This window comes from Clarias gariepinus, chromosome 8 (genome assembly GCF_024256425.1).
Source record: "Clarias gariepinus isolate MV-2021 ecotype Netherlands chromosome 8, CGAR_prim_01v2, whole genome shotgun sequence".
In the NCBI taxonomy this organism is placed as follows: Eukaryota; Metazoa; Chordata; class Actinopteri; order Siluriformes; family Clariidae; genus Clarias; species Clarias gariepinus.
The window spans coordinates 481,201-625,379 of NC_071107.1; the positions used below are offsets into that span (position 1 = coordinate 481,201).

At 39.0% G+C, this 144,179-nt stretch overlaps 4 protein-coding genes across 4 annotated transcripts in view; all 4 read right to left on the reverse strand.

The window, feature by feature from the left end:
• Positions 1-13,537: 13,537 nt before the first annotated feature.
• LOC128528813 (broad substrate specificity ATP-binding cassette transporter ABCG2-like) lies at positions 13,538-31,816 on the reverse strand. The gene is made up of 15 exons (XM_053501962.1): positions 31,638-31,816; positions 30,609-30,668; positions 30,357-30,471; positions 29,906-30,058; positions 29,657-29,814; positions 28,962-29,113; positions 28,525-28,626; positions 27,415-27,659; positions 26,519-26,601; positions 24,350-24,439; positions 24,096-24,220; positions 22,125-22,279; positions 21,538-21,627; positions 16,342-16,427; positions 13,538-13,685 (listed from the first exon to the last, which is right to left on the reverse strand). Exons 1-15 carry the CDS (start codon positions 31,814-31,816, stop codon positions 13,538-13,540), a joined length of 1,941 nt encoding a protein of 646 aa, XP_053357937.1.
• An 18,813-nt stretch (positions 31,817-50,629) lies between these two features.
• Positions 50,630-70,613, reverse strand: LOC128529068 (broad substrate specificity ATP-binding cassette transporter ABCG2-like). Its single transcript, XM_053502385.1, has 17 exons — positions 70,540-70,613; positions 67,681-67,903; positions 67,217-67,276; positions 65,361-65,475; positions 62,949-63,101; positions 62,692-62,849; positions 57,945-58,096; positions 56,748-56,849; positions 55,395-55,645; positions 54,584-54,666; positions 54,233-54,322; positions 54,007-54,131; positions 53,681-53,835; positions 53,305-53,394; positions 51,367-51,456; positions 51,189-51,196; positions 50,630-50,777 (listed from the first exon to the last, which is right to left on the reverse strand). The coding sequence occupies exons 2-17, from the start codon at positions 67,884-67,886 to the stop codon at positions 50,630-50,632; spliced, it is 1,986 nt and encodes a 661-aa protein (XP_053358360.1). The 5' UTR covers positions 67,887-67,903; positions 70,540-70,613.
• A 25,791-nt stretch (positions 70,614-96,404) lies between these two features.
• On the reverse strand, positions 96,405-111,898 carry LOC128529032 (broad substrate specificity ATP-binding cassette transporter ABCG2-like). Its single transcript, XM_053502332.1, has 15 exons — positions 111,699-111,898; positions 111,472-111,531; positions 110,841-110,955; positions 109,858-110,010; positions 109,395-109,552; positions 108,695-108,846; positions 108,116-108,205; positions 107,239-107,489; positions 106,035-106,117; positions 105,244-105,333; positions 104,992-105,116; positions 104,700-104,854; positions 103,768-103,857; positions 97,974-98,059; positions 96,405-96,686 (listed from the first exon to the last, which is right to left on the reverse strand). Exons 1-15 carry the CDS (start codon positions 111,896-111,898, stop codon positions 96,539-96,541), a joined length of 1,956 nt encoding a protein of 651 aa, XP_053358307.1. The 3' UTR covers positions 96,405-96,538.
• A 17,900-nt stretch (positions 111,899-129,798) lies between these two features.
• ppm1kb (protein phosphatase, Mg2+/Mn2+ dependent 1Kb) overlaps positions 129,799-144,179 on the reverse strand; it is a 19,915-nt gene continuing 5,534 nt past the window's right edge. Inside the window, exons 2-7 of the mRNA XM_053502180.1 lie at positions 141,648-142,206; positions 140,134-140,234; positions 136,001-136,166; positions 133,674-133,818; positions 133,427-133,561; positions 129,799-132,152 (exon numbers count right to left, since the gene is read on the reverse strand). Coding sequence (XP_053358155.1) covers positions 132,021-132,152; positions 133,427-133,561; positions 133,674-133,818; positions 136,001-136,166; positions 140,134-140,234; positions 141,648-142,087 — 1,119 coding nt within the window. The 5' untranslated portion in view covers positions 142,088-142,206 and the 3' untranslated portion in view covers positions 129,799-132,020. The remainder of the gene's footprint in view (positions 132,153-133,426; positions 133,562-133,673; positions 133,819-136,000; positions 136,167-140,133; positions 140,235-141,647; positions 142,207-144,179) is intronic.

Below are 144,179 nucleotides of genomic sequence, written 5' to 3' on the forward strand. Positions count from 1 at the left end.
CCGCCCTTACGACCTGGCGATAGAGCTGCAGCCAGGATCTGTTCCTCCCCGTGGCCATCTGTACTCGCTGTCGGCTGCTGAGACACGGGCGATGGAGGAATACGTTGCCAGTGCCCTTCGCCATGGAACCATCCGGCCCTCCTCGTCGCCAGCGGCCGCTGGCTTCTTCTTCGTGAAGAAGAAAGGGGGTGAACTTCGTCCATGTGGCGACTATCGGGGTTTGAATAAAATCACTATCAAAAACCGACATCCGTTGCCGCTCACCAACTCAGCCCTGGACGCCCTCTCTGGTGCCACCGTGTTCACAAAGTTGGACCTCCGGAGCGCCTACAACTTGGTGCGCATCAGAGAGGGCGATGAGTGGAAAACGGCCTTCATCACTCCCACGGGACATTACGAGAGCCTGGTCATCCCCTTTGGACTATGCAACGCACCCTCGGCCTTCCAACAATTCATAAACGATGTCCTGAGAGACATGTTAGGCCGATGGGTGTTTGTATACTCACATCCTCATCTACTCTCGCACCACAGAAGAACATATCCAACATGTACGGGCAGTTCTTAAAAGATTGCTCGCTCACCAACTGTACTGTAAGTTGAAAAAGTGTGCCTTTCACCAGCACTCCACCACGTTCCTGGGTTTTGTCATCTCGTCCCAGGGTGTGGCCATGGATACGCAGAAACTGGAAGCTGTTCGTCATTGGCCCCTACCCAGGACTCTCAAACAGCTTCAATGGTTTCTCGGGTTTGCGAACTTCTATCGTCTCTTTATCCGGGGCTACAGTACAGTTGCAGCACCACTAACCAGTCTGACCAGGCCCTCCTCTCGTCCCTTCCATCTCACTCCTGAAGCCACCTCCGCCTTTCAAGAACTCTGTTACCGCTTCACCACTGCACCCATTCTTCTTCACCCAGATGCCAACCAACCGTTCATTGTAGAGGTGGACGGGTCATATGTGGGCGCTGGCGCTGTTCTCTTTCAGCGAGGTACAGATTAGAAGCTACATCCCTGTGGCTTCTTCTCCAAGAAATTTGACCCCACTCAGCAGCGATACGGGGTAGGGGACCGCAAGCTGTTGGCCATAAAGTTTAAACCAGAAAGTCTTTAAACCAGAAAGAGGCCAAATAAGTAATCAAAATCTACCGCTAAAGTTTGGACTTCTCAACATTAGATCCCTTGCGCCTAAAGCACTTATTGTTAATGAAATGATCTCGGATTATTGCCTTGACGCACTCTGCCTCACCGAAACCTGGCTTAAACCAAATGAATATATTGGTCTGAATGAGTCTACTCCGTCAGGATATTTTTATAAGCACGAGCCCCGTCTAACCGGTCGCGGTGGTGGTGTCGCCACTATCTACAATGATGTACTCACGGTTACTCAGAAAATAAGGCCCAGGTTTAACTCATTTGAAGTGCTCGTCATTAATGGTGCACTTAATGAAATACATAATAAACCCGCGCTATATTTTACTCTGGCCATCGTGTACAGACCCCCAGGGCCATATGCCGATTTTCTTAAAGAATTTGGACATCTGCTATCAGACCTAATTGTTAACTCGGACAAAGTGTTGATAGTAGGAGACTTTAACATTCATGTAGATGATGCTAACGACCCTTTAGCCCTCGCATTTATGGACTTACTAAATTCCTTTGGGGTTAAACAAAATATAAATGGATCAACTCACCGCTGTAATCATACGCTAGATTTAATTATATCTTATGGTATAGATGTCTCTAATATAGAGATTTTACCTCAAAGTAATGATATAACAGATCATCACCTCCTGATATATACTCCACCCGTAGAACAGATTAGCTGTGTCTCCCCACGTTATCGATTTGTTAGAAATATGAATCCGACTACTAAAGACAGATTCACAAGTAATCTGCCGGATCTGTCCCAAATTCTTATTAGACCCCTAAATGCGGACGATCTGGATGAAATGACTAGCAGCATGGGTACTATTTTTACCAGAACATTAGACACTGTTGCTCCCATTAGATTAAAAAAAGTTAGAGATAAAACACCTGCTCCTTGGTACAATAGTCATACTCGCGCCCTAAAGAGAGCAACCCGTAACCTTGAGCGAAAATGGAGAAAAACTAAATTAGAAGTTTTTCGAATTGCGTTTAAAGACAGTACGTGCAGCTATAGACAGGCTCTAAAAACTGCTAGGACTGAGCATCTTAGCCAACTGATAGCAAGAAATCAAAACAATCCCAAGTTCTTATTTAGTACAGTAGCCCGCCTAACAAAACCTAAGATGCCTGCAGAGAGTACTCCACAACATTTTAGTAGTGAAGATTTTATGGACTTCTTTAAGGAAAAAATCGATAGCATAAGGAAGAAAATAACGGAAGTTCAACCTCTAATAGCATCTCATGATCTAGTTCAGCCTAAAGTTTCACATTTAGTTTTTCAGTGCTTTACAGGTGTAGGACAGGAAGAGCTTTATAAACTTATCACCTCAGCTAATTCAGCAACGTGCCTGTTAGACCCAATCCCAACCAGATTTTTGAAAGAAGTGATGCATACGGTTGGAGAGCCACTTTTAAACATTATTAATTCTTCATTATATCTAGGTCACGTCCCTAAACCTTTCAAGTTGGCAGTTATTAAGCCGCTTCTTAAAAAATCTAATTTGGACGCAAATGAAATAACAAATTATAGACCGATTTCAAACCTCCCCTTTATATAAAAAATATTAGAAAAAGTAGTATCAGCTCAAATATGCACATTTTTGCAGGAAAACAACATCCTTGAAGAATTTCAATCAGGTTTCAGGCCCCATCATAGTACAGAAACTGCACTAGTTAAGATTGCAAACGACTTGTTTTTAGCTTCGGACCAAGGCTGCACCTCAATTCTAGTCTTGCTTGATCTTAGTGCTGCATTCGACACTATAGATCATAACATTCTCATAAATCGCTTACAAAATCACATAGGTATTCAGGGACAGGCAGTAAAATGGTTTAGATCATACCTGTCTGATCGATACCATTTTGTAGACCTAAATAGAGAACTGTCTGGTGTAATGCCAGTGAAATATGGGGTCCCACAGGGGTCAGTTTTAGGACCTCTGCTGTTCTCAATATACATGCTTCCCCTGGGTAACATCATTAGAAGACATGGGATTAGTTTCCATTGTTATGCTGATGATACCCAATTATATATCTCAACAAAACCAGACGAAATACCTAAATTGTCTAGATTAACAGAGTGTGTCCAGGACATAAAAGATTGGATGACCAATAACTTCCTTTTGCTAAACTCAGACAAGACAGAGATATTACTCATCGGCCCAAAAACCAGCACACAACAGCTTTCACAATTCAGCCTGCGTTTAGAAGGATGTACTGTTACTACTAGCTCAACAGTAAAAGACCTGGGCGTAATATTAGACAGTAACTTGTCCTTTGAAAATCATATTTCCAATATCACAAAAACAGCCTTTTTCCATCTTAGAAATATCGCCAAATTTAGGAGCATCTTATCCGTATCTGATGCAGAAAAGCTAGTTCATGCATTCATGACCTCCAGACTGGACTATTGTAATGCATTACTAGGTGGTTGTCCTGCATCCTCAATAAACAAGCTTCAGTTAGTCCAAAATGCAGCCGCCAGGGTTCTCACCAGATCCAGAAAATATGATCGTATAACCCCAATATTATCATCTCTGCACTGGCTACCTGTTAAGTTTAGAATTAATTACAAAATAGTATTACTTACATACAAGGCTTTAAATGGTTTAGCTCCCACATACCTAACCAGTCTTCTAAAACGCTATAATCCGCCACGCTCCTTAAGATCACAAAACTCTGGACTTCTAGTAGTTCCCAGAATTTCAAAATCTACAAAAGGGGGTAGGGCTTTTTCATATTTAGCTCCAAAACTTTGGAATAGCCTTCCAGACAGTGTTCGGGGCTCAGACACAGTTTCCCAGTTTAAAAGGAGACTCAAGACGCATCTATTTAATCTGGCATACACGTAACTCATCCCATAACTTCATACTTCAGTACATCTATTCTGAATGGCAACTACGCTAATTCTCTCCATCTGTTCTGTACTTTTCTACCCATCCCGAGGCATCTGGAGATTGTACCAGCTTCAGTAGATAAAGGCCAACCCTGTGAGGATCCTGAGGCATCCAGAGAAGGACCAGCTCCAGCTGAATTCTGCCTTATTATGATTGGAGCTACACATCCTGCTCCTGTGCTCCCAGTGAGCCAGACCCCATCTGCCCTCTGCACCTACTGACTCATCCCTATGCTGAACTGGACTTCATGTTAATTTAAAGAATTTCTGTTATATTGTACTCTCAGCGGCATAACACACATGGTGTTATATCATCTCTATCTGTTATCACCCAAATGAGGATGGGTTCCCTGTTGAGTCTGGTTCCTCTCAAGGTTTCTTCCTATTGCCATCTCAGGGAGTTTTTCCTTGCCACTGTCGCCATCACCCTTGGCTTGCTCATCAGAGAAATTTCATTCATTCATCTCGTTATCATCTAGACACATCTTTCTCACACACACACAATTTATTATTATTATTAATATTTTATTATTTTATTATTATTTTATTTATTTATTTTTATTTTATTTTATTTTATTATTATTATTATTTTTTTTTTTATTGAATTTCTTTCATCTTTGTGAAGCTGCTTTGAGACAATGACCATTGTTAAAAGCGCTATATAAATAAAATTGAATTGAATTGAATTGAATAAAGTGCGCCTTGGAGGAATGGCGTCACTGGCTCCAGGGCGCCAGTGAGCCGTTTATGGTCTCATCACCATCCGGAATTTAAAACAACTCAATCCACGACACGCACGGTGGGCATTGTTTTTTGAACACTTCAACTTCCATCTGTCATACGGCCCGGGGTCCAAGAACACCAAGGCCGACGCTCTCTCCCGCCAACAAGAAGAGGAGATGCCCCGGGCGGACCCCGTGCCTGTCATCCCCACCTCACGGATCATCGCACCCCTCCACTGGGACATAGAAACAAGGGTTCGCCAGGCACAGGCTGCGGAGGCTGGGCCGGCAGGTGCGCCGCCTGGACGACTCTTTGTACCCCAGCGTCTAATACCCGAAGTCCTCCAGTGGGGCCACTCCTCGCCCGTCGCAGGACACCCCGGGACCCGGCGCACTCTACAATTTGTAAAACGAGCGTTCTGGTGGCCCACCATGAGGAGGGACGTTGAGGAGTTTGTTCAGGCGTGCCCTGTGTGCGCCAGGGCCAAAGACTCAAACCAACCTACCCCCGGAGAGCTCCAGCCACTGCCCGTTCCCCGACGGCCCTGGACGCACATCGCCTTAGATTTCATCACGGGCCTGCCAGTTTCCGAAGGAAAGAACACCATCTCAACCATCATCGACTGGTTCTCCAAAGCCGTACACCTGGTGGCCCTCACTGGACTCCCATCAGCCAAAGACACTGCCGAGCTGATATTGGAACACGTAGTCCGCCTGCATGGGTTCCCCAAGGACATTGTCTCGGACAGGGGGCCCCAGTTCACCGCCCGGTTCTGGAAGGCCTTCTGCCGTCTGATCAATTCCACCTGCAGTCTGTCCTCCGGTTATCACCCCCAGACTAATGGTCAGACGGAACGGGCCAACCAACAACTGGAGCGCTACCTGAGGTCTTTTGTTTCGGATCGCCAGCGCTCCTGGGCCCACTACCTCAAATGGGCCGAGCTGTCCCACAACCTCCACCTCTCCTCGGCCACCAACCTAAGTCCATTTGAGGTATGTTATGGTTTCCAACCTCCGGTTCTTGATGGTCGAACATCGGAGGTACGATCGGAGGTACGATCAGAGGTACGACGATGACGTACCATCGGCCCAACAGTTGGTTCGTAGGTGTCGGTGGTTATGGAACCAAGCCAACCTCACCATCCAACGCGCCAATACCACCTACGTCGACCAGCATCGCCGCCGACACCCTCCGGGACGATTGTACCACGTAGGTGACAAGGTATGGCTCTCCACAAAGAATCTGCACCTGCACACAGAATCCCGCAAACTATCTCCCAGGTTCATCGGTCCATACCGCATCACCCACCGGATAAACCCTGTCATCTACCAGGTCCAGCTGCCTGCGGCGCTCCGGGCCCATCCAGTTTTCCACACCTCCCAACTAAAACACTTCACCACCTCTCCAATGAATCCACCCACCCCCCCTGCTCCTCCTCCCCGGATCATCGACGGTGGTCCTGCTTACACCGTGCGCCGGATCCCCCGACTCACGCCCTCGGAGCAGGGGCACCCAGTACCTGGTCGATTGGGAATGCTACGGCCCCGAGGAACGGTCTTGGGTCCCGGCCCGGTTCATTCTCGACCCTGAATTAATCCGAGACTACCGTCATCGGGTATCCTCCACCCCAGGACCGTCAGGAGCCGGTCCTGGACAGGGGGGTACTGTCATGCACACTCAATCGGCGACCGGCACTAGGACCCGGAAGTAAAGCGGTCGCGAACCAGGAAGTATAAGAGGAGTAAACAAACCACGATTCAACGCTCAGTCATTGAGTTCGGCCCATGTCGGTTCTGGTGGTCCATCCATTGATTCATGAGTACTCACTTTATTGGGTTTCGCTTTCTGATATTGAGTGTGTGTTTATAGGACGCGGGTTAAATTTGTGTTTTTCCCTTGCTCCCCTTTTGTGAGAGTCCTTAAACTAAAACGCGTGGTTATCCTACCTACTCGCTTTCTTCCGCGTTTGGGTTCACCATCCACGCTACATTGGGCTAATCGCTAAAGCTAAGTCATCTGGTCGCCTAGGTTAGTTCATCCTGACAATATTAGCCAGCAAGTTAACATTTCACTGAAGTTGATGTGTTGAAGGTGAGAAAAAATGGCGTAAGAAATCCACAATTTTCACAAAGGCCAAAATCTGATAGCCAGACACCTGGAACAGAGAAACATTAAAATTGCAGCACTGGTGGGATGTTTCCGGTCTGCATTGGTCAGGATATATCAAAAGTGTGCAAGGAAGGAAAACTGGCAAACTGGGAACAAGCTGTGATCAGTGTGTAGCTGTTAAAAACAATGGTGTTGCACAAACTAGGCTGCACTCCTCACCCAAATGCCAGCAAGGTGCTAAATGTACACAGAATAATGTTCAGCTTCTAACATGACACATACTGTATGGCTGTGGACTGACAGCAATAGCTTGGAGACAGAGCTGGACAAAGTGACCAGAAATGCCCTTCATGCCAATATCAATATCACCTCTCTTTAGCTCCCAGGAATGTACAGTGCATCTCAAAAAAATTAAATATTGTGAAAAGGTTATATACAAGAGTTAATATATGAGTGAAACTAATTCATTACACTAGAGTCATTACATATCAACTTTACTACAGTGAAACCTTGGATTGCAAGTTACGCGGTTTGCGAGTGTTCCGCAAGACCAGCAAAGATTTTTAATAAATTTTTACTTGCAAAACAAGCAAGTCTTGGTTTAGGAGCACTAAGTATCATGTATCAGGCATGCATTTCTTGTTTTGATGCCGACCGTCACGCTATCACAACTGAGCCAACGGTTTTTCTCTCTCTTGTGCTACGGAATTGCGGGTAATCGTCTCCCCTGCTGGGTCTTAGTGCTCGTCTGTTACTGGTATAATCAACATCTGTGTACACGTGTACTGTTTACTATAACAATGTGACCACATGTGTGTGTGTGTGTAAAACATATTTTATTTTGTTTGTAAGCATGTTTGTACAGCGCGCGTGTGCTCTTTCTTATAACGTGTGTGCGTGCATGTAAAGCAAAAGTAAGTCTCATTATAGGTTAAAAATCAATTTTCTCCCTCTCTGTTGTTGTGTGTGCGTTATGTGTGTACGCACGCGTAATTTGACAACGTGCCGGTTCACACATTCTGTCTCTGTCTTTCTCTCTCTCTCTCTCTCTCTCTCTCTCTCTCTCTCTCTCTCGCCTTTACTGTGTGTGTGTGTGCTATGTGTGTGTGTGTTTCTCTCTCTTGCGCTGCGGAGTGTGTGCGCTATGTGTGTTCGCGCACGTAATTTGACACCATGCCGGTTCACACTCTCTCTCTCTCTCTCTCTCTCTCTCACCTTTACTGTGTGTTTGTGTGCACAAAGACAATAAAGGAACGAATAATGCACGTAATCCAAAGTTTCACTGTATGTTGTAAATGTGTATAAAAGAAGACAGCACATCCAACAAGTGAGGAATGTCTCAGTTTGTTCACCCCATCACTCTTGTTGTCCCAGACAAATAACCTGAGGCCATACCACTGATCCCACAAAGGAAAGCCTTTATTTATTTGTGCTTCCCTCTCTCTTTTCCTGACACATGATTCGATAAGGGCCTACTTAGTTATCCATTTGCTCTTCATTTCATCTATGTCCCGCCAATAAGCAATAAGAATTTGAAATTAAATGTGGAGGTAGAACATAGGCAAATTTGAAATAATGACTTTAAAATAATGTCATGAGTCTTGCACGCAATTCATCAACTCATCACTATTAGTGCCATAGCCGTAAACAAGCTACCAAATAGTGTAGTTTTCTGTCATTGCATAGTCACAATGGGAAAAAGCAACCATGAAGTGTAAATAAATCCTTCTGCAGTCAGCAGTCTGTATGCAAATTTACTCCACAGCTTTCACCATCAATGTAAAATTGAGTAACAAACATTTGAATTTAAACATTTAAATTTCATTTGGCCTTCCTGGGGCACCAGTGATGTTCCAGAGCCTGATGGATATTGTTTTACATCCTTTGTGCCCTTCAATGTTTCTGGATGACATGGTCATCCAATAGAACCCGGGCAGAGCACGTCCAACACAAGAAGAACGTTTTGAATGTGCTAAGGCAGGGCTTACAGCAAACCTCCTCAAGTGCCATCTGGCTTAAAAACTTTTGTAACTTAGTCATTCTCAGTAAACAGTTGGGTAACCTCAACAAAGTGGATTTCGTGTTATCTAAAACAAATTTCTTGGTTATACATTTGCACTTCTTCAACATATATCACACTAGAATAGAAGATGAATTTGTACTCTAATGTATATTTCTGTAAATTGTTGTGATCCTGTGACCAAAATAAATAAAAAATTGTGCACCAAATTCTTGGGTTTGTCCTCTATTAAACATGTAGTATTAATATTCTCGCTCACTCACTCATTTTCTATCCCACTTTATCCTGTATTCAGGGTCGTGGGGGGCCTGGAGCATATCCCAGGAAACTTAGGGCACAAGGCAGGGTACACCCTGGGCAGGGTGCCAATCCATCACAGGGCACACACACACATTCACACACTACGGGCAATTTGAGAACGTCAATTAACCTTACCTACATGTCTTTGGAATGTCGGAGGAAACTGAAGTACCCGAAGGAAACCCACCAAGCACGGGGAGAACATGCAAACTCCATGCACACAGAGAACAGAATTGAGCCTGGCCTGAATCGAACCTGAGATCTGATAATGGGACAAACTTTATTGCCGCTGAGCCGGAGCTAAGAGAGGCACTAACAGCATTAATAATGAAAAGATTCAAATGACCTTACTGCAGAAGGAAGTAGATTGGAATTTTAATCCACCTTCACGCTCTCACTATGGAGGAATATGGGAGCGCATAATTCAAATGGTGAAACAGATTCTTTGTACTGTTCTTCGACAACAAACATTGGATGATGAAGCACTTCAAACTGTCCTGTGTCAAGCAGAAGCAATTTTGAACGATCGACCTATCTTTAAACTATCCAATGATCCTAACAATTTGGAAGCTCAAATCACCGTCTGCTTATGAAGGAAAGTCCTGCGTTGCCGCCTGGTTTGTTTAAAAGGTCTGACTTGTATGCCGGAAGAAGATGGAGACAAGTGCAATATATTGCAGATCTTTTCTGGAAAAGATGGGTACAAGAATACCTTGTTACAAGAGCGGTAAAATCTTACCCCTAGAGACATTGTAATTATTGCCGATTCGACAGCACCACGTGGCTCATGGCTTCTTGGAAAAGTTGTGGAGACTTATACAGACAACAGCGGTTTAGTTCGTTCAGTAAAGGTTCAAATCAAATGTAACATCTTGGTACTTCCAGTTAGTAAGCTTTGCCTCCTATTAGAAGCAACAGACTAAATAGGGCATACGATAGTCAAATATTTACTGTTTCTTTTTATCTTTGGTATAAATCATGAATTACTTAAGGCTCCATTGTATATGAATGTGTAATTGTTATGTCATACAATTCAACATAATCAATTAAGGGGCTGGCGTGTTGGGGCCATTCATTGTAAAGTTTCTTTGGCCACTGGGTGGCACTGTGACACAGTATAATGGTAGCACCGGTGTAAGAACCAGGTGTGTGTTAGGTAATTAGGAAGCACACAGTTTTTGACCGCACAACAGAGTAGCATTTTTAATGCTGTGTCATTGATTATGGATAGTTAACATTTTAATGTTGTTGTTGTTGTTTAATGGAGCACAAATAAAGTAAGACATATCATTGCATCGACTTCGTTTTAGCATGGTCTCTGTTTGTACACGTCCAAGGACATCCTCAAATATTACCAACACAGCGGCTTATTGGAAAGACGTTACTATATTTATATAAATACTGTACAGTGCCTGGTCGCAAAAAAATAAAATAAAAAAATGCTGTTTCAGATGGGGGCCAGTTATTGGCTTACATCAAGCAACTGTAATTCTTGTAGCTAAAATAAACTTACATATATGCTGTTTTTATTGTATTTATTGTGATTGCCTTAATGCCTTCTATGGGAAACCCATACCCTCGTTAAGAATTACCAGGCTTCTGCATGTTCACTCCATGGTAGGTTGATCTTTTGTAAATTCACTAGAAATTTAAGTTTGTATATTCAAAAGAGGTGAAAAGTACAGCTTCATGCTTCATAATGACAATGAATTTACTTAAAGACATTTATCAAGCTCACAATTTTTATTTTTTTTTACTATAACTTTACTAACTGTTTGTAATTTGCAGAGTCTCCAATAGTGTCCTACAATACAAATTTCTTGGTCGTTTACAGTTCTCTATCTATCAATAAATGCCTTGGTCTGGTCATATTCTACAATGGGTTTTGATACCACTGCTGTGTGGATGACAACTATGTGTGGATGACTCAACACATTCTCCGCTTTCCTTCTTCAGACATTCCTGTTTCCACTCTGCGTGTCTGGCTGGCATCTCATCAGCTAAAACTTAAACCCAGCCAAACTAATCTGCTGTTGTTAATCCCTGATTATTTCCATCCCTGTCAGTATTTTATAATCTTTCTGGACAATTCTATGATCTCTTATTCGGTCAGTCAATGCAACCTTGGAGTAACCAGCTGTACATTTACACTAATATCTCACTGACATATGCTCACATCAACTTCTAATTTACAACATCGGAAGAAATCAACAATTTATATCCACACATCTTCTTCAGTTGCTTATTCACTCTCAAAGTCATTTATAGACTTTGCCAGGGTTTATGCTCTGTATATGACTTTATTGAGTTTTGCACAAGGTGGATCAACCACATGTTAGTATGGCTTATCAGACTCTGCCTCTGACATTTAGTGGCTCATGGATCTAGCAATTCTTGGAACAGGCAAAGACACAGGACTAAAACATCACACCCCCTCCTGACACAGCTAGCCAGCCCCTTTGAATAACTGATGAAAATCCATGCTGCCAAAATGTCTCTAGAGGAATGGCAACATCAATTTGCGTGCTTTTACTCTGACTGAGGAGGCCATTTTGATCATTGTTATTGTTATTGTTATTTCAGAAACAAATGACCTCTGGTTAGCATAATGATACTGAAGGACAGATCCATAAAAGTCATCATTCTCTCCTCTTCTAATTCATTCTCTACATATACCATGTTCACACTCTGATCCTGGCTTGACATTGCTTTCCATTACACTCCACATGATTCTTTCAGCTTAAGGTCTTCCAGCAACCATACGGAGCTTTTCATTCTAGACAATTCTCATGTCCCCCTAGTCCTAGGTCTGCCCTGGCTCCTGCATGGAGCACCTCTTGTTTGTCACCTTGCTATTGTTTTGGCCAAAGAGTTATGCTTTCTACCCAAGATATCCTAATCAAGGCCACCTCCTACAAGCTCTCTCCCGGATTTATTGGTCCTTTCACTATCAGCAACATCATCCACATCTGTGCCAAAAGACTCCTATTACCCCTGATCATGCATTGTATCAATTCAATGTTCCATATTTCCCAGGTCAAACCTCTTGGTTAACGCCCTTTAAAGACAAAGAATAAAACTTACAAAAATAAATTAAATTACCTTAATATTTGAGTTTTCTCAACTTTCTTTTTGTACAGTGTACCCAAGCAAGCTTAACACATTAAAACCCATAGCATTGTCCTTACTTATCTGGGCCCAGTTTCCCACGCACACTCTTAGCACGCTAAGAAGACTCTTAAGATACATCTCACGTAATTTTATTACTTTTCAAATTGTATTTCCTGAACTGTTCCTTAGATGTCTTCTTAAGTCGCTGCCTCTTACGTCCGATGTTACAAGGCGCTGTCTACAGTGAAGGTACTGAATTAGCTGCCATCGATTGCTCAGGAATCGATTTTTCACTTCTTTTGCATGACAACGTTAAGAAAGACAACACTTTCTATGCAAATTAAACAATGCACAAAATGCTTCCAATAACGTTTATTTCGACATGGGTTAACTTATCAATAGCATGCCATACATACACAAATATATAAATTAAATCACCAAACTGTCACTAATATTTTCATGTAACCTGTAGTGGCGGTGAAACAAACCGGGTATACAATCATAGTTGATTGACAAACAGCTGACAACATTCTTCGCTAGCTTCAGAAACAATGTGAAGCATGTCAGTTGTTGGGGTTGTATAGCACACTTATGGAATGAATATGATGAGATGAGAGAATAGAGGTTTAATACCCCTATCTCACCTACACGGTTTCGTAGGACTTTCATCATGATTCAGCGGGAGTTTTGGCGCTGTGATTACATAGAAAAATTAAACATGTTTAACATGCAGAAGCTCGCGGACCTTGCAGAACTTTGCGGAAAGTCGGGCGATCACTACTAACACCGCATCTCCACAACAAGCTAACTTTTTCAGTGTGATGTGTATCCCTCCATTTAAAACAATGCAAAACAAAAAAGTATAAATTAAAGACAAATTTGAGGTTCAACTAAACATTTTTTTAATGCATAAGTTATGTAAAGCTTAACTTAATTTATATCTGTTTATAAAATATAATTGTGAACATGAATTCTTGCTTAAAGAAATTAGGATATACAAAATATAAAACCAGAATCATACCAACTTTTATTTTTATTAAAATCTATAAAAACTCTACTGTAGATCTGCACAGAAAAATTCTTATTATAACAACATGCAAATATTGGTTATTTGACTAAAGGTAGAACCTCTAAAGCTCTAGGCCTTAACACTAAAACTTGCACTGTTGTAGTTACACACCCTGAAATCTTTAAAATAAAACTAAAAATGGGGAAATACTGGTTAAAATAAGATTCAGGAGAATTTGCCCATGAACCTGAGCTTGATGTAGGTGATGATGAGAAATATGATATTCATAATTATCAGGGCCATGTGATTCTGCCATAATCCCCATGTAGAATAGTCGATTCCTTGGGTCTGAAGGTATTGTTCCCCTGTGCAGCTGTGAGCACAAATTGATTTTCATATTCATTATAAATTAGTTTTGCATTGTTTTTAAGTGTATAAAATAATGAATCTGTTTTAGTGTAAAATTTTGTTTAAATGAAACACAAAAAACATTTCAAATTAGTTTAAGACATATTTGAGCTTGATTAGATTTAAGCTTAAATATGGAAATAAATCATGCCAGACTGAAAACTAATCACATCAAGGGAAAACCATGAAATTCAGCACATAGACAGTATTGCTTAGGGTAACGTTAAAACAAACTTTTACATTGCATTATGTTTCACATAAAAAAAAAAAATAGGCAGAACTGAATTGTATTTTTAAATAACCTGCATTTCAGTTTAATCAGTTTTACACAGTTGTTCTAAACTATAATACAACTATTAGCCATAAATCATGCATGGTGGTAAATTTGCATTTAGAGAAAAGAAAAAGCACATATTTCTAGATACTATTACTAAAATGTGATGAAGGTATTAATACTCTTTATCCTGGGATGTACAGTAGGAATGCTAGTATTGTGGCTTGCTAGAACATACAGTGGCAGGAAAACATATGTGAACCTTTTAGAATTGCATTGTTTTCTGTCCAAGATCAGATCAATTTGTCATTAAATGTGAAAAAAATTAAATGTCCTCTGATCTTCATCTAAGTCAAAAGTATTGAAAAAAAGGTGTCTAAAATGATGGAACAAAAATTTTTTTTATTGAGAACAACCATAAAAAACCTCATTGAGCCAGTGGAAAATGAATGGAATTCCTTGACTTAATGGCCTTTCAAAAAGCTAATTTGAGTTAGTTGTTAGCATACCTGGAGTCTTAAGAAAATGAGTTTGGAGATGTGGATTAGAGCTACTTTGACTGATAAAAACACCCAAACTTATTGAGTGAGAAAAAGAATATACGTCTGTGAGCCATGCCTCGCAAACAAGAGCTTTCAGAGGATCTACGATCAAGAATTAACATGAAGCTGGAAAGAGTTACAAAGTGATTTCAAAGACTTTAGAAATTCACCAGTCTACAGTTAGGCAAATGAAGACACTTTGGGACAAATGAGACTGTGTCTACTCTACTCTACCAAAGTGGGCGCCCAGTCAACATAACCTGAAGGGCACAACCAAGACTCAATGTGGTAATGAAATAACCCCGAGTGACAGCCAAAGATTTGAAAGCATTATTGGAACTGGCTAACATTTCGGTTCATGAGTCTACAGTACGTAAAACATTAAACATGCAGGGTGTCCACAACGGAAACATCTGTGGACTAAAGAGAACATGCCTGAAGTTTGCGAAAGCGCACATTGGCAAAATGTTTTTTGCTGAACTTTTTGAAAAAAACACAAAGCACTACATCTGACATAAAAAAGGTCACTGCATATCATTATGAAAACATCATCCAAACCATATAGTATGGTGGAGGAAACGTCATGATTTTATGCTTTTCATGATGATCTGCTTTGCTGCATCTGGGCCTGACCAGTTTGCATCCATAGAGGGGAAGATGCATCCCCAAGAGTATCAACAATTCTTCAGGATAATATGAGTGTTTGTATGTCAGCTGAAACTTTTTAGCTGAGTGATGACCCAAACACCAGAGCGTATTTGAGAGTGGCCAAGTCAGGGCCCAGACCTCAACCCAATAGAGATGCTGTGAAATGACTTAAAATAAGCCACACACATGAGAAAACAAAGATTATGAGTTAAAGCAGTTTTGCCAGAAAGAATGGGGTAAAATTACTCCTGAATGATGTGCAGGTCTGATCCACAGCCACAGGATGCACCTGGTTAAGGCTATTGCTGCCAATGTTATACCAGTTATTAATTCCAAGGGTTTACTTACTTTTTTCACTACCATTCTAAATGTTTAATGAGTGTGTTTAATAAAGACATGAAAGATAAAAGGTACTATTTTAGATTCATTATATTTGTCAATGCTCTCGACTTAGGTGAAGATCAGATCACATTTAATGATAAATTGCTGCAGAAAACCAAGAAATTCCAAAAGGTTGACATACTTTTCCTTGCTACTGTAAATAACAAAAGTCAAAGACCAACCGTCAATTTGATTTGATTCAATTTGGTGCAACATTCATATTTTAAAGGCTATAACAGCACTTAGTCTAATGGAAACTGACATTAATTACTGTGTAAGTGTGTAGCGCTGCCACATAACGTTTCTTTTTAAATATGTGGTTTTAGTATTAGCAGTCTAACTTAAAAAGGGTAGACTGCTATGCCCTAGTGGATTACTCTTTTTCTGGACTCTTACAACTAAGACCAAACAATCTCTCCCAGCCACGTACTCACTCACACAATAACAAACCGGACTTTGTACATTGCATTCCATACATACTTACACCCACACACAGTTATATATATATATATGTATATTTGTATATGTTTTGTAAATATTGATTTTGGTGCACCTGGGTTGTTTGTTTTCCACTTAATACACTTTGGGTTTTGTTTTAAATTGATGTCTAGCATCATCATTGTGTTCCGCTAAGCATATACAACACCGGAAGTAAATATTCATTAGCCAACCTTAAGATTAGCGATCCCGTATTAGTGTAACTAGGTTTTATATCATAGCCGAACGTTACAAGCGTGCTGTGTTTGTTTATGGTGTGGTGTGTGTAGTTTACGTACATGATTCCTTTAGTAGTGTTGGATATCAGTCCATCAGTGAGATTCCCACAAAACGTCAGTCCTACAAACTCATTGATCTCCAAAGCCTGTTAATACATACCACCAACGTTATGCTGCATGTCTTAATGCATGGGTCCAACATTTTTTGTTTTTGATTATATTCTTGAAATAACAATCTGGCAAACAAAGATTACAAAATAAGGACTGAAGTTTGTCCTGGAAGTTAGTTTGTAATGCTGCATTTGTCTTTGCAAATGTCACTTTACTAGAGAGTCAGGTACATTTTGTCAGAATACATGGCATGGTATGTGCCAAGCTATTACAAAAAGAGATTAGATTAGATTGGTGACTAACCAGCGGTGCATTTATTACTACAATCATATAATAAATAAATAAATAAACCATCTAGTAGAAGTTAATTTACAGTTAATTTTATTTAGAATAATATTCATGATTTTTATGTCATTTTAAAAAGTCTCATAGCTACACATATAATATATAGTTAAAAATGTGGTGTTTGAAAAGGCAAGTGAGAACAGCCAATCAGACTGCAGAGATTACTTTGAAATGCCAGGCTAAGATTTACTTTGTTCGCTTTTAAAAGCTACACTTGATGCTGCATGAAAACACCATTGGGAATGCTCTTTGCGCGACCGGTTATTGAAGCATGTATGTCAAACACGGCAAAAATTTGGCATATATAACCCCGGTCAGGTGACGTCATTTGACGTTAGGTGCACCTGAAGGTTATAAATAGACATAAACTGGAAATATCCTCAGATCTTTTTGTCTTCAAGGACCGCATTGTGTGTGTGTGTGTGTGTGTCTTTTTTTTTGAAATACTGCGCTGCAGTTAAAAAAAAAAAAAGCAGAAAGCAAAAGTGAAAATGGTGCTAGTAAAAAGATGTTTACCTCCATGCGAGGGACTTCTTGATCATGATGATCGCCATGCTTTCTGCGCTAAGTGTTTGGGGGATGAGCTCGCTCTCCTCGGACTCAAGGGAAAATGCGAGCACTGTGATCTCCTCTCAATCAGAGTGCTTTGTGCCCGGCTCGCAGTTTTTAAAGGGGAATCGTGAGCCACAGCTCACTCCTGAGAAACGCATGTCGATCTGGTGGAAGCAGATCGGGCTCGCCTTTTACTCTCGCACTCTTGCCGGATCGGGAGACTCTTGCATCCCCTTCTCAAGCGCGCTTCGGCGCTCCTTCCAATCGGGCGGAAGAGACCTCTTCTCTTGCTTCTGCTTAAAAAAAAAAACCACCCTACGCGAACTAGACGTCAGGTTTCTGTCGGGTGGCCAGGACAACTGGTGTTTCGGGGAACAGTGGTTTCCAGCGAAATGTTAGGTGTTCGGTTGCCTCCTGGCATGTTTCAGGACGCCAAACAGCTAACCCCCCCCCCCCCCCCCCACACACACACACACATAATTTAGCCAAAGTATCAAAATTGTGCCCCTTTCAGAGAAAGCGTCGAAGCTACTGCCAGGTATACCTCCTTGGGTTCAAAGGACCATAGAGAGGCTATAGAATTCAGTTTGCTTATCGTCCTCCGCTTTTCAACGCCATGATCTCCACTTCCGTAAAACAGGAATGAGCGCATCTCTTGACACAAGAATTGCAGACTTTGCTGGGAAAAGGGGCCATAGAACATGTTCCCCTGCCAGACAGACAGTCAGGCTACTATAGCCGGTATTTCTTGGTTCCCAAGAAAAACTGGGGGTTGCGACCAATTCTAGATCTTCGCGGGTTGAACCGCTATCTCGGAAAATACAACTTCAAAATGTTGACACTCAAGATAATTGTTTCTTAAATTCAACCAGTAGATTGGTTTGTGACAATCAATCTAAAGGATGCATATTTTCATATAGAAATATTGCCACAACACAGGAGGTTGTGAAGCTTACCAGGTTCCTTCTGTTTGGCCTAGCCTTGTCACCCCGCACATATACAAAATGCATGGATGCAGCTCTGGTTCCTATACGACTCCAGGGCATCTGTATTTTAAATTACATAGATGACTGGCTGATCTTGGCTCAGGTTTAGAAGCTAGCGCTTCGACATCAGGATGTCGTCCTAGCTCATCTCAAATATTGAGACTTAAGAAAAGCATTCTCTCTCCTGCTCAGAGGACAACGTATTTGGGGGTCATATGGATTTGATCATAATGCAGGCACAACTGCAACTCTCATGCACATATTAAATCCATTTTAAACACCCTAAAGAACATCAAGCTAGGTCAGAAAGTGACTGTTTGTTATTTTCAGAGAATCCTAGGTCTAATGGTAGCTGCATCCACAGTGATACCCTTGGGCCTTCTGCACATAAGACCCTTTAAGTTGTGGCTGAGAGCCAGGGGATTTCATCCAAGGGCCAATCTCTTACATAAATCGCCAGAGCAGATTGTGTTCGAAGAGATTAGAAGAGATGCTGGTCTTCCAGCCAATGTAATAAAATTATTCTTTGTGCTAGGGCTCCCTCTAGTAGAAGAACTTATGCCCACAGATGGAATGGTTTTGAAAATTAGTGTATGGCAAACCATGTAGACCCAGTCCACTGCCAGATTGTTTCAGTGCTGAGGTTTTTCAGTGAGAGTTTCTGCAGGAGAAACTGTCCTCGGGCATATGTCCTAGCACTCTTAGAACTTAGGTGGCCACCATTTTGGCTTGCCATGTTCTGATTGATGCGGTTTGTCTGGGAAAGCAACCTTTAGTTGCCCGCTTTATTCGTGGAGCTAAACGGTTGAGGCTGCCCACTAGAACGACAGTCCCTCTATGGCGCAAGTCGGAGCAGCTTTTCATATGCTATGGGAGCCACAACCCGGGGGAGATATCTGGCTGCCACTAGATAAACAATGTCACATTGGGGGTGAAGGATGCTATTGCCCTAGCCTACGAGGTGCGTGGTCACACTTTACCTCTAGGAGTTAGGGCCCATTCAACTAGGGGGCTTGCATCATTAATGGCTTTGGCTAAAGCTGTCCCCTTGCAGCAAGTGTGTGATGTGGCAGGTTGGTCCTCTCTGCACACATTTGTCAGATTTTACAGTTTGGATGTCCATGCTACTCCAGGCTCACAGGTCAGCATTCCAGAGTCAGGTCTAGACCACTTTGGTAATTGTGCGCACCCCAACACAACCCTGGGGGTCCATACACTTTTCAATGTGGCGGCATTGGTATTCTCGTTCCCAATAGCGTTTTCACGCAGCATCAAGTGTAGCTTTTGAAAGGGAATGTCTCGGGTTACTTGACTGTAACCCTGTTCCTTGAAAAAGCAGGAACGAGATGCTGCGCTCCAATTCCGCACTGTATGTGTGACTGGTCGTCCTTTCAGACAAAAATTTACCTGAGGATGTTTCCTGTTCATGTCTATTTATAACCTCCAGGTGCACCTAATCAAATGACGTCACCTGACCGAGGTTATACAGTATATGCCAAATTTTTGGTGTGTTTGACACACATGCTTCAACAACCGGTCATGCAAAGAGCGTTCTCAATAGCGTTTTCATGCAGCATCTCGTTCCCGTTTTTTCAGGGAACAGGGTTACAGTCAAGTAACCCGAGACGCTCTCTTAAATATAACTTCGATTAACAAGTATGTTTATCTCTATTCTGTCTTCCTTTAAGAAAGACAGTAATATGATGTTTTTACATTACATTTTAACATGTAAGTAAGCATTGTAAGGTTTTTTTATATTCATTTTGTATTTACCGATGTAGGAAACTGAAAATCCAGTGAACATGTTTAATACATCTCAAACATAAAACAAGGTTGTGTTGAAGTAATCAAACCCAAAGTATATCCACGTCATAGAAGTTGACACAAAGCAAATGGAAAGTCTGTTTTTAAACTTATGTCAAGTACAAATTAAACTGATTTATTTCATAAATTTTCATTTAGTATATATTGCTAACAAATGTTTTTAGAAAATGACTATATTTACAACAGTACCTCAGCATACAAATTTAATCTGTTCCAAAGGCAAGTCCTTAAGGCCTATTGCAAAACGCATGTAAATGCAGATAATCACTTTCTGGACATTGCACATTTGCGCATACACATTTAATTTATGGACATTTCCATTTATTTCCATTATTATTTCTACTTAAACTGCTATTTTGTCTTTTGTACATATACGTTTTTATATTTCTTATATATTTCTCTTTGATATGTTTAAATTTTTTTTTATATTTTGTTCTATAATCTTACAGTTTCAACTATTTTTTTTTTTTAATTTCTTGTTAACTGTTTCTAAATTTTTAAGGTTCACGGGCAGTCGTATAAGCATTTCACTGCATATCATACTGGAGATGACTGTGTATGTGACAAATAAAATTTTAATAAAATTAAAAAATTTGAATTTTTTTATTTGAACTTAATCCATTCCAGTCACCCAAAATATTACTTATTTCCAACACTATAATCATATTTTTCATATACAAACAATTAAAACATTTAAAAAAAATACATATAAATGAAGTAAAGTATGTTAATGACATTAATAGACATTAAACCTTAATTAACCTTAGTTTATGATTCCTCTTGGCACTGGCTGCTTTAAAGAATGAAACTGAAATTGGCTCCCTTTTCTTCTTGCTACTTTCCTTGCTAACATTCTTGTGACCCATGGTGCTATGTCTTTACAAAATCTTACAGAAAAATGCAAAAAAAAAAAAAAAAGGAAACTCACTTTGCTTAGCTTTCCACTGACGCAAACATGTTTTGAACAGCTTCTGGACATGCTCGCAACCAGATGTAGGAGCAACTAGAAGAATGCCAGACCGGCTTAGCTGCTCATATGCCAAAAAGTGCTTGGTATACTGAAATAATTAGTATGCTGAAGTACAGTAAAAATTGGATTAACTCTATTGTTCTATTTTTCGTACACTTCAGCAAACCTAGACTTGCATGATCCTATTGGCAGTTCATTGGTTGTCCTTTCTTGGACAAATTTGGGTCGGTACTAACCACTGCAAGCTAGGAACACTAAAAACACCCTGCATTTTGGAAATGCTTTGACGCAACAATGTAGTCCACTACTTCTCCATTTTTCAGCTTTCACCACATTGAGAACTGACAGGTGCATATATAAGAAGATAATCACTGTTATTCACTTTACGTGTCAATGATTTTAATGCTAGGAATGATTGCTATATGTAGCATTGGTGTAGTGTTCTTTGTTGCTGAGAGTGACTGTTACCGTGAATCCATAATGAGGGATGCTCAGGTACTTAATCCAGGCAATCCAGGACATGACACTTTCCAGATTAACCAGCAGACCAGAGAAGATCTAAAATAACCAGTTTCTTATAGTTAGACAACTACTTTCTATAAACAGCTCAACATTAAAGGTTTTAATAAGCATGCTAATTTGTGTGTGGCTTCTGTTTTTATATTTTATGTTTAAACCTTTATTGATTCTATGTCATTCCTGTTGTCCAGCATTTTACACAAGTATGTCATGTAACTTTTGTTTGTACTGTATGCTTCAAATGGTCATTAATTAAAACTACAAGGCTAATGTCTTTTTGTTTACACTACTGGATGTTTGCTTTTCTTCAAGATTGATAAATTATTTCTCAATTAACATGCTTGTAAAGTAGGCTTGTTTTTAGAGTCATTCATATGCAGTTAAGTAAACTGTACTGTAGGAATCTGCATTGTCTGGCTCACTCAGTAATATATTTTGTATATCTGTGTGTATTAAAAACTGTATATCTCACAAACACTTTGCAAACCTTAAAGCTACATCTTCTGCCTTTTTGCTGATTAACATGTTTAACTTACCACCATAAGGAGAAGAGTAATGTTGACTGAGACATTTGCAATAGCTACGACAGACTGACCAGCAGAGATGGCCAGGGCCATAGCTGTAGATGTGTACGCTGTTAGCATTACAGTCAACATGAATGTGAAGAATGCTGCTGGTGTGAGTTTAAATCCTAGACATGCACACACACACACACACACACACACACACACACACAATATATATATACAGTGGTGTGAAAAACTATTTGCCCCCTTCCTGATTTCTTATACTTTTGCATGTTTGTCACACAAAATGTTTCTGATCATCAAACACATTTAACTATTAGTCAAAGATAACACAAGTAAACTCAAAATGCAGTTTTTAAATGATGGTTTTTATTATTTAGGGAGAAAAAAAATCCAAACCTACATGGCCCTGTGTGAAAAAGTAATTGCCCCCTAACCCTAATAACTGGTTGGGCCACCCTTAGCAGCAATAACTGCAATCAAGCGTTTGCGATAACTTGCAACGAGTATTTTACAGCGCTCTGGAGGAATTTTGGCCCACTCATCTTTGCAGAATTGGTGTAATTCAGCTTTATTTAAGGGTTTTCTAGCATGAACCGCCTTTTTAAGGTCATGCCACAACATCTCAATAGGATTCAGGTCAGGACTTGGACTAGGCCACTCCAAAGTCTTCATTTTGTTTTTCTTCAGCCATTCAGAGGTGGATTTGCTGGTGTGTTTTGGGTCATTGTCCTGCTGCAGCACCCAAGATCGCTTCAGCTTAAGTTGACGAACAGATGGCCGGACATTCTCCCTCAGGATTTTTTGGTAGACAGTAGAATTCATGGTTCCATCTATCACAGCAAGCCTTCCAGGTCCTGAAGCAGCAAAACAACCCCAGACCATCACACTACCACCACCATATTTTACTGTTGGTATGATGATCTTTTTTCTGAAATGCTGTGTTACTTTTACGCCAGATGTAACGGGACACGCACCTTCCAAAAAGTTCAACTTTTGTCTCGTCGGTCCACAAGGTATTTTCCCAAAAGTCTTGGCAATCATTGAGATGTTTTTTAGCAAAATTGAGACGAGCCTTAATGTTCTTTTTGCTTAAAAGTGGTTTGCACCTTGGAAATCTGCCATGCAGGCCGTTTTTGCCCAGTCTCTTTCTTATGGTGGAGTCGTGAACACTGACCTTAATTGAGGCAAGTGAGGCCTGCAGTTCTTTAGATGTTGTCCTGGGGTCTTTTGTGGCCTCTCGGATGAGTTGTCTCTGCGCTCTTGGGGTAATTTTGGTCGGCCGGCCACTCCTGGGAAGGTTCACCACTTGCAGCTCTTTAGATGTTGTCCTGGGGTCTTTTGTGGCCTCTCGGATGAGTTGTCTCTGCGCTCTTGGGGTAATTTTGGTCGGCCGGCCACTCCTGAGAAGGTTCACCACTGTTCCATGTTTTTGCCATTTGTGGATAATGGCTCTCACTGTGGTTCGCTGGAGTCCCAAAGCTTTTGAGGTGCTTTTGGTCTACTTCTCTGTGTCAGGTAGCTCCTATTTAAGTGATTTCTTGATTGAAACAGGTGTGGCAGTAATCAGGCCTGGGGGTGACTACAGAAATTGAACTCAGGTGTGATAAACCACAGTTAAGTTATTTTTTAACAAGGGGGGCAATCACTTTTTCACACAGGGCCATGTAGGTTTGGATTTTTTTTCTCCCTAAATAATAAAAACCATCATTTAAAAACTGCATTTTGTGTTCAATTATGTTATCTTTGACTAATAGTTAACGGTTTTTGATGAGCAGAAACATTTAAGTGTGACAAACATGCAAAAGAATAAGAAGGGGGCAAATAGTTTTTCACACCACTATATATATATATATATACTGTATATATATTCAATATATACATTTAATATACATTTAATATACATAAAGTATATAGGTTCCACATTTTAAAAATGTCCAACATGATAATGTTATTATCATGTTCCCAATCAAAACTTACCAATCATAAAGTAAAATATACAGATGAAAACCCCAGCAGGAATCGTGCGCAGAGTGATTACATCAGACAGGATCTTAGACAGGAAGTACACAGACACTCTGTAGTAGCCACTGATGTATTCATGCCTGCACGAAGGTGAACATGGCAAGAAAAGTGAACATGGTAGAATTGTGTCATAGTTAGATAAATGATAACTGAAACATGACAATACATGTGCAGAAAAACTGCCAAAGGGTAATGAATGTAAAACGTACATAAAGAGCTTCCTCTCAGTGATGAAAAGATTAGCAGCTGACACCGAACTGAAACAGTGATTGCTCGTGATGAAGAACAGAGCTCCTAATCTGAAAGCAAAACCTCATACATCAATGACAAATGAAATGGTCCTTGAAGTTCAAGAGCCAGAGCCAGTGGATCTCACTATGATATATCTATATGAATAAAAGAAAGGTTTTATCTGTACATTGGTCAGAACTTGCTCCTTCAGTAATATTTTGTATGTCTGTCCAGACAATTTTGTCACAGCTTCATGCAAAACTGGCTGGAAAGAATTTGATGAAACCTTATTAGTCCTTTTGTATTTGCCTGAAGGTAAATCTGTGCCATGAATTGAAATCAAAACATTGGGTAGAAGGAATGTTATGAGTAGTTTTGTGCAAAATTATGTCACCGCATCTAGTCCTTATTTTGGACAAATATAGTGCTTTTCCCTTAAGGTGGGTGTGGCTATACGTGACACAATAGAGCCAATCAATGCGATAGTTTACCATGTATGTATGTATGCGAAAGACACAGAAATAACAGTAATGCACCTATAAGGTGCCCAAATCCTTTAAAAAAAGGCAAGTAAACTATGAAAACAAAATCTTCAAAGATAAATGAACAGATTATTGTATGTTTATTCTTTTTGCAAAAAGTTTAAAACCAGTGTGTCTCATATGTTCTGAACCTATGGTTTAAATAAAAAAGCAGCAATGTGAAGCACCACAATGAGATAAAACATGTGTCGTTAGGTGAGGCCTGATGTGAGGACATGTAAAATATCTGAACTTAGAGCACATTGTTATTCACTAAAATCAAAATGTTGAGTAAAAACAATGATATGAACAGTTATGTGCTGGATTTAATAATCTTATTAAAAATAATCTACTAATAGCCTAATTACCCAACGTAAACGGACATCTGCACCAATAGATATTAATTAGAAAAGCTAAACTAAATACTTTTAGTTCATATTTTTACCTCTAAATTAACAAAAAGAAGTACAGTTAAACCTTGGATTGCAAGCATAATTTGTTCTGGAAGTGTGCTTGTATATCAAAGCACTCTTATATCAAAGTGAATTTTCCCATGAGAAATAATAGGAAAGAATGCAAAAATATTCACATAAAGATAGTTAATACAAAATGCAAAGTAAAAATATAACAAATTTACCTGCACTTTATCTTTGAAAAGAATCCTGGCCGTGTTTCCGTTAGTGTGCATGTGTTGGACAACTTTTACACTGGATCTTTTACACTGGGAACACTGGAACTGGTTTTTTAACAAGGAATGTCTCTAATGACACTTGCTTTTGCTTTACGTGCGCACACACACGTGGTCACAATGTTATAGTAAACAGTACATGCGCGCACGGATGTTGCCTATACTCGTGACGCACGTACACTGAGATTGAGTGTGGGAGACGATTACCCACAATCCCACAGCGCATGCAAGAGGGAAGAACCATTGGCTCAGTTGTGATCAGATGGCACTCAGCAGACAAAGTGCATGCGTACTTCTCGTATTTCAAGACCCAATTATCAAGTTAAAATTTATTTAAAACACTCGCAGACCAAGTTACTTACAATCCAAGATTCCACTGAATAACTGTGTAAGATACTTAACCTTACAAAATTTTTTTCTTTGTATTAATAAGTTAGACAGAGAGTTCTGCTGTTCAGAAAGACAGGCAGACATGTACGTGGGCTTCAACCTCAAATAATATCACTGATCACATTTAAGCTGATTAGATTTTTTTTAGCTTTTAGACTTTTAACAACTTCTACAAACTCTTTACCCATCTATGACAGGTAGGCTAGTATAATATAAAATAACCTACATTATGCAGTAATGTGCAGTCTATATGTGTATACTACAGTCAATTTACAGTCATTTTTCCTAGTCTTGCAAAAAAAAATTGCCACTATTACTATGAGTAACTTTATTTTTTATAACGTTGTAGTCTAACCAGGTTGTTGAGGATTGGGGGGCCAGTAGGAAATTTAGGCCCCTGTTGTAGACAATGTTCAATTTTCACTTCACAGATTTTGTTTCACGGGTTCCAGTCAAACTCCCAGATGCTGGATCACCTTGGAATCATTGTTGCTTAAGGCGCCAGTGTAGTGAGTGAGGCTGATTGCAGTCAGCATGCCCTCACTTACCTGTTCTGTATGCCGCTTTGGTTGTCTTTCACTCCAAACATAACGGCGCCAGCAATGAGTGCCAAGAAAGTGGACACTAACAACTGTAATGTGTGCACAGGTCAAAGTCAAGCCTCACTATTCAATTTGCATGACAATCAGACATTCCAATCATTAAATAAAGTCCTAGGAATAGATTTGCAGTGAAGCAAATGCACAATTTTCATTCTTATAAAGTGTTTCGTAGTGTGAGAATAATAAATTCTCTGTATATTATGACTAGATAATAAGTAGGGTGGCTCTTTCTAGCATTGTCCAGTTATTTATTCTTTCTTTCTCTGGCATGTATTGTATCTCTCATAGCTTGGAGCTCAATCAGCTGGGACTTTTAGCTGAGAGTTAATAACATTACTGTATAAGGTGAGATTTCTGTCAAAAATTTGGTGGCTGATGCATATATTATGTCCCTGGGGACAATTCTTAATGTTTTTATGTAACACAAAATGCTAAATTTGTAAGACCTGCCCAATGAATGTATTTATAATTGCAATTCTCATTAAAGAAAATGGAATTTGAAATGGGTATGCATTGATTAATATGATAATAAAACTATGTCCATTCATACTGTAATATATTGGTGATTGGTGAATAGACTCCTATCTGATTATTAATTAATAATTTATTATTAATTTCTCTTCTGTTTATGTTATACATATTACCATTTAGAGTAAACAAAATATTCTTCAGGCTGTCTTTTCTACCCTTATTTAAGTTTTTTTCTAGTCATTCTTGCTTAAAAATTGTGGTCTAGATACTATTAAAAAACTTTAGTATGCCCCCAAAATCCACAAGCAACTCTGAATTTGGCCCCAATTGTTCATTGATCATGAACTAAATAACATTTTGAATGTCCAAACCTGTGCAATGGAGGTTTGAGGGCTAAGCACCAAATTCCGAATAGTCCGCTTAGCGAGCCAGTGTAGTTGGTGAAAGAAACCGGTGTTGTAGGTGATGGTGCGGAGCTTGGGTTTGGTGCTGTACTCTTTTCCCCTCATGATTTGCTCCAGTTCAGCCTTGGTTTCCTGAGCATATTTGCTTTTCCTGTATTCCTCCACCAGATGCTCTTCAGTGCTTTGCCTTGGTCCTCCAGACTCTTTAATCCCTATTATAGAATCATGCCAGATTATGAGAGGACATATTGGCTCCTAAATCCATCAATAATCTAGTTGACACACTAAGAGGGCCATTTTGATTCCAAAATAAGAAGCCAAAGCATTTTCCAAATTTCCTGAAAGTCACCTGATTATTACTTTGCACATTTTTGAAAATGTTGTGATATATTAAAATTAAGCTTTTCAGAAGACACAGAGGACAAATCAGGCTATAATAGAAAATTATCAAAATTGAAATGAATAGATTATATTGTCTATAGAAAAATCATTGCTAATGGCACAACAATCTACTTTTTTTTACATGCTTACTAAACATTTAATTTAAGTAAAAAGGCAGTGTGCAGTTATGACAAGCTATGGTTTTCAGTGATTGGCCATTGGCTAGAGCAAGTTGAACCTATTCAACAGATTTGTTAGTAGCAAAAGCAAAATAAAGTTGTTAAAAAGGACAAAATAGTTTCTGCATCTATCGAAAACTCACACGGTAACACTGTATGGAATATGTCAAATAGAAATACTCTAACTGTACAGTACCTGTACATAAACAGCACTGGAGTAATGATGTTTATACAATTTTACAATACAAGATTTTGCTGTGACCTCAGTAACCTAATTGCTCAAGCATTTTGGATTTAGTTCCGAAGGTTTCTAAAACCTGACATTAAAACAATAAAGACTGAGAAACTCAAAGTAGTCGTGTCACAAACTTGAGTATGATTTAAGATATCATACGGTTAGTGTGTGACAAAAACTCATGGTTAATGGTGCTGTGGCCCTAAACAATCTAGTGTTCTGTAGTTGCAACGTCTCACTGGAGATACTGTAAGCACCTGCAACATATAAATGAACAAATACCTTCTGCATTCTGCAGTCTGGCCAATGTCGCAGCTATGGCGTCTCGATTAATGACATCCAGGAAGAAATCTGCTGGGTTGTTATGGTCCTCACACACATAACCTGGAACACCATATTAAAATTAAACATAAAACTGACAAAATCCAATACTGTGCTAAATATAACTGCTGTAAAATTAATCAATTATAGTAAAAGCAGAAATGAATATAAACTGACTGTAAAATGTCACCAAAGCTTACATACTATAATGGAAAGTCAGAATGGAATATACTGTATAAAGGCTCAATGGTTGATTTGTTTATTTTTATACATGCAGAATTTGTGCAGCTCTCATATGTCATTTATAAAGCTTGCAGTTTTCAAAACTTTACATAGTAGAAAATGTTTTTTTTTGTCTCCATATATGTTTTGCAGTCCAGGTGTATTTTTGCATGTACCAATGTTGGCGAAGTAGTTTAGTGCATCATCAGCTGGTCCATGATAGACTTGTTTGCCACTGACCAGCAGTGTGAGGTTATCAAACAGCTGGTAGATGGAGTAGCGCGGCTGGTGGATAGACATGATTATGGTACGTCCATTGTTGCCCATTCTATAGACAAGAAAAGATAACACTACCTGCATAACTAAACACAATTAGGTACTAATTCTTCATTTATGATATTTGTCATAAACAGCTTTATCCAGAATGACATACATTTATCTCAGTTAAGGGTCTTGCTTAAGGATTTTGATAATCATTATCATAATTGTGATGATTTTCTTATATCTCAATGTTGTATTCCTCTTATAGCCCAAATATTTGGAATTTATTCTTGCAGACTTTTATCCAAATAACATCTGAGACAGGATACACTAAGTTGAGAGGATACACTTTCTCAAGGATCCCACAGTGGCACATTGGTGGTGGCTGGACTTTCAATTAGATTCGCCCAGTTGACTTAGCCACTAAGCCTCTACTGCACTGAAATTACTCAAATTACAGTATAATAGATATAATATTTTCCATCAGTTTTTCTCAAAAGGTAATAGGACACATAATGTAGTTTCTCATGTTACTTTTCAGACTTGTCAAGTCCTCTGGCCTGAACACTTTCCACAAATCAAAAACATTAAAGTCAGCATGCCCACTGACCGTTTGAGCAGCAGTAGAACAGAGTTGGCGGTGCTGGCATCCAGGCCTGTGGTGGGTTCATCCAGGAACAGTACAGAGGGATCAATGATCATCTCCATGCCAATGCTGGTCCTCTTTCGTTCACCTCCAGAGATGCCACGAATCAGCTGAGTGCCCACCTGATTCCCCACCAAATGCACAGTGTATTCTGTGTAAGCTCTTTTTGTGAATGATAAGTGTTAGTAATTTTGAAATTTTGCTTAAAAGTACCTTTTTGTCTGCCACTTTACTGAGGCCTAACTCTGAAATGAGGTGATTAACTCTGGCATCCTTTTCCTTTTGTTTTACAGAGGATGAAAGACGAAGTGCAGCCGAGAAGCAAAGATTCTCCCGCACAGTCAGAGTGCCCATCACAATGTCATCCTATCACAAAAAAAATTACATACAACAATAGTACAAGTCCATCTTTAATGTACCGAAAAAAATATACATTAGCAAGTGAAAATGCTTCATATACATAGAATGTAGTCTAATGTACTGTATATGGTATTTCTCATTATACTTCCAAGATGTTAAATTCTCTAATCTGATTGGCTAGAAGGTATTGACTTAAGTTTCTGTAAAAGCAGCTAAGACATCTTGTTTAACTTTAATGTCATAATAAAGAGTAGTTGATCAATTTAACGCTTTTTAATATATTTCCTAAAGTATTTTTCTGTACTTGTACTACGTAGCCAGAGAGGCATTTGTAATTAGATGGCTGTGGAGCTCCATCAATCAGGACTTCACCAGAGAGACCTGAGGGGTTCTTCCTTGCTGCAAGCACATCCAAAAACCTGAAAATGACATGACAGCAATTCACTAATTTAAAAATACTTGCGGATAAAGTTAAATTATGTTTCCTAGATGCAATCATTCATCCAAGCATATCTACTCAGCTAAAGTTGAAGAAGAGATTTATAGTGGTACTCACGAAGATTTGCCACCTCCCGAGGGGCCCAATATGGCATTTAAGCCAGGTTTCATAATCCCGCTGTGGAGAAACAGTTCAGCATCATTTACCTTAAGTGCTGTAGTGGCAGGGACATGTCAACTAATTTAAAGTTGCTTTTTTAATTTTATATTACATTTCCTGAGGCCAATGTGTGTGACTAATTGCACAGAGTTGTCCACAAACTTTTTCTAATCATACAGCAATTGAACTTGAAGTGTGGGCAGAGTGAAAAGTAACAGAGATAAAAATGACTGTGATGGGTTGTGCAATTATTTGTGCACTGTGTTGTAAACACATGGCCCGAGCAGACCCCATGGCCATTACAGCAAGGGCTTTGCACCTGTTTGATTACAGTGTGGATTGACATTTAACACTTATGTTTACATCACAGTATACACCAATCAGCCATAGCTTTAAAACCATCAACATTATAACCACCTAGGTTTTGGGTTCTCTTTGTGCTACTGGAGTGTCTCCGGCCCCTCAGGGTTTGGCTCCACAGAGCCTCTAATGTGTGCTGTGGTATCTGGTACTGGGACGTTAGCAACAGACTCTTTGAGTGCTGTGAGTTGTGGGGTTTGGCATCTGTGGATCATACGTGTTTGTCCAGTGCCTCCTATAGGTGCTTGATTAGATTTGGATCTGCCAATATTGGGGGCCGGTCAACAACCTTAAACTTAAGCTGCTAAGCCCTGTGTATGATAGGCTGTGATGTGCTGAGTGTTCTGATACCCTTTGGTCATGGCCAGTATTGACATTATTTGGTGATTTGTGCTACTTTGTCTTTTCTGTGGGATCAGCTTTTGGCAAATATATCGGCTTGGTGGCCCATAATCCTGTCACCAGTTTACTGGTAAATAACTGATAATGTTAATCAACTCACCTTGTGGTTGTGTTAGTGCTATGGCTGATTGGTGTATAGTGTAATAAATGCTCACTTACAACCTCTTTTGCCTACTTTTTTTAAATGCTTAATCAGAAATAGCACAAGAAAAAGATTAGACTCACTTGAGGTCCACCAAAATGTCCCTGGTGACACTCTTCTTTTTACAGGACCTACTCTTTATTGTCAAACTGTACTTGATGTTGTGGAAGCTCACAGTGGCTCCATGCTGACGTATAACCGGATCTTTGGTAATGACTTTTTGTCCACATTCTTTTCCATTATAGTCCATATCCTTAATCATGTTACTGTTGAGATAATTGTTTTGACCATTAAGCTTTTAAAGATTTCTCTTTACACATGTACATAATAAATGTAGTGGTTAATGGATACGATAATCAAGTATCATAGTAGAAACCGGGTTTTTCAGATGAGTGTGTAGGTTTTGCACAACCTTAGAACGAAATGAAACTGACAGCAATTCATTTTACCCTAAAAGAAGTTTTTTGTTAGGTTTTAAAGATTCATTGTCACAAGTAACAAAAATGGCCAAAGACAGTCAAGTGAAGCATTTTAAGATTTTAAGATATTAATAAGATTTTAAGATATTAATAAGATTGAATAAGAAGCAAATAAAAAGCAAAAAGTTACATAATAAAAGAAGCTATGCATTGTGTAAAGACTATGGGAAAATTAATGAATACTCGATTGACTTCTTGACCTGAAAACCAACCTGGACAGGTTAGGATAAAGCAGTGTCAATATCAGGCCACCAGCCGGGGCAACACCATGGATGTTGTATAATAACATGTTGGACGCAAACTACAATCCCCAGAGTTTTAAAAACTGATCTCAACCAATGTTAAAGTATAAGTAGAACTCTAATTTGACTCAGATTTGACCAAGTGCGTTTTATGTCTATTGCCTTACTGTGAATAAACTCTGTCATTAACTTTTGGGAGAGGTTATTGTCTGACCTTGTTCATACAGCTTGACAGTGTGTGGTTTGTTTGCTTAGATTATGTATGGGATAATGGAAGGTTTTTACCTGCACACGTATCCTCCTGTCACCTGTTTATCATTTAAATGTTTAAGTGATGTTCCTCTATTCATGTCAGGAAATAGCAGTTACCAGAGCATACACACTAATTGGAACATTTGGGTACCAAAACAAACCCTTTATGTTTACTGTTCATGTTTTAGTAAAGCTAATGATTTCATCATCTAGCATTAACAGACATTTGCACAATGCATGCTTCTGTAGCATATAACTATGGCTAATTTGACTATGCAATAGAATATCCCCTTTTGGGAGCTTCAAGAAAAACCTATTTCCCCCCAAAATATGCAATACAGGCTGTTAAAAAAATGTTTAAAAAGCCCAAAATATTATGTTAGTTTGTTTTGGTTATTTTATTGGGAATTTTGTTTCGGAAACTGTCAGGGTTTTTTGGCAGGGTCATTAATTTGACGATATTGCTCACTCTCTCATGCATTTCTTCATGTGTTTCTGCTTTAATCGGACTATTCTTTGCTACTGCATATAAGCCCCAACTTTTTTGTTAGGATCGTGTCTTGTTTCTGATGTACTAAACCTATTTTTATTTAGGTTTTTATTCTTATTTTGACATTCTCTTTTGTTTGGTTTATGATTATGTCTACTGATAGAATGCGTCTGCACTCAAACCATGCGTTGCCTGCCTTTATGACAGAATTCAAGACAGTTAGCCAGTATGTCAACGAAGCATATCATCAACAAAGGTCTGAGGGTGCCGAGCAATGCCAACAAGGGTGCTTTATCCAGCAGAAAGCAGCACGGATCACTATTATTGATGGGACAATCATTGATTATAGTTAAAGGTCAGTCTACTGCGCATTTCAAGTTATATATTATGAAAAATGTCAATTTACAATTTATGACACTAATGATTTTAATTGTTTAAAATTACCTGGCAGACCCATACCTTTGTAGCAGAAATGTACATGCACACTGATAACTGCACATGCTAAGAAGAAGGTCTGGGTAACTGGGAAATAAAAGAGTTAATTTGTACTGAATTTACTGTTATTTTGAAAGATACCAACTACTAATTGTTTGGTCTCAGTGGGACTGCAGAAGCTTCATCAGTCTCAGCTAACCTTTGGAATAGATTTTTGCAGGGAATAAAGGTTGTAGAATTTGGCCAAGATTACTTGTGTACTTATTTGCACTCTGGATGACAAATGTCATGGTTGTTGTGTCTAGTAGAAAAAAACTTATGAAAACTTGTTAAATGGAAATGATGATGTACCAAGGCTTATTGATTAAGGTCAAAGATGCAGGAAGACTTACAAAAAAATCTATGATTGTTGAAGACCTAAAAAGTCTTTTAAAAGTCTTTTAAAGTTTTTGTTACTCTGTTTTCAATCAAGAAGTCTTACTTAGTCTTTTGTTTCACTCATCAAGTATTCTTGAGATCTTCTTAAACTGTTTTTGTTATTCTTCATAAGTCTTCATACGCCTTTTTTAAATTGATGTTTAGATTAATCTCATTTTATATAAATGACCAGTGAATTAGGGCACTGTCTATTAGATCTCATAATAATAATTAACAAACAAACAAATAAACAAAAATACTTTATGTACCACTTTACAGTGTAGAGTAAAAAAAAAACGGAAAATAAACAAACCATAGGAAATAAATTATTTAAAAAACACATAAGATAAATACGTGAGTTTCCAAGAAAATGCAAAGTGTGATTATTCAGCAGCAGAAGAAGACTCTGTTCATCCAATTAAAAGACAAGAACTAAGGGTTAATGATCAGGTAAGATGTCATATATACTAAATTTCTTTTTTTTTTTTATAATAAATGAGGAGAATAAATCAAGCTCACCTTTTTTTAGTGTTTTTTGCTATTTTAAATTTAGTCCAATCTCAGTCATGCAGGCTGTGTAAATAAACTTTAGCATGTGTTACAGTGAAAAGACAGACTTATATAGAGATAGCCTGTAGGGGGAGGATAATGTAAAAGATGACAAAATTCCACATTAAGAAAAGCCGTTGACTAGATAACATCAGAGACATGGAAAAAGACTAAATGTTCATATCTCTAATCATTTCTAGAACATCAAGTCTCATGCAAAGGAATGATGGTTACAACAATTTTACTTTATTCTACTATATTTGGAGAAGAGACTAAAAGGAACAGCATGTTCTCTGCTTTTAACATTTTTCTTTTGACATAAGTTACCATCATAGCTCACTTTGTAACATCTTAAACAAAATAAAAAATATTTTAGATACTTTTTGTATAATGTAAAAGTAGAAACATTTGAGCAATATAGTAAAAAACTATAATAAAACATCAAGTTATATAATATAAAGTTAACACAAGAGTAAGAAGTATTTTTTTAAATAGAATGAAAAATACTAAATAGTTTGTATGAAATAAAATTATGTAAAATATTTTAACCCTTCAGTTGTGTTAGGGTCAAAATTGACCCGTTTTCAAGTTTAACTGTGTAAAAAGTACACTTTCCTTTTTTGTCCTGGAATGAGGCTTCACCTAATCCTCACACACCTATTTAAATGCAGCAAAATAAATTTTCACAATTTTAGTAAATTCTAAAGGTCTCAAAAAAAAAAAAAGTTACATATGTGGTGTTACGGGTCCAAAATGACCCGGCAGAGAAAACTGGCTGTTGTATGCATCACTTAAATCTATGGGTTGCTCTGGAATCAATTATGGCCCAATGTGCACAGTTATGGCCCACATCACCAACACACACACACACACACACACACACACACATACACACGCATACACACATACAGGTGCACACCCCCCACCCCCCATGTGAACTCAAACTTTCTCGCAGCATATTGATACATTGTTTATAAACATTGGCACATATAAAGAGGGTTTGGGTGGGATACTATCAGTTGAATTCTGTAGGAGCATCAGTCAACATGAGCAAAAGGTATACTGTTCATGAGGCACTGGATCAAATCTTTGGTAATGATGGTGATCCTGAGGATAGAGGGCAAAGTGAAGCTGAGGAGGATGTGTCTGAGGATGAGGATGACGTTCAGTATGACCCTGAACAAGACCAAACATCCGATGAGGTGGACCCAGATGTCACAGATGATCAAAAAGAAGTTTTCAGGTCAAGAAAAGGTGACATTTCATGGTTATCAAGCCCTCTTCAAACCCAATCCAGGGCACCGACAGGGAACATCCTCAGAATGACTCCAGGGCCTACTAGATACGCGGTGTCACATGCCCAAGACATCAAGTCAGCATTTGAACTGTTCTTTCCACGACCTATTCAGAATATCCTACTTGAGATGACCAACATGGAAGGAAGAAGAGTGTTTGGTGATAGCTGGACAGAGATGGACAAAACACAGCTTGATGCCTACATGGGACTGTTGCTTCTTGCGGGGGTATACAGATCATGTAATGAAGCTACGGCCAGCTTATGGCATAATGAGTCGGGACGCCCTATTTTTCGTGCCACAATGTCGCTTCAGTTCTTTCATGCATTATCAAGAGTGCTACGTTTTGACAACAGGGAGACAAGAGTTGATCGTCATGAGAATGACAAGCTTGCTCCTATCAGGGAGGTTTGGGACAAATGGGTGGAAAATTTACCCTTTGTGTACAATCTTGGACCAGAGGTGACAGTGAATGAATGGCTAGTCAGTTTCAGAGGCCGCTGTCCCTTCAGACAGTACATGCCAAACAAGCCTGGAAAATATGGTATCAAAATCTGGGCAGCATGTGATGCAAAAACTGCCTATGCATGGAATATGCAAATATATACCGGACAACCTGCCAGCGGAGTGCCAGAGAAGAACCAAGGCAAGCGGGTCGTTCTGGACATGAGCAAGGGTCTTCGGGGGCACAACATAACCTGTGATAATTTTTTCACTTCCTATGACGTCGTGCAAGAACTTCTAAAGAGGAAGCTGACGATGGTGGGAACAGTCAGGTAGAACAAACCTGAGCTTCCCCTAGCTCTTCTAGGAACAAAAGACAGGGCTCCTCTCTCATCAAAGTTCGCATTCACAGAAAGGACCACAATTGTCTCCTACTGTCCCAAAAAAAACAAAAATGTACTAGTGATGTCCACTCTCCACAGGGATGCTGGTGTGAGCAGTAGGGAGGACAAGAAGCCAGACATAATTCTGAATTACAATAAGAACAAAGGCGGCGTTGACAGCCTGGACAAGGTCACAGGCACGTATACATGCAAGCGGGGGGCAAAAAGGCGGCCAACGGTTGTGTTTACAACATACTGCATGTGTCTGCATACAATGCATTTGTGGTGTGGACTGAAATAGATCTAGGATGGAATGGAGAAAAAACCTTCAAGAGGAGGCTTTTTCTGGAGGAGTTGGGCAAGTCTCTGGTGTCTCCCTTCATTGAAAGACGAGAGCGGCTGCCCCGAACCGGAGCGTCTGTTTGTTTGGTGAGAGAGCTTCAGCCAACACCCACACCATCTTCCTCTGATAAGAACCAGGGAGGAGATTCCAGGAGGAAGAGAAAGAGGTGCTAGTCCTGCCCCGCCAACAAGGACAGGAAATCCAACACCACTTGCCACACATGCAAGAAAATCATTTGCAAAGAGCACACGGTATCCATCAAATACTGTAACACACACAGTGTTGTTTATCATTGTTCATTTTATGGTTAAATTGTTTGGTTAATTGGTATGGTTTTGGTAGGTGTACTCTAATATTAGTTTCTAACACATTTATAGTTTATTATTACTCATTCTATAAGAAAAATAAATATATTTAGTGAATTTAAACAGTTTTTGCAATCAAAATCAAATCATACTAAGCCAGCAATTAGCTGAAAAACAACATTTGAAGAAAACTGGTGATTTTAAGCATTTTCAAGCATTTTTAAATCATGGATTCAAATGGACCCGCTAACACCACAGGTGTAAACAGCTTTCTAACACAATACAAGGGTTAGGTTAATTTATATTTTTCTTATCTATTTTTATACAATGCTATCTATCTATCTATCTATCTATCTATCTATCTATCTATCTATCAAAAAGTATGCAGTACACAAAAAAAGATATTTTTTGAATAATTAAAATGTAAATTTAAATACATTATTTAAACCCAATTTTAGAATCCATAATTTTTAAAATAACAATTACAATTTTTTATCTGTTAATTATATAGGTAATTATTTAGTTTAATAGAATCTATAGTATATTTTACTATATAATATAAAGTAAAAAAAAAAAGCTGCTCAATTTTCTCTGCAGTATAATTTAAATACTATTAAGAAAAACTATTTATATTCAGGGTAGAACAAAGTTCTGAAAATCTATTTTATACATGAGAATAAATATTTACCTTACAAATCCATTATTATACAGTGGAACTTTGGATTACGAGCATAATTTGTTCCAGAAGCAGGCTCGTATTCCAAAGCACTCATAAACCAAATTTAAATTTCCCATAAGAAATAATGGAAACTCAAATAATTTGTTCTACAGCCCAAATTAATTAATTAATACAAAATATAAAGGAAAAATAAAACTAATTAACCTGCACTTTACCTTTAAAAAAGGAAAAATAAATCCCGACAGATAAGTGTTTCTGTTTGTGCACGCAGGCGCTGTGTGTGTGCAGAGTGTCCGCCTGTATCTGTGTGTGTAGCCGAGAGAAGAAGGGGGTGGAAGAGGGGCTGTAAAGGCAAGAGTGTGTGTTTGTGTGTGTGTTTTCGTTTTCTGCGCGTTTATTTTACCGGATATATCCCATGATCCTACATGCTATACATAGGGAAATGTGGGGAAAAAGAAAAATAAAATGTCGAAGGAGTTTGATCCAGCCCAGCTTGTGCAGGAAGTGGAGCAGAGACCGCTGATATGGGACATCTCTTTACCAGACTACAGTGATTGTTATAAGAAGGCCAAGGCTTGGGAGTCTATTGCTGAGCAGCTTATACAAGAATGGGAAAATAAATCTGTCAGAGAAAAAAACGAAGAAGGTGAGTGGAAATAAATGGGTATTATTGTACTGCGGTCAAGTCTGTTTGATGTTAGATGTTTGTTTGATATTCAGCTTTTGCCGCCTCTCTACATGCAACAGGAAGGTTTGGAATGAATATTGGGTCTTGTGATATGTTCACCTATTTGCATTGTATGTATTTCAAGTAGAAACTGTCATAGTTCAATGTGTTTGAAGTTGATATAAACAAAAATATGTATTTGGGGAGGTGCATAACCCCGTTAAAAGCGGAGCTGCGCTGGGTGCGGCTTAGGGATCGGGTAAAAAATTACATGCACTTTGTAAAAACGTAGAAAAATGCAAGTACAGTAAATCATTAAGGGAAATTGCCAGATGTCACTTACACAGCTGTACTGCAGCTGAAGTATACGCATACTATTTTTTTTTACAATAATTAATTAAAAAAGAAATCCATTCCACTTTTCCCCATAATTCCTGTTGTGATATGCCTCACTCTATCCCATCTGCATGTCACATGAGCTTTTTCCTCAGTTAAACCCCCTGTTTACAGTTAAATTCATTTGTTGTCATTGCATAATGACATAAATTGGGGGGTTTAACTGGAAAAAAAGCTCTTGTGCGAGACGTATCACAATTATGGGGAAAAGTGGAATGGATTTGTTCTTTAATTAATCATTGTATTATGCAGCACAGCTGTGTAAGTGACAGCTGCCAATATCCCCTTATGACTGACTGTACTTAGTTGTACAGTAGTTTTCTACGTTTTTTCAGAGTACATGTAATTTTTACCCGGTCCCTAAGGCGCACACAGAGCAGCTCCGCCGTTAACGGGGTATGCACCTCCCTGAATACATATTTTTGTTTATATCAACTTGAAAATGTCGAAACATGACAGTTCCTTTTGGAAGCACATTTATGGAGTTAATTATGTGCCAAAATTTTACAAACAAACACAATCAGCTTTGCAAAGAAAAAAAATCGACTTTCTCACAAATGCACCAACCTATTTTCTCACAAATGCAATGGAGCAACTTCCTCTTCTAAAACAGCAGATGGCGCTATCGGTCAATTTACTCTATTCTACCGAGACCTCAAACAACATGTTTATATGGTTTATCCTTATGTCCCAGAGGAATATGAGTGGGGAACAGTTTTGAGGTGTCCATTATATATCCAGACAGCCAGACATATTAACAATCCACTATCTTTAGGATAGAGCCCTGTAGGGGAATACAGTTATATCAAACCACAGTTAAATTTTAATGAACTATTGAATTATTAACTATAATTAGTGATCATATTTACATTTAAATAATCTGTGACTGTAGTACAATCCTACATTGTAGACAGCTGTTGCAGCGCGAGGTGTAGATACAGTAAGATGCAGGAATCATTGTATTAGACTCCATGAAGTTTATGAAAATACGTTCGGCGCATTTGTAAGACAGTCAAATTTTTTTTCTTTGCAAAGCAGATTGTGTTTGTTTGTTAAATTTTGGCACATAATTAACTCCATACACATTTAATGCAAATAGGTGAACATATCACAAGACTGAATATTAGTTCCAAACCTTTCTGTTGCATGTAGAGAGGCAGCAAAGCTGAATATCGAACAAACATCTAACATCAAACAGACTTTACCGCAGTTATGATTGTTGTGATTTTATTTGTATGAAAAATGTTTGATAGTTTTCCTGTCTTTACAGTAAAAAAACTGAAAAAAAGGTAAAAGTCACTCAGAGATAGATTCACAAGGGATATGAGAAACATGAATGAAGAAAGGAGTGGAATGGGTTCAACAAAGAGAAAGAAATCACATCCATTATTTGAGGAAATGCTGTTTTTAAAGTCTTCCACAGAAAAGAGACAGTAAGTACTTATGTTTTCTTATTCCTCTTTATTTTTGCAATTTACTTTATTTTTTAAATATATGCATGTTTTCTATTTGTTGCAGTTACATTGGTTATATTTATGTTAATCATTCTGTGAAACACCTTTTCATACTGTCAAGTAAAAAAAAATCATAACTATTTTGTCCAGGACAAGTGGAAATGTATACGACAGTGACATATCCGATGATAGTACGTCAATAACAGGAAGTGAAGTCACCTATGTGAATGACAGAGAAACCAGCAATCCAGAAGAAGTGAAAAGGCATAGCACTCCACTCCTACGCACTCCACGGAAAACAAAGGTTAAGCCACGCCGTGCAGAGAAGAAGGGACCTGATCTGGACTTCATGATGGTAATTGACCAGATGAAAGACAGTATCGACAAATGCCGTGAGTCTTCAAAGATGGATAATGTGTCTGCATTTTTTAAATCTCTTGAGGGAGACTTGCGGCAACTACCAGAGGACAAATTAACAGCTAAGATGGAAATAATGCAATGTGTTTACAGAGCACTTTACACATCTCGTCAAAGTTGTAAACAACCCTCAACATCCATGCAACACACAACACCACACTTGCAATCACCAACCTTTGCACAACACATCCACATTCTACCCCCCTCCACCATCCCCTTCAGTGTACTCCGGAATCAGCACTTCTTCTCATGCCGTTAACAATCCCGCACACACCTGTCCCACCACCATCTCTGAGCAATTGGCTTCAGCAACAAATGCTGCTCACTCAGGAGCATCTGAGCCGTACTATCATGCTCTGTAAATGTTTAGTACAGTAAATGTTGGCACAATGTGCTGTTTGTTCAAGTGTTATTGTTTACAAACTGTTAATGGTAAACAGTATTCTTTAAGTACTGATTGTTTATGTAATTGTTTACAAATCGGTTTATGTTATTATTTATTTGATATTAATTACATCTAAAGATGCTTCTCCTTCATTCACCTTGGTGAATGTAGCCTTAGCCAGGAGGAGTTGATGTCATCAGGCGGTATCCAATGATCATTGGGTGTTTCAACCCTAAACCGCAACACCCTCAACATTGGTGGGTCAGCAGTGGTGGCCAAATCACTGCCCATCTACTCCCCCTGGCTTCCAGCTAAACTCTTCTCTCCTGCTCCATAACCAGCAAGAAGCCCTCTCTGCAGCCTCCCCCATCCTGCGGACAGTCATCTTTCTCTCTCTTCCCATCACCCCAATGGCTGTAAGCATCCTCCATACTGACTGGGCAGGGAATCCTCTACAGCCGACCTCAACTGGGAATAGCCATGCCTGCCAACCTTTCTCCCTACAGTCCTGCAAGAGATCCTGGTATTTGGCGCTCTTTCTTTCAAATGCTTGCTCACAACCCTCTTCCCATGGGACTGTAAGTTCGATGATGATGATCTTTTTTGCCTCTTCAGACCACAGTACTGCATCTGGCCTCAGGGTTGTCTGGACAACCGGGGGAAACTGCAATCTTTCCTTTAGGTCTACTTTCATTTCCCATGATTGGGCCTTTTGCAGCAGATTAGTTCTCATTATTACTGTAGTTGGTGGCTTTTGACCCGATCTTACAAACTTAATCGATGGTATTACTCTCCCATGTGGTTGGTGTTTCTTGCGTCTCTCCTGCTCCAGGGTGTTGGCAAGTGTCATGAGCACCTTGTCATGGCGCCACCTGTATCTACCTTGGGCCAGTGCTGTTTTACACCCTGACAGGATGTGTGCCATGGTACCCTTCTCCCCACAAAGCTTGCACAGTGGATCCTCTCTTAAGCCCCACTTGTGCAAGTTTGTCGGAGTTGGGAGTGTGTCATACACCGATCTTAACAAGAATGAGATACGGAAAGGTTCCAGTTTCCACAGATCTCCCCATGTGATCTTCCTCTTGGGTAAGTCCCACTTGGTCCATGCTCCCTGGGATGCTAGTTCCACTGCCCTTGCCCTTCGTTCTTCCTCTTCCAGGTTCCGTACCTCCGCCTGGATCATGGCCCTTCTATCCTTCAATCCAGCCTTCCCCCATTGCTGGATATGGGAAGTTCCAAGACCCTGTCTTCCCATGCATGGCGTTCCCATGATGTCACGTAGCTTCAGCATACTTTCAGCTTGTGCAACAGATGAGTCAGCTGCCCATTTGCGTCCTGATCTTGTAAGGATACCTGCCTGCCTGACTTGTTCATCCTGGGAGTCTCTGTATGTCATTATGACTCTGCACTTTGCTACCTTAAATTCCTCAACCACGGATGACAGAGGAAGTTGGAGCTGCCCTGATCCTATGTAAAGGCCTACTGAAGTGAAACTTGGAGGAATTCCCAGCCACCTCCGGAGGTACTTGTTAATCTTTCTCTCCACTCTTTCGACGCTTGTCATGGGAACTTCATACACCGTCAGCGGCCACATGAGTCTTGGCAGCAAACCATGTTGGTAAAGCCATGCTTTGAACTTCCCCGGGAGCCCTGATTTTTCGATCCTCCTCAGCCGTTCCTCTGTCTGCTTCTCTGTACTGCTGATGTTATTCCTGTCGGTAAGTGAATCATCGAACCACTTCCTGAGGCACTTAATTGGATTTTCCTTTATCGATGGAATCTCCTCCCCTTGCACATGTAGCATGACTCTATTTGTCAGTTTACCTTTCCTGATCACCATATACCTGGATTTCTTTGGCTTAAACCTCATTCTGGCCCATGTTACCATGCGGTCCAGAACAGTTAGTATCCACCTCGCCTCCACATGGGTTGTGGTCGTCACAGTAAGGTCGTCCATATAACCTTTTATTGGGGGTTGTCGGATGCCTGATTGCATTTTTGGGCCTCGGGCTTCCTTTCCAGCAGCTGTTATTATGAGGTTCATTCCCATGATGAAGAGGATGGGGGAGATTGTACAGCCAGTTACGATCCCTTTTTCCAAGTTTTGCCACTCGGTGGTGAAGTGGCCTGTCCTGAATCGTAGCTGGATTCCGCCAAAGTAACTGGTGATCATTCCCTTGATGTGCTGAGGTATGAGGTAATGGTCTAGTGCTGCATGGATGAGGGCGTGAGGGATTGATCCATACGCATTAGCCAGGTCCAGCCAAACAACGGTCAGATTGCCTTTGCTGGCCTTGGTCTCCTGGATCATCTGACTGAGAACTCCAGCATGTTCCAGACATCCAGAGAAGCCCGGGATCCCCCCTTTCTGGATAGCAGTGTCGATATATCCATTCTCAGTCATATATGAGGTCATCCTCTTAGCCAGTACAGAGAAGAAAATCTTACATTCTACACTTAACAGTGAGATTGTTCTAAATTGGTCTATGGTTGAGGAGTTCTCTTCTTTTGGTATGAAGCAGCCTTCTGCCCTTTTCCAACACAATGGAATGATGCCCTTCTTCCAAATCCTCTGGAACAGCTTCCATAGCCTCCGGAGGAGCATTGGGCACTTCTTATACACCTTATAGTAATTTTATTACTATCATTATACAGTATTCCGTAAAACATGTTATTTCTGTCTGTAGCATATGACTTATTTGAATTAAATGTCACTGTACAGGATGCTGCTTCATATTTTTATTATCTCTCTCTCACACACACACACACACACACACACACACACACACACACACACACACACAGTATATACATATAATTATGTGTATGTTTGCTATTTACACATATACACAAATTTTCTATATACAGTTATAATGAAAGGGTTTTCAAAAACAGTGTGATTAAATATTTTTGAAAAATGGTTCTTGTCAAACCAAATAGATTATTCATGCACATATCATATTTTTGAATACTGCCATGCGAGCTCTCCTGCAGGGGACATAAAGTATTCAGCAAATCTGGTCCTGACCACACTTACCCCATGTGTGCTGCGAACAGTTTGAACACTGAAGTCCTTCAGAAAGTCTGCAGACATGTCATCCACATTGTAGCCTTCCCTCTGACGTACAAAATTGTGGAGGACACATGTGGCCTTTATAATCCCATCAGCATTTCCTGGTTTCACCTGCATGGCTGTTCGTAGGACTTTTCATTTGTTTGACAGGATGCCAAATGTGCATTCTACATACCGCCGTGCCCTTGTCAGGCAGTAATTAAACACTCTGTTTTGAGTTGTAAGTGCACTCTTGGGAAACAGCTTCATCATGTTTTCATGAAGTCCAAAAGCTTCATCTGCAACTAAAACATGTGGCATTGGTGATCCCCCTTCAACAATAGGTCTGGGTGCAGGAAAATCTAATGACTCTTTATAAAATTTACATCCCATGGCTGAAGAACGAAAGATGCTTGAATCGGAAGAGCTTCCATATGCTCCGACATCTACAGCCACAAAGTTGTTAGAGCTGTCTGCAATGGCCATCAGCAGAAAAAAAAAACAACAGAAAAAAAATACTTTTTGTAATTGTAGAATCTTGTTCCACTTTTAGGGGGCATCTGAACACGGATGTGCTTCCCATCCAGGGCTCCAACACAATTGGGGAATTGGGATCTCTTGTAGAATCCTTCAGCGATATCAGTCCATAGCTGTTCTGTTGGCTCTGGCATAACAAGAGGCTGGAGACATTGCCATAGTACACAACATGTTTCATGCACTATCCTTGAAATTGTGGACTTTCCCAATAGGTACTGAAAATGTAAGGAAGAAAAGGATTCCCCAGCTGCCAAAAACCTTAGTTAAAAAATAACAATAATAATTTGATTAGAAATAAGGAATATAGATATAGATATATAGATAGATTGATAGATAAATCTGTTGGGAGTATATATATTTGTGTATGTGTATGTGCATGTACTGTATGTCATCATGTTATGCGCTAAAATGCCCCCCTGCCATGGATTGCCCCCCACATAATAGCTATCAAATATTATATTAGAACATAAGTTCATAGATTAATTATTATCAAATATAATATTACAATTATAATGAAGCTCAGGCACGTGACAGCCGTCAAGACCGTTAATACAAATTCTTGTATAATGTTTATTTTGTGAGACATTTATTTTTCGGGGTTTTGTCATGAATATGCAAATAAATATTTATATATAATAAAAATAAATATTGTTTATGATAAAAAATTCGACGAAAGTAATTTTATTATAAAATAAACAATATAAAAGTATACATGTTGTATATGAAAAAATATTAATATTTTTATGTTTTCATATACAACATATATATTTTCATATTGCTTATTTTATTTTATTGTCTTATGTAATTTGTAAACCATGAACCTATTAATTTATGTTTTAATATAATATTTGATAACGATTATGTAGGGGGGGCAATCCATGGCAGGGGGGCATTTCAGTGCATAACACCGGTGTAAGCGCACACTCAACTACTGTTTCCTTACCTCAAAGTGACAAGTAGTCTCTCTTCGGGGCTAACACCAAGTCGCAAATTGGTTGATCGGCGTGCAATGTGGCATTTCACCAGCTGCAGCAGACAATCAAAAGTGGAAACCTACATCCAACAGTAATTAAAAAACTTGCGCGGAAATTTTTTTGCATTTCTTCATAAAGCACAAAAGAACTTCCTTTAACCCGACGTTGTGCAGTCAGAGGATGAACCCAGTAGCTGCGGCGTTTTTTTCTCTCCCTACGTCGCCGTATTACGAGTATTTTTAAAACACAAAGATTAATATCTAACATAGCAAAATGATCCATATTGAAAGGAGGCACCTCAAATAAAACGACAAGGGCTTTCATATCCAGTTCCCAACACTGCCTCCACAGGTTAACACACAAACTACAATTTGGGCTGCAGGCTGGCGTTAGACCGAGACAAAAGAACGCCGGTGTAGAAGTCAATCGATCGCCACCACAAAATGCAACATAAACGTCTAGGACATTCAGAGCAAGTTTGTTTATCCAAAAACTTAACGCCTGTGTGAACAAGGCCTTATAGTCTATCTGAGCCTCCAGGAACAGACTGGACTTTAATCTTACACATCTCCTCTTATACTGAACTTCCAGCCTCCTAACACACAGTATGAGTGCAGATCAATCCCTGCTATCCGTTATCACCCAGATGAGGATGGGTTCCCTGTTGAGTCTGGTTCCTCTCAAGGTTTCTTCCTATTATCATCTCAGGGAGTTTTTCCTTGCCACTGTCGCCGTCGTCCTCGGCTTGTTCATCAGGAAAAATCATATAATTTTGATTCATACACATTCACATTTCATACAAACTTAATTCTTTTGATTGTGTAAAGCTGCTTTGTGACAATGTACAGTAAATTGTTAAAAGCGCTATACAAATAAAATAAAATTGAATTGAATTGTGTGTGTGTGTGTGTGTGTGTGTGTGTGTGTGTGTGTGTGTGTGTAATGTGCGTGCACACAACACACATCAACGGAGAGATAGTTGCTTCGAAAAAATTAGCAAGGAACATCGCTGGTCACACTCACGCGAGCGCATACTAACGGAATCACTGCTGTAAAGTAAAAAAACAAAAACAAAAAAAATGCACTATCTACTTTACACTACTTTACCTTTGAAAAGAATCGCGACAGAGCGGAGTTTCTGTTTAAGGCAAAGAGTGTGTGTGTGTATGTGTGCGAAGCCTGGAGTAGGAGTGGGTGGGAGGGGGTCTGTAAAGGCGAGTGTGTGTGTGTGTGTGTTGCTGTGAGTGTGTTGCTGTGAGTGAAGAAGCACAGTGTCAAATTAATCCGAGGTTCCACTGTATTTTTTTTTTAAAGCTGTCAGAATAACAATACAAAGAAATTGGTACTTAGTGTACTTAACAAACATAAATAAATAAATAAATAAATAAATAAATAAAGTAATACTGACTTTGTTCCATTGGGATTTATAGTTTTTTCTTTCTTTTTGAAGACATCATTGTTCTACAACAATTATATGCCTAAGACTTTTGCACAGTACTACTGTATCTGTCCTGCTGTCAGTGCACTTGGCAAGTTACAGCAGACTGACATTCATCACCATATGCATGAGAAAATATGAAGAAAATCAGTTCTACAAAAATGCAATTTTTAGCTCTTGTCCTACAATCAATCAATCAATCAATCAATCAATCAATCAATCAACAATCAAACCAATAAGTAATTTTACACAACTCATGTATCAAAGATCTCAGTGTGATTGAGCATGTGATACGACAGACAAACATGTCTGATCCACAGATCCCCCAGTCTCTACACTTTACAACACCCAAATCATCCGCTGAGCACTGTCAAGCACATCCTGGTGCCAAACAACACCGTACACCCCCAGAGGTCCTGCAGATGATGACCAAGGGGTCAGAGCCACCCCAGTGACACAAACTTTTAATGTTGATAGTTTTAATGTTATGGCACATATTCACAGTTTTCTGTTTGACGGTGCATACAGTATGTACAATGTGAGCTCATTTCAATAAGTTTCAGAGTTTGGGAGACAGAGCTGTAAACAAACTACTCAAGTAACTAAACAAATCTATAATAATAATAAAAAAAAACAATATAACAAATGAACAATGAATGAAAGGATAGAATGCATAAAATCAAACTTCAATTAACAGCTACACCCAAGCTTACAAATTACATTTCCAACTTCACACTGAATGAAGAATGATGAAAATAAATATTATTAAAGGGGCAAAAAACAACATCTGGTATAATCTTTAAATGCACTTAAATATCCTTAAACATTTAAAGATGGTGCAGAACACCAAGACTACCATCTCAGGGTTTTCTAGTCTTTTTAACAGATTTTTTTGTCACTGTCACATGATATTTCAATTCAATTCAATTTTATTTATATAGCGCTTTTAACAATTGTCATTGTCTCAAAGCAGCTTTACAAAAATGAAAGATTTTTTTAGAAAAGAAAATATTTGGAAGTGTGTATGTGTAAGAAAAATGTGTCTAGATAATAATGAGATGAATGAATGATGAATGAAATGTTTTTGATGAGCAACCCAAGGGTGACAGCGACAGTGGCAAGGAAAAACTCCCTGAGATGGCAAGAGGAAGAAACCTTGAGAGGAACCAGACTCAACAGGGAACCCATCCTCATCTGGGTGATAACGGATAGAAATAACATCATGTGTGTTGTGCAGGTGAAAGTTCAATATAACAGAAGTTCTTTAAATTAACATGAAGTCCAGTTCAGCACAGGGAGTCAGTAGGTGCAGAGGGCAGATGGGGTCTGGATCACTGAAAGCACAGGAGCAGGATGTGTAGCTCTAATCATCATAAAGCAGAATCCAGCTGGAGCTGGTCCTTCTCTGGATGCCTCAGGATCCTCGCAGGGTTGGCCTTTGTTTACTAAAGCTGGTACAATCTCCAGATGCCTCGGGATGGGTATAAAAATACAGAACAGATGGAGAGAATTAGCGTAGTTGCCATTCAGGATAGATGTAGTGAAGTATGAGGTTATGGGATGAGTTACGCGTATGCCAGATTAAAGAGATGCGTCTTGAGTCTACTTTTGAATTGGGAAACCGTGTCTGCTCCTCGAACACTGTCTGGAAGGCTATTTTAAAGCTTTGGAGCTAAATATGAAAATGCCCTACCCCCTTTTGTAGATTTTAAAATTCTGGGAACTACCAGAGTTTTGTGATCTTAAGGAGCGTGGTGGATTGTAGCGTATCAGAAGACTGGTTAGGTATGTGGGAGCTAAACCATTTAAAGCCTTGTATGTAAGTAATACTATTTTGTAATTAATTCTAAATTGAACAGGTAGCCAGTGCAGGGATGATAATATTGGGGTTATATGATCATATTTTCTGGATCTGGTGAGAACCCTGGCGGCTGCATTTTGGACTAACTGAAGCTTGTTTATTGAGGATGCAGGACAACCACCTAGTAATGCATTACAATAGTCCAGTCTGGAGGTCATGAATGCATGAACTAGCTTTTCTGCATCAGATACAGATAGGATGCTCCTAAGTTTGGCGATATTTCTAAGATGGAAAAAGGAAATGTTTTTGTGATATTGGAAATATGATTTTCAAAGGACAAGTTACTGTCTAATATTACGCCCAGGTCTTTTACTGTTGAGCTAGTAGTAACAGCAGACGTTCCTTCTAAACGCAGGCTGAATTGTGAAAGCTGTTGTGTGCTGGTTTTTGGGCCGATAAGTAATATCTCCATCTTATCTGAATTTAGTAAAATAAAGTTATTGGTCATCCAATCTTTTATGTCCTGGACACACTCAGTTAATCTAGACAACTTGGGTATTTCATCTGGTTTTGTTGAAATATATAATTGGGTATCATCAGCATAACAATGGAAACTAATCCCATGTCTTCTAATGATGTTACCCAAGAGAACCATGTTTATTAAGAACAGCAGAGGTCCTAAAACTGACCCTTGTGGGACCCCATATTTCACTGGCATTACATCAGACAGTTCTCCATTTAGATCTAGAAAATGGTATCGATCAGACAGGTATGATCTAAACCATTTTAATGCCTGTCCCTGAATACCTATGTGATTTTGTAGGCGATCTATGAGAATATTATGATCTATAGTGTCGAATGCAGCACTAAGATCCAGCAAGACTCGGATTGAGATGCAGCCTTGGTCTGAAGCTAAAAACAAGTCGTTTGCAATTTTAACTAGTGCAGTTTCTGTACTATGATGGGGCCTAAAACCTGACTAAAATTCTTCGAGGATGTTGTTTTTCTGCAAGAATGTGCATATTTGAGCTGACACTACTTTTTCTAATATTTTTGATATGAAAGGAAGGTTTGAAATCGGTCTGTAATTTGTTATTTCATTCGCGTCCAAATTAGATTTTTTAAGAAGCGGCTTAATAACTGCCAACTTGAGGAGCACAAAATGAGGAATTAAACAGAATTAAACAGAACAACAGTTTTGTTTACAAATGTTGAATAATGCTTTATTTAGCATTTGTTTTTTAATAGAATATTAATAACAAAATGAATAGATAGGATACAACATAGAAAAAAACTATTTTTACTATTAGAAAAATTTTAAATTAGACCAAAATCAAAACATTAAAATGTACACAGACAAAAAGAATAATTTTGAATTAGTTGTACTAAGAACTAAAAATGTAGTTCCCAAGTCCATTTTCCAGATAGTAGACCTTAATGTATTATTTACATTATGCTACATGATTTAGAATAACTCTCTATTCATTATTATGAGCAGCTTTTTACAATTTGACCAAATTCAAAACCATACGCCTCATTATGAGAACTTGCACTTTTATTGGTACAAATCGTAAATTTTTAAAAATCCTGCTAAATAACAAAAATTGCAGTGACTAGTCGAAGGTACAGATGTCTCAGCATTCAGGAGAACTTGCGCATGAACCTGAGTTTGATGTAAGCGGTGATGAGGAATATGATGGTCATAATTATTAGGGCCACATGATTCTGCCATAATCCCCATGTAGAGTAGTTGATTCCTTGGGACTGGAGATGTTGCTCACCTGTGCAACTGTGGGCACAAAATTAATTTATTTCATGTTTATAGTTGTGCTTACATTTTATATGTTTAAAAGCATGTTTTCCAGAACTTATTATGTTAAACACAATAGGATTATTACTATAACTAAAAATATTATATCAGCAGACAGTATAGGAGTGCCAGAATTGTGTTCTGCTTGAACAAAAATGGGGAAAGTATCCTGACGAACAGTCTGATCACAACGTTATATTCAACAGGGTGCACAAACTATTGCCATTGCTCCTGGTAAATGTGGATTATTTTGTCTGGGCTTGTAGGAGCTTACACATCTCTCAGCCATTAAGTGGTGCTACATATGAAAATTTAAATCCTATAACAGCACTCTACATTATCTATCAACCTCTGTAGTCCAACCAGAAACCAACCAACCATTAGGAACACCAATTAGCCTGTGGGATGAATTGTGTGAGAAAAAAACAAGCACAATGGTGCAAGGCGACGATGCAACTATCACTAAGCCACTATGCCACCTTATAGCAGCATGTAGGCACCTGGAAGCTCACTTTTATTACTGTGTAAGTGTGCTGTGTTTGTTCAAGGTGAGGTGTGTGTAGTGTACATACATAATTCCTTTGGTGGTGTTGGACATTAGGACATCAGTGAGATTCCCACAAAAAGTCAGTCCCACAAATTCATTGATCTGCAAAGCCTGTTGAAACACATCACCAACATCATGCTGCATGTCTTAGTGCACAGGTCCAACATTTCTGTCTGTACATGTATAATTTAAAACAACATTCTGCTCAATGAAGATTAAAAAATAAGGTTCAAAGTTTGTAAAAATGCATCAGTTACCATAAGAGTAGCTTCACTAAACAGTCTGGTATGTTTTATAAATAAAGGCATCCCTACTTTCGCAGAAAGTGGCAGTTTGATTGACAGGGTTGTTGACTATCCACAGACTTTATTGTAGCTTCTGTGCATTGTGTACTGATAAAACACAGTGAACCTTCTTTAAACCAAAGACTAAAGTATGTTGCTCCATTATGTGATGGTTAGTATTGATAAAAGAACCTACTGTGGCAAATATGTGAACCTTTTGGAATTTCATGGTTTTCTGCATTAATTTGTCATAAATTGTGATTTGACGTCAAGGGTATTGACAAATATAATGCACCTTTATTGAACACACTCATTTAACATTTAAAATGGTAAAGGAAAAAGTAAGGGAACCCTTGAAATTAATAACTGAAGGCAGCAAAGCAGCAAAGCAAATGTAGTGTTGCGTGTTTTTTCCAAATAGCTAAATCTTGGTTCATCAAAGCACAAAACATCTTATAGACACCCTATTTGTTCAAGGTTTTATGTACTGTAGACTTATGAACACAGATGTTAGCCAGGTCTAGTGATGCCTTCGAATCTTTGGGTGTCACTTGGGTTTATGTCATACCTATGTTTGACCTCATTGAGGGGGTCTTCGCTGTGCTCAATTTTTCATCGTAGATTATCTGAAAGCTCTTTCTGGGTTCACTAATTCAAGGATTCACACACTTTTCCCACTAGCACTATGAGGTTTTATGGGTGGCCTTAACATGGACATAAAAGATCACAATGTTTTAATGTTATTTTTTTAGGCACATTAAATTATATATTTGTCAGTACTTTTAAGTTAGATGAAGATCCGATCACATTTAATGACAACTTAGTCGCAAAAACCATGAAATTCCAAAAGGTTCACATACTTTTTCATGGCACTGTATATGTTTGTCTTAAATAATGTTGCTTATGCAAGCAGTGCAAGTCCTCTGTTATTGTAGAAGTTCTGCCACAAAGACGTTTGACATGATTTGACAAGTTTAGATCTTGCTGCAATGAGGCGTTTGTGGTGTTTTGAGCGGAAGAACATTACTGGAAGACAACGAGAAATCAGGAAGACCTTCAATGAGCTCAACTGCCGAAAATGTTAAAATCATTCGGCAACTTGTGCAGGATGATTGTTGGAGAACAATCCACAACTCTGCTGCCGTTGTTGGCATGTCATATGGAACAGTCCAGGCAAGCCTCATAGGTGATTTGAACACATGCCATGTTGCTGCTAGGGCTCCCCAGGCTGCTGATCCGGGAGCAGAAGGAACATTGCGTCGAAGTCTGTAACATGGATAACTCGTCCTTCAGGTCAAGGATCATTACTGGTGACAAAACTTAGGTGTATGGGTACAACCCTTAGACGAAGCAACAGTCTTCATAGTGGAAGAGCCTATCATCTCCATAATCAATAAAAGTGTGGCAGGTCTACAGCTCGACCAATTGCATGCTCAAAATCTTTTTTGACATCTGTGGCATTGTGCATCAATAATTTATCCCCAGGAGCCAGACCATCAATTACCGAATTCTACTGCCAAGGCGTCTGAGGGGGAACACATGGTAGCATCGGCCCCCCAGATCTTTGGCGCCCGAATCTTTGAAGCTAATTTTTCTAATCTTAGCTAGTGATGAGTCAGTGATGGTAAAATTAAAGCACTGATTCCTATTGTAATGTTCTGAGAATGACTGTTACCGTGAGACCGTAATGAGGGATGCTCAGGTACTTAAGCCAGGCGAGCCAGGGCACGACACTGTCCAGATTCACCAGCAGACCAGAGAAGATCTACAATAAGCAGTTTCTTACAGTTAGTCAACTGATCTGTATGAAAAGCTTGTACTGAAGGATGGTATGAATAAAAAAACATGCAAACTGAAAGTATAAAATAAAGTTGTTCTTTTGCAATTAAATAAAAAATAAAAACTTAGGTTAGACTTTCTCAGTATCAGGTTTTTGTCAAAAAAACCGGATCATATTCCTGTATTAAAACTTAATAATAAATGTACACCTTAACATTTTTAAAGCTCAAAATAATAACTCCTGCATTTGTGCTGGTTTTACATCAACTTACAATCATAAAGACAAAAGTCAGGTTAATTAAGACAGTTGCAGTTTCCACAAAAGAATGATCAACGGAGATGGCCATGGTCATAGATGTGGCTGTGCATGCCACAAGAATCAGTGTGAACATGAGGAGGAAGAATGCTGCTGGTGTGTCCTTTAATCCTAAACGCAGGCACACACACACACACACACACACACACACACACACACACACACACACACACACACACAGTGTTATACATTATTGTAAGATATACAATAATATGGGTTGTGCATTAAAAAAGTGGCTAAAAGCTAAATCTAACACAATCATGCATCAGCTTTATTTCTTACCAATCATAAAATAGACAATACATGTGAGGACCACAGCAGGAATCATGTGCAGAATGAACATGTCAGACAGGATCTTAGACAGAAAGTAGACGGACACTCTGTAGTAGCCGCTGATGTATTCATGTCTAAAAGAAGGAGTGGAAAAATGGCAGGATTGCATCTTAGTGATAATGAAACGTGCAACCACAAGTACAGACACGAGAGGTGTAGTGAATGTTACACATACATAAAGAGCTTCCTCCCAGTGATAAAAAGCTGAACAGCTGTCAGTGAATTAAAACACTGACTGTTTGAAAGGAAGTACAGAGCTCCGAATCTGAAAGCAGACATACGTAACATATATATGCACAAAATAACATTTATCAGTTTGTAACACTTTGTTTATGCTTCTTTTTAAACAGCTCAAATAGTTTTACTTCATTTTGCAACCTAACTGTCCATATACTGTATACACTATCAATAGTTGGCATTTCTTTTTAAGTCCATTTTTCATTACCACATTTTTGCAATATTACAGTCTAATCAGGCCAGCGTAGGGCGTGAGGGTGATTGCAGGTGTCAGCATGACCTCACTTACCTGTTCTGTAAGCCGCTCTGGTTGTTTTTAACGGCAAAGAAAATGATGCCAACAATGAGTGCCACATAGATGGTTGTTGCAAACTGTAGCATGTGCACAGAATCAATATTAAGACTAACTCACAGAAAAATCAGCCATGGTAACTGTGATACAGCATGTGCAAAATAGGTTGGGATGAAATACCATATGTAGTTATTTTATGTAGTTATGTACTATATACTGTATCTATTTATCAATTGTGTTTCACAGTGTGTTTGTAACCTGTGATGTGCCGCCTATCCAGGGTGTCCTTTACCTTGTGCCCTAAGGTCCCTGAGATCTTTCATCCCCTGTCCCTTCACTGCGTAAGATGTATAGATAATGAACAGATGGATGAATCCTTGCTATCTTTTTTTTTTTTAATTCTCTTGGTTTTATGCTACATTTTTAGACATTAAAGCAAAAAAACATTATGTCCAAGTTTAGTCCAGCATTCTTATGCTGTAATTTTCAGACCTAAATTTCGGTGCTAATGCATAAAGGTTGTGGCTTAGTTTCTTTTGAGGAACTCAGTATTGAACTTTTCTACTCAAGCAATTCTTGGCACACATGGGTGATTTGCACACTCTAAACCTCAGGACAACAGAAAATCAACTGACGCATGCATACTGTATATGCACATTACCCAGGCTACATTTCTGTACATTTAAATATTAATGCAGCTTTTGGAATTACATTGACAACTCTGAATATAGCTCCTCATGTACAACATAATAAGCATACTTTTAGCAATTAGCCACACTATAATATATAATCACAGTAATGCCCAAACCTGTAAAATGGGGGTATGAAGGTTTAGAACCAAGCTCCGGAAAGATCTCTTGATGACCCAATGTAGCTGGTGGAAGAAACCGGTGTTGTAGGTGATGGTGCGCAACTTGGGTTTGTTGCTGTACTCTTTGCCCCTCATGATATATTCTAGTTCAGCCTTGGTTTCCTGGGCATATTTGCTTTTTCTGTATTCCTCAACCAGACGGTTTTCAATGCCCTGGTTTGTGTCTCCAGACTCTTCAAACTCAAGATCTATAGCACAGTAGTATCATGCAGGAGTGCGATAAGTCATGTTTGCTAATAGCGTCATTAATTTTTACTCTGACATGTTAAGAGAGTCAGTCATTCAAAAATCTAAACTCAAAAATCAGAAATAAGAAATCAAGATACATATGATATCCTTATTATTATTATTATTTTTAGGAAAAAGGTATTATCCAAAGTTACTTGATGTCACCTGATGATAGTCATTGGTCATGGTCATTAAAATATTAAAATAAAATTAAAATAAAAACCATCCACCTAAATCTGAGCAGGGCTGTGTTCTTACACGTTTCTATTGGAGCTAGCATTTACAGTACCTTTTCAACAAATTAACCTACAGTAACTCTTCTGTTGGTTCGGACTACACGGGCCAGCCTTCACTCTTCAAATGCATCTATAGGCCTTGGCCATCCGTGGCCAAAAGTGGTGCAAGAAAGGAAACCTTGTGAACTGGGAACAGGGTCATGGGCAGCCAAATTTTTTTTCATGGAAATTTAAATACTGTGGAAAAGTTATACTGTATACAGAAAGAGTTAATATATGAGTAAAACTAATATATTCTAAAGTCATTACATGTCAAGTAAAATATTTTGAACTTTATTATGTTTAAATATGTATAAAAAAAGACAGCACATCCAACAAGTGAGGAATGTCTCAGTTTGTTCGCTGCATCACTCTTGTCGTTCAAGACAATATATCGCACAGGCCCAGGAAGAGCTCTCTCCCCTCAACCCGAGGCCATACCACTGATCCCACAAAGGAAAGCCACCCTAGGCTGAAGACACACCAGGGATTTATTTGTGCTTCCCTCTCTCTTTTCCTGACACATGATTCGATAAGGGCCTACTTAATTCTCCATTTGCTCTTCATTTCATCTATGTCCCGCCATTAAGCAATAAAGAATTTTAAATTGAATGTGGAGGTAGAGCATAGGCAAATTTGACTTTGATAAAATGTCATGAGTCTTGCACGCAATTTATCAACTCATCACTATTATTGCCATAGCCGTAAACAAGCTACCAAATAGTGTAGTTTTCTGTCATTGCATAGTCACAATAAGAAAAAGCCCACGTCAAGTATAAATGAATACCTTCTGCAGTCAGCAGTCTGGCCTTAGTTGCAGCTATGGAGTCTCCATTAATGACATCCAGGAAGAAATCTGCTGGGTTGTTATGGGCTTCACATATATAACCTAGAACACCATATAAAAAGCAAATATCGTAAATTTGAGTGCTAAAACGTTGAAGTGTACTGTACAGTACTGTATGCAAATTCACTCCACAGGTTTCACCATCAATGTAAACTTGAGTAAAACTATACATATACTGGGAAAGCATGTCAACAATGCTTATGTGCCACAAAAATTATTAAAAATTAATTATTTTTATACATTTATAAATATCCTGATAAATTTGTAGAATCTCATAACAAAAAATTTAATTTAAACATTTAAATTTCATTTGGCCTTCCTGGGGCACCAGTGATGTTCCAGAGCCTGATGGATATTGTTTTACATCCTTTGTGCCCTTCAATGTTTCTAGATGACATGGTCATCCAATAGAACCCACGCAGAGCACATCTAACAAAAATAAAGTTTTGAATGTGCTAACGGGGGCAGGGCTTAAAGCAAACCTCCGCAAGTGCCATCTGGTCTCAAGTTTTAAGATTAAAGTTGCCATAAATAATTTTGTAACTAAGTCATTCTTAGTTAACAGTTGGATAACCTCAACAAAGTGGATTTCGTGTTGACTGAAACAAATTTCTTGGTTATACATTTGCACTTCTTCACCATATATCACACTAGAATAGAAGATGAATTTGTACTCTAATATATATGTTTGTAAATTGTTGTGATCCTGTGACCAAAATAAATTAAAAATTGTGCCAAATTCTTAGGTTTGTCCTCTATTAAACATGTAGTATTAATATATTTTACCCCAGAAAAAAACTATATTACTTGTATATTACTATGTTAATGATAAGGGCATTTAAACTTATGACCACACCTCGAAGTGCAAGTTACTCATATTTCTATTGTGTAAAGCTTGGCATTTTCAGAACTGTACATGGTAGACAATTATAAGATTTACCCCATGACTGGTTTTCCCAGGCTGTCAAATATATATATATATATATATATATTTGACAGCCTGGGAAAACTATATAACACTGTACCCAATGCTAACACTGTATGTAACACTGTACCCTATGCTAATGCTAATTCAGTAACCCCTTATTGGTTTATTTACTCTACATGTTTTGGAGTTGTGTGTTTTGCTGGGTGTACCAATCTCCGCAAAGTAGCCTAGGGCATCATCAGCTGGTCCATGGTAGACTTGTTTGCCCCTCATCAGCAGTGTGAGGTTGTCAAAGAGCTGGTAGATGGAGTAGCGTGGCTGGTGGATGGACATGATAATGTTGCATCCATTATTGGCCATTCTAAAACAAGAAAACATAACAGTACCTGAATAACCAAACAAAATTAGGTATTATTTATTCAATTTAGCAACATTACTGTAATTATCTACCTACTGTATTACAGCATGTATTAAATGTTTTTCTCCTCCAGCAATATGTCTTTATTTTTGCAAAGCGAAAATGTCAACAAAGAGAACAATCTTAATTATTTTTTTAATTACAAGAAACCCATGAATTGAGTGATTTAATTCAATTTGGTTAGATTACAACTGAGATGTGATACAGTATTTGAGGACTAGGGGGTTCTCCTCAAGAGCCCACCAAAGGTAACACTTTGGTGGTGATGGAATTTAAAAGTACGTATGGTAAGTAAGGATGGTCCAAACCAGTTATACAAGCATATAATGGTCTTCAGACAATTCCTTTGACTTCATGCTCGGTTTGTGCTCTGACATGAAATGCACTGTACTCAGCAAAAAAAGAAACGTCCTCTGACTTTCAACTGTTTTTACTTTCAGTAAACTTAATGTGTAAATACTTGTATGAACACTAAAAGAGTCAACACCATAAGACATAAACTAAAAATGTTTCCCAATGTGTCCCTGAATGAAGGGAGGCTCAAAAGTACCAGTCAGTATCTGGTGGCCACCACCTGCTTGAAGTACTGCAGTGCATCTCCTCCTCATGGACTGTCTATTGCGGACAGTCTGAGCACTGATGGAGGGATTGTGTGTTCCTGGTGTGACTCGGGCAGTTGTTGTGGCCATCCTGTACCTGTCACGCAGGTGTGATATCCGCATGTACCGATTCTGTGCAGGTGTTGTTACACGTGGTCTTCCATTGCGAGGATGATCAGCTGTCCTTCCTGCCTCCCTGTAGCGCCGTCTTAGGCGTCTCACGGTGCGGACATGGCAATTTATCGCCCTAGCCACATCAGCAGTCCTCATGCCTCCCTGCAGCATGCCTAATGCATGTTCACGCAGATGAGCAGGGACCCTGGGCATCTTTCTTTGGGTGTTTTTCACAGTCGGTAGACAAGTCTCTTTAGTGTCCTGCGTTTTTAGAACTGTGACCTTAAATGCCTACTTTCTGTAAGCTGTTAAGGTCTTAACGACCATTCCACAGGTGCATGTTAATTAATTGATTATGGTTAATTGAACATGCATGGAAAACATTGTTCAAACTCTTTACAATGAAGATCTGTAAAGGTATTTGGATTTTTACAACATTGCTGAAATACACAGTTCTGAAAAAAGGACGTTTTTTTTTTTGATGAGTATATATATATATATATATACTTGTAAAGTTTTTCTAAAGTTACGTAGTAGGAGAGGCGAGTTGCTCGGTCTGTCCGCTGTGCTTCGGTAAGCTTCTCTGGCGCCAGGAGAGACTCAGTCAAACACACACACACACGTTGTCTGTCAGAAAGGTCTCTGTTTATTAACAGCAAAAGATGGGGTTTATATATGTTTGACCAAACGCCTGTGCCATAGACATATGTTACTACAAAGAACATGAACCATAGTAAATGTCCTGGTGAGATCCTGAAGAATCAAAGGAGAGGAAGATAGAGAGGTGTCCGTCCAGAGACAGATCACAAGATGTTGGCTCGAGTTGGGGGGAGAGGGGGAAGGAGACAGAGGGGGAGAGACAGAGAGGGGGAGAGAGACATGAAGAGAGAATGGGAAGGTGAGCGTGGGAGAGTTCACACCTTAAGGAGCAGATGCAAGAGGAGACAGGAAGATAGCAACAGGAAAGATTTAACACGTTAATATCAGATCTATGAGGAAGAGAGCAAGAGAGTAGAAATAACTCCTTTATATATAAAATAATTCTAACAATACTGTATGTGTGTGTGTGTGTGTGTGTGTGTGTGTGGGCATAATGTTTGGCCTCATCAGTGTATGTTATTATTGTAGAAACAATAACATATTAGAGTGAATAGATTTAAATAAAATGTTATAAGTCGAATAGTTACAGTCGTATAGTTACTCTGTGGCTGTTTTTCTGCACAGGGGACAGGAGGACTGCACTGTATTAAGGAGAGGATGAACGGGGCCATGTATTGTGACATATTGGGCAAAAACCTCCTTTCCTCAGTCAGAGCATTAAAGATGAGTCATGGCTGGGTCTTCCAACATGATAATGACCCAAAGCACCCAGCCAGGAAAACCAAGGATTGGCTCCGTAAGAAGCATATCAATGTTCTGGAGTGGCCTAGCTAGTCTGCAGACCTAAATCTAATAGAAAATCTTTGGAGGGAGCTGAAACTCCGTGTTCCCTTTCAAAAGCTACTCTCGCTGCTGCATGGAAACGCTATGGGAACATATTTTTGTGTTGCCGATTGTGAAGCATGTGTGTGTCAAACACGCCAAATTTTGGCTTATTTAACCTCGGTCAGGTAACGTCATCTGATGAAGTGCACCTGCAGGTTATAAATAGGAGTAAACCGGAACATTTCTTAGATCTTTTTGTCTTCAGGACTGCTTTGTTGTGTTTGCATGTGTGTGAACAAGCAAAATTAAGAAGGTGTTTAACTCACCGATATGGCGGAGTTTCAAGCGAGATGTGTGCCTACGTGTGATAAACCTCTTTAGAAGGGCGATCTCCACACTTTCTGTTTCGAATGTTTGGGGGAAAAATTATGCTCTACTGGGGGTTCACGTATGGATCTGGCAGACATGCACGAGATGGAGTCTCCCCTTCCTTTCTCTTGCCGATTCGCGAAATTTCTCCGTCCGTTTCTCAAGCGCGCCCCGACGCTTCTTGTGAATGAGCAGGAGAGACATTCTCTCTCGCTTCGGCAGAGATGAATAAGGTCGCGCTCCTCTAGTCGTGACAAAGCGTATGAGGAATTACTCGAAGTAGTGAAGCGTGCGGTTGAGCGGCAATCTGAAAAAGTACAGGTTCAAAGTGTTAACTATCAAAGTGATTTCTTCTCAAATCCAACCAAGGGATTGGTTTGTGACAATCGATCTGAACGATGCATACTCATATAGAAATATTGCCACAACCCAGGAGGTTCCTGAGGTTCGCTTTCAGGGGCGAAGCTCACCAGTATCGGGTCCTTCCATTTGGTCTAGCTCTCTTACCCCGCACATACAAAAAAGGCATGGATGCAGTTCTGGCTCCCTTGCGACTCCAAGGGGATGCATCCATATTTTGAATTAAATAGACGACTGGCTGATTCTGGCTCAGTCTCAGGAGCTAGCGCTTCGAAATCGGGATACCGTCCTAGCTCATCTCTGTTCCTTGGAATTGAGACTCAACGCCACAAAAAGTGTGCTCTTTTCTGTTCAGAGGACAACATATTTGGGTGTCACATGGGATTTAGTCACAATGCGGGCACAGCTGTCTCCCGCTCGTGTTGAATCCATTCTCAACACTCTGAAGGAAATCAAGCTAGACCAGAAAGTGACTGTTTATCACTTTCAGAGATCTTTAGGTCTCATGGCAGCTGCGTCCACGGTGACACCTTTGGGCCTTCCGCACATGAGCTAGGCCTGAGCTAGTCAAAGCTATTCTGCGTCCTCACCCGAACATCCTTCCAAAAGTTCCATTCTCGACCATGCACCCAGTTGTTCTCGAGGCATTCTCTCCTCTGCCCTTTACAGCTCCGGAGCAGGAAAGACTTCACTTACTTTGTTCAGTACGTGCTCTTCAGATTTACGTCCACCGCACTAGCCAGTGGCATAAGTCAGACCAGCTTTTCATATGCTACGGGGGCCGCAACTGGGGACAAACCACCGCCATTAGACAAACGCTGTCACATTGGGTGAGAGATGCTATTGCCCTAGCCTACAAGGCGCGTGGTCACACTTCGCCTCTAGGAATCAATTATAACCTGCAGGTGCACTTCACCAGATGACGTCACCTGACCGAGGCCATATAAGCCAAAATTTGGCTTGTTTGATACACAAGCGGCAACACAAAAAGATGTTCCCATAGCGTTTCCACGCAGCATCTTGAGACGTTTCTCAGTGACAGCCCCGAAACCTGACAGATCTAGAGAAGATCTGTTTGGAGGAGTGGGCCAAAATCCCTCCTGCAGTGTGTGCAAACCTGGTGTAGAACTAAACGAACTGTTTGTCCTCTGTAATTGTTAACAAAGGCTTCTGTACCCAATATTAATTTTTTTTGACTCAAGTGATCAAATACTTATTTGACACAGTAATTCACAAATAAATTGTTAAAAAAATCCTACAATTTCCGTTTTTTTTTCTTTTTAGATTCTGTCTCTTACAGTGGAAATGCACCTATGCTGAAAATTGTAGACCCCTCCATGATTTCTAAGTATCATGATTTTTTAAGTTTTCATGATTTCTCAATATCTTGCAAAATCACAGGGTGATCAAATACTTATTGTCCTCACTGTATGTAAAATGAATCACCCTGTTCTCAATCAGATTCCTTAATTCAATAGTGCTGTGGGATTTAGCACTAATAAATTATTCACAAAGCAAATTAAATAGTAAAAAATAGTGAATAGTATGCAAAATAGTGTATGTACTTTTAATATTGTTTTTTATTGATGTTATTCACTCCAAAGCAGTCCTGTATTTGAGGCAAATAGCTTTTTTTCTCAGCAATAAAGAAAAATCAGGATTGCTACTGACTGTTTTAGCAGCAGTAGAACAGAGCTGGCAGTGCTGGCATCTAGGCCTGTGGTGGGTTCATCCAGGAACAGTACAGCGGGGTTAATGATCATCTCCATGCCAATGCTTGTCCTCTTTCGTTCACCTCCAGAGATGCCACGAATTAGCTGAGTGCCCACCTAAATGATTAATAGAATCATATCGCCACCTGTACTATTAATTTGCCAATAATTTTCTTATTATACAGAATGTGTGAGTGCAAACATGTGTGTAAGTACCCTTTTGTTTGCCACTTCACTGAGGCCTAACTCTGAAATGAGACGATTAACTCTGGCCTCCTTTTCTTTCTGTTTTATTGAGGATGAAAGACGAAGTGCAGCTGAGAAGCACAGATTCTCCCGCACAGTCAGAGTGCCCATCACGATGTCATCCTATTCACACAAATACCAAGAGACACCTACAGTAATAGTAACGATTATCCTCAAAGTACTGCAAAAATTTCTTGGCGAAATATATCTAATTATTATATATTATCTTATATCTAAGTGAAAATACCCTAAATATGTAGAATATAGCTTAATTTATGTATTTTCATGATACCATAGTGCTGTTGAATTCCACAAATCTGCTGGTCAGAAGGTTGCTGGTCAGAATGTTGACCACTTTTCTGTGCCTTTCATCATCTACTGCTAATCACCTGTTTTTTGCTTGTTGGCCAGGTCAGTGCCTTTTATGCAGATCCCAATCCAGAGGCATATGGGGCAGCCTCCTCATCACAGCCAGGGGCTAGGGCTAGTGGGTGGGCTCACAGGTGATGTCCAGGCCAGGGGAGGAAGTGAAGGCCATGTAAGCCACAAGCAATGCCTCATGTTTAATGTGTCTTGACCTGAATCTAATGTCTACTCCCTCCCCCATCTGGCTTCTCTGAGGACAGAAGTTCAGCTCACCACATTGCATTAGGTATCATTTCATCTTACTGCTCTTTCTCCTATTTTAACTGTGCCGCATAGTTTTTCCTTCTGGCTCCATGGAGAAATTCACTCTCTTTGCTTGCACAGGAGGATTATATTAAATAAAAAATGCGGGTTCATCCATCTCTTCAGGTCACTAGCAGGGATCCAGTCACAGAAGCCATTATACCAGCCCCTCATGTTATGGATCCTTTGCTATAAACAGAACATCCACAATACTCACCCACAAGAGCCAGACCCAGGGGGGTCCTCTGTGCAAATCTTTCCTAGGGTCATACAACCTCCTTCTCAGGAGACCCAGTGCAAGTAGGACTTATGTTCCAGTGCTGATGCTTATATAGATGTTATACTTTACATGAACCATTCCTAGTGTGTGCTCAGCATATGTACTCTCACATATGCCCATCCAGACTACTTCAACCTCTGGTCATACTGTCCCACATCCCATTAGTCAATGTTATGGTAATATTAGTTATGTATCATTTTTCTTAAACATGCAAGTTTATTGTCTTACCAAAGCCAAAAAGAGAACACAAATCCTGCTTCAACATGTGGTCCAAGTTTATGGCCTGTTAGTAGACCTAGTTTTGGACCAGGGACCAGAGCCAATTCTGGAAAGCCTTTTACAGCCCCTTAGGGGCTATAGTCAGCTTATTCTTAGGAGTCTAACTGGCAGACTGAAAGAGTTAACCAAGGCCTGAAGCTATCAGGTATCTGGCATCCTTTAACCCCTTCTTCTGCACTAAAAATCTAATGTTGGTGTAGTAATCTCTCAATACCTTATACCACTTCTTGTTGGATTTGTAACCCTTTGGGGGCCAGTTTGGCTACCTTCCACCCATGCTATCAGAACAAGAACCTGAAATAAGGGCCCCTGCCGCACAAATTGTGCAGCATTGCCACAGGATCTGGGAGAAGGCTAGATCTGCCATACAAGCAGTGGCTCAATGACCAGCATGCGCAGCCAAACAAAAGTGACATCTGGAAAAAGAGTTTCACCCAGGGTTATGTGTATGGTTAGCTACCGAGCAACTCTGGCTGAGGATGGAGTCCAGGACACAAGCCTCATGATGCATAGGGCAGTTTAAGGTCCTTTGGAACATTTATGCTGCCACATATCTTTTGGCACTTCCACATTTCATGAGTATTAATCTTACCTTTCCCATACCACAACTAAATTAATTTCTATGTAGTATCAATTTCAATTCAATTCAATTTTATTTATATTGCGCTTTTAACAATGGTCATTGTCTCAAATCCTAATGGATCCCATGCTACGGATCCCACCTCCACCTCACATTATCAATCGATCCCTGGCTGGTAACTACCCAGTACCTAGTGGACTGGAAAGAGTATGGTCCTGAGGAATGCTCTTGGTTCTCAGCTTGACATTCATGACAGGGAATTCATCAGAAACCATGCAGGAGGAATAGGAGTGTCAGGAGTCGTCCTTAACGAGGGGCTGTAATGTAATGCAAACTGAATTATCCATGCAGGAAGATCTGTGAGCAGTTAAATTTTGTATCTCCGAGCAGGCAGATCCATGGGAAACTATAGTTGCTGAGTGATGCTATTGTGTTGTAATGCCCCACTGTTTAAACCTCCTAGACACATCACATGGTATCGACACATTTCATGAGAGTGAATCTACAGTATGTCTCTCCAGTAAAGAAGAAAAAAAAAAAGAAAAAAAGTAAAGGTAAGGTATTTTGTTTGTACCTGTACAACATAACCAGAAAGGCATTTAAAGTTAGATGGCTGAGGAGCTCCATCAATCAGGACTTCACCAGAAAGACCTGAGGGGTCCTTCCTTGCTGCAAGGACATCCAAAAACCTGAAAATGGTATGAGAGGAAGGATCAGCGCATACAGTTCATATCAAATAAAAATCATTTGTTTTTTGTTTTTTAACAGTATGTACTCAGAAATAGGATGGGGGAAATGTACAGTATTTACGGTGAAACCTTGGATTGTTTGTCCTGCAAGACAAGCAAAGATTTTTAATAAATTTTGACTTGAAAAACGAGTAAGTCTTGGTTTGCGAGTAACGAGTATCATGTATCACGCATGCACTTCTTGTTGTGATGCCGAGCGCCATGTGTAATCACAACTGAGCCAATGTTTTTTTTCTTTCTCTTGCACTGCAGAATTGTGGGTAATCGTCTCCCCTGCTGGGTCTTAGTGCGCATTTCCCACTGGTATAATCAACATCCGTGCACATGTGTACTGTTTACTCTAACACTGTGACCACGTGCATAAAACATATTTTATTTTAAGTCTATATGCGTGCATACAGCGCGTATGTAAAGCAAAAGCAAGTCTCATTAGGGAGGTTAAAAATCCATTTCTTCCTCTCTGTTTCAGCCTGTCATGTGTGCACATTATTATTATTTAAGACACACACACACATACACACACTCTGCTCTACACAAAAACACTGCTCTGTTGCGATTCTTTTTAAAGGTAAAGTGCAGGTTTATTTGTTTGTTTTACTTGACAGCAGTTATTCAATTAGTATGCGCTCACACAAGTGTCATTGGCAATATTTCTTGCTAATCTTTTCGACAAAACAGTCTTTCCATTAATGTGTGAGTGTGTGTGTGTGTGTGTGTGTGTCTTAAATAAATTTTTTGATTGTGTAAAGCTGCTTTGCGACAATTACAATTGTTTAAAGCGCTATACGAATAAAATTAAATTGAATTGTGTGTGTTTGTGTGAAATTTAAATTCCTTATTAAAGTCCTCTTACTTTAGCTTCACACACAAACACACACACACACACACACACACAGCACCTGCACGCATAAAGGAAAACACTTATCTGCCGGGATTAATTTTTACTTATTTTAAAAGGTAAAGTGCAGGTTATTTTATTTTTTTACTTATATTTTGTATTAATTATTTTTATGTGTTTATTTTTTGAGGCTGTAGAACGAATAATTTGAGTTCCCATTAATTTTCATGGGAAAATTTGCTTTAAATATATATATAAATATGCTTATAATCCAAGGTTCCACTGTATAGTCTAAAACAGATAAAATTATTATGTAATTTATTGAAGGAAAATTAGTGGCCGAGTGGTGTATATCACGATGCTTTACCAATACTGTAGCTCAAAAAACAAAAGCTTAAAGACATTTATATAAACACATTGCCTTGGCGAACAAAAAAGCTGTTTCAGAAGGGGGTAAGTTATTGGCTTCAGTTATTCAGTTTCAGAAAACACCCAAAGGACCATATCAAAGGAAATTTGATTTAACTGAAATTTAGTTAAAATCCATGTAATCTTTTGGAAAAACTTTTATTAAAATGTGTTTTTTGCCAGGCAGTGTATTTTTGATAACCAATATGCCTACCTTTTATCTTTATAACTGTAATTTTTGTAGCTACATATATGCTGTTTTTGGAAGAGAAATAGAAAAGTTTACATTTCCCCATAACATGTTAGTAGCCAAAGATATTTATTTATATTTAAAATAAATAAATCTTGCATGCTTAGTATTTCACCTCAAGCAATCTCACCCCAAGCAGTATCATCTCAGCTAAACTTAAAAGACAAATTTGGATTGGTACTCACGAAGATTTTCCACATCCTGTAGGGCCTAAAATGGCATTTAAACCAGGTTTCATAATCCCACTGTGAAGAAAATATAGTTAGTAGTATTAGTTTAATAATATAAATAACTTGCACTAGTTACAAAAGAATATCAAATTTAAGTTGCGTTTGAATAGTTTGACTGGAAAAGTATTTTTCTGAGACACAAAAGGATTTTTTTTTTCTTTTCTAACAATGACTATATGTTCATCTTTTAAAAGCTTTAAAGCACACCACCTGTGGGATTATGGAGGACAAAGAGTCACACATGGCCTATCATAAGTCATGCATTAGATGTTACAGTACATAAGGGCATCACACAAATGGCTTTTTACGTACTTGATTACAGTGTGGAATAACAGCACACCATTGTGTGTAGCATAATGAATGCTCTGTCACATTTTCTATTGTGTGATTTTAATGCTTAGTCTCAAGATTAGACTCACTTGAGGTCCATCAAGACGTTCTTAGTGATGTTGTTCTTCTTACAGCACCTATTCTTGAACGTTACAGTATATTGGATGTTGTGGAAGCTCACAGTAGCTCCGTGCTGCCGTGTGATTGGATCTTTGGTGATTACTTTTGATTCAGACACTCCATTCTGGTGCAAATCAACCATATGAATGGTGACATGATTCTTTTGATTGTCCATATCATGAGGCTTTCTCTCTGCATAGATATACAAAAATGTAGTGACCAATAGATATGATAATTAAGCACAACAACAGACACTGGGTACCTAAAACAGGTGCAATAGATTAAGATATTGATGTTAATTAATATGATTATATAAAATAGCAGAGTCTCCAATAGTGTCCTACAATACAAATTTCTTGGTCCTTCACGGTTCTCTATCTATTCATAAATGTCTTAATCTGGTCATATTCTACAGTGGGTTTTGATACCACTGCTGTGTGGATGACACTCAACTCATTCCCCCTTCAGACATTCCTGCTTCCACTCTGCATGTCTGGCTGGCAGCTCATCACCTTAAACCCAGCAAAACTAATCTGCTGTTGTTAATCCCTAATTATTCCCACCACTGCCAGTATTTTATAATCTTCCTGGACAATTCTATGATCTCTCATTCGGTCAGTCAATGCAACCTTGGAGTAATCAGCTGTACGTTTACACAGACATATTTCATTGACATATGCTCACATCAACTTCTAATTTACAACATCAGAAGTAATCAATAATTTCTATCCATGCATCTCATTCAGTTGTTTATTCACTCTCAAAGTCATTTATAGACTTTGCCAGGGTTTATGCTCTGTATACGACTTTATTGAGTTTTGCACAAGGTGGATCAACCACATGTTGGTATGGCTTATCAGATTCTGCCTCTGACATTTAGTGGCTCATGGATCTAGCAATTCTTGGAACAGGCAAAGACACAGGACTAAAGCATCCCTCCCCCTCCTGACACAGCTAGCCAGCCCCTTTAAATAACTGATGCTAATCCATGCTGCCTAAATGTCTCTAGAGGAATGGCAACATTAATTTGAGGTAGGGGTGTGCTTTTACTCCGACTGAGAAGGCCATTTTGATCAAAATTGTTATTTGATCAAACATTTGGTTATTTCAAAACCAAATGTCCTCGGGTTAGCATAATGATACTGGAGGAAAGATCCATAAAAGAAGTTATCATTCTCTTCTCTGTAAAAATACCATGCTCACATTCTGATCCTGGCTTGGCATTGCTTTCTATTACCCTCCACATGATTCTTTTAGCTTACGGTTTTCCAGCAACTATGCAGAGCTTTTCATTCTAGACAATTCTCATGTTCCCCTAGTCCTAGGTCTGCCCTGGCTCCTGCATGAAGCGCCTCTTGTTTGTCACCTTGCTATTGTGTTGGCCAAAGAGTTATGCTTTCTACTTAGGATATCCTTTTCAAGGCCACCACCTACAAGCTCTCCCCCGGATTTATTGGTTCTTTCACTATAACCAACATCATCCACATCTGTGCCAAAAGACTCCTATTACCCCTGATCATGCATTGTATTAATTCAATGTTCCATATTTCCCAGGTCAAACCTTTTGGTTAATGCCCTTTAAAGACAAATAATAAAATTTGTTTAACAAAAAGTTGTCCAAGCATGAAGATAAAATACTGAAAAAATAAATTACATTAACTTAATATTTAAGTTTTCTCAACTTTCTTATGTTACAGTGTACCCAAGCAAGCTTAACACATTAAAACCCATAGCATTGTCCTTAATTATCTGCTAAGTATCTGATGAGTAAAAAAATTAACTTAAATGATTTTAGCAAATGGCTGCAATATAACAAAGAGTGAAAAATCAAAGGGGGTCTAAACACTTTCTGTACCCACTGTAAATTAAAATAGATTATACAACAAAAATTAAATGTAACCAATTAGCTGTTTATGGTGAAAGTGAAAATGGTAATTCACCCTTGTAAGTCTGCAGGTGTTTTGGGCCCCTAAAGAAGTTCTGACATGTCATGACATTTGTGCATTTTTCAGTTACTTATGAACATATAAATGGCTAAAGTCTGATTACACTGCATTCATCACAAACTAGGCTACAGTAACACGTGAGCAGCATGTATGTACAAGTTTATGTTTAGGAAAAAAATACAGTTAAGCATGGTTTTTGAAAATGACAAAATAAATCACTGAAATAAGATAACAAACCACATTAATAACATTTGTGTACAAGACCTTTGTAAACTGGACCTGGTAGACTAGAGTTTATGCAATTTAATCAATTAATTTTATTTAAGACACAGTACAAACAGTTAAGATAAAAAGTATATTAAATTAGCCTTAATTATATTTTATTATAGACTTATTATAGTGGCACGGTTAGCACTGTCACCTTGAACCTATCTGTGTGTAGAGATTTTGCATGTTCTTCGCATGCTTGGTCGGTTTCCACTGGGTACTCCGGTTCCCTCCAACAGTGCACTTATTTTTTTTTTATTATTGTGTAGATTAATCTTATTTTATTAAAATGACCAGTGAAACAGGCTACTATCTATTAGATCTAATAGTAATACATAATAGTAATAACCAAACAAACACATAAATAAATAAACAAAAAAGTGTAAAGTAAAAAAAAAACAAATAAACAAACTATAGGCAATAAATAATAGGAAAAAATAACATGACATATAAGTTTCCAAGAAAATGCAAAGCCTTATTATTTAGCAGCAGGAGAGGACTCTGTCCATCCAAATAAAAGACAAGAACTAAAGGTTAAAGATCAGGTAAGATGTCTTATATATACAAAAAATTGTGTTTTTTTTTTTATTAAATGAGAGAATTAATGAAGCTCACCTTTTCTCAGTGTTTCTTGCTATGATTTTGAATACTTTATTTAGTCCCAGCTTAGTCCTGCAGGCTGTGTAAATAACCTTCGGTGGGTATGAAAAGAAGCACTTATTTAGAGATAGCCTGGAAGGGGAGGAAATAATGTAAAGTAAAAGAACATTCCACATTGGTCAAATCAGTCAAGTAGATAACATCAGACACATTGAAAATGACAAACTGTTCATATCTCCAATCTTTTCCAGAACACAGAGTCTCAAAATAAATCTGTTTAACCATTTGATGATGGTGTATGGATGACAGAAGGGAATGACGTGGTGTTACTTTCTACATATTTTTCTTTTGACATAAGTAACCATTACAGCTCACTGTGTAATACGCCTCTTTTTTGTAATGCAATTAGCCTTTAAAAAAATGTAATACACTTTTGCATAATAGACTTAATTCTTATTTAATTCTTTATTAAGTTAATGTGCTAGTTTATTATTATTATTATTATTATTATTATTATTATAGCCAATGTTTCCTATCTATCACAAAAATGTTGGAGATAGATTATTTATTTTTTATTATTTTTTATTATTTAAAAATCAAATAATACATTTAAATATAGTTTAAAGATGTTATAAATTTTAATCTAATTAAAAATAAATGCCCTAAGACATCATTATGATTATTATTATTATTATTATTATTATTATTATTATTATTATTATTATTATTATATTGGAGCTTTTGATCAATGGTTAATTGTATCAGTTTACAAGTAAGAGACTCTATATGCAGAATAAAATGTATCACGTTTCAGTAAATTTAATTCGGGCGAGAGAAGTTTAAGCCACTACAATTCAATTCAGTTTTTTTTTTTTCTATCGCTTTTAACAATTGTTATTGTCACAAAGCAGCTTTATACAATCAGTTATAGAGAGCTCAGGGCACAAGATGGAGGACAGACTAATGTGATGTGCCAACACATGGCAAGGCATCGGCGCACACAAATGCTTTAACCATATTCGTCTTTTTCTTCATTTAAATGATTATAATCCAAATCAGTCAGCCTATGTTCAGTACACATCGATAAGGTGTACTGTTTGTGCTGTTTTGATTAAATTAAAAAATAACATAGTAATCAACAAAATAAGAACACAATACGCCACTTGAAAAAAAAGGAAAATGGAAAAGTCAGGACACATTATTCATTTAATTCTATTTTTATTTTCAACACAAAATAAAAAATTTGAAAATGAGCCATTATCTGTTTGGTTTGGGATTTCACACTTTTTTCAAAAAATACAATGAAATGTGTAAAAACTGAAAAATATATTATAATATTATTATTTTTTATATTTTTTATTATTATTATTATTATTATTATTATTATTATTATTATTTACATGCATTATTGTATTAAACAATACAAATATATAAGTAATCATTGTCAGTAAAATTGAGAAAACTTTATAAAGGCTGAAATGAATAACTATGTTTTAATGAATGTTTAATGGCATAATTTCATATTTTAACCAAAAAACTTTTATTGCTCTTTGTCTACATAAAACATAGGGAATGTTAGCATTTAAAATGTGATTTGCAAAATAAATCATTAAGCATTTAGAATGTATATCATTAAGTAACAAATATTTAAAATATTTCATAGCTAGTGAAGTGACACTAAAACTAAGAATATAATTACATACAAAATCTCAGACCTTATTTATATAAGTTTAAATTAGGAGTAGAAATAAGATTAAAGATAGGGTCACGCCTTAACTCTTTAATGTATTTTATATTTTAAAAAATATGCTCATATGACCCGAATGTAAACTGCAAACAGCATTGCTCATTAACCAGCACAAAGAGTTGAATAGATAACATCACAGACATGGACAAAAACTGAATGTTCATAGCCTTGTTTAGAACACTGACTTTCACTAGATGTAATGGCATTTAGAGATATATGATTTCCATCTAGTATTTAAAGACTAAAGTTATTAAGAAGTGTACTTTGATATATTTTACTTTTAAAATGAGTAAAATGCATTTTTAGAAAAATGTAAATTTTGGATATAAATGTAAATTTTTAAAATAAAATCACAAATTATAGCTTAATCAGATTGCTAAGCAAGCAAAATGCAGGTAACAAAGACAAGAAAAAATTACATAATCCTTTATGAGGAAGAAATCCTGGGAGTAACCAGACTCAAAAGGGAAACCATCCTCATTTGGGTGATAACAGATATTTTGGTTAAAAGTGCAGTGGTTAAACAGGTATAACGTTTGCTTTAGTTAATACAAGGTCCCCCTGTTTTAGTTTACCAACTGTTGATGGAATCACTGATACTTAGGTACAAAACTGTTCATGGTATTTTTAAGCCCTAAATCTGTTAGAGCAATTACAGTCACAAGCATTAAGTACAGTCATTAAGTCTTCAATGTTTAGGTTAATCTCTCACTTCCATCCCAAAAAATAAAAAATAAAACCTTTCCAACATAGTTTGTCTGATGGTTTTTGGTTAGTAACCTACTGTAGTTCCCCAGTGTAATGATATCCTTTTTTAAGTCGCTCTGGATAAAAGCATCTGCTAAATGCCTAAATGTAATTGTAAACACATCACAAACACGTTTCTTACACAGTAAGGCTCTGGCTACTTTCTTATTTTAAATAAATATTTAGTTGCCTATTATAGAGAGAAATACGTTACTCATAAAATCGGAACCTGCTTTAATTATTTATTTATAATATATTTACTGTATCTCCGCAAGACTGTTGGACTCAAACTGAAATGTCAGATTTATATTAGATAATTAAGCTTTTTCATATTTCATTTCAAGTACATATTCAGTTATCAGAATTCAATACTGTTCATAATACTTTGCTCTGCATCTAATTACATGGGATTTGTGTTTCAGTATCACCACATTAATGAAAGCATGGCAACAGTATTTTTTGTTTATATCTAGCAGATCTAACACTAAAGAAAGATACAGCAGGGATGTTATTATAGACAATTATTTTTATTAAAAAATCCTCATATTGTGTTCAAAATGAACTTTTTCAGTGTGAAGTGATATCCCTCCATTTAAAACAATGACAAGCACAAAAGTATACAGTAAATCAAAGACAAATTTGAGGTTTAACCAAACAATTTTTGTGCATAAGTTGTGTAAAGCTTAATTTAATTTATATCTGTTTATAAAATATAATTGTAAACATGAATTCTTGCTTAAATAAATTAGAAGATACAAAATATAAAAGCAGAATCATTTGAACCAACTTTTATTTTTATTAAAATCTATAAACTCTATAATGTAGATCTGCACAGAAAAATCATCACTCTAAATACTTCATCTTATTCTTTTTATTATTATTATTATTATTATTATTATTATTATTATTATTATCATCATTATTATTAGTTTCACATAAACATGCAAATATTGGTCATTTGACTAACGGTAAAACCTATAAAGCTCTAGACCTCAACATTGAAACTTGCACTGTTTTAGTTACCCACCTTAAAATCTTCAAAATGAAACAAAAAAAAAGGGGGGGAAAAATCACAGGAGGGAGGACATACTGGTTAAAATAATATTTAGGAGAACTTGCCCAAGAACCTGAGTTCGAAGTAGGTTATGATGAGAAATATGATAGTCATAATTATCAGGGCCATGACTAAAATTCTTTATTCTGGGATGTACAGTAGGAATGCTAGTATTGTGCTCTGCTAGGACATACAGGGGCAAGAAAACGTATGTGAACCTTTAAGAATTTCATGGTTTTCTGTCCAAGATCAATTTGTCATTAAATGTGATCTGATCTTCATTTAAGTCAAAAGTATTGAAAAAGGTGCCTAAAATAATAGCACAAAAAATCAGATTTTTCTTTATTAAGAATATACTACTATGAGCCATGCCTCACAAGAGCTTTCAGAGGATCTACGGTCAAGAATTAACATAAAGCTGGAAAGTAACAAAGTGATTTCAAAGACTTTAGAAATTCACTAGTCTACAGATAAGTACAAATGGGACTGTGTCTACTCTACCAAAAAGTGGGCGCCCAGTCAAAATAACCCGAAGGGCACAACTAAGACTAAATATGGTAAAGAAACAACCCCCAGTGACAACCAAAGATTTAAAGGCATCATTGGAACTGGCTAACATCTGTGTTAATAAGTCTACAGTACGTAAAACATTAAACAAGCAGGGTGTCCACAACAGAAACATCTGTGGACTGAAGAGAACATGACTGAAGTTTGCGAAAGCGCACATTTACGAACTATTTGAAAAGAAAACAAAGCACTACATCTGATGAAAAAAGGTCACTGCATATCATTATGAAAACATCATCCAAACCGTATAGTATGGTGGAGGAAACGTCATGATTTTATGCTTTTTATGATGATCTGCTTTGCTTCATCTGGGCCTGACCAGCTTCCATCCATAGAGGGGAAGATGCATCCCCAAGAGTATTAACAATTCGTTAAGATAATATGAGTGATTAAAAAAGATCCACAGCCACAGGATGCACCTGGTTGAGGCTATTGCTGCCAATGAAGGGGGTCAACCAGTTTTTAATTCCAAGGGTTCACTTACTTTTTTCACTACCGTTCTGAATGTTTAATGAGTGTGTTCAATAAAGACATAAAAGATCAAAAAATAGTTTGTAGTATTATTTTATTAAAATAATTTAAATTACAGCTTATTTTGATTTAGAATAATATTAATCACTTTAATGTCATTTAATAGTCTCATGGCTACACATATAAAGGTAAAGATGTACTTGGTCGCTCATATGCCAAAAAGTGCTTGGTATACTGAAGTGCTTCATATGCTGAGGTACAGTACTGTACATTAACTTTTATGTTTTATTTCCGTACACTTCAGCAAACCTAGACTTGCATGATCCTATTGATAGTTCATTGGTTGTCCTTCCTTGGACGACTTTGGGTAGGCACTAACCACCGCAAAATAGGAACACTTAAAACCCCCTGCATTTTGGAAATGCTTTGACGTAACCATGTAGTCCACCACTTTTCCATTTTCCAGCTTTCACCACATTGAGAACTGACCGTTCACCTGCTGCCTAGTACTGTATATCCCACAGTTAGACAGATATAAGGAGACAATCACTGTTATTCACTTTACATGTCAATGATTTTAGTGCTAGGAATGATTGCTTTATGTAGCATTGATGTAGTGTTCTTTGTATGTTACTGAGAGGGACTGTTACCCTGAATCCATAATTAGGGATGCTCAGGTACTTAATACAGGTGATCGAGGGCATGACACTTTCCAGATTAACCAGCAGACCAGAGAAGATTTGAATCTGATGAAGTAGTATGCTCTAGTCTCAGAAGAGGCCTAGTTAATCAATGACAAAGCAGAGCCCAGGCCAGGGAGCAGACAAACAGGCTAAACCAACTGTCTGCTAGCTGCATAGAGTCGTCACTCAGGGTTAACTATATTGAGACTGTGTCTATTCCCCAAGCAAAACAAAAATATAAAAAGACTCAGAAAGTCTGTTTTAGTAATTCAATTAACATAGATACCACAAACTCAGATAACACTGAATGCGCAGTCAGCACCTCTGATCTGAAGCTAGGACTGTTAAATATTAGAAGCATCACTCTCGCATCAGAAGCAGACATTGTTAATGAAATTATCACAGATCAGGAGTTTGATATATTTTGTTTAACAGAAACCTGGATTAAACAGGACGAGTATGTGGCTCTAAATGAAGCTAGTCCTCCTGGATACAGCTACATACGCCAGCCTCGGTTAACTGGTAGAGGAGGAGGCGTCGCAGGTATTCACAATGGTAATCTATTGTACAAAAACACGAACAGAAATTTAATGCATTTGAAGTTCTGTATAGTAACATAACAAGTGTAGCTACAAATATTAGGTCAGCTCAGTCGATCCCACTAATTATCATTTACAGACCTCCAGGGCCGTACTCTGAATTTCTTAGTGAATTTGCAGATATCCTCTCAAACCTAGTCGTTTCTGTAGACAAGGCGTTAATCCCAACTTCGATTAGATCACCGTCTGACCCCACAGAACTCGATCAGGCGACTGAATATTTAGAGTCGACATTTCGCTATACCTTAGATAATGTAGCTCCAGTTAAAAGAAAAATTATTAGAGATAAGAAACTAGCTCCATGGTATAACGATCATACACACACTTTAAAACAGACCACTCAGAAACTAGAATGCAAATGCTGTCAAACTAAATTGTTAGTATTTCAAAAAGCATGGAAGGAGAGCATCCTGAACTATAGAAAAGCTCTTAGTGTAGCTAGATCAACGTATCTCTCCACTCTTATAGAAAATAACAAAAATAATCCTAGATTTTTATTTAATACCGTAGCCAAATTAACCAGAAATAAGACTGGAGAAATCTTTATCGTCTAATAGTTTGCACTTTATGAACTTTTTAATAATAAAATTATAAATATTAGGCATAAAATTTAGATTTTGAAACCGAAGAATGTAATTGATGCAGATGTTAATCTAGCCATGTCAGATCAGAACCTAGAATACTTTAATCCCCTTGAAGAGAATGAACTAAATTCACTCATCTCTTCTTCAAATTCATCAACCTGTATATTAGATCCTGTACCGACACATTTTCTTAAACAGATAGTACCAGCAATAACAGAACCCCTTTTGAGAATAGTTCATTCTTCACTCAGCATTGGTTATGTTCCAAAATCTTTTAAATTAGCAGTTATTAAACCAATAATTAAGAAACCTTGACCCCTCTCAGCTGTCTAACTACAGGCCAATATCAAACTTCCCCTTTATTTTTAAGATTTAACATAACCGTAAGCATGGTATTATTACAGTTATATGTTTCAGCAAAACCAGATGAAAAAAAAACAGCTTGCTAAAGTTGAGCAATGCGTAAAGGATATAAAAGACTGGATGCTTATTAACTTTCTTCTGCTTAATCCAGATAAGACAGAAGTTCTAGTCATAGGACCACATGCAGCTAGAAGCAAGATTCTAGATCACTCTGCAACTTTAGATGGCCTTTCTGTTCTATGTAGTGCAACAGTAAGAGACCTTGTTGTGATTATAGATTTCAGCCTTTCATTATAGTTTTGGGTTATAGCGCAAAATATTTGAGTTATATCGTAAAAGTTTTGGGTTATAATGCAAAACATGACTTTTTTTTCTGCCATTTTTTTTCTCTTCCTTTGTCCTCTTAGAGACTCTGTAGTAGGTTTTCTCAATTAAATATGAAAAAAATATATCTCTGATTATTAACGCGGGAATGAATGGCGCATTATCCAAGTGCAAGTTGATCTTGTAGCTAAACTATTTGCTTTGGGTGGAAGCGCATTCTAGCGATTATTGTGTGTCAGCAACAGCTTCCCATTCAAAACCATAAGCAGTCATATGACTGGTCTTCTCATCCCCAGCTTATAAAAATGTATAGATAAATGATTACAATCTTAAAAGAAAAAGAAGAAAAAAGAGAAGAGAAAAAAACAACAGCAACAACAAAAAAAGTAAGTACTAAAGGTGAATACTTCTAGGACCACACCTTAAAACAGTGCAGGGAGCGGAGGAGTGGTGTGGTGTGGGAGAACTTGGGAAGGTTAAAAACGAGACGTGCTGCTGCATTCTGGATCAGTTGCAGAGGACGAATCGTGGACAGAGGCAGGCCTGCCAGGAGTGAGTTGCAGTAATCCAGTCTTGAAATAACAAGGGACTGAACAAGCACCTGAGTAGCCTGTGAAGAAAGAAATGGGCGAATTCTTCTGATATTGTAAAGAAGAAATCTACAAGAGTGAGTAATGTTAGCGATGTGTGGGGAAAATGACAGATGATTGTCCACGGTTACCCCAAGATTGCGGGCAGTAGTTGAAGGAGTAATTCAAATTTTTCAAATTCAAATTTTATTTGTCACATACACAAATAAAATTTAAAAAATTTGAATTTAAAGAATTCGCCCATTTCTTTCTTCACAGGCTACTCAGATGCTTGTTCAGTCCCTTGTTATTTCAAAACTGGATTTGGTTGTTGTCCAGGGATATCACAAGGTCTTGACATGGGGATGAGTCACAAGGGATAAACAGTTCTGTTTTACTGAGATTAAGCTTCAGCTGATGAGCAGCCATCCAGGATGAGATGTCTGCCAGACATGCTGAGATCCGGGTGGAAACCTGAGTGTCAGAGGGAGGAAAGGAGAGATTAAGTTGGGTGTCATCTGCATAACAATGGTATGAAAATCCATGCGATGATATGACCTTACCAAGAGACCGGGTATAGAGGGAGAACAGAAGAGGACCAAGCACTGAGCCCTGCGGGACACCAGTAGAATCTGCGTGGGGCAGATGTAGATCCCCTCCATGTTACCTTATATGACCTATCTTCTAGGTAAGAAGCAAACCATTGCCACGCTGCTCCACAAATTCCAAGGCTTGTAAGAATAGATAATAGAATCTTGTGGTTCACCATGTCAAATGCAGCCGACAGGTCCAGGAGGATGAGGACAGATGATAGTTTAGCAGATCTAGCAGCATGGAGATTTTCAGTGACTGACAGAAGGGCAGTCTCTGTAGAATGTGCCACTTTGAATCCAGATTGGTTAGGATCATTAAGGTTGTTCTGTGAGAGATAGAGACATTTGGTTATAAACAGTTCTTTCAAGAATTTTGGAAATAAAAGAGAGAAGTGATACCGGGCAATAATTGTTAACTTTTGATGGGTCCAGGCAGGGTTTCTTGAGGATGGAAATGACCCTTGCCTTCTTAAAAGCAGCAGGAACATGACCAGATGATATGGAATATGGAAATGGTTGATGATGGTTGTTACGTGCGGGTGTAGTGCACGTATGTGAGCATGCGTGTCTGCTGGTGCCGCTCTCTCTCTCCCTTCCTTTCTCTCTCTCGCTATAGGAAGCCCCGTCCTGATTGAGCATGCGGTGACATGCGACGGGATTGGCTGGCCTGGGAGAAGCACGTCTTTTTAAGCTGGCCTGTGAAAGCCTGGAGCGCGCGCTGTTGTGTTTTGAGATGTGGATTGTGTTGAGTTGTTGGCTTATGAACTGTTGGGTCGCGCTGGTATTTTGTGAGTTGGGTGATACGTGTTGGTTTTCTTTGTTTCTACCTTTATTTTGGTTTGGTTGTAAATATTGTAAATAGTTTTCCTTTTGTTTGTATATATATACTTTTTTTTCTCTTTGAAAGCAGTAGGGGTTGGGTGCCATTTTCTTTAGAACTCGTTTTCTTCTGTTTTTGTGTTTAGATCGGGAGTTAGGTTAGCTTATGTATTTTGTTTACAGTTTTTTTTATATATATATAGGTTAGTTAGCTTACGGGAGGAGATAGGGAAGGGTTTTTGTTTATTGTTTTGGCCTTGGCCCAACCCTGAAGCCAAGAGTTTGGTTGGGAGCGAAGGACTGGCGGATTGCTGCAATCTTCCCATCGTAGAATGTGGCAAAATCATCAGCAGTCAGGGAGGAAGGGGCAAAAGGAGTCGGTGGGTTAAGTAGTGAGGAGAAAATGTTGTGGAGTTTGCCAGGATCATGTGCAGAGGCTTCCAGCTTTTCTCTAAAGAAGGTAGTTTTGGCAGAAGTCACATCACATGAGAATTTGGAGAGAAGAGTCTGGTAAGAGATGAGATCTGCATTAGGTTGCGATTTCTTCCATCTTCTCTCTGCAGTTCTTAATTCTCTCCTTTTGTTACGCAGTACATCAGATAGCCAAGGAGCAGGACAAGATGTTTTCCTTGGTTTAGATGACAGCGGGCAAAGGAGATCTATGGATGAGGAGAGAGAGGAGAGGAAAGTATCAGCCGCAGTCTCCAGTGGTAGAGAGGAGAAGGAGTCTGGGAGGGATAATGGGGTGCAGGAAGACACAGAGGAAGGGGAGACAGAGTGAAGGTTTCTGCGGGTAAAAGAGACATTTTGGTTAGGTTTACATAGAATAGGAAGGGTTATGTTGAAGGATACCAGGTAATGATCAGATTTATGAAGAGGAATAGTAGTGATATCTGTGACTGGGGAAGGGCGGCAAAAAACTAGGTCGAGAGAATTCCCTGCCTTGTGTGTGGGAGGGCAGCTGTTTAGAGTTAAAGAGAAGGAGTTAAGGAGAGAAGATTGGAGTTTGTCAGATGGAAGGTTGAAATCTCCTAGAACAGTGATAGAAGTGTTACCAGAAGGAAAAATACTAAAAAGCATGTCCATTTCATCTAGAAAGTTTCCTAGAGAGCCAGGAGGACGGTAAATAACCAAGATGTGGAGGTTAACTGGAGAGGTTACCTTAACTGCATGAAATTTAAATGATGAAATACTCAGATGAGACAGGGGGATAGACGAGAAAGAACATCTCTTGGACAACAGGAGACCCGTACCACTACCTCGGCCAGTTTTCCGTGGAGAGTGAGAGAATACATAGGCAGAGGATAGGGCAGCTGGTGTAGCTGAGTTCTGAGGAGATATCCAAGTCTCAGTTAGTGCTAGAAAGTCAAAAGAGTAATGGGTAGCTAGGGCTGAGATAAAATCTGCTTTCTTTACAGCAGATTGGCAGTTCCAGAGCCCACCTACCACCAGTGCAGGACAATGTGACAGTACTGGAGGGTAGATGAGGTTTCTGGGAGATCTGCCTCTGCTGTGTGAGTAAAAGCATCTTGGTCTGTGAGAACTGACAGAGATTGGTTGAAGACACATCCTAGACTGAGGTAATTGTCTATAAAACTTGTAACTTTTTGGTAAACAAGGGTTAGAGTCAATTCTCTGTGCACTTGCTATCTAGATTCTTGACTAACTTTGTTGCAGGATATGCACAAGTGTCTGTAGCGGAGACACCTTCAATATATGTAGCTAAGCCCTGCCCACAATTCACATCTTAAGGAAGCCTGTAACTACTCTACCCTACCAAAAACCTACCCTACCAGTGGAGAAGAATCCAATTTAGAAAACTAAAGCACACCTTATACATTAACCAAACATGCATAATGATACATCTTTGATATAAATTAAATATTTGGTTTTCAAGACGACCTAGGAGCTGGAGTGCAATATATCCACAGGCTTATGATGGTGAACCAGGCACTTGCCGCTCCTTCCTCTCCCAGTGCTCGCTGGTGCTGGAACTGCAGGCCTCAACCTTTCCCACAGAGCGTTCGAAAGTGGCTTATGTCATCACTCTGCTGACTGGGAGAGCAAGGGAGTGGGGAACAGCAGTATGGGATGCTCAGGATGCCTGTTGCTCTAGCTTTGACAGGTTCACTAAGGAGATGAGGAGAGTCTTCGACCGCTCATCCTCTGGCCGAGAGGCGGCTGGGAGAATACTAAGGCTTCGTCAAGGACCTCGTTCAGCTTACGACTATGCCATTGAGTTTCGCACCCTGGCGGCCTCCTGCAATTGGGACGAACAGGCTTTGTTTGATGCTTTTCTCGAAGGACTTTCCGAAACCCTCAAGGACGAGCTTATCTCCCGGGAGTTACCATCTGATTTGGACGAGCTCATGGACCTCGCCGGACGGGTCGACGCTCGTATTCGCCTCCGACGCGATCGAACACAGACAGTCAGGAGTTCTCCATCTCCTCTTACCACTCCACGCCCACCTACTTCTCCACGCCCACCTACTCCTCCATGCCCACCCTCTCATCCATGCCCGCACTCTTCTCCTGAGGAACCCATGCAGATAGGTCGGACCCACATCTCCTTAGAAGAGCGGCAGCGGCGACGAACAGAGAGAGCGTGCTTTTATTGTGGACAAGCGGGCCATTTTCTCAAGGACTGCCCGCTAAAAAGGTAAGCCCTCCAGTTAAACTGGGAGTTCTGGAGGGCTCCACTTACAAAAACCTCCCTGACACACGTTCATGTTTTACTGTTACCCTCATCCATGACAATGAACCCCATGCCATGCAAGCCCTGGTGGATTCCGGGGCAGATCGGAACCTGATCAGCCTCAACACAGTCAGAGATTTGGGAATCCCCTTACATTCTTTGAACCCATCCTTCTCTGTGCGAGCCCTAGATGGCAGCAGCCTCCCCCCCATCACACACCAGACGACTCCAGTGACTCTACGTATTTCTGGGAACCACGTGGAGGACATATCCCTCTTCGTCATTGACAGCCCTTATTCCTCGATCGTTCTTGGCCGTCCCTGGCTTACTCTCCACAATCCTCACATTGACTGGGTTAAGAACACTATCCTGGGCTGGAGTCCCTCATGCCTCGCCTCCTGCCTGCGTTCGGCTGCTACCCATTCTCCGCCCCCCACCATGGTCGACGAACATCTTGACCTTTCTAACATTCCATCAGATTACTCTGACCTCAAACTGGTTTTTAGCAAAGCACGAGCACTCTCACTTCCTCCTCACCGACCTTATGATTGCGCAATAGACCTCCTCCCAGGCACCACACCCCCCAAGGGGCGACTTTATTCACTTAGCCCACCAGAGAGAGAGGCAATGAACCATTACATCACAGAGTCCCTCGCCGCGGGCATCATCCGACCGTCCTCCTCACCTGCAGGCGCTGGATTTTTCTTTGTCAAGAAAAAAGACAATTCCCTTAGGCCCTGCATTGATTATTGAGGTCTTAATGAAATTACTGTCAAGAACCGGTATCCACTCCCACTCATGACAACGGCTTTTGAACTCCTTCAAGGGGCCAAAGTATTCACAAAGCTGGATCTACGAAATGCTTACCACCTTGTCCGAATAAGGGAGGGGGATGAATGGAAGACAGCATTTAACACCCCTACAGGACACTATGAGTACCTCGTGGTTCCAACCAACGCCCCGGCAGTTTTTCAGGCCTTAGTTAATGATGTTCTCAGGGATTTTCTGAATGTCTTTGTTTTCGTCTACCTAGATGATATTTTAATTTCTTCACGTTCCCTTGAAGAACATAAAAACCATGTGCGCCTAGTACTGCGAAGGCTCCTCGAGAATAAATTATTTGTTAAAGCCGAGAAGTGTGAATTTCATCAGAACTCCATCACTTTCCTTGGTTTCATTATCTCACCATCCATGATCCAGATGGACCCCACCAAGGTAAAAGCTGTCACTGATTGGCCTACCCCCACTTCTAGACGTGATCTCCAACGGTTTCTGGGGTTTGCTAATTTTTACAGACGGTTTATAAGGAACTACAGCACCATTGCTGTCCCACTCACAACCCTAACCTCCTCAAGACTCCGTTTCCATTGGAACGAACAGGCAGAGGAGGCTTTCCAAAGACTCAAGGACAGGTTCACATCGGCCCCTATCCTTACTGTCCCTGATCCTGCCATACAATTTGTCGTGGAAGTTGATGCCTCTGAAACGGGGGTGGGGGCAGTACTGTCTCAGAGAACTCCCAAGGACAATAAGCTGCACCCCTGTTCTTTTTTTTCTCACCGCCTTTCGCCTGCTGAGAGGAACTATGACATTGGAGACCGAGAGTTGCTAGCGGTAAAATTAGCCTTAGAGGAGTGGAGACATTGGCTAGAGGGAACTGAACACCCCTTTCTCGTCTGGACGGACCACAAAAACCTAGAGTATCTGAAAACAGCTAAGAGACTTAACGCCCGACAGGCCAGGTGGTCCTTGTTTTTCTCCAGGTTTAATTTCACCCTATCTTACCGTCCTGGAGCCAAGAATTCAAAGCCAGATGCCCTGTCCCGGCAGTTTTCTTCAGACCAAGTCTCCTCGTCCCAAGAGACCATTCTCCACCCCCGGTGCTTAGTGGCAGCTACATTACTACGCATCGAGGAACAGGTAAAACAAGCCCATGCCCAAGGCCCTACCCCAAGTAATGTTCCCCAAGGTTGTCTCTTTGTCCCCGCAACCATGCGCACTCAGGTCTTGGAATGGGGACACAGCTCTAAGCTTGCTTGCCACCCTGGGGGCAAACGTACCCAGTTTATGATACAACAGCGTTTTTGGTGGCCCACATTAAAGGAGGATGTCATCAGGTATGTGGCAGCCTGCGACTCCTGTACCAGGAACAAAGGCAGCAATAGGCCCCCGGCGGGTCTCCTTAGACCACTCCCAGTCCCTCATCGCCCTTGGTCCCACATTGCCATCGACTTTATTACTGGACTACCCAACTCCAATAATGACAATTGCATCCTGACCATCGTCGACCGCTTTTCCAAAGCTGCCCACTTCGTGCCGCTCCCTGGACTCCCTTCCGCCAAAGAGACAGCAGAGCTACTTATTCTTCACGTCTTTCGCCTTCATGGTCTCCCCACGGACATCGTCTCAGATCGAGGTCCACAATTCACAGCAAAATTTTGGCAAGCGTTCTGCAAACTCATTGGAGCCACTCCAAGTCTATCCTCAGGCTATCATCCACAGACTAACGGCCAAACAGAAAGAATGAATCAAGAGTTGGAGGCAGCTCTGCGGTGCATGACCTCTCAGAACCCAACCTCTTGGAGCAAATTCCTCCCATGGGTCGAATACGCCCACAACTCTCTCCCAACCTCCTCAACGGGCTTGTCCCCGTTCCATTGCTGTCTGGGCTATCAGCCACCCTTGTTTCCTTCTCAGGGGGAAGAGGTAACAGTTCCTTCTGCCCAGCTTTTTGTTCGCCGTTGCAAAAGAACCTGGCTACAAGCCAGAAGACAACTCCTCCGGTCTGTCAAGAGTTATAAAGAACAAGCGGACCGACGGCGCTCTGCAGCCCCAAAATATCGCATCGGCCAGAGAGTCATGTTGTCCACAAGGGATGTACCGATAAAAACGATTTCTCGTAAACTCTCACTCAGATTCATCGGACCGTTTACCATAATTAAGATCATCAATCCCTCTTCTGTAAGATTAGCTCTACCTTCCACCATGCGTCGCATCAACCCAACCTTTCACGTATCCCAAATCAAACGTCTGATTCCCAATCCGCTATGTCCGCCCACCCACCCGCCTCCTCCTCCCCGGATTATAGATGGTGGCGAAGCATTCACGGCCCGTCGACTCCTCAAGGCCCGTCGCCGAGGGCGAGGCATCCATTATCTGGTAGATTGGGCGGGTTATGGACCTGAGGAGAGGAGCTGGGTTCCTGCAAGATTTATTTTGGACCCCAAATTAATTACAGACTTCTACAAACGTTTCCCGGAGGCGCCCGGTCCAAACGCCCAGAGGCGTTCGTAAAGGGGGGGGTACTGTCACGAACCCCGGTTACTCCTCTCTTTTGTTTTGGTTTCCTGTTGCTTTTTTTTCCCACGCTGTCAGATTTCTCTACACGCGGTCATGTTTTCTCTGGGGTGTCGCGTCTCTTCCCGCGCCTCCGTGCCGCCCCTCCCGCGCACACCGGTTCCCCATTCACGGATAATTTCTCCCGGCATTTGGGGAGGCGCAGCGCGCTTCCTTGCTGCCGAGTTGTTGCGTGCTCCACAGCCCAGTTTTTCTCGCGGTTATTGTTCTAGGATTCATGTGTATTTCGACCAAGTGTTTTGTTTAACGGTTTTCGATTATTGCTCTTCGCCTCGGATTTGTTAGACCTGTTATCTGCTTCACGGACACTGATTCACGCTTCGCCCCTCGACTTTTGCTATTGCCCCTTGATTCGGATTTGTTTGATCTGGCTCTGATTGCTCTCACGGATACCGACTCACGCTTCGCCCCTCGACTACGCTATTTGTTATCACTTCCGGATTCCACACACTTCAAGACACCAACAGGTGAAACGACTCTGCTCATCTCTATTTCTGCCCCGTGTGGAGCTGCATCCACTTCTGTTTTCTCCACTGCATAAACGACATCCAGCAGCATCATCCACGTCAAGATTAACTGTGGGATCTCACTTTAATAAAACATCAGAGCTTTACTGCAGAGCTGCACCTCTACCCTCCATTACAGTTCCACATTCACTATTCAGTGGTATCCGTGATAAAGTGACACCAAGCACTACCCCCCCTATCTCCTACACATTCATTAGTAAAGTTCTTCAAGTGTCCTTCCACAGTGGTGTCTGCACTTGGGTCCTATCAGCCTGCCTGACTTCGCTTGGCCCCCTGACAATATCAAGACAAAAACACTAACTTTTCTAAATAAGAAGCTTGCATAGACAGATCTGTGATGCTGACAGTGCACGATAAATGAAGTTTTTGTCTATTAAAAAAAAGAAACGGCTCACATTCGCCTAAACAAGTCGTTAGCAAATCTATTTTTTACTCTGTTACGGATCCACGCCACTCCGTAATATATTTTCATAATGTCCGCCGACGTTCTACGTCACGAACAACTTGCCCGCCCACGTTCTACGTTACGAACAACTTGCCTGCCATCTACAATTAACCTTACCACATTCTTGTTAATGTGACCAAGCATTCTTGCCGGGTTCGCTTAAGCACACAAAATCCTTTTTAACTGTTTATTCTTCACCATTCACCAAAACTGAACTCTAACACTTGCGAAGTGCTCATGCCTATCTAAAAAATGTCGAAGAGTAAGGGCACGGAGCATGCGCACTTCGCGCATCATACACACACACACACGCCAAGAGCAAGGGCACGGAGCATGCGCACTTTGCATACACGTGAAGAATAAGGGAACGGAGCATGCCCTCACGGAAAGGAGGGGTTTAGACAGACTGAATCTTCAAACTGCTTCACACGATTCGTTTACAAATCATTTAAAAATGGGGTAAAATTAAATCTTTTTTTGGAAAAAACTTTTTTTGCCTTGCATACATGTAAACCTGTTTTAAGAGACTTATTAAGCAATATTAGCAACCTTTAAAATGGCATAATTCGGGCACTTTAATGTAGTCTTTTGCTTCATCAGCTGAAAAAAAATCTTTCACTACACCACTGTAGGTTATGCTCAGCCCGCTGGAGCGCCACAAAGTCACAGAGTTGTCGCCCGACGTTATTAAAAGAAGCACGAGCTTTTGCAATTCTTGCTGTGGTCCGGAAAAAAATACTAAATTCCTTGAATTTAATCTGCCTTAACTCTCTGGCATGCCGTAAAACATCAAGGCATTCACTGTAGTCATGAAATCTGGCCACAACAGCTTGAGGTTGTTCACCAGGCTTTGGTACAGGCTATACAGTGCGGTGAGATCTGTCCAAAGTCAGCTCCTTCTCCAGGCTGAGCGCCTCTTTAAACAACGCAGTGATGCTAGAGGTAGTGCAACAGTTAGGACCCTTAGGAACACCGATTATGCAAATATTGTTACGCCGTGATCTGGCGCCCTAAATCTTTGCATTTGTTATCCAGTTTAATTAAATCTGCTATAAGACGTTGTATCTTACTTTGCATTGTGACAGTAATGTCATCAGTACAACCAAAGAGTGAACATTCCATCTCACCTACGGTACCCTTTAGCGCACAGTCCAGCATCGATGGTGGCCTTATCGTTAGCCAGTTGTATCTTTACAGCCTGGAATTTGATTGTGGACAAGTCATCACCCAATGCAGCACGTAGTTCCGCCTTAAAAATGTCCGCAATTTCGTTCCTCAATAAGTACAATATCTCGAGCTTCAGCGCACCTGTGTCAATCAAAGAAACTGCCTGGTGAACCGGGGGTCAGCGCACGGCGGAGAATCATGCAAAGATGAGGCCATGACCTGTGGAAATTTCAGAAGGGTCAAACGTTCACTTAAAAAAAAGATGCATCGCTAAAAACAACAGCTATGCTTAAAACTGATAATAAGTGCATTTTCACATAGAGCTTATATTTACTTTTTATTTGCTAGGGATCAAAAAGATTCAACCTAATTTTCAATTAAATTTTATTTATATAGTGTCTTTAACAATAGGCTTTGTTGCAAAGCGTCTTTACAGAATCAAAAGAAAATTATGAAATTGTGTATGATAATGTGTAAGATTGGACCTTAGAGCAATGGATATATATATTCCATTGGACCACGTTTGCTTTGATTTCAGCAATCACTCTCATTATCATCGTGAATTAAAACAAGTAAATAAAAGTCAACTTATATTTACAAGGTCACACTTTAAAAATAGATGCAGCAGAGGTTTTTATTATTCATTTAATTGATTTTTAAATTAATAATTATCGGAATTCAAAGCAATTTGTTATACTGTGTTAAAGGGGACTTGTTCAGTATGTAGTAGCACTCACTTTTTTTAAAATATTGAGGAACACTAAAATCAGGAATAAAATTAATTTATTTTAACTAAAAAGCCCTTGGCCCTTTTTTGCTGTTCAAGATGGCGCCGATGAATGGCAGCAGTCTACAAGCCGTCCTGTATTATCTTTTTATTTTCATATTATTCTGCATGTGTTTACGAGACGTTTTAGCTCTGCTTACATATGATTGTCAAAGTTTTATTGTGGATTTATTTTAGTGGATTCCCAGTGATTTTCCCATCATTGGGGCGTTGCTGGATCCAGCAGGTGTTTCCCATTCTGTCGACCGGCGACTCGTGCTCGTTTCCCAAGGAACTGAGTCATCCATGGCGGAATCGGGTCAGCCCTGGCGGTGTGAATCATGCAAACCTCCGATCACTATAGTGGGCCTCTCCACTGGCTTATGAGGAACAGACACTTCATTTAGCTCTTTTAAACGCTAGATCAATAGCGATCAAACTGTTTATTATAAACAATTCCATAAAATCGCGTAAGTTGGATTTCATTTTTCTCTCGGAGACGTGGGTGAAACCAGGTGAGTTGACTGCATTTACTGAACTTCTGCCCCCTGATTGTTTATTTTTTAACTCCTTCGGATCTCAGGCCGTGGTGGTGGACTAGCCACAGTCTTTAAACCAGACTATCACTGCAAATTACTACCTGCAGACTTCTTCTCCAGCTTCAAGCTTTAGACCTTTGTTGTTAATTTTAAATTTCCTGTTCTCTGTGTTCTGATTTATCGCCCACCAAAATTTAACAAGGATTTTATTGAAGACTTTACTGACTTTTTAACGGATATAGCATTGAATTATGATAGATTTTAACATCCATGTCTGCTGTGAATCTAAACCTTTAGTCAATGAGTTTCTCAGTCTTGTTGATTCTTTTAACTTTTAATTCCATCAGTGAATGCCCCAACACATGTAAAGGGGCACACATTAGATCTTGTATTGTCATAAGGCTTAGATCTGTCCCACATTAAGTTATACAACACGGGTATATCTGACCATTTTGCGGTTTTATTCACTGTCACATTGCCATCGACCTGCGTTAAACCATGCGCTCCGGCTCTACGTGTGCGCACTATTAAGGCCTTGTTCACACGGGCGTTAAGTTTTTAAATAAATGAACGCACTCTGAAAGTCCTAGACGTTTATTTTGTATTTTGTGGTGGCGCTTGATTAACTTCTACATCGGCGTTGGTCTCTGTCTAACGTCAGCCTGCAGCCCAAATTGTAGTTTGTGTGTTAACCTGTAGGGGCAGTGTCGGGATCTGGATATGAAAGCCCGCTGCTTCCGGGTTCACTCTCTGACTGCACAACGTCGGATTAAAGGAAGTTTTTTTTGTGGTATATGAAGAAATGCGAAAATTTTCGCGTAAGTTTTTCAACAATTAATTTTTTTTATTTTGCCTTTTTCCGCATTTCCCTATGTATAGCATGTAGGATCATGGGATATATCCGGTCCTCCGAAGCATAAAATGAACATGAAGAAAATGCACTTGAAGCGGTTTCCTTGCATGCAACGTTTTTTTAATGCCGTGTAAGCGCGCAGATGGACAAACCCGTATGAACACTCTCATTGATTCCTATCTGTAGAAAACACTCTGCGCTCACCGGACGCTACGAATGCCAGAAAAATGCCTGATATTAACGCCCGTGTGAACAAGGCCTAACTCTTCAAATGCCGCTCGTTTCTCTCTTGCTTTTAACGACTCCGTGCACTTTACCAGTGCAGATTGTAGTAATCTAAACACTGATGAACTGCTTGAACTGTTCAACTCCACATGTTCTAACATTCTGGACTCAGTAGCTTCTATGAGAATTAAACGCTCTAAACCAGTGACTGAACCGTGGCTGAATGAGAGCAAACGTGCTCACAGGCGCTCGTGCAGGTGAGCTGAGAGAAAGTGGAAAAAGAACAATCTTCAGGTCCCACTAAACATCTTCAAAAACAGCCTTCAAGAGTATCAGAGAGCAGTTAAAACAGTGTAATCACATAACTTCTCAGAGGTGGTGTCAAACAATAGTCAAAAACCTCATGTTCTTTTTTAATACTCTGAATAGTTTAATTAATCCTTCTGATTCTGCTGTTATTGAACCTTCACCTGCACTTTGTGAACAATTTCTTCACTTTTTTAAAGATAAACTTGCAAATACCAGATGTTTACTATTTACCTCTGTTTTAGACCTTTACACCTCTTCTACTTGCCAAGCTGTTTTTCATCAGTTTTCATCACCAGTTTCTCTCTTTACCCTAAGTGAAATAATTAAGCATCTTCGACCATCTTTTTGTCCCTTTGACACCATTCCACCACGCCTTTGCAAGGATGTAATGAATTCCATCGGACCATATGTTGATGACTTAATTAATTCATCTTTAATGTCCGGTTGTGTTCCAGCTGCCTTTAAACATGCTGTAGTACAACTGCTGATCAAAAAGAGAAACCTGAATCACTCTGTTCTTTTCAACTTCAGGCCCATTTCTATGCTCCCCTTTTTATTAAAAGTTCTAGAAAAGGTTTATAATCAGTTATAGGCACACCTTGATTTTAATAGGATCCCTGAAAAATTTCAGTCTGGTTTCAAGGCACGACATAGAACTGAAACTGCTCTCATAAAAGTGTTTAATGAATTGCTTTTAGCTGCTGACTCTGGTGATTCTGCCATTCTGGTTTTATTGGACCTGACTGCAGCTTTTGACACAGTAGACCATAACATCCTTTTATCACGCCTCGAGACATGCGTTGGAATTAAAGGTTCTGTTCTTAAATGGTTCCAATCATATCTGTCAGACAGGAGTTTCTCAGTCTATCTAGGGAAGTATTCATCCACAGTGTCTTCTTTTGGCTGTGGGGTACCCCAAGGCTCCATCTTAGGTCCAATTCTCTTCTCACTGTATATGCTTTTTGGGGTCCATTTTCAGGAAGCATAAAATCGCCTTCCACTGTTTTGCTGATGATTTTCAAATCTATTTGTCTATCCCAACAAATAGTCATCCATCTATTTAGACCTTGTTGAACTGTCTCAGAGATGTTCAAACATGGATTAAGAGAAACGTTCTCACTCTAAACAAAAATAAAACAGAAATTATTGTTTTTGGAAAGTCTAATCTCCTTAGTGGTTATGACATTGTTATTGGATCGCTGGAATCTTTTTCTTATCAGTCTGGCAGAAATCTTGGGGTAATTTTAAACTCTGCCTTTAAGTTGAATGAACAGTTCAGCTCAGTTGTAAGGTCCAGCTTTTTCCAACTTCGACTTCTTAGTTAAGCACTATATCCCCCCTGAACAGTTTGAGACAGTAATTTATGCTTCCATCACGTCACGCCTTGACTACTGTAACTCGTTATACATAGGTCTCAGTCAGTCACAACTTCAACGGCTACAAGCCATTCAAAATGCAGCAGCATTCTGACTGGGAAGAGAAAACATGATCATGTTACACCCATACTGGCTTCCCTTCACTGGCTTCCTGTACATTTCAGGATCCAGTTTAAAATATCACTTCTTGTTTTTAAAAGCTTAAATAATTTGGCACCTGCTTATCTGTCGGAGCTTCAAGTTCTGTACTCCCCTTCCAGAGACTTGCGATCCTCTGATCATCATGTACTGCACATCCGCAGAACAAAGCTTAAAACCAGAGGTGGCAGAGCCTTTTTGGTAGTAGCCCCCAGCCTGTGGAACGGCCTCCCTTTGCAGTTGAGAGCCGCCCAGGATCTTAATCATTTTAAACCATGCTTAAAACACATCTGTTTTCATGTGCATTTTATTCCATTTGATTTATTAAGCTATTTTAATTTTATTTATTACTATTATTATTATTAATTGAATTTTATTTTATCCTATGGATTTCTGTCTTGTGGTTTGTAATAGAGAGCGATGAATATTAAGTAGATACCCTGTACAGTACCTGCTCATTGTTCTATTCGTGTACAGCACTTTAGTCAGCAGGAGTTGTTTTAAATGTGCTTTATAAATAAATTAGATTGATTGATTGATAAACAGTTTGTGTATCAGTAGTGGGATGCTTTATTTGATACATTTGTAGTTCTAAAATACAACTGTGAACATAGATTACATGAAAAATATAAGATACAAAGTATAACTGTTAACAGTACTATGAGGGTGAGTGAGTAAAAAATTATCTGCACTCTGGTGAATGAAAACATCCATAGAAAAGATCCCATACCTACCTATTTTCTCAAACAAATTATATAAAAAATAACTGAACCCTTTGAAAAAAATAAATAAACTCTTCACTTAGCAATTTTTTCAATTTCAAGTTATTGCACCATAAATTAAAATATGTAAGTATATCGGTGGAACTGCCAGGCAGGAGGTCTAAAGGAAGACCAACGAGGAGATTTATGGATGCAGCGAGAGAGGACATGAAAGTTTGGGTAAGAGAAAACGATGCAGAGGATAAAGTAAGATGGGGGCAAATGATTTGCTGTGGCGACCTCTAAAAGGGAACAGACGAAGACAAAAAAAAGAAGCACCACTAATTAAAAAATTCAACCTTGACCCCCTGTTAGCTGTCTAACAATAGACCAATACCACACCTTCCCTTTAATAGATATACTCCAATATCTTAAAAAAATTATGGTATGCCATATCTACATAGGAATAGCATTTATAAACTGTATCTCCAGCGCTAATGGTAAATTACAAGTTATAAATGACATCCCACTGGCATCTGATCAGAGTTGTGTTTTTTTGCTTGTGTTACTTGACCTTATTGCAGCATTTGACACAATTTATCATAGTATTCCTCTTCATGGATTAGAAAATGTAGTAGGGAACAACTCTTTTCTGGCTCAGATCTTGGTTGTTATCAGTTTGTAGGTGTTACACCTGTACCTCCACAGTCCGGGGGAATAAAATCTGGGTCTCCGGACTACTGAGCTGCAGCTTTGTCCCCCCCCTAGGGTGTGAACGTTGGTATGTCTCCCCAGCACTAATTATGTCCACCTGTGTCTCTCCCCCGTGTTTCTATTTAAGCCAGTCGAACCCGGAGAGTCACGTCGGTTCACTGTTGTCACTATGTTTGTCTGCTGCTGGTTACTAAGACAAGGCGTGTACGTGTTTCCTCCTCAGGACTGAGCAAGAGTCTGCAGGGTCGGGGGTAAGGTCTGTCAAGACAGGCACGTTTCGTCAAGGTCAAGGTTGAAACGCCAGACAGCTGGGCAAGAAGCCCTTGTGATTTGTCATTTCAGTTTGGAAACTAATCTCTTGTGTTTGTGCATGTATCCGCCTGCAGACCCAGCCTGGGGAGGCACTGAGAGAAGCACGTTTGTTTAGTTTTGTAAGGGTTAACCCCTAGAGGGCGCCAAAGCGCCCAAAGTTTGGTTTTCGTTGTGTTAATTTTGTTGTAGTTTTGTTTAGTTTGGACTTCATGTCCCAGACTGCACCTCGGTCAGGTGACATAAGGATTCACCTGAACCGAGGTAAGCTAATTAAGTTTATTATAAATAGCCTGACTGGAGCACAGTCAGGCGTCTAGCTTTAGTTACATTTAAATGATTTATGTCGGTGTTGATTTATGTGTTTTTTTGTAATAAAAACCTTTGTTGAAACGCCAGCTTGCCTCCTGCAAATATGCCACGACCACACACACACCGATTGAGGAATCGTAACAGAAAGCTAGACCGTAAAAGTGGCATAGCGGAGGTCGCTCCCCCAGATGTTTTTTGGGGTGGGCGCTATTACCATCTCGTCCGAGCTGGCGGAATGGATACAGGACAGCGAGGAGCAAGGAGAGAGGGAGCTGTTGCAGAGCTGGGAGGGCTGCAGGCTTGCCGAACCGGCGGACTGGCTGGAAGACAGCGAGGAGCAGCGAGAGACAGAGGCGCGACAAAGCTGGGAAGGCTGCAGGCTCGCCATACGGCGGACCCCATTCAGAGGTGACGCAGCGAGAGGAAACAGGGGAGGTCTGGCAGGACAGTGGCGAGGGAGAAACGGGAGATGTCTACAGGTTTTTGGCGCAGCAAAATGAGGAACGCATTAGTGACCTGCGGGAGCAGGTGGTGCAGCTCCAAAAGCTGCTCGTCCAGGTTCGGGAGAGCCAGGTTGTAGTCCCGGAGGTTCTCCCTCTTACTAATCTGGAAGACATGCTCCCTCTCCCGCCGCTGCCTGTGGCTGACGTGGAGGACTACGCGCCACCGCTGCACGGCAACACGGAGGCATTTCCTCCACCTCCGCCGCCTCTGCTCGACAAGGAGGACAACGCGCCGCTGCTGCACAGCGACGAGGACGCGTTTCCCCCACCTCCGCCGCCTCTGCCCGACATGAAGGACAACGCGCCGCAACTGCACTGCGCCGAGGACGCGTTTCCTCCACCGCTGCATGAAAGCGAGGGTGGCGAGCCGTGGAGCGACTGGGAGAGCTTCGTTCTTCCTCCGCCTCCCAGCTTTGAGGACATCGCGCCAGTTCCTCAGCCGCCGCCGGACGCAGCGAACGACGCTCCGGCTCCTCAGCCGGGCTTCGAGGACGGCCCACTGCTTCCTCCGCCTCCTGGCTTTGAGGACATCGCGCCAGCTCCGACGCCGCCGCCCAGCTCAGCGAGTGTCGCTCCAGCTTCGCCGCCACCGTCCAGCTCAGTGCACGTCGCTTCAGCTCCGCCGCCGCCGGACAGCTCAGCGCACGTCGCTTCAGCTCCGCCGCCGCCGTACAGCTCAGCGCACGTCGCTTCAGCTCCGCCGCCGCCGTACAGCTCAGCGCACGTTGCTTCAGCTCCGCCGCCGCCGAGCGTCGCTCCAGCTCCTCAGCCGCCGCCGAGCGTCGCTCTAGCTCCTCAGCCGCCGCCGAGCGTCGCTCCAGCTACTCAGCCTCGCAGGGGGCTTGGATTACGCAGGCTTGCCAGCCCTGATCGCGAGAGGGGATCGACCGCCTCAGTATTGGAGGTCCAGACTGGGACTGGGACCGCTGGGGAGGGAGTCCCGTTTTTTTGGGGGGGGGGGGGGGGGGGGGAATGTAAGGGTTAACCCCTAGAGGGCGCCAAAGCGCCCAAAGTTTGGTTTTCGTTGTGTTAATTTTGTTGTAGTTTTGTTTAGTTTGGACTTCATGTCCCAGACTGCACCTCGGTCAGGTGACATAAGGATTCACCTGAACTGAGGTAAGCTAATTAAGTTTATTATAAATAGCCTGACTGGAGCACAGTCAGGCGTCTAGCTTTAGTTACATTTATATGATTTATGTCGGTGTTGATTTATGTGTTTTTTGTAATAAAAACCTTTGTTGAAACGCCAGCTCGCCTCCTGCAAATATGCCACGACCACACACACACCGATTGAGGAATCGTAACAAGTTTATTTTGATTTCAACTTCTGTGTGTTTTTTCTGTCAGTTTTTTTGTGAAAATATTTTGACTTTATAGAGAAGAGACATTTTAAAATAAAAAGATAGCTGAAAAAGCTGTATCTCTACAATTCCTGCGTTTGCGTCCTTTAAATCTACAGCAACATGACGGTAGACATAAATGGTGGCTATTCTGCTACTAAAATTAAGTTTGGTGTTCCACAGGGTTCAATTTTGGGCCCATTGCTAAAAAAAAAATAGGGGATAGCAGTGCATTGTACAAAGTATATTGAACAGCAAGGAGATTTGAAAAAAAAAATCTTATTAATTAAAATAAGTTATACAGCCAGAGTGCAGAAAATTTTTAATTACTCTTGCAAACCAAAATGTACAAAGAAAAGCTCTAGTCTCTAAATACTCATACTTGTTATAACTTAGAAAATTGAGAAAAAATACACAGCTTACCTCAATGTATTATTTATGTGACTTTGTGTCATTTAAAAATACAAACTCATAAATCATTACAAGGACCTTTAACCAAATACAGCACATTTTAACATACTTTAAATGTGAATAGACACCATAAAATGTGAATAGACCCCATAAAATCCTGCTGAAAAGAGAAGCTGTAGTAACGCAACAGGAAAGGTGTTTTAGGATTCAGGAGAACTTGCGCATGAACCTAAGCTTAATGTAGGTGATGATGAGGAATATGATGGTCATAAGTATCAGGGCCATGTAATTCTTCCATAATCCCCATGTAGAGTTGTCTATTCCTTGGGCCTGGAGATATTGCTCACCTGTGCAGCTGTAAGCACAAAAAAAATTCATATAATTATGTAAATAAGAAGGACTACATGAAACATTACTTAACACTGAAGCACTATAAGTGTTCAATTATTTGATTAAATTTTGTATTTTATTTTCTTATGTATTATTATTTTTTACAATTATAAAATGTGCAAAAATATATATTTTTAAATGAAGTGATATCAAGTTTTCACTGTAAAAAAAGTCCTTATTTTACATAAAGTAACTTTTAAATATTATAGTAGTTTTCCTTTAAAAAACACATACAAATCTCTGTAAAATTACAGATATTATCTGTAAATTATTAAGTCAACTGTTTTTTAAAAGTATTATTTCAATACTATTTTTTTTTTTACATTTATTAACAGATTTGACTTACTTGCACTAAGGCATTAGGATTTTGTATTGTTATTTGTACACATACATTATACAAGAACTATAGAGAAAAAAAAAAAAGGGAACACATTGTACATTGTAAAGTTTCCAATCCAACTTTTATTGGAACATTGGGAATCTTGTTTAAAATTGTTTATTTCTTCATAGGTTTTTAGTCAAGGATATTTTACAGATATCTTAAGTTTGTGGGAAAGAATGTTCCACTATAATCGCACAATAGTCTAAATATTTTATTTCATTTTTTTATTTTAGGATTTTACTGTAATGCTATAAAACTGAACTTCTTTTTATTGTATTTTGCATCATACTTGTACTATACTGTGTCACAGTTCTACAGGCTATTTTACAAATATTATAATCTTGTGTTTGTGTTAACACTGTATTAAAATTGTGTTCATAGGAATTTATGAAAAATCTGTGAAATAACATGGTTTTTGTGTTATTGCTTTATTTGAAGGTGTATGAAGGTGTACTCCCTCCATATATTATTATCATTTATTAGATAAGCATCAGGGTCTGTCAATTAATGGTGCCCTTGCTACACTAAAATGAGCTCACTGATCATTCAAAGCCTTACACCATACAAAGGGGTGCAGTGGTAATCAGAGAAGGGGAAAACAATGCTTTCCTGGAGCTTATTACATGGAACTAAAACATGATTAAGGTAATTATATGACTAAAATACTTTATCCACATGTTCTGCTTAACCATGAGGCCCAAAAGGGACATCAAGACAAACTGACCACCAATCTGTCACAATCACAATATATATTCACTGACACTGTAAACAATATTTTTTGTTCGTTTCCGAAGACTGGATGTAACATTAACATTTAAAAGGCTGTTTTAAATAGCACTTAGTGAGAGATAGTGTGTGTGGTTTACATACATGATTCCTTCAGTGCTGTTGGATGTTAGTGCATCAGAGAGATTGTGACAAAATGTCAGTCCCACAAGCTCATTGATCTGCAAAGCCTGTTGAAACACACCACCAACATCATGCTTCATGTCTTAATGCACAGGTCCAACAATTCAGTCTTTGAATACACAGTTTAAAGTATTTAAACTTAGTTGCAAATAAAATAAAGTAAAAAAATTTAGTTAAACGAATTCATAATCACAGTACTAACATTACAGTAAAAATTTATAATTTAAATTAAATATTTTTAGGATTGAATTTAAGCATTGTACCATAAACGTTAACACAATGAGCCATTAGATTTTATGTGTAATTAGAAAAGCTACGCGTGTAGAGTTTTGTTTCATCTTATACTTTGTGTTTTTTAAATTTGTAGTAGATTTATTAACTGAAATAAATTAAACTAAATGACCATAAAATTAAAACATTGTCAGATTAATGTGCAAAAACTAGTCCACTGTGGAGACGGCGATATGACATGATCACCTTCATCACAGCCGTAACCAAAGAAATCACTAATTTATCAATGAATTATTAAAATGCTCAGAGTCAGTCTGCTTGCTGTTTTCCTGACGCATTCATAATTATTAGTCTACTTCTGCCGCTGCACGCTGGAAAACTTTATGCATGCGGTTGAGCCCTTATTAGACTACGTAGGAAATTAAAGGAGGATCACAGTGCTCAACGCCACAAGCCCAAAACTAATCCTGCATTTATTTTTAGGTGTGCCAGCTGCCACAGTTCTTCTATGGCTCTTTATTGAAGTAAATAATTCAGTAACAAGCCTGTACATTTTCATTTAAAACAAGTACATCTGTATGAATAAATTGTTTAAATGTATGTAATTTATCTAAACAATGTAAGAAAAGGCTCATTGCTGTGCTGTTTGGGGGAGGGACGTGCTGATTATGTTTGGTCTGCTTTCTTTGCGTTTTGGTGTGTTGAGAGATGTCAATAGGTCTTACATATTCATTAAAAGTTGTGGATATTTTAGTGAAAACAGAAGCTCTGCTGAAAAAAAGTTAGGCACATCAGTCACTTTACCCCAAATAAAAAGAGGCAAAATTAATACCGAGCGGACAGAGCTCTCGCTGAGGGCGGTAAAACCACATTACTGTCATGCTAATGCCTGTATACAGATACAAACAGATACAAGTGTGGCTGAAAGGGTCTTCTGAGGCACTCCAGAACTGCTTTAGCACCACTGACTGGGATGTATTTTAGCAGGCTGCCACTCACAACAACTTTACAGACCTACAGGAGTACACAGAAACTGTCACTGTGTGGTAAAGCGAAAACCACCACTCGCTTATGGACGTGGTAATGTTCGTATAAGGTGGTAAAAATTATGGCTCTACCCGCAATAGCACTTCGGTGCAAAGTGATATTTATTTACAGTGCTCAGGAAATGTACAGTCCACTGGTGCAATATATTTACAGGTGGCCACACAAAACAAGGAAGAGGGAAAACAAAAAAAGAAAGCCAAAGTACCAAAAAAAAAAAAAACTGAAAAATAAAGGTTGGGAAATAAATCCCCCCCAAAAAACAGCACGTATCCACAATATACTAACTAAGGAAAAAAAAATAGCTCAAGGCACCACAGTTGCACTCTCGCTCTGACTTGGTTAACAAGCAACCATGTTGGAGTCTGGTCTTCTCTTTTATAGGCCAGACTCCGACCCTTCCTGGGACTCTCTCATTACTGGGTAATCACTGTTCATACTGAACCCATTACTTTTCCCTTGACACATGCTTAAAACATATTTTACACACTTGGCCAAGTTCCACACAACAAAATAAAAATAAAACATTCCTCTACAGAAACACTGCATTCAATAGGTAAATTTTACTTTGCCACAACTTTAGGCACCCCTCCTGACATTACACAATGGTTTGGCTGGACTCCAGTGCGCTGCGCCGGCGCGGCGCAGTCAGTGATGTCATAACTGCACCCTGCCCGGCCGCTCTGTTTGGCCGATGCAGCATCGCACACCGGAGTGCCGGCCGTCACACGCGCGTCTAAAAATAAAACATACCAGGACGCCAAAATAGCACAACACATTTAAATATCCAAGACTATGAACACATGCAAACAGAGGGAGTGATGTACACTATGTGCGCATACCATCAGTAGCGTGTGTGCACCCGCGCTGCCTACGGCAGGCACAAACAGCAGGGAGGGAAGTGAACGTGATGGTTTTTCCCAGAGGTAAGCGTGCGTGTGTGTGTGTTTGTGTGTGTGCGTGCATGCGTGCATGCATGCGTAGAGGGAGAGAGAATATGTATGTGTGCCAGGGTTGCTCAGCGGTGACATCTAGGCCACTTTATCACACACTGCCTACATTAACAAGCACAACTGAATGCATTCTTGCCCGTTTTGACACTCACAACAGCACCATGACACAGAAACACCCACCTCAGCCAGGTGATGACTATTTCCCCAGACAGCATGAGAAGATCCTTCTGGAGGATTAACGCACGCAAGGCCCCCGGTCCTGACAACATTCCTGGCCGCATATTTAGAGACTGTGCAGGGAAACTCACGGATGTCTTAACGGACATTTTTAACATCTCTCTGAGTCAGGCTGTTATCCCCACATGCTTCAAGACCACCACCATAATCCCAGTACCTAAAAAAAACATCTTCCTCCTGTTTTAATGACTTCCGCCCAGTTGCACTTACTCCCATCATTATGAATATTCTAGTTTGCTTATCAATCCAATCACTCAACCGATAATGCTACGGCCCTCCACTCAGCGCTCACCCACTTGGAAAACAAAGACTCTTATATTAGAATGCTGTTCATTGTCTTCAGCTCAGCGTTCAACACAATCAACCCACAACAGCTCACTCATAAATTGATTCAGCTGGGGATCAGCACCCCACTGTGCACCTGGCTGCTGGACTTCCTGACTGGCAGACCTCAGGCAGTACAGGTCGCCAATAACACTTCCAGCACCATCACGCTAAGCACGGGGGCTCCCCAAGGATGTGTGCTGAGCCCCCTCCTCTTCACACTGTTGACCCACGACTGCATACTATCACACGACTCCAACCTCTTTATCAAGTTTGCAGACGAAACGACTGTGGTGGGTCTCATTAGCAACAAAGATGAGAGTAACTACAGGAGTAAGGTGAGCCGCCTGGCTAGGTGGTGCACAGACAACAATCTCTCCCTGAACGTGGAAAAGACGAAGGAGATTGTGGTCGATTACAGGAGAACAGACACCCAATACTCTCCGCTGTCCATCAATGGTGCGATCATGAAGAGGGTAAGGAGCACCAAGTTCCTGGGTGTGCACATTACAGAAGATCTCTCCTGGTCCAACAGCACTGCAGCACTAGCCAAGAAAGCACAACAGCATCTCTACTTATTTCATCTCTGTTATTTGTAACGAGGATGAGAGAAACGTAATTATTTATGCACTGTACATGTAGAAGAATTGACAATAAAGTTTTTACTTTGACTTAGTGGGAGCATGAAGAGACTCAACTGAAGGGGGGCAAGTATTAAGTCTTGTGGGATTCCGAATGTCATGGACGTCCACTTAGACTTATGCTCTACTATACTTACATAATAACCTATCCCTTCTAAGTATGACCTGAACCATTTTAGTACCATCCCAGAAAGCCAGACACGGCTTTCCAGTCTTTCTCTTAGTATGTTATGCTCGACAGTGTCAAACGTAGCACTAAGATCTAGCAGTAAGATCTGGCACCGGGTGCTTCAAAGCTTTTCTGCTCACGGGCATGTGTAGGCACAAGCCAGATGTATGCACAATGTGGGCTCAAGCTGCCGTTCAATTTGGTTCGGTTCTTTCTCTTGAATGGTGTGGAAAATTTCTTGCAAAATTTCAGTTTTTAGGGCGGAAATTCAGAAGGAGGAACGTTCGTATGCTAAGGTACCACTGTTTACAAATTATTTTTTTACCCACTAGTTCCTCTTTTCGAAAGGAACCAAAGAATTAAAAAATTGTAAGAAATGCAAACAGCTTTATTCATCATCTCTTAAATTTTTGCTAGCATAATAACTAACTATACAAACCCGCTGTCACAATTAAACTATAGTGATCAGTACAAAGTGTACAGGTCTTATTCTCTGTGTGCCATCCATTGGTCTGGATCATAGGTCGGCAATTAGTGGCCCCCGGGCCACATGTGGCCCGCAAGCAAAAACATCTGGCCCGTGAGATTGTTTAAACTAGAGAATGAAAATAAATAAATGATATATTTTTAAAAATCAGACTGACAGTCTCAAAAAAGTTCTTTGTTTGGAAACCTCATTTTTCAGAACAGAAATATTTCAATCGATCTAAATTCTTATTTGTTATATCTGGATACGAGGGTGAATAAGCGCATCAGCGAGGTGCAGAGCGAACGCTCAACATGCAAAAACAAATTACGTCTTGTTGTGCTTTGCGAGCACCCAGGGGTCCGTTCTTCGTCTGTCTCTAACTCAGTTAGCTGGATTTGATTGTTGTGAATTTGTCCTGATCTTGGATTGTTTCGTTCTTCGATGCGCTTCTCGCATTTGCTTTCATAGCAACATATCCGTAAGCTTGAACCTGCTCGGAAGCAGGTTTATTTCATGTAAACAGGATTTAGCCCGCGCTCCTGCCGGGTTATGATTGGTTGAAATGGCGAGGTCACATCTGATTGGTTAAAGAGCACGACTGACGCAGACTGACTCACGTGGGAAAAGAAAAGGATCTTGCATATATCCTTGCATCTTGCACATTTATTTTTCAGGGGTTTGTCATAAATATGCGAATAAATAATTATATATAATAAAAATAAATATTTTATAATAATAAATTATATACCCGAAACAAATTTTATAACAAACAATATAAAACTATACATGTATTTCAAAAATATTAATATTTCTATTTTTTCATATACAACATATTTATTTTCATATTGCTTATTTTATTTTATTGTCTCATGTAATTTGTAAAGCATCAATCTATAAATTTATGTTCTAATATAATATTTAATAGCGATTATGTAGGGGGGGTCAATCCATGGCAGGGGGCATTTCTGCGCATAACACGTGTTACAAAAAAAATGGAGCCGCTCTTTTTCCATTTCGTCAACCAATAGCAGGGCTTGTGATCAGTGAGTAGACAACTCAATCCAGCTATACTAATCATCAACAACAGGTGAGCTCGAAGAACCAACCTAGCCGGATCGTAATTAGCACGATGATCTCATCTTAGATGCGTCAGTTTATCTCGGATCTCGGTTCTGTCATTTTACGAGCGCCTACCATTCATTCTCCCCTATTAATTCAATAAATTAGTCAATGTTTTGGTTGTGGCCCGCCATGTAATGGTTTGGAAAAAATCTGGCCCGAGGCCAAACTTAATTGCCGACCCCTGGTCTAGATCTTTTAAGAATTTTAATAGACCTAAAGCTGTATTAACATTAATGTTAAAAAAAGTCACCTCATGAATACATATAGAATGTAAATTAGAAATAACAAGCAGACCATCTAATCAGTAAGGAAATAAAAACAAATACTCTTTCTCAGCACTGTACATAATAATTAGGGCAGCTAGATTCCAGACTTTAACATTCTAAAGCATGTACTGTAAGAGGCTGTATAAGTGAGCCACAGATACTGTATAATTCACAGTGAATCAGGGGTAAATCATCTCAACCTGAGACGAGTATCAGTTTGCTTCAGTGGATGTAAAAATGAAGACTTATTTTCCATGGTAAGTAGCGTTCTTTAAATGTTAGCTTAGAGTGAACCTTACCGTGAGACCATAATGAGGGATGCTCAGGTACTTAAGCCAGGCGAGCCAGGCCATGACACTTTGCAGATTCACCAGCAGACCAGAGAAAATCTACAATAACCAATTCCTTACAGTTAGACAACTACTCTCTATGAATGAAAAGACCAATAAAAGACTTAATAAATATGCAAGCTTAATAGATGAATTAAAACTGTTCCCATGAAACTGAAAAGAATGTACAGGCCACTGGCAAATACTGAGGTCAGCTACACCACAGATTTCCAGGCAGGCAGACCTGCGGCCACCCGCGAGGATAGTTGCTAGGCGATGCCGCCGTGGAGGCAATCAGAGGAAATAAGCCACACGTGGGCATGCACCTATACTGTATAGGCCTCCTAGATTTGGCATGCGGCTAAGAGATCATTTAGGCAGAACAATGTATGGAGCGAGTCACTCTGTCTACAGTATGTGGTTCTGTATACGGACAAAGAGTGTATGAAAAAAGAAAAGAGAAAACAGTGTGATTGAAAGAAAAAGAAAAGAGTGCATAAAAAGAAAGAGAAAATAAGCCATGTTTAATTAAATGTAAATAGAAAGAACTTTTGTTTGAAGAAAACTGAAGTTAAATGCTATAAAAAGAATGAAGAGGTCCTTCCAGCAAAGAGGGCAATCTCCCAAAAAACAACCATTCAACTCATCCATTTCTCCATCACCCCATCCAAACCCAGCACCAGGCTTTTATTCTTTATACACTGATCTTGGCAAACCCCTTAACATCTGCCACGCTGCCACATATAACAGTTTGATAAAGCCTGACAAAGTAATATGTGTTCTACATAAACAGGTTCATATGTCGGTATAAAAAGCAAATATTGGACATGCTTCACTACACTTTATAAACACTTTAAAAACTCCATCCCCTTTTTTTGGGTGGTTTACCATTTCTAACTTACCATCATAAAGAGAAAGGTCAGGTTAATTAGAAGAGTTGCAGTGGCCACGACAGAATGATCAACGGAGATGGCCATGGTCATAGATGTGGCTGTGCATACCACTAGCATCATTGTGAACATGAAGATGAAGAATGCTGCTGCTGTGTGCTTAAATCCTACACACCCACACACACACACACACACACACACACAGTGCTGATATGAAAAAATATGCAATAATATGCAAGTTCTAAATTTAAAAAGTGTCTGACATCAAAATCTCACACTATTGCACAAAAGCTTAATTTCTTACCAATCATAAAGTAGACAATACAGCTGAAGATTATGGAAGGAATCATCTGCAGAGTGATTACATCAGACAAAATCTTAGACAGGAAGTACACAGACACTCTGTAGTAGCCGCTGATGTATTCATGACTGAAGGAAGGCATGGAAGAATGGCAGGATTTTATTTTTGCATAAACAATAAATAAATAAAATATGCAAACACAGGTATCAAAATGCAACATGCAACTGTAGTGAATGTAGTGAGAGTTGTACATACAGGAAGAGCTTCCTCTCAGTAATGAAAAGCTCGGCAGCTGACAGTGTACTGAAACAATGATTGTTTATAATGAAGAACAGAGCTCCTAATCTGAAAGCAAAAGAATAATAACACATATATTTATCATATATTTATCTTATTACTGCCTCTTGAATATATTATTGCAACTAAAAAATGAAAATTGTGTGTGTGTGTGTGTGTGTGTGTGTGTGTGTGTGTGTTGGGGGGGGGGGGGGTTAACAAAAAGCTAATCTCTCAAATGTTCTCGATTTATTAAATATTTCAAGCCTTTTTTGTTTTTTGATTCAATAACTCCACAGACAGATCACCTCCATGTCAGGCTGCAATGATGCAGTAATTCATGTTAAGGGGGATCATGAACTAACTGTAACATAATATACTGTTTATACGTTGGATATTTTTCCATCACAAATCCTTTTTGCTTTTCGCTTAGGAAATATTCTAATACATATCTGAATTTTTGACTTTCATGAGCTGTAAGTTGTAATCGTCTAAATTAAAATAGGCATGAAATGTGTCACTTCACATGTAATCAACCTGGAATATTTGAAGGTTTCACTGTTTAAATTATATTATGATAGAAATGTAACTCTTTTATGATATCCTATTTTTTTATGCTCTGTATAGTATTTAGAGTTGACCTCATTCCCAAGGTTTGCAACGTTCTAAAAAAAACTTAGACCCCCATCAGCTTGGAATCAATCTTTCCAATCCTAAAGATTGCACTGTAGTGAATCAGGATGATGAGGTGTCTGCATGACTTCACTTACCTGTTCTGTAATCCGCTCTGGTTGTTTTCCACTTTAAAGAAAATAGCACCGACAGTGAATGCCAATAAAGTGGTGACTGCCAACTGTAGGGTTGCACAAAGTCAACATTCAAGTCCAACATCATTCAACTCTCAGTAATCTTTCATGCCAATCACGACAGATGGGTAAAATACTGGATGTACTTATGCTGACAGTATAACTACATATGCACATTAGAACTAACATACTGAAAGACAATGTGAGAATATGCCCTGAGAGACCTTATGATTTTTGACCAGTAATGTCCTAAAAAAGTATAGATGCCAACAGCTGCAAAGGGGGCAGAATAAAGCCCTAAGCTAAATGAACAAATAGTACCAAATACATGTAGGTATTATTTTCTTATGTAGAAGCCACAAACTCCGATGAATAGTGTATGGCTCCGTGTACAGTTGCTCCAGCTATTCTTTCTCTCACTGGCACATACCATATCACTTTCAGTAGGATACAATCTGTTTAGCTTATGACTCAGTTAGCTGGGACTCATTAAACATTAATACTATTTAAAGCAATGTTTCTGTGGCATTAGCAATTGGCGGCATTTTTTGTCCCTGTAAGAAAGAAAGTGTGTGTGTTTGGTGTCTTTGGTAAAACAGAATATATAATACTGTTTGCCTTTTTTTCCAGGGGATGTTGGATAAATTTTACATATATTTGGACCAAAATAAGTTAACTAGTTGCTTATAATTTAAACAAGTTTGTGATATCATAACCTAAGGACAAATCTTTTTCAATATCAACTGCCTTTCTTGTAAAAACCTGATCATGATGTTTATAAATTGATATAATTAATAAAAGTGCAAAATAAGTAAATATAACACATATCATGACTATGAAATTGTAAAAAAGTTTAAAGAATCTTTACTGAAATAGCATAAATAGGTATGCATTAATTAATGTGATAATTACAATTAGTACTCCTCCTACGATTCAGTAGTATATTGACTCCTCTTAGATACTCCTCTCATATTGATGCTTACCATCTTTTCCATCTTATTTTAATTGTCTCTTGCATTTATGCTATATGTCTTACATTTCATATCCAAGAGGCCCAGCTTTTTAATTTTTGATTTTTTTTTTTTTACACGATTAAAGGGTAAGGCTTGTGCTTAAATGCAATGGTTTTAATACTTCTCGCAATAAGCTATATTATAAATGTCCAAACCTGCACAATGGCGGTCTGCGGGTTCAACACCAGGTTCTTGAATGTCCTCTTCACTAGCCAGTTTAACTGGTGGAAGAAACCACAGTTGTAGGTGATGGTGCGAGACTTGGTTTTGGTGCTGTACTCTTTGCCCCTCATGATACGCTCTAGTTCAGCTTTGGTTTCCAGAGCATGGTTGCTCTCCCTGTATTTCTCCAAAAGATGCTTTTCCGTGCTCTGCCTTATGTCTCCAGACTCTTCAGGCTTTATATCTGTATTAGAGGATCATTCACGACGATGAGAATTCAATCTCATGGGGACTTAAAAGTAATCCAATCTGATTAATTGGAATTAAAACTAATTCATGGATCACGGGCCAGAAAATTATTTACATGGTCACATCATACAAATATTTTTAGCATAGACAAAAAGTGGTGGTTAAATATTACCAAGAAAAAGAGTTTAAAAGAAAGGAGTGTGCAGGTGGGGCAAACAATGGTGATCAGTGATTAATCATCAAGAATCACTGATCCCTAATGTATGGGTATATATTAGTGACAGCACTGGATGAAAAACAGTCCTTTCACCATAAAAACCTTTACAAACTACAATTATGACACAGTACACTTAACCTTTCATAGGAATCAATAACATACTTATTCAAGCATTTTGGATAAATTCTCTCCTTGAGCAATTTCCTGTCTTTAAGCACTTCAGAAGTTTGGTGGTAGACCACAGGCAATCTTGGTTATGATTCAACATGTCATGGGTTTCATAGAGGTATGTAACTCAAACCTATCACTTTTGATGCTAAGCAAGCTACTAAATATTGTACTATAGTTTTCTGTAGTTGCAAGGTCACACTGGGGAAAAGCATTTGTAAAATGCAAATAAATACCTTCCACAATCTGCAGCCCGACTCTGGAGTCTCCATTAATTACATCCAAGAAGAAATCTGCTGGGTTATTATAGGCTTCACATACATAACCTGAAATAGCATATTAAAAGCAAACATCATGAGCTTGGGAGGGTGACTACCATTTATTCCAGCACTACTTTCAGCACCAACTATATTCAGTAGAAATTGACATAAAGTGGCCACAGCATGTCAGAAATGCTTATGTGTTACAGACACAATTAAATATTTAAAGGTGACTTTTTTATGTACAAATAAGTAACATTTGTAAAACATGGCATCAAATAATGGTTTGGGCCATAACTCTTAAAAAAAACAGCTGAGAAAACCCATTTTTGAAATTAACTCCCAATAGTCATTTAATACACATTTACAGCCACTGTAAAGCTTGTATATAACTTTGGAAAAATTAGCAGGTAGGAATAGAAATTACACACAAAGACGGGAATCAAACCTGGACCCTGGAGATGCAAGCCGTACTGCCAATATTAATTCAATGACCCCTAATAATTTTTTTTACTCCATGTATGTTTTGCATGCATGTATTTTTTTCAAGTTTACCAATGTTGGCAAAGTAGTCTAGTGCATCATTGGCTGGTCCATGGTAGACTTGTTTGCCACTGACAAGCATTGTGAGGTTGTCAAACAGCTGATAGATGGAGTAGCGTGGCTGGTGGATGGACATGATTATGGTACGTCCATTACTGGCCATTCTAAGGACAGGATAACAATACATTGATAACAAAATTTACAGGATTTGGCAAATATTAAATTTTTTTTCATATCTCTTTTCACATTTTCCCTAAAGTCCTCTGTCCTGAAAACGTTCCACATATCTTAAAAACTTAAACGTACAGTTTTACTTTAAATTTTTACATTGATGCTCTGACCCAGCTATCTCCCCTTAATGATTTGCCTGTTGTTAAAGTCCCACATCATCAACATGTTAACTGATAGAACTAACTTTTCACTTGCCACTTTTTCTCATACAAATGGATGAATGTATATACAGTGTATATATGATAATATATTGGACTGAATAGATTATTATCAAATATGACTTGCCTTGTAGCCTAAACTAAATTTAGTTATACTAATCAAAATAGAGAATTCAACAATGTTGTGATATTTAACACTAAGAAATCAGTTCAAAAGAGAGAATGTACAAATATGTAAAATTAATAGTTTTAATAGATTTTTTTTCCCCCAAAAAACCATCTTGTATTTCTTGAAGATTGGTTCTCTCAGTATAACTTCTAACCTTTTGAGCAGCAGTAAAACGGAGTTGGCGGTGCTGGCATCCAGGCCTGTTGTGGGTTCATCTAGGAACAGTACAGAAGGATCAATGATCATCTCCATGCCAATGCTGGTCCTCTTTCGTTCACCTCCAGAGATGCCACGAATCAGCGGAGTACCCACCTGAATGACCAAAAGCATGACATTTGTAAATATGTATATATGCAAATAAGGCATGTTGGATAAGTTTTATTTATTTGGGCCACATGTTCAATTTTTCCATTCTGCAATAAAAAACAATTATTTTAGCTAAACTGGTAAATATTTGGTTTTGTTTGTGATCTATTGAAAGTATGTTAGGCCTAACAACATGATAGAAATAACTTTGAACATACTTTTTGTCTCACCTTACCTATTAAAAACTATAGTTCTGTTGAATGTGGGTAGATGGACAGTGCAGGTGTATTTCTGCATGTGCATGTGAGTACCTTTATGTCTGCCACCCTACTGAGGCCTAACTCTGAAATGAGACAATTAACTCTGGCCTCCTTTTCTTTCTGTTTTATGGAGGATGAAAGACGAAGTGCAGCTGAGAAGCACAGATTCTCCCGCACAGTCAGAGTGCCCATCACGATGTCATCCTATTCACACAAATATCAAGGTTTACACACAGTAACAGTAATGTTCTTCTTTAAAGTACTGCAATTCCAGTAAAGTACTTTATATACATCGAAATTAATTTCATTTATCTGCCATTTTTCATTTTACCAAAGTGCTGTTTAATTTTTAAACATTATTTTTGAAATTTTTAAAGTTTCAGTTTAAAATTAGATATATTCTGAACCACCAACTTTATACCATATATATATCGCTTAGTCTCTTAATATGTTTCATGTGATCTCAATAGCAATCAGCAACATTTTTATGTTTTGTAACCATTATAACTTGTGAACCTTAAATATTATGGTTAGAAAAACTTATAACAACAAATATTTGACCAATGCACTGGTGCTAATAGCCTAAAAATACTGCTAATACTGTATATGTACTGTATTATAGGGCATCACTCTGCCTCCATGCTCTGCTGGGGTTTCACTACACCTCACAGCTTGGTACTTTACTGCTTAAACCTTGCTTCCCCATCTGTTAATTTCCTTTTAATCATTGTTTACCAGACCCTTTATTGTTCTGTGTTTATAAGCTTTTATAATATATCTTATCTTCATTGTACTGGATATAACTTTGGTGCCCTTGCCTTAACAACCTTACCTTAGACAATTCTGTCTGGACTAATTTAAAAAAATATATGTTTTCAAGCAATATGTTTAAAAAAAAATTTATAAATTCAATCTTGAAATTAGTTATAAATGTCTACTGCAGAATTAAAATATTAGCTTTGTTTTCTTTCATTATGAGAAATATTTGATTAATTTAAGCAATTTCTTCTTAAATCCCTAAACCCCCCCCGTACCTGTACTACATAACCAGAGAGGCATTTGTAATTAGATGGCTGCGGAGATCCATCAATCAGGACTTCACCAGAGAGACCTGTGGGGTCTTTCCTTGCTGCAAGCACATCCAAAAACCTGAAATTGACAAGTCAGATATAATTGACACTTTCATACCGTACTGTATTAAATAAAACATATTTTTTAACTATAATAACTGGACTAGGATAGAGGGAATAACATCCAGTACAGTCTTGTATAAATTTTAAGAGAACAAAAACAGATAACTAAATGTTATTTACACAAAGTAGGCAGTTCACAATTTTTATCTTATTTTTGGTTTATTGTAATACAAATATTTTTAATATCAAATATGATAATGCTTTTCCCCTTCTAAATCTAAGAAATGTAAAAAATAAAGTTTTTAAAAAATAAAGTAAAAAAATATTTACATATAATCTAGTTTAGAAACTTTAATATTTGCCTTAACTGCATTTAAGTTAGCAAAGTTTGCTTTATTAGTTTAAATAATAATAACAATAATAATAATAATAATAATAATAATAAAACTTCTAAAAAAAGAAAAGAAAAAATGTTTATCCCAGACATATTATCTTAGCTGAACTTGAAAGAGATATTTATCTTAGTACTTACGAAGATTTGCCACTTCCTGTAGGGCCTAAGATGGCGTTTAAACCAGGTTTCATTATTCCACTATAGAGAAAAAGATCAACATCGATCATCGATGCTTGTTTAAGGTGTAGAATGATTGTGTCTATTATTGTGTGTAGCATATTGAACACTCAGTCTCACTTTCGGTCGTATACGTAAGTACAGTATAGCTTTCAGTTTAAAAGAGATAAGTATGAGCTAAGACTTACTTGAGGTTCACCAAGATGTCCTTAGTGATGCTCTTTTTCATACAGGACCTACTTCTCATCGTCACGCTGTATTGGATGTTGTGGAAGCTCACAGTGGCTCCATGCTGATGTATGACCGGCTCTTTGGTAAAGACTTTTTGTTCTATTTTTCCATTTTGGCCCACATCTTCAAGTATATGAACATTGATATGACCCTCCATCTCCAGAGGTGTTCCTTTTGCAGAGATCCAGAATAAATGTAATGGTTGATTGATATGATAATCAAGCACAATAAAAGCGACTGAGTTTCTCAGCTGAGAACAAATCTTTAAATAAGAACAAAGATAAAAACAGCAATTTATGTTAAGTTATAGAATAACTGGATACTTTCTAATTATCACAGATAAAAACAATGTTCAACATGGGTAAATACTGCAATTTAAGATCATAATAAGGAACAATAATAATTGTCATTTCCACATTGCCTAGTAAATGTATGACTGTGTGGGTACAGAGTCAAAAAAAAAAAAAAAAAAAAACTCTTCCCAGTTGTGTTGGACTAATGACACTTAGTTATTAACCTAGTTAACCCAGTGTAAGTATGTATCCAATGATGTAAACTTTAAAGCACTTTTTGTAAGTCGCTCTGGATAAGAGCGTCTGCCAAATGCCTAAATGTAAATGTAAATTTACAGGATAAATTGTATACGTAATGGATCCATATTGCCAAATATGGATCCATTACAAATATGGATCCATTATAAAAAATCTTCTTTTTTAGGTGGCTGTCGTATAAGTATGTCAAACTCAAATTCAAGTTTGAATTGCTTATACGACTGCCACCTAAAAAAGGTTTTCTTTGTAAGAATGAATTGCACTAGTAAGTACAATTAATTTTAAAAAAAATATTCATATAGAGAAATAAAAATATAAAACAAAAGAAAATGATACAATATAAAAAAAAACTTGAAGCTGAAAATGGTACAATATGTAGAAGGTTGCTAATACATTTTGGGGCAAAATATTTGGACCAATGCCACTGTAAATGTGCACCATATTCAAAGCGAAAAACAGAAACATTCAGTTGCATTAATTTCTTATTTTTGAGATCTTTTATTGATTATTGGGGAATCAACTTCCAGAACCTCTTTTCCATCCTGGAATATAACCGTGCCATCAGGGGGGAAAAAAAGTTCCAAAATAATGCATTACAAATTTACCATGTGTAAAAAGGGGACTATTTCAATACTTGGCAAGATATCAAGTTAAAATTACAAAATTGATCTTTTTATCAAAATACATTTTGTAAACATAAACTTGAAATTATTTTGTGTTTTACTAATATCCTGGTATATTATATAAACTAATTACAGTATACAGATTTTGCAAGTTATGTTTATGTGATAAATATAATAATAGAAATAAAAATAGAAATGGAAATTCAAGTTCATAAAAATTAGTGATAATTATGTGGAAAAGAAAAAAAAAAGATGTACACACCTGCACTTTCTTCTCCTCTTATGCTGGGGGTGATAATCACAACTGACAATTAAAGGGTGTGTTGAAAGGTCAGAAAAGACCTTGTTACTGTCCTGAGTGTTTGTTATTGTTGTGGTACGGTCATGTTTTATGTAGACATGGATTAGTGAAGTTTAAAGTATAAATACCTTTCATGAAAAAGAAATTACGTCATTTTCAGTTCCATACCTTTTACCACATCCCAAAGATTCTCAATGGGGTTAAGGTCTGGACTCTGTAGTGGCCAATCCATGTGTTAACATGATGTCTCATGCCCCCTAAACCACTCTTTCACAGTTTGAGCCTAATAAATCGTGGCATCGTCATCTTGTTATCAGCTGAACTGTAGTAATCACTGCAGCATTATCCAATTGAAGCCTCTTAACTATTCGCATAGTAAAATACAGTACACAAAGGAGTCAAAGGTAGTTCAATGGTTAACGTGTTGGAATGCTAATCGAAAAGTCACAGGTTCAAACCCCACCCGCACCCAGTTGCCACTGTTGGGACATTGAGCGAGGCCCTTAAGCCTTACCTGCTCAGATGTATAATGAGACAAAAACGTAAGTCACTGTGGATAAGGGTGCCTGCTAAATGATGTAAATGTACAAAGTTTCCCTTAATAATTAACCTTGTTTTAGACACATAATTAATGTTTTTTCTACACCAGGGCTATAGTTACTGACTAAGTTTACATGCACATTTATTAGCTCAATACACATACTGTAGTTTCTGCATGAATTTGGAAAATGTTCCAATCTGTAATATTAATAGATCACTGCAACGGTGTACCATTGTGGACTAAAGCTAAATGATATCTTGCAGTGTAGCTATAGTGGACATTTGTGGCATGTCTACATTGTCAATATCATAAATTCTTTATTAATAATATATGATTATGTTATAAAATATATACACTTTAAAACTACATTTAGTTGCAGTATTTTTTTATTTTAACATCTCAGTTGAAATACATCCATGTAGTGTTTAACTTACTGGTAATAATTTTATGTTTCCTTTCTCCAACAAAGCCAATGGCTTGAGCAGTTCTCGAACCCTATTGGCAGGTAGGATTTCTAGTAGAACGTGGTATGTTTCCTTTTTGTATTTAAGGTTGCACACAGGTTTCAAGAGGATCAAACATTTGTCAGCTGCCCCTGGATAAGTGCAACATGACCCTATTATTCTTATTCATACAGCAATTTCCTAAATGGATCTTTTTATTGAAGGAAATCAGTTTCAGGTTTGTACGGAGCAGTGCTGCTAATTTAATCTACATGAATTAATCTACATAAAAATAATAATGCATGGTCACATCATAGTATGGTCGGTAAGGCTTAACTAAGTCATGATTATTAGCGAATCCAGTAAATTCAGATGATCGAAGTGGTTCAGCTAAGCATTGAAATGACTAAGAAGCCATTTAAATCATGGAACTTGGAAATACACAGCATCATCATGACAAAGTAAAAGTGTACTTGACCTTTCAAATGTGCTTGCAAATCAAAAAAGAAAAGACCTACTATCTGTTTACAAAAATATACACACTTTACATTACATGAGAAAAAAAAAATATTCATACAGAATCATCTGTAAATGATGGGCCACATCTAGTTATTTTTCTTGTTAGACAATTAGTGCACATGTACTGGACACTAAAGCCCTACTTTTCTTCACAAAAGCAGATCTGCAGTATACTGAAGTATTACTAATATCGCACTGTTTACAAATACAGATTAAAAATGTTTTATTGTTTGGCTTTTCTTTCTGGTCCCATAACTCCCAGTTCATATTCAAACTCCTGTGTTTGTCACATGACCTTGCGTTTGTCCTCTGCATTGTAGTCAGAGGGAGGGAGAGAGAGAGAGATGCTAACTGTTTATACAACATTAGGTACCTTGTGTTTCCAGTAGCACTTGTATAAGATATGACTAAAATATAAACATTGTAAAAGCTTTCTTTGTGCCTTGATTTTAAAGGGAAAAAAAGACACTGACAATATGGCTTGATTAGAATATCTAATACAGGATGGTATGTACTGTGTAGGACAAGTAGAAATTCAAATTCAAATTTTATTTGTCACATACACAGTCATACACAGTACGATATGCAGTGAAATGCTTAGACAACTCCTGACCTTAAAACAAAAGACTATGAATAAGAAATAAATATGAAAAAATAAAATAAAAGGTTAATTTAACTAGGAAGAATAAAATAAAATCTAAAATTAAAGGTAAAATAAAATAACTGTACAACAAAAATACACAATATAGAAAATATATGAAGAAATATCTAAAAAAAAGAGAACAGCTGTACAAAGTAGGTTTGGATTTGTGTCATTTTGTGGAATGAAGTTAGATAAAATGGCAAAAAGAAAATGGTAATGTCCAGGGTAGTGCAATCCACATATTTAATGCTTCATGCTTCTTAGTATTTTTCCTTCTGCTAACACTCCTCCCACTGTTCTAGGAGATTTCAACCTTCCATCTGACAAACTCCAATCCTCTTTACTTCTCCCTTGTTTTTTGCCGCCCTCCCCCAGTTACAGATATCACTGTTATTCCTCTTCATAATTCTGATTATTATCTGGTATCCTTCACCATAACCCTTCCTATTTTATGTAAACCTTTTACCCGCAGAAACCTTCTCTCTGTCTCCCCTTCCTCTGTGTCTTCCTGCACCCTATCATCCCTCCCAGACCCAGACTCCTTCTCCTCTCTACCACTGGAGACTGCGGCTGAAACTTTTCTCTCCTCTTTCTCCTCATCCATAGATCTCCTTTGCCCGCTGTCATCTAAACCAAGGAAGACGTCTTGTCCTGCTCCTTGGCTATCTGATGTACTGCGCAACAACAGGAGAGAATTAAGAACTGCAGAGAGAAGATGGAAGAAATCGCAACCTGATGCAGATCTCATCTCTTACCAGACTCTTCTCTCCAAATTCTCATGTGATGTGACTTCTGCCAAAACTACCTTCTTCAGAGAAAAGCTGGAAGCCTCTGCACATGATCCTGGCAAACTCCACAACATCTCCTCACTACTCAACCCACCGATTCCTCCTGCCCCTTCCTCTCTGACTGCTGACGATTTTGCCACATTCTACGATGGAAAGATTGCAGCAATCCGCCAGTCCTTCACTCCCAACCAAACTCCTACGGCAGAACCTCAGGACCTTCCCTTCCCTCTCTTAGCAGAATTCTCCAATCTGTCATCTGATGAGATTCAGCACATCATCTCGTAATCTAACCCCACCACCTGTTCATTAGACCCAATCCCTTCTAGAATGCTCCAGGCCATCTCCCTTCACCAGAACCATCATCAACCATTCCATATCATCTGGTCATGTTCCTGCTGCTTTTAAGAAGGCAAGGGTTATTCTCATCCTCAAGAAACCCTGCCTGGACCCATCAGAAGTTAACAACTATCGCCCGTTATCACTTCTCTCTTTTATTTCCAAAATTCTTGAAAGAACTGTATATAACCAAATGTCTCTCTATCTTTCACAGAACAACCTTAGTGATCCCAACCAATCTGGATTAAAAGTGGCACATTCCACAGAGACTGCCCTTCTGTCAGTCACTGAGAAGCTCCATGCTGCTAAATCTGCTAAACTCCATGCTGCTAGATCCTCATCCTCCTGGACCTGTCAGCTGCATTTGACATGGTGAACCACAAGATTCTATTATCTATTCTTACAAGCCTTGGAGTTTGTGGAACAGCGTGGCAATGGTTTGCTTCTTACCTAGATGATAGGTCATATGAGGTAACATGGAGGGGATCTACATCTGCCCCACGTAGACTCTCTACTGGTGTCCCGCAGGGCTCAGTACTTGGTCCTCTTCTGTTTTCCCTATATACCCGGTGTGATACATGGAGTATGTTGAACATGAAATAATGGTCTCACCAAGTTGTGTTTAAAACTATTTTTATTAATTCTATTGTTTTTTACAGTCCCATGGAAGGTGCACATTCCAGTGTGACTGTTTTTCTTTTGTTCCTGTAAAGTGTTGTTATTTGTAAAAGACATTGTTAGTTAAAATAGTATTTTTGTTTGCTATTTATGGTTTTCTTTGTCTTACTGTTTTCTTGTGAAATGGGGGGGGCTGGCCCGCAAACAGGAAGCCCTATATATGTCATCCATGTAAGGGGTGGAGTCTAGTCTCTGAGAATTGAAAATGTATTTAAAATGTTTGTCTGTTGAATTTCTCTCTATTATCTTTCTGAAAAGAGAGTTTGATAGAAAAAATTTATAATGTAATGTTTGAATAATGATGATGAAGATTATGTAAATTATTGAGTGAAAATTTATGGATAATTGAGTTGTCAATCAAAAGTAAGTTTTTCTGTTATTGGCCTATTTAAATTGAAGAGGAGGGGCCTCAATGATATAGCTTACGTTGTTGAGTCAAACTGGCGAGATTATTTTTTTTTTGTAGTTAGTTCTTTGATTGTGTAAAGCTGCTTTGGGACAATGCCCATTGTTAAAAGTGCTATACAAATAAAATTGAATTGAATTGAATTTTGAAGGCAAACAGCGTTTCTGTTGGGTTAGAAACCAACTGTCTGTTACCTTTGTACTCATATTGAGGTGACCCTGCTCTAATTTAACTGGAAAGAAAACCTGCTGAAATCTTGTTTGGTACCTGCTGATGTCAAAATAAAAGAACATTATTGGAGATTTCTAAGTTTTGTGATTGAGTTGCCGCCTAACATTTTACTATTGTAGGAAACAGTCAAGAGAAAGACACTGAACCAGTGGTGAGAACTAAGACGGTGAAGGTTAGTACGGAAATGTGGAAGTTGGAGCAAGTTTTTTTTTTTGATAAAATGAGACAGTTTATGCAGTAGCAACAGAGAAAAGAGAAAGTCCTTTTTGAATAATTGCATCACTTAAAGCCTTCTATTCTTCCCAAGCCCAGAAGTGAATGGGAATTGGAGGACCAGGCAAGTCAGCATACCCACCACCCTTTACCCTCACGAAGAACTATTTAGCAACCATCTTCTACACCTCCTGCACTATTTGCGTACCCCGCCCAAACAGACCCTTCAACTATCCAGTTGGAGGTATGCAAGTAAACAGTCAGAATCTCTCATTTCGCCTATATCACGAACCACGAATTCCTGAATTTGTAGAGGGAGAAGATGTGGAGAGTTTTTTTGTTCGCTTTGAGAGGATTTCAAAAACATGGGGCTGGCCAGTGGATGAGTGGGCTGCTCGAGTTGTTACCTTACTGACGGAAAAGGCCTTAGAGGCGTATGCTGGGATGAATGAGCTAAGAGCCGGCAACTACGATGACATTAAGGCTGCTGTTCTGGCCAAATTGATGAAATTGCTTTATAAGCAACTAGGAATAAGCATTATTGTATGGTAGGCAAGTTCGAGGTCCCCTGGACATGCTCAATGAAGGATGGACAGCAGAGGAACCAGCCCAGTGCAGTGTTGCTTCATACATCTTGCAGATGATGGATAAAAAGAAGGCTCAAAAGAAGCAGAAGGTATGGTAAGGCAAGGGCCCTATCTGGTCAAGCGAAAGTTGGGCCCTGTAACTTGAGATTCTGTGTCCAGAAAGAAAACGTCCCCCGCAGATCTTACATGTTAACTTGTTGAGGGAGTTTAAAGATCGGACTGTTGAGAACGAGAATCGCGTGGCGATGATGGTCCAGGCTGTTGTTAAGGAAGCAGAAGAGGAGAAAATGGAACCAGTACGACATTTAGAGGACATTCCTGGTGACTATTCTCACTTAAGTGATCAGCAACAACAACAGCTAATAAAAGTATGTCAATCCTTCTCATCACTGTTTCAAGAAAAACCGGGGCTGACACAAGTTCTCACCCATAATATCATCTTGAAAGATTTTACCCAAACCCGACAGAAACCTTACAGAGTTCCTGAAAAGATGGTTAAGAAATTGAAGACCGAGGTGAGGATGATGTTGGAGATAGGAATCGTAGAGCCCTCTCAGGCCTATTCCCTTGGTACCTAAGAAGGATGGGGAAGTGAGGTTTTACACAGACTTTTAGAAGTTAAATAGTGTGTCTTGCTTTGATTCTTATCCAATTCCACGTATAGATGAACTCATTGAAAGACTCGGTAAAGCACATTACATGACCACACTTGATTTGTGAAAGGGATACTGGCAAGTACTACCACACTGCTTTGGGGAGATTTTTTTTTTAAAGGCAAACAGCGTTTCTGTTGGGTTAGAAGCCAACTGTCTGTTACCTTTGTCCGCATAATAAGTGACCCTGCCCAAATTCAACTGGAAAGTAAACCTGCTGAAATCTTGTTTGGTATTTGCTGATGTCAAAATAAAAGAACATTATAAGAGATTTCTAAGTTTTGTGCTTGAGTAGCCGCCTAAGCCTTCAAAATCAAGAACAGCCACACTACACCTGTTTGTAAGGTCATATCATCGCATGGATTTTTATACCATTGTTATGCAGATGACACCCAACTTATTCTTTCCTTTCCTCCTTCTGACATTCAGGTTTCCACCCGGATCTCAGCATGTCTGGCAGACATCTCATCCTGGATGACTGCTCATCTGAAGCTCAATCTCAGTAAAACCGAACTGTTGTTTATCCCTTGTGACTTATCCCCATGTCGAGACCTTGTGATATCCCTGGACAACAACCAAATCACTCCTTCAGCCACCGCCCGCAATCTTGGGGTAACCGTGGACAATCATCTGTCATTTTCCCCACACATCGCTAACTTTACTCACTCTTGTAGATTTCTTCTTGACAACAGAAAAGTTGTAAACACACACACACACACACACACACACACACACACACACACACACACAAAAACCTATCAACCTAGTTAACCCAAAGTTAACACATACAAAGACAGTATGTGCAATTATAGACAGGCTCTAAAAACTGCTAGGACCGAGCATCTTAGCCAACTGATAGCAAGAAACCAAAACAATCCCAAGTTCTTATTTAATACAGTGGCTCACCTAACAAAACCTAACATGCCTGCAGAGAGTACTCCACAACATTTTAGTAGTGAAGACTTTATGGACTTCTTTAATGAAAAAAAAAAACAATAGCATCAGGAAGAAAATAACGGACGTTCAACCTCTAATAGCATCTCATGATCTAGTTCAGCCTAAAGTTTCACATTTATTTTTTCAGTGCTTTACAGGTATAGGACAGGAAAAGCTTTATAAACTTATCACCTCAGCTAAATCAACAACGTGGCTGTTAGACCCAATACCAACCAGATTTTTAAAAGAAGTGATGCATACGGTTGGAGAGCCACTTTTAAACATTATAAATTTTTCATTATATCCAGGTCATGTCCCTAAACCTTTCAAGTTGGCAGTTATTAAGCCGCTTCTTAGAAATTTAATTTGGATGCAAATGAAATAAAAAATTATAGACCGATTTCAAACCTCCCCTTTATATAAAAAATATTAGAAAAAGTAGTATCAGCTCAAATATGCACATTCTTGCAGGAAAACAACATCCTTGAAGAATTTCAGTCAGGTTTCAGGCCCCATCATAGTACAAAAACTGCACTAGTTAAGATCGCAAATGACTTGTTTTTAGCTTCGGACCAAGGCTGCATCTCAATACTAGTCTTGCTTGATCTTAGTGCTGCATTCGACACCATAGATCATAATATTCTCATAGATCGCTTACAAAATCATATAGGTATTCAGGGACAGGCATTAAAATGGTTTAGATCATACCTGTCTGATCGATACCATTTTGTGGATCTAAATAGAGAACTGTCTGGTGTAATGCCAGTGAAATATGGGGTCCCACAAGGGTCAGTTTTAGGACCTCTGCTAGTGACCTTAACTTGGGCAACATCATTAAAAGACATGGGATTAGTTTCCATTGTTATGATGATGATACCCAATTATATATCTCAACATAACCAGACGAAATACCTAAGTTGTCTAGATTAACAGAGTGTTCAGGACATAAAAGATTGGATGACCAATAACTTTCTTTTACTAAACTCAGACAAGACAGAGATATTACTCATCGGCCCAAAAACCAGCACACAACAGCTTTCACAATTCAGCCTGCATTTAGAAGGATGTACTGTTACTACTAGCTCAACAGTAAAAGACCTGGGCGTAATATCAGACAGTAACTTGTCCTTTGAAAATCATATTTCCAATATTACAAAAACAGCCTTTTTCCATCTTAAAAATATTGCCAAACTTAGGAGCATCTTATCCGTATCTAATGCAGAAAATCTAGTTCATGCAATCATGACCTCCAGACTGGACTACTGTAATGCCTTACTAGGTGGTTGTCCTGCATCCTCAATAAACAAGCTTCAGTTAGTCCAAAATGCAGCCATCAGGGTTCTCACTAGATCAAGAAAATATGATCATATAACCCCAATATTATTAAGCCTGCACTGGCTACCTGTTCAGTTTAGAATTAATTACAAAATAGTATTACTTAGATACAAGGCTTTTAATGGTTAAGCTCCCACATATCTAACCAGTCTTCTGATACGCTATAATCCACCATGCTCCTTAAGATCGCAAAACTCTGGACTTCTTGTAATGGGCCAGGGGTAGCTCAGCGGTTAAGGCATTGAGCCCTTGAGCAAGGCCCTTAACCTCAACTGCTCAGATGTGTAATGAGATAAAAATGTAAGTCGCTCTGGATAAGAGCGTCTGCCAAATGACTAAATGTAAATGTAAATGTAATTCCCAGAATTTTTAAATCTACAAAAGGGGGTAGGGCTTTTTCATATTTAGCTCCAAAGCTTTGGAATAGCCTTCCAGACAGTGTTCGGGGCTCAGACACAGTTTCCCAGTTTAAAAGTAGACTCAAGACGCATCTCTTTAATCTGGTATACGCGTAACTCCTCCCATAACTTTATACTTCAGTACATCTATCCTGAATGGCAACTACGCTAATTCTCTCCATTTGTTCTGTACTTTTCTACCCATCCCGAGGCAACTGGAGATTGTACCAGCTTCAGTAGACAAAGACCAACCCTGCGAGGATCCTGAAGCATCCAGAGAAGGACCAGCTCCAGCTGGATTCTGCTTTATAATTCCATAGTGGCCTTTTATTGTGGGCAGTATAAGGTACACCTGTGCACTACTCATGATGTCAGATCAGCATCTTGATGTGGCACACCTGTGAGGTGGGATGGATTATCTCAGCAAAGCAGAAGTGCTCACTATCACACATTTAGACTGATTTGTGAACAATGTTTGAGAGAAATGGTAATATTGTGCATCTGGAATGAATTTTAGATCTTTAAGTCCATCTCATGAAAAATCGGAGCAGAAACAAAGGTGTTGCGTTTATATTTTTGTTGAGTGTAGGTGCAAAACTCAATGGCATAGTTGTAAGCTTAACGAGCTACAGCTAGAGAGAAGGTTGTATGGAGCTGTTGCACTTGGGTCATGAGTTTAGCGAGGGAATCAGAGACAGATGCCAGTGTCTGAGTGACTGACCGGAGACCACGCTGGTGTGAGGAGGGCACCCTGGTTTTCCAGTGCAGACTTCAGACAGCCAAAGTCCGCTGGGTCCATTGTCAGGCCGGATTATTCTGTCATGGGGACAGAGGAGGTCGGGCAGGCTGATAGGACCCAAAAACAAACTCACCACACAGGAATAATATTCTCAATAATTATAATCAGGAAAGATCTGGAGAAAGAATGAGCAGTGCTAGATGTCACTTAGCCCATGATACACCTGTATAGTAAAACATGGGATTGTAATGGGCGTAGAGACTAGGGGTGCAACTCTGAGTCAAAGCTCTGATATTTTTAAATGCAGCGAGATCCAAAAGAAACACTTGGTGTGAACGATCGCTGCTGAGTGCCGTTATGCAATGAAAAAAAAAACAGTCAAAAGCAATCAAAGCCAGATCAAAGAAATCCGAATCCTTAGACGATAGGGTGGGTGAAGCATGTGTCGGTGTCCGTGAAGCAATCAATACCAGGTCAAACAAATCTGAACTGGTAAAAGATAAGTGAAATCAAAAAACAAAATACTTGGTCGAGGTACACATAAATCATAGAAAATAAACGCGAGACTGGGCTGTGGAGCACGCAATAATCCAGCAGCAATGAAGAAATGCTGGGAGAAATTATTTGTGAATGGGAAACCCATTTTATTGTGTGGGGGGCCATATAGAGGCACTGGAGAAAGCATGATAGCCTGGGAAAACAAAAAATAAAAACAGGGGTTCGTGATAAATATTGACTCTTTGCATGAACTTTATGTAATTGTCAATAAAATATTTGTGTCAATATCAAAGCTTTTGGCCATGGCTGTAGTATTAACTTGCAGTGGTGTGAGTGAACTACTTGATTAAAACATTCACTGGTCTTTTGTATGTGGTTTTTGACCCATTAGCTAGACTATTGTGACTAGTACCTCTTAATTCATTAAGGAATTCCGACCAATCTCACCTGCAAAGTTATTTTTGCCCTATTGACTGTTTTCTATCATGCAGCAGTTTGTTCAGACTGAGTAATATGATTGGATGAAAGGCATTTCACCAGTGGGGATAATAGACAGTAACCTCACTGGGACGTTTAGAACTGCTTTAGCTCTGTCATATTTATTATACATTTCATGTGTATGACTCTCTCTTTAAGTCATTCCATAGCAACTCTTTTGGGTTGAGGACTTTGACTTAGTCACTGCAAAAGGTGGGTTTTGTTTTTCTAAAGCCATTCTGTTGTGGACTTGCTCTAGTGTTGGGTCAGTGTCATGTTGCATCACCCAACTTCTACAGAGACATGCAGACATTCCCACATCCTGATGGAGCAAAGCAGGCCCAAATCATGATGTTCCCTCCACTATACTTTATAGTTGGAATGATGACAACAAATAATTGAATCTTAATTTACAGTATATATGGTTAATGTGGCCATAATATGGCAACTGCATCTTATAGTATCTGCTCATCTATTAAATGTGACATCTTTGAAGGGTTTTCCTCAGTATTCAGTTCAGTATTCATGGCAGCTATTGTCATTTACTACTATCATGTATTATATAAATAGGTAGTGTTGTGAAAACTGCTTTGTCTTTCTGACCTCAGGCCTGTACCTTTTCAAAAAGACTCTGCTGTTTTTTTTGTTGTCTATTACAGTGGTTAAAGATGTGGTGTTCTTATGACCACACTGTTGTTTAATCCCAAATCTGCTTTATTAAGTGTCAACAAGAGGGTGAGAATCAGACTTGAGTCTTTCAGCAATACATTTCCAATGAGTATTGTAAACTTGCTCTAAAATAATCCAAAACATATCATAGCTTATAATAACCCATGGTGACAGATTTCACAAATATTCTAAAAGTTCTGTAAAGTTCCTTATTTTTTTGTCCTTTAGTTTAACTCATGAAGTCCCTAAGTGACTTTTAATAAACATCCTGGTGCAATTATGGCATTACCCATAGGGCATTTAACAATAGAACCATCAGTCTAAAATGCCATCTGCTGTATTTCAAAATGTCATTTATTAAGTCTCTGTTATCCATAATTTCCATTAAAGTCAAAAAGGGGATGGTAGCTGAACTAAACTAGTTGATCCTGGAACTGAATGCGCACAGCATAGAAGCCTATGCCCTGCTTTTTGTAGCTCATGGATAGACCTTCTTTGAATGGAGAATATAAGGTCTACAGCATTTGCCGAGAAATCCTGTGACCTGCACACCTCTACTCTCAGGGGTTTCTACAGGTCATGAGTGAGTGGTTTCTGTAGCAGGAGATTGGTGGATTTGGAGCAAGTGTGTTCGAGCTTGAGAGGTGCCTGCATTATTGAAACGTGCAACTGATGTGTTGTGTGGGATTAAGCCACATAAAAACACACTATTCTGCTTTGAAGTGTTGGAAAAATTGTTTGTCTTAGACTGTGCACTCAGGGTTACCATTCCCACATAAGGTATTTGTGTCATGAGAACGCAAATACTTTGTGTCTGGTAAACACCAGAACCAGTACTCCAAGACACTACCCTGCCTACAAACTCAATGAACTACAAACTGCGAGCATGCAAATTACAGCATCACTCCTCTCCAGAGCACTAATCATTATCACCTGCACCTAATTACCTGTCTACCCATTTTATAAGGTCAGTTTACTCTCACATTGTGAATCAACACACTGTGTATGCCTGCAGGTTCTTTTGTTACCAAGCCTATATACTGTATATTCTGCTTAGTCATTCTTAATTAATCATGTGTCTGTTCCTAGGTTATAAATTTGTCTGATCCTTGTCTGTATGGTCCACAGTCTGCATGATGCTTGCCTCGTCTATGTTACTGAGTCTACTATGTTTACTGTGTTACTGAAATTTTAATTATTTGTGAGTTACCTGTAATTGTACCTTTACTAAACAGAATGGTGCTTTATTTAATGTACATGTGATGATAAATTACAATTGTTAACAAGAATTACATTAGAAATAATAAAATATAAATTTTATTAAATAATAAAAAAAACAATAAAACAAAAACCATTAATTTACACATACAGCTCTAAGCTCTAAATTCCTACACTTTTCATAACAACAAAAAAAGAACAGGAATTTAGTTTATAAATGTATTTCTTGTACAACTGACCTCAATGCATTATTGATGTGAAGGTGTGTCATAAAAAACAGATAAATCATTGCAAGGACATTTTGGCAATTTAACCAAATTGCAAACTGTAAGCTTCAATGTAGGAATTCGCACAGTTGTGGTTAAACACGTAAAGTAAAAGTAAAGTTCATAAAAAGGATTATTTTTTTGTACAGTATACAAAAGTAAAGTTCAAGAAAAGTGATTCTGCAGGAATGACCAGTGGGGGGACACCCATCTCTGAATTCAGGAGAACCTGCACATGTTAAGGCAGTTATGCGTCCGGGTTGCTAATTAGAGGGTCAGGGGTTCCAGTGCTACCACCACCGGATTGCCACTGTTGGACCCTTGGGCAAGCCCCCCAAACCTATATCCATAAAAATCATTCTGCCACTGCCATTTGGAAAGACTGGATAAAAAAGGGGGAGGGCTGGGAATTGGGCTAACAATCCAGCCCCATAAAAACCACCACTGCTATAGAAACAGTGGAACCCATTGCCAAATGTGCTCAACAGCTTGGAAGGAACAACAAATAAAGTTGGCATAAATAAAACTTATTTTTTATTAGAAGTAAGAAAATAAATTCTACGCCAAGCAGTTATCTCAGCTGAACTTAAAAGAAAAAAATAATATTGGTATCTACAAAGATTTGCCACACACTGTAGGGAGTAAAGAGATCTGTTGAAGCCACAAGGAAAAAAAGTTTAAAGCCATCCATGGTTACCTGACTTTAAACAGCCCATTATTATCCCCACAGTTGCTTCTGGGGCAGGCTTGGGTGGTCTCCTCTCACAATATTTTAATGGCTAGGAGAATCCCGACCTGATTATGTAAAAAAAGCTATTCCCCATAGAAAGAACTTATACAAAGATTAAACAATAAGCTCTTGCAATTAAGTTGGCTATAAAGAAACTTGGGTATTATCTTGCTGATTGACATTTTACAGTCACAGAGTATGCTACCATGTGCTTAGCCAAGGCCAAAAACAGCAATGCATGAATAAAGTACTGAGGTACTGGTGACCTGATTAGCCTATGCACACTTCTACATGTTGTAAAGTCATGCAGCATTCAGTCTTTAGCACGCAGTCGAGTGTCATCTGCAGTGGATTTGACCACAAAGATGCATCCTTCAATTATAAGGATGGACACATTAATCACCAATATCAAACATCAGGAGATTCCTTAGAAAGAAAGATTAATACCAATTAATAATTTACAGTACATTTAGACTGTAGATAGTGCCAGTATCTCTTGTGGCACCTTAGGCCGAAGGTCATTGATCGATTTTGTGATCTTATCCGCTGACCTGAGGCCATTTCTCTTGGACTTTGGGTAAAGAGAGGTGCGGGCCTGTTAACTGATGGCCATCTGGTGGTGAGTTGGGTCAGGTGGCAGGGGAGGCCACTGAACAGACCTGTTAAGCCCAAACAGGCAGTGCAGGTAAATTGGGAATGCCTAGGGTTGGCTTCTATTGCTAAAGCTGCAGCTGTGAGCTGTTGTCTTAAGGTTCTGGGTGCCTCAAGGGGCGGTAACCTGGTAAACAGCATGGTGGACACCTGTGGTTAGGGAAGCTGTCTGACTGAAAAAGGAGTCCCTCAGGGATATGTTATCCCGGGGGACTCTAAAAGCAGTTGCAAGGTACCGGCGTGCTCGAAGGACAGCAGCCGCAGTGGAAGCAGAGGCAAAGCAGCAGGTGTGGAAATAACTGAGGAGGTAATCGGGTGGTGGAACGAGATCTTTGAGGAACTCCTTAACCCGACTAATTCACCCTCTCTTGCAGAGACAGAGCTGAAGGATGACGGGGGGTCAGTGTTGATCTCATTGGGCGAGGTCACTGAGGTAGTTAAACAACTCCACAGTGGCAAAGCCCCGGGAAATTACGAGATCCGTCCAGAAATGCTGAAGGCTCTGGGACTGTGTGCCAACTATAAAAGTGTACTCTAAGGTGCTGGAAAGAAGGGTTCGCCCGTTTGTCGACCCACAGATTAAGGAGGCATCCAGTGCCTTCATGGCCAAAGTCAGAGCTGTGTTCGTATTCTCGGCAGTAAGTCAGACTTGTGTTACATCCTGTGGAACGGGCAGTGTATAAGACGACAGCAAAGCAGAGACCAGTGTGAGATCCCCTTCACTTGTCACTACAACACGCTGGTTGGGATAACAATGTGTAGATTGTGAACCAGTGGTGTAAATACGAAGTGAACTAAGCTGAAAGTTTAAACGTAAACCCGTGTAAGGAGAGGGGAGCCTATTTATTTTGGGTTTTTACCCCCTTTCAGTTTTCTCCTGTTTTTTCGTTAGTCAGGGAGAGAGGTAAGAGAATTGTCTTTTATTTGCTTTCTTTTGGGTAGGTAACTTATATTGTTTTAAACCCTTTAGGAAGATTTGGTTTTGTTTATTATTTTGGCATTTTCCCTCTCCTGACGAATTTGGTTATTGTTTTGTTTCGTTTATCGATTATTGAATATAATATTTAGCCGGCCTGTCTAAGCCTACAAATAAAATAAAAACACTTCATGCTTGAATTTAAATCGTGTGTTAAGTGGTGTTAATCTAAATAGTGGTGAAGTTGTTTTGGGATAAGAGAAAGGTGATTTCTCCGCGTTTGTGCTCACGGGCCATATTAATTTTTTTATTTTTTCTTTATTTTCGTTAGCAAAAATAATATTGTTGCTTCCTCCCCAACCCCTAGACTGGGATAGGAATGTAACACTTGCTTCCAGTGGGTGTTGGCCTCCGCCAGAGCTGGGCCCTGTCACCAATCCTGTTTGTGATTCTCATGGACAGGATATCAAGGCACAGCCTTGGAGAAGAGAGCATCCAGTTTGGTGAGCTAAGGATTGCATCGCTACTTTTTGCAGATGATGTGGTCCTCATGTTATCATCAGTCTGTGACCTGCAGCGCTTGCTGGATCGGTTTGCAGCTGAGTGTGAAACAGCAGGGATGAGGATCAGCACCTCGAAATGTTTCCATGGTTCTCAGCAGGAAACCAATGAATTGTCTACTCCAGGTAGGGAGCGAGTCGCTACTCCAAGTGGAGGAGTTTAAGTATCTCGGGGTCTTGTTTACGAGTGATGGAACATTGGAACGTGAGGTTGGCCTGAGAATCAGAGCAGCGGATGCAGTATTGCAGTCAAATAAAATAAAATAAATACTGGACATTGGTGCAATGGAAAAAGGTGTCATGTGGTCTGATGAGTCCAGATGCTGGGGTTGCTTCACCTGCTCAGGTCTAGGCTCAGCAACATTATGTGGCTGTCACAATAAAGCTAAAACTGAGGAGGGTGTTTACCAATTTAAGAGAATTATTTCAACATTTTAGAGGTTAGTGCTCTTAAGGAAAACAATTTAAATCTGAAAATTAAATGCAATTGGGTACAAAAATAACATATAAAAAGGAAAAAAAAAGGACCTAAAAGCATACAAAGGACATAAAGCAACATTTTACTCAATTTTACTTTAGGAGTTACAACATACCAGCATTTATTATTACAAGCTTGATCATCCTAAAAAGCAAAATAAGAGAGGAATGAGGCCTGTATACCATTAAAAGTGCTTTATGAATAACATATAATTGATTTTAATGTGAAATAAAAATAAATACATATAAATGTCCTCAATAAATAAACTCAAGTTTCCACTGTAACTTTATTCACAAGTTAATGAAGCTGCACAAACATACAGTTTTTTTTTTTCAGTATGACAAAATCACTGAGTCATGCACTATAAAATGAAAAATAAAATAGTGTGAGGTACAGTGACTATCTTCCACCTTTTTTTATGTTCACATTTTATTTCAACAGGACGTGAAAATTTTATGATTTTTACATTCTGCAACAAACCACCCTGAATCTCCCCATTTACAAAATTCAGTGAAATTGCTTTTCAAAATCTACAGGGAGCATGACATTATACACTCTCTACCAGTATACTGTACATATCACTGCAGACTGTATACATATAAAGAAGTGTGTGTGTGTGTGTGTGTGTATATATATATATATATATATATATATATATATATATACACACACATATACATACATACACACACACATTTTATATATAAAATACCAAGTGTTCAGAGAGGAAACAAGAACAGCAAAACTGTTTCATTGTAAAATCCAGCTTGGTCTAAAAAGGTACCAGCTGCCAAAACAACTATGAGGACCATGTGCGTTGTCTGCTTTGTTACTTATCTGACAGTGTAGGTGTTGCTAAAACGCATGATTACTACCAAATTTGGTCTTGGTCAATTCCCAGTCAGTATCCATCTCTTCACTATCATAAAACAGCTACAACCTGGGAAAAGTGAAGCCCTAACACATGTTTCTGAACCCAGATGTTTCCATCCAACAACCATTGATGGCTGTGGAATCGTCTGAATTTCGACCTAAGGATCTCTAGACATGTGATTGAGTTTGGGGATGTACTCAGAAAGCTAAAAAAAAAAAAATAGTAATCAGTTGCTGAATATGGTCCAAAGTTTGTCCAGATCAGACTGTGTTTTGGCAAGTGGTACCGGTCTGGTTTGGATTAAACAAAATCCAGTTAAATTCATTATCAATAACCTGTATATAAGATGACAAAAGATACAAAAAAAAGTTGTCTTTTAAAACATACTGTCTGTGGATTCTGTGCATTTGATAGTAATAATAACGAAACTTGGGGAAGTTTGGGGAAAAAAAAAGATCAAGCTTGTTTGTACTAAACATCCATCATATAACTTTACAGATAAAATGATCAAAATCCAGAACTGTGTGAATGTTACAGTCAAATATGCTTTAATAAAGCCAGACACATCTGCACATCTATACAACGTATATATGTCTATAGATATTTTGAACATCAAAATATATAAATATTAATATATACAAAATGTACAGATTTTTTTTTTTACCAAATGCACTCATTAGGACTGTTGTCTTAAAAAAGAGTTTACGCCATAAGTTCATATTTTAAGGAGTCAATATTAGTGTTTTAAATCATAAGTCACTGTGCTTGCTTGGGAAGAGTTAACCATTGAAAAGGCACTAAATGAGAAGAACATTGTGCTAACAGTGGTCCAGAGGAACTAAAAGTTTATCATGAAATGAGACAGTTTAGAACAGTTACAGCTGAAGCTATGGTCCAGAATAGTGGGATGTCAATGGGCCATGGCACATCTTACCATTTCACCAGGCTGTTTGGGTAGGCATGTATCAGAACTTCTAGATATGAGTAGCAGAAAGCTTAGATGAATGTCATCGAATATTAAGCACCTTTAAGATGCTCAACTGTTTCTTAGCTGCTACTGGATAAGTGTATTATCACCTTCTTCATTCCTCTTCACACAGCAATATATGTTTAATGTGAATTAAACATCATGTGAACATTACGGCTGTGATGCAGATACAGAAACATCTACATTTTCCTTATTAGCCAGTTACTTCAAAAGAAAAAGAAAAAAAAAAGTGCAAATGTATCCTTGTACAGTGTAAATCTGGCCTAGGGATGATACAATATTTAAACATTATTTAAGGAATGAAGTTGCTGGCTTGCACAGTGCAGCATAATGCATAATCAGACATGTCGTATCTAATCGATATCTAAAAAAATAAATACAATTTTAATAATGATGCTCATGTCTAAAAAAGGCAAGAAGAGAAGAAGAGTCACTCCCACTGGCAAATCCTGTCACATGAAAGAAAAAAAAAAAAAAAAAAAAAGGCAAGCATCGAAATGACCAATAAGCACTACAATGAATCATCATGACAAAGTGCAAGTGTGATAACCTTGACCAATCAAATGTGCTTGCAAATCCAAAAAGTAAAAATAAATCTACTCTATCTAAATAGTCTATTCACAGTTAAAAATACGCACACTTCAAAATATACTGAGGTAAAACTCAACAACCCTTCATACGGCAAACGATGGGCCACGTGCCATCACTGGTCTTGTTCAGTTTCAGAAATACTGCACATGTACTGGACACTACAGCACTACTTCTCCTTAGCAAACCAGATCTGATGTACACTGGAACATTTCCAATACAGTACCGGTCACACAAATCGCCAGTTACGAACCATGTCTTCGTCTGAATGCAAAGTTTTACACAATTACACAAAGTCTTTTCTTTCTGTTCCCATAACACCCTTGGACGTATTGCACTCTGAGATTCTCCTCTGAACTGATCCAATGATTAGGTTTAAATATCCCGTCATCCTCCTCCTCTCTCTCTCTCTCTCTCTCTCTCTCATTCTCTGGCCTTCACTCACTCACGCCCAACGGCCACTGGACGCAAAGCCGCGACTGAAGGAGAAGCTCACATCCGTGCACTTGTGCTTGCCCCATGCGCCAAACGGGACCACGATGACTGTGCTGTTGTCCTCTGCACCATACTGCGTGACCTAAGAAAGGGAGAGAGTCTTGTTAACTGTTGATACATCATTAGGAATCAGTAGCACTTACTCTGGAAATTATTGAAGAGCCTTATATTAACTTTATATATATATATATATATATATATATATAAAAAGTAGTGATAGGTGTTGAATAGACTAGTTAATTAATACACTCGCTAGTATCAGGTGTCACGCCGTTGACTCTTTGGCTATTCTACTAGGATAACTTCAAATCAAACCCACTTACTCCAGTAGTAATGCTAATATAATGAACAGCAGCTACGCCAATTCTTTTCCACCTGTTCTTTCTTTTTCTACCCATCCAGAGGCATCTGGAGATAGTACACAGACGCCAACTCCAGTACACAGACGCCAACCCTGCGAGGATCCTAAAGCATCCAGAGAATGACCATCTGCAGCTGGATTCTAGTTTGTGGTGGTTTGGAACTACACATGCTGCTCCTGAGACCCCAGTAATCCAGACCCCCTCTGCACCTGTCTGACTCATCCTGGTGCTGGGGTTAACTTAAACATCTTCTGTTATATTGAACTGCCAGCTGCTAAATACCCAGTATGTTGGCATAAAATTTCTGCTATCCGTTATCACCCAGATGAGGATGGGTTCCCTGTTGAGTCTGGTTCCTCTTAAGGTTTTTTTTCTACTGCCATCTCAGGGAGTTTTTCCTTGCCATCTTCACCCTTGGCTTGCTCATCAAGGACCATCCAAGCATTATGATCTATACACCATTCCTTTCAATTTTGTCAAGCTGCTTTGAGACAATGACCATTGTTAAAAGCACTATATAAATAAAGTTTATTGAAACTGAAATTGAAAGTCTTACCAATCAAACTTTCTCTCAAATACCACTGACAAATTACTCCATTTATTAAGACTTCTGACCAGTCCCAGTTATTTTTTCTGCCTATAATATTTCCTACTAAACATACCATTTCCGGAACCTTCAGGTACAGTACAAAGCAAAAAGCCACCCCGTGACCCCGCCCCACCCCACCCCCGCATACAAACTTTTCCAAGAATTTGAAAATTTTAATGTTTTTGGACTTTATTATTCCGTTTCCAATCAGTATTTCAACAAAAAATTAAATCAAGTCACAGAGAAATAAAATAAAAAGTTTCTCACACTTTTCGAACATCCTTTTCATCCTTTTTTTATTCTGTAAAGTTGCTTTGCAATTGTACATCTATAAAAAAAAGGAATTTATTTTTAACAGCTACTGTCACACACCAGATCTTCCTCTTTTTGACCTCAGACCCGTACCTGTTCAGAGAGACGCTGTGCTGCTTCTTTGGGGTCGTTGCACTGGTTAATGACGTCACAGATCTCCTGGCTGTTCATGATGAAGTTGATGCCGTCTGTTGTGAGTGCGAGGAAAGCATCATGTACATGATGCAACTGCACAGAGCAGTATAGTCACTCAGTTAGACAAGTACACACACACACATTTCGGATGCATATTATGTTTAAACAGTGGTCTGTTGTACAGCCCCCTGAATAAACCACTTACTATAATCCGCTTGGTCTCTGGTTCAGCAATGACGCCTGCGTTTTTTAAGTCGAAGTCCCCGATGCTCCGTGTCATGGCCAGTCGCCCGTTTACGTGAGGCTGGCCCAGACTGTTCCATGTCACAAAACCTCCGCTCTTACGAACCCTACCACATATTGACAGACATACAAAAAAAGGTTAAATCATTTATTTGAAAAAATAAATAAATGTTGTGGTTTATGCTTAAAAACTTGTACCTGTTTAGCATTTTAGGAGACGTGCTATTACCATATGCAAGAAGAAGTGCTAAAAGATATAAACACACCATATTTATATTTTCAAGAACAACACACACTCTCCAAAATATCATCATCTTGGCTTTCTTATACTAAAAATATTTGTACCTATATTTCTAGGTACAAATTTGCGGTCTCCAAGTGAAATTATTAATTGAAGCAAGAGTGAGACTTGAGTATGAACTGTTTCTAGTGATCAGATATACTGTAGCTCCACCTACTGGATAAAACCTTAAAGCAGTAAAGAAAACAGAAAGAAAAACAGATTTTTTTTTTAAACCCAAACAGGGATTTTGATATGACAAAGAATACAATTTTCTTTTGCAGTAGACCAGAGGGTTCTCAGTCGGTCCTACATCAGCCCATACAGCTTCTTTTTATTGACTCAGGTTTAAATGGCAGTCCAAACTGTGCTAACATGCTAACAACCATTTAATAATATTGTATACAGTCAAGTGTAAAGACAAACCTAATTTAGAGCAGCATTCACAGAAAACTACTGGGTGGAGAATTTTTCATAGATTCTCTATGGAGGCCAATAACTCCCTAGAAAAGATAGTAGCGCAGCATAGAAACAGCATACACAAACTCTGTCGGTCAGGATTTAGGCTCCATCACAGCACAGAGACAACACTTATTAAAGTAGTAAATGACCTCCTATTGACCTCTGATCAGGGTTGCATCACTATGCTTCTGGTACTCGACCTTGGTGCAGCTTAAGACACCATTGATCATAGTATTCTCCTTCGCAGATTAGAAAATGTGGGAATTTAAGGAACAGCGCTCTCCTGGCTCAGATCCAATGAGTTTGTAGATTTAAATGGTGACTATTCTGCATGTTCTTAAGCGTATATTAATTCAAGTTTAATCATAATTCATAAGAATGCTATTAGTTTTTATTGTTATGCTGATGACACAGTTAATATGTTGCCGCAAAATCAGACGAGAAAAACCATCTTAAAGTTGAGCAATGTGTGAAGAACATAAGAGACTGGATGTTAATTAACTTCCTTCTGCTTAATCCTGACAAGACAGAAGTTCTAGTTATAGAACCTCACTTTCTGATCACTCTGTAACTTTAGATGGCCTTTCTGTTCTATCAAGTGCAACAGTAAAAGACCTCGGTGTGATTATAGATTGCAGTCTTTCATTTGAAGCTCATGTAGATAATATTACCAGGGTAGCATTCTTTCACCTTAGAAATATTGCCAAGTTAAGGAATATATTGTCGCTAAACAATGCAGAAAAACTAGTTCATGCTTTTATCACTTCTAGGTTGGACTATTGTAACGCCTTACTGTCTGGTTGTTCAGCTAGGTGCATAAACAAGCTTCAGTTAGTCCAGAATGAGCAGCGAGAGTCCTCACTAGAACCAGAAGATATGAGCACATCACCCCTATCTTATCCACACTGCATTGGAGAAACCTCTAAATTACTGATATATTAATTATTCTAATTTATCATTAAAACATCAGGGTTCAGGTAGAACGGTCACTCAGCCCGGATCCGGACTGCTGTCCACCATTTAGTGATGCCTGAAATAGAGGATCAAAGGAAGCCAGAAACAGCTCTAGGCAGGGTACACCCTGGACGAGGTGACAATTCTGTGCAGGGCACACAATCTCTCAGGCACTACGGGAAAATTTGGAAATGCCCTGGTAGTCTGGAGAAAACTCCATAAGTACAGAGAGAACTTTCAAACTCCACACACACAGGCCCGAGGCAGGACACTAACCCTCAATCATGGATGTGTGACGCCATAGACCATGCTGAGCATCATAATAAAATAAATTCTGTTACACTAATACGAACAGAATAACAGGCTATAACAGAAAAACTGTTGTGTGTTTTGTAGTAGGTTAAATAGATTCAGGACTATTTGTCTACATGCCAATATTATATTTACAGGCTATACAGATCTTAGATACAACTTTTAAGTGGAGAAAAGCAGATTGTGTCACATAAGTAGCAGCACGGCATGTACTATTAAAATTAAAATAATTAAGAATTATTACTTAAGAGCAGCATGTGGCACCACTCTCCATCCCTCACCTCTCTTTCTCATCCTTCCTCTCCGGCGTGTGGTCCAGAGTGAGTTTAAGTGCTTTGCTCTTCCGGCAGAGCATGGCTCGACTGTCGCCCACGCTGGCCACCACCAGTTCGATGCCGTCTCTCAGCAGCGCCACTGTGGCTGTGGTGCCTGTGGCTACCACGGAGGCTGTAAAGCACCAAAGAGAGAGCCCCAGGGTTAAATCCAAGAGGGTGAGGCACAAAATAACGTTTCACTAAACATTGCATGATGTAAAAATCATGCACTCACTGAGTGCTACTGTAGGGAAGACACACAAACACAACACACTGCTATATTCACACAGGCTTTACATTTTCTCTCACACACAGCTTTGATGAACTCCATAAAATAGCACAGGAGAAAGTGTTCAAGGAAACTTCCAAAGAGAGGATGGGGGACAAAAAAAACAAACATTAAACATGCAGGGCAAATAGAAACGAGAGAAAGAAAAAGAACAACATGCTAAACTGCAGAGGGACAGGGGACTGAGAGAAAGAGTGAAAAATTCCAAGGCAACAAAAACATGTACAGCTAAAATAAAAATGTACTATTAAAAGAAAAAAAAAAGTTAAACTTCCTGTTCTCTACTTAAAACAATGATTGGCCTATAGAATAGTACAAATTTTAAATAATATGGCATAATGTGATCTATAAACTGACGCTCTCAAGATAATGCACTTTTAAGAAGAGTAGTTTTAGTTTTAATATATTCATTTTCATATGTTAAAAATGTATTCAAATGTTTATTTCAGAAGAAACACAAGCTTGTTTTTCTGTATCTGTTGTTAAGGAGAATGGATCAGTAATCACACAATGGCTGAATTATTAGGAGGGTCTACATAGTTTTGGCCAGAGAATATGGTACACACACAACTTCGACCACCCAAATTTGAGGTGAGCAAAAGTATTGGAACACAGTGTAAATAATAAGTTATTTGTGGTTGCCATGATTGCATGATGAAACTCTTCTCCTGGTGTGCAGATGCTTTCACTCGCAGTTTTTGTGTTGTTGATGGTTCTCACTTCGGTCTTCTCCTAAAATCTTCCATATTTACACCCAATAAAGTCTGTTGCTGTGTTTGGAGTTTGTTTTGACTCCTTGTCTTGCTGCATGATGAAGGTGCTCGGAATTAAACTGGATGCATTTCTCTGTAGATTAACAGACAATGCTTTTGTAGATTTTCTTGGTTTTAATTGACAGTTTACATTTTCTTTTGTCAACCGTTGATGTCTTTTTTTCTTCCCATCCGGGACTTTCCAAATTGATGTACCGGATGCTCTGTGCTTCTTTAATACCAGTACTCATTGATTTTTATTCCATTTTTCCTCAACTTCAAAACAGCCAGCTTTTCCTCCCAGAGACAGCTTCCTGGTCTTCATGATGGACTTTCCTTTTTTTTCCTTTTCAGATTCAACAAAGAGGACGATCCAAGAGCAGATCTTTAGAGATATTCACTGGGCCACAAATGTTCCAATGTTTTTGATCACTTAAAATGGGTGGGTTTGATCAAAAGTTGTTAACACTTCTAGAGGTAAACTGAGGTCTAAAGGTGCAAACTAAGATTAAAATTGTTTTATAGTCTCAAACCAGAGTTTCTGAAGAAACCTCACCAAGCACGGGGAGAACACGCAAACTCCTTGCACACAGACCCCGAGGCAGGAATCGAACCAGGACCCTGGAGTGGTGTGCGAGGCCATAGTGCCACCATGATTTTTCTCGGTTTCATGTTTTACTTTGCAAGAACTTAAGGAGGTCGTGTAGACTTTCCATAGCAATCTTACAGGCTACTTGTGTATCTAATAACATTGGTTTCTGTCAGTATTCGCTGTATCAAAAAAGACAACAAACCCTGAATAAAAAGTTCACCAACAGTCAAGGTTTTTTTTAATAATGGACAAACAGGAAGTATGTAGAGAAACTTTAAGGAAAAGAGAGAATCAGAAAGAAAGGGAGAGAAAGTGGAGGAACCTTCCAGAAGCCCACGCAAGGACCCGCTGAACCAATCTAGCTCCTCGGCTTCCAAAAAGGTAGCGCAGAGCTGCCGCTCTTATGGGTTCTTAGCTGGGTCCGCAGCTGTCATAACACGCACACACACACAAAGGGCAAGGTTGTACATTGCAGGCACCAAGGCCATGATCGGGCCACACAGTAACAGACTGACATGGTGAGGGTTAATTATACCTAATGCGTCGAGCTGGGGGGCTTGTGCAAGTCTATTCTGTACCAGGAATGTAAAGTACATACAGTCACTTTTAAGTTAGAATTCTTAATGAGTTAAACAAATGAGATAATTCAAGTGTTAATATGTCCTACACCACAACATTGCTGAACTTTTGAGTCTGCTATATAAACGTTTATTTAGCTTTTATGAAAGGAGTCTCCAGTGTTAGTAGTAAAGCTGTTTCAAAACATAAAGCTGCTTTATGTTTTGCTCAGGCTCCAGATACGTTTTTTTTTTTCTGTAACACAGATAGCTTGGCTTTTGTGTTGACTTTAAGGAAAGAAATCGAAGCTAGGACAAAATAACCATTTTATTCACTTGTTACTTCGTTTACTTGTTTTGTTCTTCGACATATTGTTTATGTTTATTTCATGCATATAAAAATCAAAACATGCAACATGTCTTAATGACTATTATTTATTGCTTGCAGATTTTCAGCATTGAGTGTATTAACATCCAAATTGGGAGGATGGTTTAAGAAGTACAGCACTTTTTCTATGTTGTCTTTCTAAAAGCAATGGAATAGAATAACCATAAATTACAACATCTCTCTCTTTAAAGCAAACAAAGTGGTTGTGTTTAGAAAAGTTTGAACAGCCATGTCAAAAAAAGTTATACACACTAATCATTTGTTAGACCCCCCTTTTTTTCTTCTTCTTACATTACAGCTGTTGCATTGATTTAATAAGCTTATGCATGTCGCAATATTTATTTATTCCAGAGTTGCATTAATTTCTCTCCAAGATCTTGTATTGGTTATTGCGTAAAGTCTTCTCTAGCCATCCCAAAGATTCTCAATGGGGTTAAGATCTGGGCTCTGTGGTGCCAATCCATGTGTGAAAATGATGTCTCATTCCATAACGTTACTGAGTCTAGACCTGAGTAACTGATCAACCCCAGATCATAACACTGTCTCCAGAGGCTTGTACAGTGGACACTATGCATGATGGGAGCATCGCTTCATGTCCTTCCCTTCTTACCCTGACACGCCCATCACTCTGGAATAGGCTCAATCTGGACTCATCAGGTCACATGACCTTTTTCCATTGCTCCAAAGTCCCATCTTTATGCTTCCTAGCTCTCAAACTAAAGCCCTTTTCCTGATAAGTCTCACTAACAAGTGGTTTTCTTAAAAAAACTGATTCTTAGTCCCAATCCTGTGAGCTGACCACAACACCTGTAAATTGGTCGACCTGGGGGCATCACAGTCCCGGCTTCTCCTTTGTGCCCATTTGTTTGAAGTTTGAGTTGAATGTCATACTGGGTTGTTTGCTTTGGATCATGTGCACTTCTTTTCTTTCTCCATTTTACCCTCTTTTTCCATTATTCTGGTTTATCTGTCAGTCCTTATCTCATGTATCCACAGAATACTGTTCCAAAACCGTAAATGCAATTTTAAAAAGTGTTTAATTAAACAAGCCTGTTTTTCCTGTTATTGAGGTTCATGAACCTGTGTTATACTCTCGATCTGGCCAACGACCTAACCCTAGTTGCTTTAAAGATGAATAATAGAGAAATAACACACCAACATTTTTGAAAAAGCTAAAAAACTTATTTGTCCAATTTACAGCTGTTAAAAATGGCATTGTAGAACATGTATAAAACTGTGCTGTACTTCCTACACTATTAACCCAGTTTGGATAAAGCTGCACTTTAATTTCATTTCCATTATTTATTTTTACATCATGTATACTGTGGTAGAGCTAAAATTTAAATGACTTTGTGTCCAATTGTTTATAGACCTGAGTGCAAACGTAGAAAATAAATCACCACGATACAGCAAGATGCATATTTATAGCATAGTATTAAGCCGAGGCCTATCCCGGTTATCTGGTTAACTAATTATTCTGTCTTTGAAATCCTTAAGATTAAATAGCAGTAAGGTTACCTACCATCTGCACTGACGTGAAGGTGCTTCGCTAACTCCTTGTCCATGTTTAGGAACGTGTTTGTCAGGACGACCTCTAGGTTGTCCTCTTTTGTCACCAGCTCTCTGTAAACAAGTCCATTGAACAGTTTAATGAGTCGACATCGACACAACAATGCTTCAGACTGACTACATCCCCATGTCATGTGTGTGACATTTTAAACTAAAAATGTTTACTTGGATAATTACTTTATTAAAAACATAACAGACCAGTTTTTTTTTATAACAAGTACTTTCTTAATCTAAACATAGGAAAAGGGTCCTGCAGACTTGTTTTATAAATACTGCTGAAAATGAAAATAAGTAAGTAATATTTAACGGTTCAGGCACTTTTACAAAAACAATCCTGAACACTTTTTTTTTTTTTTTCTCTCTCTTTTTTTTTTATTACTATTCGGTACAATTTTCTTTGGTCTGTTCCAATTACAGCGATTAACCTGTATTATTGGACGAAAGCTATTCCATGAGTGGTGATAACAGACAGTAACAGCACTGTGACGTGTAACTATATGTATGCCTGGGCATCCCAGGTGTTGTACAGCGGTTAATGATACTAACTGTCAGTCTCAGGCGTGATCCCCCCTCCCTCTCCTGCCAGAAAGACTTGTCAAGATTTCACAATAAACACACCCGTTCAAGGCCTATTTATACATTTACCTGGTGCCACCACTAGACGGCGCTTTGTTCTCAAAAAACGTTAAGTGCAATCACGTGATTTTAACAACCCACCCCACCCCCGCCGAACTGAAACTTTGGATTAATATTGCTATTATAAAAGCTAAACTACTCGAAAAACTTGTAAGAAAATTGTTTATGCTCTGAAAATGTCTTCAGAATATGACTTAGTGTTGTCTGGATTTAGATAAATTCAGCATTTATCTCTTCGCGTAAGATCTGATCTGCAGGTTATTTCTGTGACTGTGATATAATGTAATGCAGGACATGAGAGACAAGTTGAGGCTAGATTTACAGAAGCTAGCAAGCTAAATGCTCATAACCGAGTTTATATAAAATAACTGGTTAAATAAATAAATAAATAATTTTATCTCCTATAATAAATCATGTTTATAGAAGCAAAATCACAGAGATATTTATTTAAACATTAAAGAAAGCAGTCTCCAGTCTCAGCTCTTACTAAAAAGTCTTTCTCTAAAGTCTTTTAGGACAGAACGATGTCTGGTTGCTTATTAATTACTGACAAACTGCTGTGTTATAAGAAGAATCACACTTTTTTTAAGTGCTGTAAGAAATTTAATCAACATAAGGGTGGACACAGGAACAAGTCACTGTTACTGATTATATTGTCAAATTATAGCTTTTCTACAAAAACACACCTGGAGCGTTTAATTTTATTACAAACAATGAAGGTCTCTTTAAATGTGATTAGCCCAGTCAGGGATCACATTTGAATAAAAATAAAATAAAAAAACAAATAAATAAATAAATAAAAAAATCGCTGTCTCAATCGAAGACACTTACTTAATATGCTGCTCCATGTACTTATGGCAAAAGTCAGCAGCCTGTGCGCCGCCATGGCCGTCGAACACAGCAAAGTAAAGGATGTTGTCGGTCATTTGCGACACTTGATAACGGTCCTCGTTCTCTTTGCGTTGCCCGATCTGCGATGCGCAGCCCACCCTCGACAGGCTGACTTTGGGGATGGGTTTGCCGTAGCGGATGCTGGAAGGAAGCATTATCGGTTCATCGATGCGATTGTCCCAAATCCCGAAAGAGTCCCAGGTGGTGGGGCGTCCACTGCTGTCTGGGTCAAAGCGTGAATTGCTGGGACGGGAACATGATGGGCTGTGCAGCGATCGCACAAACTTATCCTGAAAAAGGTGGACTCTGTTTAGAACCATCCTGCGGCACACACGCGACCCGCCATGCCAGGCCAGCCGCACGGTAACAGACATGGACATAGCTCGGGAACGGATCGAGGAATGTTAAATGCTCCTTAGAATATTACTCAAACCAGACTGATCCAGATAATGCAGCAGTTAGTTGGTCACAGATTCTTAAAAAAAAATCCAAGAGTTTCCTGAAAAAAAGAAGAAAAAAGCTAAAATTTAAACATGTAAACAAATGAACTGAGCCTTATACAGTAGGTACCCAATTGGAATGGTTATTACCGTCGCGCTCACCGCCGCGTAAAAACAACAGCGGCCAAAATAAATCAGTTGCATTTCAAAGTCATTCGTAAAATGGCCGCCAGGTGGCGCAAAGTGACATTTTTACTCGTCACAGTAAATACAATAGTGATGGTAATTTCCCCATGAGTACTTTACACAACAAACATGAAAAATCTGAACTAGAGCTATTGATATGTACTGTACAATAATGAGTAAAAAAAACATTGGTTAAATGTTGTTTAGATCAAGTTCACTAGCTGACAATTTTATTTGTACAAAGTATAAACTGTTATATAGCGTATCTCCGTATATGTTTATTGTAATTTAAGTTCTGGGTTATTTCATGTACTTTAAACACATTGTTGGGTTGCTCATGTTGGGTCATATGAGGTAGTGAGTCATTTACAAATGAACACCTGGTTGGGTTATTTTGACCCAACAACTGGTTTATTCATTATTCCTTTGTTTCTTCAAATGGCAGCCTGCAAAATGTTCGAAATATTACTGTTATTGTGTCACAGGTGTAGTTTTAAGAGTTGTTTAGGCAGGAATGCGTGTGTACACTAAAAATAATTATCCTGGCTACCTGTTACATGTATTAAAATATAATATGTGTTTTGTAAATAACAATTTCATGTTCCCAAGATAAACATGAATAAATTATGTTGTATTTGCATGAAATTCAACAACTTAACATGTATTAGATTCAATAATGTTGAGATAAACCAAAGAGATCTTGTCACTATGAAAACCGGAAATATCACATCAAATATCGCGAGAAGAGAAAACAGTGTTGAGAAGACAAACGTTTGGCGGGCGTGTGGAAAAGGTAAGCAGGAATTAATTCCCATCTTTCTAAATAGAAACGAAATACTGAACATAAATGTCACCTGCTGTTTAGCGATGTTTAGTTACGTTATTTTGGTTTAAGCTATTTCTTGTATTTTTAATCACACTTAAAATACCGACGGTTATTTGCGCGTGTTTAATCTGCGGTTCGGTTCTGGTTTCGGTCTGTTTTCATGAGTTGTAAAGCGAGAGGAACAAAGTATAAATATTGTTTGTTTGCTAAATTAAGTATCATGAATTTTAATTAAACATCTATCTCTGTATTTTTTGCAGTTTGTGACTGAAAGGTGTCCTGTCTGCATCTGACTTAAGAATGACTGAACATTAAGTTGGGCCAACAAAATTGCTTAATGCTGAAAGAAAGCTATTAAATCAGGTGGAAATTCTTTCCATAATTTAATTATGTTCATTCAACGAGGTTTTTTTTTTTTTTTTTTTTTGAGTGTATACAACTTAAAACCTTCATCAGTTATTAAAGATAGCATCTATTTAGAAAAAATGCCCCAAAGATTTTGGAGCTTCAGGAAATCTCCCGGCGTTCTGCACATAACACCGGGCCAACTCATGTCAGAAAGAATTTTCTAAATTAGACTGTTTTCTAAACGTAGGCTTTTGTTTTTTACTATTATAATAATATTTGTTAATTTTATTTAAATGAAGTTTGGGTTTAGGATTTTTTAATTTACTCATAGGGCAGTGGTGGCTCAGTCGGTTAAGGCTGTGGGTTACTGGGTTACTGATCGGAAGGTCGGGGGTTCGAGCCCCAGCATCGCCAAGCTGCCACTGTTGAGCCCTTGAGCAAGGCCCTTAACCCTATGTGCTCCAGGGGCGCTGTAAAACTGGCTGACCCTGCGCTCTGACCCCAGTTTCGTAATTGGGATATGCGAAAATTGAGCAATTTCCCTCTGGGATTAATAAAGTTCTAATTTTTATTTTATTTTAGTTTTCCAGAGCGCACCGGCAGAAGTAGACTAATGATTATAAATGCGTCGGGGAAAACAGCAAGCAGATATACTTTTCCACGTCTGTGAGG

What these genes read in the sequence shown, in the direction of transcription:
- LOC128528813 (XM_053501962.1), bottom strand. Translation starts at nt 31,816, where the DNA reads ATGATTAAGGATATGGACTATAATGGAAAAGAATGTGGACAAAAAGTC. An exon ending in GTTCTACTGCTGCTCAAACG is followed by an intron (nt 29,114 to 29,656) that starts GTCAGTGGGCAT and finishes TCTTGTCTATAG; the next exon opens with AATGGGCAACAATGGACGTA. An exon ending in CAGACTGCAGAATGCAGAAG is followed by an intron (nt 27,660 to 28,524) that starts GTATTTGTTCAT and finishes ATTCTATAATAG; the next exon opens with GGATTAAAGAGTCTGGAGGA.
- LOC128529068 (XM_053502385.1), bottom strand. Translation starts at nt 67,886, where the DNA reads ATGGACAATCAAAAGAATCATGTCACCATTCATATGGTTGATTTGCAC. An exon ending in CAGAGCGGCTTACAGAACAG is followed by an intron (nt 54,323 to 54,583) that starts GTAAGTGAGGTC and finishes GTCTGCTTTCAG; the next exon opens with ATTCGGAGCTCTGTACTTCC. An exon ending in TGACTTTTGTCTTTATGATT is followed by an intron (nt 53,395 to 53,680) that starts GTAAGTTGATGT and finishes TGCTTATTGTAG; the next exon opens with ATCTTCTCTGGTCTGCTGGT.
- LOC128529032 (XM_053502332.1), bottom strand. Translation starts at nt 111,898, where the DNA reads ATGGAGGGTCATATCAATGTTCATATACTTGAAGATGTGGGCCAAAAT. An exon ending in GTAGGGTGGCAGACATAAAG is followed by an intron (nt 109,553 to 109,857) that starts GTACTCACATGC and finishes TTGGTCATTCAG; the next exon opens with GTGGGTACTCCGCTGATTCG. An exon ending in TGACCTTTCTCTTTATGATG is followed by an intron (nt 103,858 to 104,699) that starts GTAAGTTAGAAA and finishes TGGTTATTGTAG; the next exon opens with ATTTTCTCTGGTCTGCTGGT.